Below are 121,896 nucleotides of genomic sequence, written 5' to 3'. Positions count from 1 at the left end.
TTAACATCTTGGCCTGGCGAACATTTGTCAGGAACCAGACTAAAGAACTGTATGAAATGCTTTTCATAAAATTTAAGAAATGGCAGTAAATTCTCAAACGCAGTTCAGAGGAGCGAAAATCTTTCTGTCCTGCTTTGTTTGCGAAGAGGAGGCCTCCTCCTAAATGTGGCTGTTTCATTGTTTACAGTTCATTTCATTTTTGTCCCTTATTTATATTTTTTTGTTTTGTGACTTAAAAAAACTCAATATATGGCCCTGGGTTCTTCATTTAGTTGCTTTGGTTGAAGCATAAATAATTAGTCCCTGGGGCACCTATGGAGGATACAGCAATGTTTCTTATTAAAAAAGAAATACACACAATGTCTCACTGCAATGGCCTAGAAAGCGAAGAGTGAAATTCTGATGTAGTCAGGCAGGTGAAGAGGATAACCTCCCCTGTGCTTCCTGGATGTTCTGGGTGACTCCCGCACCCCCCCACCCATGACATCCCAGGTGCCCGAAAGGTCACAGTTCATCGGTCTAATCGTAAGATACCCACAGGGTCCCGACAACGTCACTGTTCAGATGTGGCAAGTTCATTACAGCCGGAACTCTCACAGTGGAACAAACAAGGCTTCAGTCTGCAGTAATAAATTATTTTATTATAGAAACGTTAACTAAATAATTTATACTTACTGAAGTTATTTAACAAAGAAAACCAAACACACCACTGTAAAAATTTACTAGCATAATAAATGAACAGTGAACAGACACCAATTGTGCAAATTACACAAATGAATACAAAAACAGTTAAATATACATACCCAAGAAAAATCCCAAGTCTTAGCAGAACATCACTGGTTTTTAGTATTAAAGTATATACAATCTCGTAACGAAGTTGCAGAACAGTGTGTAAAAGTTTTTTCCCTAACAATGCCCGTCTTAACCAATATCTCCTTTTCTCAAAAGACAAACGATTGATTACCAGTTATCTTCAGCAGCAGTGTGAACAAGAGCCGTCTACAGTCCGCAGAGCGGCAAAATCCCATCCCCGCCGAGTTTCAGCCTGACCTCTGCATATCTGAAAGTAACGGAACGCGCAGGGAGTCAGATCCGCACACCTCCAGGCCCAGGTGGAAAGCGGAGACGAACGTTTCCCTTTGGTGTGATTCCCGCCTGTTCGAGGGTCAGTCATTCTGCTTGTTGAGGAAGAACTGCAGCGCCTCCTCCCAGCGATCGCGGGGGAAGCGACTGGCCAAGTCCAGGGCCTCCAGGGATCTTGCGTCTTTTCAGAGGGAAAGACAGGGGAAAGAATAACCAAACCACAGAGGAGCATATGGTGAAGTCACAGACATAGCGCCAACCGCAAGGATCAGAGCGGGTCTGATGTATAAAAATCGCAGCACATGAACCGTTCATACAAAGTGGTCCAATTATCGGGACGAAGACATATATATAAAAACAGGAAAAAAAACCCACCTTCTTTCTGTGACGTCCGATTTTCCACCCGGCCTGAACTCTGAGCACAGTCCTACGCATAAAAAAACGTGACTTAACACCGCAGCTAGCGTAAAATGACATCTTCCATGAACAGACGGAAGATGGATCTCTCAGGGCTTTATAGAGAGATATCACATGTTCGCCGAGCTCCAGAGAAAACCAGCCCACGAGCCAGAAGGGCGTCATCCCATGGCAGGAGCTTCGGATTTCTCAGAATCTCCCAGCACATGCGTCTCACCCTCAGTGACACCGAACTGCTCCGTTTCTTCCACCACGGCGACAAAAACAACAATCGAATGCCTGCGATTTTGCGCTGGGTCTGGCCGAGGCCATCGAACATGAGGTCCTCCACGTCGGCACATTAAAACGGATTTATCTTGGTTTGGAGACAGCCCAGTTAACTTGGAGGGACAACAGTTTAATCGTGGCTAATCTTAGATTACACAGATAATGAAAGGTCAGTGTCAACATCTCCTTAGGATGCGGAGAAGCTGCGTTTTCATCGATCTGGAGAAACAATGGCGGCTTTTGCGAGAACCTGATACCACGAGAGCCTGTCTGAACTTCTCCCAAAAAAATGAGAATGTCCAGCTAGCATAAAAGCACGCATTTAAGCGAACACACACTTGATAAACATTTTATCATTAAAAGGTGCTAGACTTTTCTGAAAAAGGTACATGCACATACATGAAAGGCATTGACGTGCGGCGTTTAATTTATCTGGTCGAAATAAACAACAACATTCGGCAGCACACTGTAACCCGATAGGACAAGCAGAGCATCCTGTCAGGTGACGGGGTTCCGTGATTGGATGCCCGGCTGCTGAGTGATAAGCCCACAGAAGACGACAGTGAGTTAGTGCTTCACCTCAGAAATGCAGGGGGGCTGGGGGGGGGGGGGGGGGGGGGGCAATGAGAAACAGACGGAGATGTGGTGGGAATCTGGCATCTGTGTCATGCTCTGAAATAATTGAATAACCAGGGACTTTGGACGGTGTTGCTGCATGACCGGATCTGACAACATACTGTAGGTAGAAACCTGGAAAGGCCCTCAGCGTTGGGGAAGGTCCCGGAGACATGCGCTGATCCTGCCTAGTACCTGTATGAAGGTGGCCAACAGCACGCTGCTCATCTCCTGCTGCAGGATGACCTTGTTCTGTGGGTTGTTGTGGCAGGCCGAGATCAGCGTGGGGAAGAGCACCCGAACCAGGCGAGGCTCGCTGAAGTACTGGAAGGGCAGCTGGCAGAGCTTCTGCAGGACGCTCGGCTGGCGGCCTGACTGCACGATCGCCTGCAATGCATGGGTGCGAGTCAGCCAGGGGGGCGGGGCATCACCCAGCCCTGCCCACACAACACAAAGCACACAGAGACACCCCCAAAGGTTCAACGAAGGGTCAGCGTCACACACGGAATAGCTAGTGCTACAAAGGCTGGACCCGGAGGATGACTCTGACGGTGCGGCTCGAAGCCGGAGCGTTTCTTAGATCTTACTGAAGCGATGTGAATGTGACAACTGTGGCCTCCAGGCTAATTTTAAAACTTGCCCGTAACCTCAGAGGGCAGCTGTGTATCGCTGGCCAATCCGCTGAGGAGCAGCTGGGGAGGAGGTGGGACCTTCCGGGGGGGAGGCCAGCATCATTGCCACTTTAGGAGATGAACAATACCATTAACTGCATACACCACCCCCCCCCCGGCATTACACTCACACCATTACATCCGGCTGACCAACATTAAAATCAAATCACACCCAGACTAGTCTGATTACAGCAGCATGCTGGAGAATAATGGGGGGGGGGGTGGGGGGGGGTCGAGAGGTACAGTGAGCCTGGAGCCTGGGCGAGCCGTGGGACAACCGGGGGGGTCACGACAGTAAATTGTAGCTGAGTGAAAAAGAGCAGCTTTACAGGTAGAGAAGAGAGGAACTTCCAGGCAAATTGAAACCAGAAATCCAGGCTGAAGCATCTCAAGCAGAGTGACATAAATTCACAAGATTTACAAGATTTTTAAAACACTTTTAACAATACTCTCCCAATACACTCTCTGTTTAATAACGCACTTTAGGGTTTAAGGGTAGAATAAACAAACCGATAATTCAGGTGTTTATCATTTCAAGGTGAGTCCCATATGGACTGTTCTACAGCAGCGTTCAAAGCTGCCCCACACTACAACGCATGAAGCGGACTGTCTGGAGATCCCTGCTAAGCTCTTAATCCTATCGTTTTCCCATGAAGGACTGACCCCGGCTGGAATTCGTCTTTAAAGACATTTTCATTGTTACTTTTTAAAGAACTGGCCTCAAGAACAGGACAAGACAGCCACACTACTTAATAAAAGTGACATTCATCAGTATCGGGGTCTGCAACCGAGACAGGGAGACAAAGATAGAAAATGGAAAAGCTAAAAACAAACAACTGTAAGGTTTTCCTCTGGGGATCCGGCACTGGGACTTAAAGCACTCAGAAACAGAAGTGGTCAAAACTAATAATGTCCAGAAAATCAGAGGCGCGACGCAGAGCCTGACAAATCCCCCCATGGGGGTGTCCATCCCTCGCTGGTCACCGGCATTGCCGTAACCTCCCACTTCCTGTCTGCAACAGGAGAACGGGCTCTCAGTGTTACGGGCAAGAGGCTCTGCACTCAAGCGAGTCGCTCGCTGCTGACAGGGGGGCCCATTCAGAGCCGCAGGCAGTAAAAAGGAGGGCAGGCTTTGGGCCCATGAATCAGCCCCTAAATTACAGGGGGGCCACGTAAAAGCAGAGTGCCCGAGTACACCCCCTCTGAAGCCGGGCCGGCGTTTTACAGCCCTCTATTACGCAACTCCCACGCCGCCCTGCTGGGGGAGATGGGGGCAGACAAAGTTTGCATCCTGACACACAGATGCCCCCGGGAGTCGGTGGGGGTCTGCTTGATGTTTGCCACAGGGTGGGCCTGTTCTGCAGCACCGAGAAGGACGTCTGCAACACAAAGGCAAGTTTCCCAGCAAAGGCGGAAGAAGAGTTTGGCTTTTAATAAGCTAAGAAAGAGTAAATGTGAAAATGAGTTTATAGATGAAGCATTAGAGGATGAAACCACGACAACCTGATAGAACAGCACCGAAGCGAAGAGCCCCCAACCCAGAGGCCAAGCACACAGTTGACATGATGATTCGGTGCAGGTCCCACCACCCTGGACATCATAGACACTCTATCATCCCCCCACTAAGGACCTCAGACCCATCGGCTTCCAAGCAGGGACCACAAATCTCGGGCTCAACGGCGCAATACAGAACAGACCCCTCAGTGTTTGTAGTGAGTGTTTGTAGTGAGTCACTGATAAGAGGTTTCAGGGACATGGGGGGGGGGGGGGGGGTGACAGCTTCCCGACAGGAAGTGACTTATCTAAGCAGCTCCTCCCACTCAGCTACTCAGCAGCTCTGACCACTGGGCAAACCCCCCCCCCCCATTCATCCCATTCAGGCAAGGGGGGCGCGATTCACGTTTGGTAAATCGCGCCTCGTTTCCATGTGCCGTCTCCAAGCTGCTGGTTTTCCCGACACGCATTATACGCTAATCTGCAGTGAGCCCTTCATGTGTGTATAAACGAGGGCAAAAGGTCTGCAGAAATGACCTGTGGAGCGACGGCAGGCGACCAAACAGGCACCGTGACAAACAGCCTCCATCATAAATTCCGCTTCCTCCAGGGAACCGGCCCTGCTGCCCAGTGACGGCTGTCAGCGCCACAGCGACGGTCTCCGTCAGCATGAGATCAGCATCCACACGCGCTGATGGAGAAACGCTGGGTGTTGAGCTTAGGGCCAGCTTTTGGGATGGAGGCGAGGTGACCCCCCCCCCAGGGAGGGGGAGGGAGCCCCTGCATCTCAATGCCTCCGCTTCCATGCAAACTCTACATAAGTGCCATCAGCCTAGTCCACAGGGCCATGTGAGCACCATTAAAGGGACGAGCCCTCCGACTGCCTTAATTTCACGGGGGTCTTTCCCCCCAATATGCAGGAAGAGCGAATTGTCTACAGGCACATTCCTGAGCCGTTGCAGGGTAGCTGGTGGATATCGAGAGATTGGCGCATGTCCGTACAGGGAAACCTCAGACTCCGACTCCCAGGGTCCGGCCAAGAGACACTGACTGACTGACACGAGCCCCCCCCCCCGATGGAACATGACGTGTATGTTGCTGCCTTACACGGTGGCTCTCCGTCCAGAACGTAAACACAGCTGCCAGGCCTGAACCCGAGGCTGCACACCCAACCCCCCCCACCCCACCATGCCTCCCCACCCCGTGACCAGGTCCTTTCTAGTCCTGCCAGTGCTTACATTAACATGTGACATGCTGAAGCCTCCACAGATATCCCCTCTAAACATTTATCCTGCTTATCCCCCTACCCCCCTGTGCGGAGAAATTCCAGCAACGCAACACTGTTCAGGACCATCTCTAGTCCAGGGTGGGGGGGGGCGGTCCTTGCTGATCATAAAAACATTATAAATCGTCCAGTTTCAGAACTAAAAATACGCAGCCTTTGTTATTTATTTATTTGTACTTCTTGAGAATATACTCATCCTGCTTAAATAAATAAAGCAATCGGTGCTCAAAGCTTTAAATATATGCTTTATTGGAAGCTTCCCTGAGATCTTTCTGCTGCGTCTGCTTTCCAGAAAGATGACTTTTCGGCTGCCTCCAGAGGCACAACAGCGCCTGGAGGACGATCACATCCCCAACACCGACTTTCCGCAAATCAGCGAAGTGAGCTCGGACAAAATGAATATGCAACTGTGCTATTCCCAGCTCGCTCATTCCGGTAAGTTCTCTGCGTGCAGACAAAGCCGAATCATCTGTCACTGCCCCCAATTTAATTATCAGCCCTCTTTCAATTATCCAATATAATATGCAAATGAAGCGAACAATGCCAGCACATGCTAATTACGTACATCAGAATAATTAAATTGGACTGAGGTGGCATGGGGGGGGTGGGGTCGACGTGCCATAAAGTAGGAGCAGATTCTTTGATTAAGGCCACAAAGATTTTATTAGAATCTGTAATCTGCCCGTAAATCGCCAAGTGGCCCCCGTGCACAAGGACGCGTTAATAACACTAAGTTTTCCCTCCGGAGGTTGCCACGGGAACAGCCGCGCCTAAGTGACGATGGCCACAGCTTCCCGGTTTCAGGGTGCGCTGATGAGAGAGCCAGGGACCTGGCTGGGGGGCCGGAAATATTCAGCTGGAATATTCATGAATTCATGTCCGTGCGTAAAAGTGTCATGCTGACAGGTCAGATGAAAAGCTGCAGCGTGGACCAGGGCATGAGCCATAACCCTAACTATGACAACCTTAACCTCTACCCAGCCTTAACCTTAACCATAAGTAACCGAACTAAATACAAGACTTTTGAAATGGTCAGTTTTTTGATTGCATTCACAGATTTTTATGAGGTTTATATAGTGTCCCAAAAATGTTAAAGACAAACTCGCACAGACACAAACACACAGACACACACACACTTCACGCCAAGTTAAAATTCAGATTCATATGCATGAATTTCAGTGAGTGACATTCCTATCACATTGCTGTGCTGGGCACAGGAAGCTTCTGGAAGCTGCCCGGCGTGCAGTACCTGGTTATCTGGGTGGCTGACAGTGAAGTAGCCCACACAGATGATGACCTCGTGCAGCAGGCTCTCGTCCGTCTGCTGAGAGCAGTAGCAGAGCAGCGAGCTGACGATGTGACGGAAGGCCAGGGACAGCCCCTCGGCACCTAGGACAGACTGGACACCCCCAGCAGCGTGTTAGTGTGGGGTGGGGCGGTTTGGGGCACCACCTGGCATAGAGGCATCAGCAACAGCCAGGCGGGGGATCTCCCGGCTAACATGGCGGGTCCACGAGGAAGGAAAAAAAATATTTAATAGCATGATGGTGAATTTTCAGAAACTTCGCACTCCGCTGGGGTAATGGCAGTGAGAGGAGAACTTAATTTTGACCGAAAAACTCATTTACTGACATCCCATTAGGACTGTATGATGATATAATGGCAGTTATATGGATCACACGCAATAATCACCGGGGCTTCTGATGACGGGCGTAAACATTTGCCCGAGCCCCGGCTTTTCTGCAATATACGGATGTTTACTTACAGCCACAATTTGATAAACAGATCAGTAGTACGCCGAAAATATTAATGAAAGACATATTGTGACACCCAACAGTTGGTAATCTGTATATATTCAGCCTATCTTCATGTTTATTAAATTCAGTTATCGGAGCTCGTCACATGATACTGTTTTGGTAAATCAAGGAAGCGATGAGCGCTGAAGCGGCGGCGAAGAAAGGAACAGCTCAACAGCCACATCTTTTTAAAGAGGAGATCTTGTGGGTAAACGAGGTAAAAAAAGACTACATGTGGTGGTACTTTTTTGTATTTTACGGTGTGACACGTTTATTAAACAAGAATACGCTGAATTAATACAGATTACTAACTTCTGGGTGTCACAAAACGCCTCTCACTAATATTTTAGACTTAGTCCTAACCTGCTTACCAAATCGTGGCCGTAAGTAAAGGTCTGCATAGTACCGAAACACAAGGATCCGGACAAATGTTTACGCCCGTCATGTAAAGCTTGTTGCTTACAGCACATGCACCAAATAGTTGGAAAGTGATATTTTACAGCCCCATTTCCCCCTTAATGTTTTTTTTTCTTTTACATTTTTATTTAACAGATGCTTTTATTCATACATTTGCAACATACAATTTCTGAGAAAGCAGTCCCTGGAGCGACTAGGGTCTAAAGGGCTTTGCTCAGGGGCCCAATGGTGACATCACTCTGCCGACCATGGGATTTGAACCAGCAACCTTCTGATCGCAGTCCTACCCAGATGAGCCACACACTGCCTCCAACAACTTACAGACATCACAAAGTCAGAGAAAGAGCAGCAAACGGACTCTCTGAAACTTCATTCTGGGCCAAAGGGGATGGTTCAGACAGGAGTGGAACCTATTTCTGGGATTTGGCCTTTCTGAGGGTCCCCAGTCCCCGCTCCGCCCCCCCGAAGAGATGGTATCTGAACACTCACAGACAGTATTTATTAAACATGTCAAACATGACTGAGCGGCTGAAGGTCAAGAGAGAAGTGAACAAAATGAAGGGGAAGAGGATGGCATCTAAACAACTGCATAAACAACAATAACAGCGTGAACCCCCCCCCACGCTGGACAAAGCCCCGCCCAGTGTTTACATCCATTGCTCCGCTGGCGCCTGCCTGCATCTTGCCTCGGAATTACGGAAACCATCTCCATCAGCTAGCAAGAAGGTAAAGCACAGCGCTGGCATCACAGAAGCAGACGTCTAACAGCTCAGCTCAGCTTTACAGCTGCGATGCCGGGAGGGCATTGATCCATAAGGGGTTTCGATCTATCTGATAGCATATACCCCATGCATTTGAAGCCCACGGTGGAGTACAGCAGCTGGGCACAGGGGGGCGCTGTGTGGCTCAGCAGGTGCTCAAAAGGTTGCTGGTTTGAATCCCAGGGCTAGCAGACTGATGCTACCGTAAGGCCCTTAACCCCCAGCTCCAGGGACCTTACGGCCTAGCTGCCCCTACGCTGAGACCCCTCTAATTCCATGGGGAGTAATGAAGGAACAGCATTCGATTCCATGCTACACTGGCCCTGCTCCATGGCTCCCTGCTCCCCGCAGACGCCCTCAAATCAGAGGGTGGACATGGCGGCCTTCTAAAGTATATGGTTCAGCCTCTGATTCGCGTGGGACGTGCGAGCTGCACCTGGAAAGCTGGCAGGTCCAGCAGGGCGAAGGCGTTGAGGAAGCGGACGCTCTGCAGGGCCACATGGGCAACGGCGGGGGGGTAGACCTCCAGGGGTGTGGCCAGGCCTGGCTCGGGCAGCACACCGTGCAGCAGCACACAGTACAGCATGTGCAGGACACCCAGCAGGTCGGTGCCCCGCAGCAGTGCCGCCAGACCTGTGGGCTCCAGCCGCTTGTCGAACATGTTGGGGGAGCTGCGGGGGGGAGGGGCGGAAGAGGCACAGGTCAGGACAGCCACAAAGCATGCTGGGAGATCCCAGCATATGTGAACATGTGCAACACAGCACAGAACATGAGCAATATTGAAGAGAAAGTTAATGGGAAGGTTGGGGGAGGGGGGTCCTGAGAGCAGCGCTCCCACGCCCCTCCCCTCCAACCTGCTGACAGAAGCGATGGGGCCCAGAGCCACCCGCCTGCAGCGGCCAGACAAACCGCGGCGGGAAACCCGAGATGCGCGGCTGTCAGCGGTTCACCAGGATATGCGGCGTCTGCAGCTCCCGCGCATTGGGGCTGACCGGCGCTGTCCTCTCGCATATCAATAATGTGAGCGGCCTGCATGGAGTGGCACGCCTGTCGGGTTCGAGCGTGGGGCTCCGGGGACAGGTGGGGGCTGCTGCCAGAGAGGGCTGTATTCATTTCAAACCGACATGGAAGTTGCTGGAAAGATTATCACTCGCCTCTTGCAGTGCGTCGATGGGATCCAAGCCCCACGCGGTTACTGCATAATCGAAGGTGGAAACACGTGGGTTTCGAAGTGAGGCGCTCCTTCCACGGGGTGCAAGAAGAACGCTCATAATGTGCACCCATACCCCCCCCCCCCCCCCCCAAAGCCAGGTAAACTGCTCAGCAGAAATGTGACTCATTCTGACAGCTAATGGCTCCACAGCAATGCTAATAGCTGGCTGCCAGTACCTGTCATTTAATTACACCCCCCCCAGAAAATTCAAAGATGGCTCTCCTGAGATAACACCCAGCATCCATGGCCTCAGCCGGCCTGAAAGACCACAGACCCCAGATATTCGGCCCAGGAAGCACTTCCTCTTCCGAAACGAAAGGCAATGCGTTGGAAACCCAAACTCCCAATTAGCTAATTAGCTGATAAGAATGTGGAAACGTCGTTTTGCACACGATCGTTAATTATGTCGTTAAAATGACAAAGCACATCTGAATGGCATGGCTTCAGGTTCTTAGAAATTCCTCAGAATACCAGGCTAACCCCCCCCCTCCACCACTAATTCCGATTTCCGATCCCAAACACCACTTATAGGTATCCATGTCAGTCCAGCATGCCAAGAACAGGATGGGACTTTCATGCCAGCAGCTGAACAATAGCAAGCCTTCATTGCGGTCGAGGCTCCTGGTCACACTTCATGGAACGCCGGGATCCCGGCTCCACGGCTGGCAGTCAGCTGACCGGCCACGCAGAACATGGCGTCCGGCCGGGTCGGCCTGCTCGCCTCTCTGAGCCTCTGCCACGAGTCCTCAAAGGTCAGAGGTCACCAACTGATCCTAACGAGCCCCGTTAAGCAGGGAGTGTGGAGCACACACTCGGAGACGGAGTCCTTCTGAAAGCTGCTCAGGTTCAGCTGGCTTTCATGAACCAGATGATCTCCTGAGTCAGATTCTGTCTTACAGAACATTTAACAAAGACCTACAGTTGACTAGCAACTTTGCAATTTACTCTTTAATCATATTTTATTTATATGGCAGGTACTTTAGCCTAAGCTACACACATTTTTGAGAAAGGCAGGGTTAGCCAGTCCCTGGAGCAACTGCTCATGAACAAAACATCACTCTGCTGACCCTGGGATACTCCACAGATATAACAATAAGAATCATGGCTCCACAAACTAATTCCACACCAGATCCAATTTTGTCCAATAGGCGAGATAAAACTCAAAATATGAGAATTATTTTATTTTTAATTTTATTTATTTTTTGACCCATTGAACAAAATTGGATGCAAATCCTGAAAATATCGATACACCACGGGTGAGTAATTATTTATATATCAAGCTTCGTTTTGAAAAGTTTTTGATTGTGTATTTGGATATTGTAACAATAGTATTGCGTCATTGTATCTTTTGACATCCTATTTGACATCCAACCTGTTATTGTACAAGTCTATTTCGTCCAGCAGGTAAAATAATTTCCATGTTTCCATATACAGTGCAATTTCACTCTTATAATCACCTTGTCAAGAAGAGAAGTGATTGGAGAGCAGACTGGCCAATCAGAAATGAGCTACTTTCGGTCTCTGGTTCACTAATAATTGTGGCACAAAAGTAACGCTATGCAGTTGAATGAGCATGTAAGCTAGAACTAGAACATCACACATAAGCAAATTCACAGGGGGATCACACGCTAATGGTGACCACACAGGAAGATCACATGCTAACAGAAAGACCACATACTAGCGGCGAGCTCACAGGAAGATCACATGCTAACAGAAAGACCACATACTAGCGGCGAGCTCACAGGAAGATCACATGCTAACAGAAAGACCACATACTAGCGGCGAGCTCACAGGAAGATCACATGCTAACAGAAAGACCACATACTAGCGGCGAGCTCACAGGAAGATCACATGCAAGTGGCAAGCACAGAGGAAGACCACAAGCTAGCGGAGAGCTCACGTGAAGATCACATGCTAGTGGAGAGCTCACAGGAAGGTCACACACTAACGGCAAGATCATATACTTGCAGCAAGCTCACGTGAAGATCACATGTTAGCACACAATAACATCACACATACAACACGGCAGCAGTCAACTTCGCTCAGCCCAATAACATGAGCACAGGGTTGATAGGTATTAGCCACATTTCAGCAGCTCGACTCGGGCAAAGTGCTGTGGCTTGGAGAAGTGAGGATGCGGTGCGGGGGGATCGATTGCTGATGACAGGAAGAGCCCCCCTTCCCCCCCGTCCTTCTTGACATGGCTGTCAAACAGTTGGCCGTCATTACACCGCTAAGTTAAGCTAAGCTAACCTATTAAAGCTACATGTGAAGCACAGGCTCACCGGGAAGCCAGTGGATGCTGGATCATTTTTCATTACTCGATAGCTGTAATTCCACTGAGCATTGGAGGGAGATCTCAGGGACATGGCAGGAGGCATGTGATGTTGTATCGAACGCATTCCGTGTCACGGTTACATTTAGGTCAAGCGGGTACAACCTCGAGATAAATTTGATCTGCATGAATGCTGGTTATTGTTTAATGTTTTCTCTCTTTACACTCATGTCCCCTGTTTTACAGTCTAGAGCTAGACAACCGCTGTACTGAGTATAACTGAGTATGTGACAAATGTTAACCTTTGATTCACAGAATGAAGTCAGAACACATTCCCAATTCGCAGCCGCTAGACCAGCATTACAATAAGAGCAAAACAAGCAGCCGCACAATGACAGACAGACAAGTCAGACAGAGACAGACAGATGGACGGAGAGACAGCCAGACAGACAAAAGGAAAAGGTCAGACAGACAGACAGATGGACGGAGAGAAAGCCAGACAGACAGACAGACAAGTCAGATAGAGACAGACAGATGGACGAAGAGAAAGCCAGACAGACAGACAGACAAAAGGAAAAGGTCAGACAGACAGACAGATGGACGGAGAGAAAGCCAGACAGACAGACAGACAAAAGGAAAAGGTCAGAGACAGACAGATGGACGGAGAGAAAGACAGACAGACAGACAGACAAAAGGTCAGAGACAGACAGATGGACGGAGAGAAAGACAGACAGACAGACAGACAGACAAAAGGTCAGACAGAGACAGATGGACGGAGAGAAAGCCAGACAGAAGGACAGACAAAAGGAAAAGGTCAGACAGAGACAGACGGACAGACATATTGACAGACAGATGAACAGAGAGAATCAATACAGATGGGGTGAGCTGGGGCCGAGGTCTCACTCACCGGCCTGTCACAGTGAAGCACAGCCTGCATACGCCGTGTAGCAGTGCCGTTGCATGGGACAGGAAGGTGGCCATCTTGGGGCTCTCGTCCCCTGAGCCCTGGACCGACAGGAAGCAGGCGCACAGCTTGTCCAGGAGGCCCACATTGACCACGTAGCTGTAGAACAGGGGCAGGGGGAGAGAGGGGGAACGAAGAAGGCACAGCAGTCACCATCCACTTCTGCCAACCGCTAGTGCTAACATTCCCTAATCTGAAAATATAGGCAATAACACAAAACGGGAAGGAGCTTTATTTACTGAGAGCTACACATGGACAGAGAAGCTGCGTACGTGAGACACACAGTGGGTAAGTGGGGAAACCACATACAATGAGGGCAAGAAGCACACAGTAGAGAGGTACACAAGTGGAATGATAGGTGAGGGACGGGGTGGGGAAGGGGGCTGGGGGGCGGGGTATGTGTCCAGCATGGACATGATCCTCCATCTAAATAAGACAAATAAACATGCAGCCCACAGCCACATAATCAAAGCTGGCTCAGAGGGGGCAAACCGGCCAGTGATATTTAGTAATATTTATGATATTTACCCCCCCCCCAGGCATATCTGGGAAATCACAGCAGCAGGGCCTCTCGCTGTCTCTCCTCGGAGGCAGCCAGCTGCCGTAACTTACAGCAGTAACGCTGCTGATTTATCAGCCAATGGCGGGCCTGATGATCGCTCTCCGGCCGCCGGCCCGCTAGATGAGTAATCACGCCTAATTGAGTCATTACTCTGTCTCCGCGTCTCCTGGTGGCAGAGCTGAGAGGGGTCGCTGAATTCCACCCCCCCATCTGCCAGGCCTGTCCCACTGCAGCCGACTAGAACGTCAAACATGCCCTTCAAAGCCTCTGTCTCGAACATGGACCACCATTACTCACCATCGCCACCAAGAGGAAGTGTTTCAAACTGCAGGCAATGACTGGTCACCCTTCCTCTTGAAAGGTCAACAGTCATGTGAACTTAACTCCTTGTTATGACTTTATCCTCCTCTACAAATATGGGGGAGGTAGACGCAGTCGACCAAAACCGACCCAGTCAAACAGGTGGCAGCAATGTGCCACGTGTTTCAATGTCACTGAGAGTCCATCGGCATGCCGTTAGGATCAATCTGGGCTTCAAATTAAACCATGTTTTCTGCAGAAAATCTGTACCGTTATTTGTGTGAATGCATGAATCCAACAGTGTAAATTTCCTAAGTGTTCATATACCTTGGTTTGCTACAATGTGATTCGGCGCACTCCGGGTTCCTGGGAGCGGGTGTAAAGTGCTCATTAATCAGCAGAATTCGGAAACAGTCCCCGGAGACGAAGCAGCTGTGCCGGCAGGGTGACTCACCGCATCCCGCACCAGCCGGAGCGGACGGGGGGAAGCTGTCTGCCTTTTCTCACGTCCCTGTCCATCTAGCTGTATCCCTTGTTCTACCAGAGGCCAGGACTGTTGTTTTTTTTCTTCCCTCAGGGATCGAGATCAAAGAACTGGCACCGATTTCCTGAAACTGGCTCGTGTGACCTTCAGCAGGACCAGGACGTGGTGCCCCTTCAAGATCCCGTTTGGTTTTGTCGACAGATACCCCCCGAAAGCAGCAGCACTGATCCAAACGTGGAGGGAGAAGCCCAGCCCACATGACCCGCAGTGGGGGTCACTCCATAAGTTCCATCCCCCACCCCAAAAAAGAAAATCCTTGGCAGCCAACCAGAGGAGTGTTAATCTCCTACAAGATCTTCTCCTAGCCCCCACTGTTAGCTAGACGCAGACAGCCCCAGTGGGGGGGGGGGGGGGGGGGGGGGGGGGTCGGGGTCATTTGTGACGAATGGTGACTGAAACTGCCAAGAAAATTCAACCGCAAATCTAAAGTTCATCCAATGAAAGATGTTCCACGAGAAAAAGACATCTAATTTTAAGGAGATATTTTTAGAATGATGAAACACAGACGATGCATGTCTGCATTGGCAGACCTGAATGCATGGGAGAGGCAAGTCAGAGAAAAGAGTCGGGGGATGACGGAGGGGTGGGCGGTGGCCACAGGAAGTACCTAATGAGGTCCTGAATGCGGCTGTTGAAGGTCTCTCCAATCTGCGCCTTGGTGTCCAGAGGTAGAGGCAGCAGGTACCTCAGCACAGTGGCGATGGTCTGCAGCAAGCCAGCAGTCAACCCCTCGAACACTTGCTTGTTCAGGGTGCGGCCCGCCGCTGATTTGTCCTCATCTGGGATGTACAGCTGGAAGAGACAGGGAAATAGAGACAGTGAGAGCTGGGCAAACTGGTAAACAGAGACAGTGAGGGCTAGATGTGCCTGGGAATGTGGACAGATACAGTGAGGGATAGGTGTGCCAGGGAATGTGGACAGATACAGTGAGGGATAGGTGTGCCAGGGAATGTGGACAGATACAGTGAGGGATAGGTGTGCCAGGGAATGTGGACAGATACAGTGAGGGATAGGTGTGCCAGGGAATGTGGACAGATACAGTGAGGGATAGGTGTGCCAGGGAATGTGGACAGATACAGTGAGGGATAGGTGTGCCAGGGAATGTGGACAGATACAGTGAGGGATAGGTGTGGCAGGGAATGTGGACAGATACAGTGAGGGATAGGTGTGGCAGGGAATGTGGACAGATACAGTGAGGGATAGGTGTGGCAGGGAATGTGGACAGATACAGTGAGGGATAGGTGTGCCAGGGAATGTGGACAGATACAGTGAGGGATAGGTGTGCCAGGGAATGTGGACAGATACAGTGAGGGATAGGTGTGCCTGGGAATGTGGACAGATACAGTGAGGGATAGGTGTGCCAGGGAATGTGGACAGATACAGTGAGGGATAGGTGTGGCAGGGAATGTGGACAGATACAGTGAGGGATAGGTGTGGCAGGGAATGTGGACAGATACAGTGAGGGAAAGGTGTGCCAGGGAATGTGGACAGATACAGTGAGGGATAGGTGTGCCTGGGAATGTGGACAGATACAGTGAGGGATAGGTGTGCCAGGGAATGTGGACAGATACAGTGAGGGATAGGTGTGCCTGGGAATGTGGACAGATACAGTGAGGGATAGGTGTGCCAGGGAATGTGGACAGATACAGTGAGGGATAGGTGTGCCAGGGAATGTGGACAGAGACGGTGAGAGCCGGGGAACGCGGACGGAGACGGTGAGAGCCAGGCAAGCTAGGGAACACTCTTGTTCTCCTTGTAACAAGAGTAAGGTGTGCTCCACCATCCTTCATGAACATCACACATGAGATGTAAACACTGTGCACCATATATTTATGGGAGATAAACAAGACCATCATTAGAGAGCTCACCTTCTGGGACTGAAACGTGCCCTCATGCTCTCAAAATATAATCTGCATCTTTAAGATGTTTACAGGGGTCCCTAGAAATATGCTTACTTACAATGAACCTTACAACACATTTAACCTTTTATGAATTGACTTGTACGTTCATCAACCCAATCAGCACTCAATACGGGTTGCTTATTCACTTACTGCAAACATTTCGGGATCCGAATTTTTTGTTTCAATCCCACGCCACACCCGCCCCACATATAATACCCCATTTCCACAAATGCGGTGCCAGTGCCGGGCCTCCTCCCACTCTGGAACTGGTTCTGCGCGTTTCCGCTGCAAAAAGTTGGCCCCGAGCCAGAATAAACAGCTACAGTTTGGTACCACAGACAAGAACTTGGAACCATAACATGGGACTGGTTATAGCGCCCTTCTCTCAGATTAACTGCAGAATCTGCACAACAAAAAATAATCATAGGAACTGCCATATTAACAACATTATTAATAAAAGTTTTTCGTATAAACGTATAAAGCAGTGTTTCGAAACCCGGTCCATGGGGATCCCAATCAGTTGTTGTTTTTGCTCCTTTCAGACAGTCCACGTTTTTGCTCCCTCCCAGCTCCCTTTCAGACAGTCCACGTTTTTGCTCCCTCCCAGCTCCCTTTCAGACAGTCCACGTTTTTGCTCCCTCCCAGCTCCCTTTCAGACAGTCCACGTTTTTGCTCCCTACCAGCCCCCTTTGAGACAGTCCACGTTTTTGCTCCCTCCCAACCTAGCAGGCGCTGGCAGGGAGCAAAAACATGGACTCTCTGAGGGACCCAAGTACCAGGGGTTGGGAAACACTGGTATAAAGGATTCTTGTGGGTCATGCTAATAAGATTATATCTCTGTCAAATCAATGCTAAAAAATAAATAAATCAAAAAATTACTTTACCTGTCATCTTGAGAGCATTCACTGTGAATTATTAATGGTGCTTGATGTTAATACTGTATGATATCGTAGGTTAAATATATGTATATATTAATAAATAATAATGCTGAGCTGGGGGTTATATTCTGAGAAAAAAAACAGCATTTCCGAAATAAGAGCCGAAATAAACTTTCGAGATTGAAGAAGTAGGTTTTCAGGAAAGTTGAATTCTATGGATAGATACTCTTAGCACAGCGGTTACCAATGTGTGGGGTTGCAAGTTGATTTTCAGAATATGCCTATAAACACAGTGTGAAAAATATCCCATTTTAACCTTAACTGTTATTGTAGGGTCCTGGGCTGAAAACTTTAGAACCCATATCCTGGCAGACATGGACCCTCATTTTGTGCAGAATGAGCCGAGAAGCAGCTGAATGTGAGGCATCTTTATGGTGTCGACCCTCCTACAGATAAGCTCACAGTCACTGACAGGCTTCAACCATTTAACTTTCAACTTCGACCTCAAAACATTTTATGTATTTATTTTTACACCTTTTAGGGAGTTTAACACTCTTCCATATATGATAATGGATAATGGTGCTGATGTGCCAAATGTCTTTCGTTATATGTGAAACCTTTGCAAACTATAATTGTACAAGATGCTTCACGGTCCTCAGCGCAAATGGCAGGCTGGTCTTCTCACATCTCCCCTCAAAAAGAACATGTAGCCTAAAATTATTGTACTGTTATAACATTTTTCTAGTAAAATTACATCTTAATTCTCTTAAAATTATGGCTTTTTTTCCTCATAATATTAGGCTATAACTTTATTCCCGTAATATGGTAATATCCCGTAATATCTCAGATTTAATTCCCTTCCATGTGCCTCTAATACTCCATCATATTACTGAAAGAAAAAAAACACAAGCATTTCATTTAAGTACTTTACCCTCGTTTTCGCCGATGTTACGTTCTATTTTGAAACCAGTGGAAATACAGGCTGGTTCTGTGTTGGTGGAAATGAGGTATGTAATGGTCCCATGCATCAGACCTGATAATGACACAAACAATGGCCGCAGACTGCAGCCGTAAAATGTGTCAACACAGCTGCCATGCTGAATGGCATTGCCGACAAAGCTAATGGACCACGTACCCGTACAGGGATGCCTTTACACTGATTAGGTGCCAAAATGTCGGAGCAGCAGCAGCTCTGCCCCCTACAGGAGATCACAGGCGGAACACCGCAGAGTCGTGACACGAATAACAAACCGTACACCGTTTTAATATTCATCAGCAGCAGGCAACAGGGTAGTGGTTAAGACTCACTGTGACGGATCATTTTCGGCCATGTGCCAGGAGCAGGCATGTGAGGAGAGGTTTGGACAGCTTCCAGAACGTAAGGTGAACCTTTATGCCCGTTCCCGTGACCACTGTGTTTACCAGGGGATGTTCTGCGTCTGTCAGCTAAAGGCCCATCCCGGCCATCCCAAGGAGGGCGCCTTAACTCATCCGTCCTAGGGAGGGCATCCTAACTGGCCATCTCATGTTTCATGAAGAACAACCGGTAAAAAGACAAAACCAGATGGACGACGCGTCCATTATTTTCTGGACAGAAAGATACTGACTGTCCAGACAAGAGGCATATGTCTGAAACTGACACCTTAATCATGTGACCACCGCTTCCTTCTGCAAGTGGGGTTACAAGTTCAGCTAGCAGGACACGCAAGATCCCTCAGTTAAGGAAAAGGGGCTGGAGACAGAGGGAGACGGGTACTGGGAGAAAGAGGGACTTTGGACAGGGAGAGAGAGGAACTGGGAACAAGAGGAAAGAGGGACTGGGGAGAGAGAAGGAACAAGAGGAAAGAGGGACTGGGGAGAGAGGAGGAACAAGAGGAAAGAGGGACTGGGGAGAGAGGAGGAACAAGAGGAAAGAGGGACTGGGGAGAGAGGAGGAACAAGAGGAAAGAGGGACTGGGGAGAGAGGAGGAACAAGAGGAAAGAGGGACTGGGGAGAGAGGAGGAACAAGAGGAAAGAGGGACTGGGGAGAGAGGAGGAACAAGAGGAAAGAGGGACTGGGGAGAGAGGAGGAACAAGAGGAAAGAGGGACTGGGGAGAGAGGAGGACTGGTACCCTGTTTCCACCAATGCAGTGCTGGGGCTGGTGCCGGACTTTCAATGTGGAACTTAGTTCAGCATGTTTCCCCTGCAAAAAACTTGCCCTGGCCCAGAAAAAATATCTCCAGCACGGCACCACAGAAATGCTGGGCTCCAAATTTGGAACTTTAACGCAATGAAAGTGGGATGGACGATTGTGTCAAAATCCTCCGCATGGCCAGGAAATTCAATCGATAACCGATATAGTTTTGTCTAAAAATCGCTGGGGCTGGGAGTAAAACAACTTGCCATCTTATTAGCGGAATAACATTACATCATTTTCTATTCCATGAAAATGAAAGATCGATCTGCTGGCCAGATTGGATAATGAATTATAAATGTTGCAGGTCAAAAAAAATAAATATTGTGAGGCTCGAGTGGCAAAGAGATCATGAGAAGGACGACGTCCTTAGAAGTACAACGGGAGTGAGAATAAACCGACTAACACAAACAGACTGGAGAAATACAGCCTTTAAGGAGACAACAGTGAATACAGGCAATAGAGGCAGGGAGCAACGAGACAGGGAGCAACGAGAGAGGGAGCAACGAGACAGGGAGCAACGAGACAGGGAGCAACGAGAGAGGGAGCAACGAGACAGGGAGCAACGAGAGAGGGAGCAACGAGACAGGGAGCAACGAGACAGGGAGCAACGAGAGAGGGAGCAACGAGACAGGGAGCAACGAGAGAGGGAGCAACGAGAGAGGGAGCAACGAGAGAGGGAGCAACGAGACAGGGAGCAACGAGACAGGGAGCAACGAGACAGGGAGCAACGAGAGAGGGAGCAACGAGAGAGGGAGCAACGAGAGAGGGAGCAACGAGACAGGGAGCAACGAGACAGGGAGCAACGAGAGAGGGAGCAACGAGAGAGGGAGCAACGAGACAGGGAGCAACGAGAGAGGGGAGCAACGAGAGAGGGAGCAACGAGACAGGGAGCAACGAGAGAGGGAGCAACGAGACAGGGAGCAACGAGAGAGGGAGCAACGAGAGAGGGAGCAACGAGAGAGGGAGCAACGAGACAGGGAGCAACGAGACAGGGAGCAACGAGACAGGGAGCAACGAGAGAGGGAGCAACGAGAGAGGGAGCAACGAGAGAGGGAGCAACGAGACAGGGAGCAACGAGAGAGGGAGCAACGAGACAGGGAGCAACGAGAGAGGGAGCAACGAGAGAGGGAGCAACGAGAGAGGGAGCAACGAGACAGGGAGCAACGAGAGAGGGAGCAACGAGAGAGGGAGCAACGAGAGAGGGAGCAACGAGAGAGGGAGCAACGAGACAGGGAGCAACGAGACAGGGAGCAACGAGAGAGGGAGCAACGAGAGAGGGAGCAACGAGAGAGGGAGCAACGAGACAGGGAGCAACGAGAGAGGGAGCAACGAGACAGGGAGCAACGAGACAGGGAGCAACGAGAGAGGGAGCAACGAGAGAGGGAGCAACGAGAGAGGGAGCAACGAGACAGACCTTTTTTTGGTTTTGCAGCTTATAAAAATTTAAAACCCAAAACAGGTCAAAAATAAATGGGGAAAAAATGAATTCATATATACCTTTACTTTACTCTCACTTCCACCAACGTAACATTTCTGTTCTGTTCTTTTTTGATACCAGTGGAAACGTGGGCAGGTTCTCAAAAGGCACCAAGTGAGAACCAAAAAGCACCATACAGGGGCCACCAAGTGAGAACCAAAAAGCACCATACAGGGGCCACCAAGTGAGAACCAAAAAGCACCATACAGGGGCCACCAAGTGAGAACCAAAAAGCACCATACAGGGGCCACCAAGTGAGAACCAAAAAGCACCATACAGGGGCCACCAAGTGAGAACCAAAAAGCACCATACAGGGGCCACCAAGACCAAATGTCCACACATTGTTGTTAAAAATCTGTTTTTAGCTAATGGGGACATTTTTTAGGTCCTCATAATATAAACATCAATAAAAAAAAAAAAATCTGTGAATGAAACCAAAAAACTAAAAATGTCAGAAGTCTTGTATATTGTTTGGCTATTTATGGGTAAAGTTAGGACTGGGTAGGGGTTAAGGTTATCATAGATACGATTAGGGTTTTCCCCATAGAAATGAATGGAGAGTGTCCACAATGATAGGAATATATGAGCTGTGCATCTGCGTGTGTGTGCATGCGTTTGTGAGTGTGCGAGGGTCTGTGTGTGTGCGTTTGCGAGTATGCGTGGGTCTGTGTGTGTGTGCATGCTTTTGCGAGTGTGCATGCGTCTGCGCAAGTGTGCAGGTTTCACATGCGCATGTCCAGCAGTAGCTGAAGGGCTAGAAGCTGACAAGTGGTTCTTATTAAAGGCCAGAAAAATTGAAAAGATGCAAAAATGGAAATTCCAGAAGATTCCTGACATTTTTTTGTTTACCACATATAATTTACAAGTTACCTTTCATGATGGCAAAAAAAAGCTTTTAAATAGAAAAAGTCTTAACATTTAAACAGCCTTGAGCTCTGGGCATATCTATTGACCAAAAAAAATGGACTACAGCACCATTAAATATATCACCGATCAGTATAACCACAGAGGCATGTTTTCTGTTAAACACATGATCCACAGGAGATGAAACCCAAGACCGCAGGACGCAGCCCCCGTAAAGGTAATATATTTACTAAACAACATGGCTCCTGTAGCCAGCTGTGCAGACACACGGGAATGTGGGCAGAGCTATCTGGATCTCTGTGTGTCTGCGTCAGGCATGGGGCAGCGAGCCGGCAAGTGAGGGAGGTAGTGCTGTGCTCAAAACGTTCCCAATGCAAACTTCTGGATTAACGGAACGCCCGGGTTGGGGAATCCCAAGGGGGTCTACTGAAGCGACGAGCTGCCAGCAGCCTTCCATGGATAAACTACGATCGTCTCCCCTCGTTTGTGAGTAAATCCACTGCAGACACAGGCTGACAGCGGACGCACACATTAACGACATAGGGGGACACTGTGTGGCTCAGCAGATTGGGCCTGCTGTGCCTGTGATCAGAAGGTCACTGGTTAGATTCCTGTGATCAGCACCCCCAAGCGCTCAAGGGACTATCTGATCCTCTTTACCAAAAAAAATTATAATAATGACACTTTGGGTAAAAGTGTGTTAAGTGAATGTCGGGATCTGGGGGCTCTTACCGTGAGCTGGTGTAACAGGAGGTCCGTAAGGAAAGCGATCTTGTTGCTCAGTAGGACATAGGAGCAATTGGGCGGGACAGGCGAAGCAGGCGACGGAGTACGTGCTGACAGGCCGAACAGAGTGACCTGCAGAGTGGGAGGAACAGACGAAAAAGTGAGATCTTTACAAACGAACAGTGTCCATGGAGAAGAGGCTCTCACCGGGAATCATGCCAGGTTACAGACACGGCTACAGACCCACGCCGACCGCGAGGAAACAGCTCTCACTGGGAATCACGGCGGGATACAGACATGGCTACAGACCCACGCCGACCGCGAGGAAACAGCTCTCACTGGGTTTTATGGCAGGTTATGGACATGGCTACAGACGCATGTCAACCGCAGGGGAAAAGGCTCTCAGTGGGAATTATGGCGGGTCACAGACACAGCTACAGACGCATGTCAACCGCAGGGAAAAGGCTCTCAGCGGGAATAATGGCGGGTTACAATTCGGCCAGATGGAATCACATACTGGATGACCACATGCTGACTTTTTGCTTCATCCAAAGTTTAATGGGTAAGCAGGGGATCATAGCTTAGACAGAAAGACAGAGAGACAAAGAAATAGACAAAGAGACAGGCAGACAATCTGCCATGAGAAGCAACACAAGAATGCAACCACTTCCTGCAAACACTGGAACAGGAAGCGTGAGGTGTGGGTTGCAGGCATGACCTTTGCCCAAACGTCCAAGGGGGGCAACCTGATTTCTGCCCCAGACTACAAGACTCAGGAATACGAGTAACAACCAAGGAAACACAACCAGCCATCGGCGTCGGCTAGAGGTCGCAAGCCCGCGACAGGCCAGGCAAGGGACACCCCCACTCAGCAAGGGCGCAGAGAAAGTGAATAAACAAATGCGAGGAGCCTCCATCTCGGGCGGCAGATAAATGCAACAGATAAAGTGAGCGCTGCCGCTGTGGCCTTATTATCACTGCCTCCGCTGCCGCCATCATCTCTCCCCGCTGGTGCTCCGGACAAAGGCGGGTTTTAACCAGAAACAGAGGGGGCGTCCTCCCAGGCCCTCGCGAGGGGGAATCTGAAGTAGGCCGTGTTTATTTAACTCTTAAACATTTTGATATCGACCAGAACCTTCACATCTGTTATGAATCCTCAGCAGAACCTCACCAGATCTCGTAATAAAATCTGTATGACAGAAACGCAGACAGACATCTGTCAGCGCGGGAAAGCGGACGAGGATACACAGCCGGCTTGCTGGGTGTGGGCCTAGGCCAGACACGGTGGGCCCCCCGGGGCCCATAGACCCCGCGGCCCCGATTTGCCCAGTGCGCATGGGGCCCGTCGATGCACAAACACAGTGAACAGCTCATTGTGTTCCCACCATTGATGGGGGAGAAAGACTTATCTGTTGGGTCTTGAAAACTAGCTGGTGCAAAATGGAAGAAGCACGGTTGAGTGGAGAGATAATACAGGGTCCTATTCAGCAAGGGTACAGGAGTAACGTGAGACGCCCTCCAAACTGTGCATTCTGGGCAGTGGACCAGCCCCGGGGCGGCCAATTGATTTGCCTGGAAAAAAAAGAAGGCACGTTTGTGCCACTCAGCCAAAGCCGGCTTGTCAGCAGAAGGGAAACTCTGCCCCGTTGTGAGATTTCACTGACTGACTAATCACAGAAACTCCCAGAATGCCTACGGTCTCCCCGCCTGTGCTCTCAGGCCTGCCAGTGCTCCCTGCGTTTCGAAACCATAGCTCTCATTTAGCCCCTTTCATAAGGTCCCCCGTCCAGGTCGCAGGCTCTATGGGAAACCTACCTGCCGTGTCGTTCCCAGCTACGGTGTGCTGGACGGAATGTAGGAGAATAAGACCGCAGGCATCAGAGTGACCATATCGCCACTGGGTCCCAAACTCCAACTGCTCCTGGCACAGTGGCTGATCCAGGAGTCCGGTGCTGCTAAGCAACAGATTAAAGAGCGCAAAACTAATTTCTTACTCTAATCTTATTATGAGAAGAACAGCTGTCGACTGTCACCATGGAAGCAGGAGCCCCCCATGACACTGCACAAACAGGAGCTTGAGGGAGCTTTCTGTGAGGGAGCATGAAGTCTGGGCACTGTGCAGACAGGAAAGTGAGGGGCCTTTCTGTGAGGGAGCATGGAGTCTGGGCACTGTGCAGACAGGAAAGTGAGGGGCCTCTCTGTGAGGGAGCATGGAGTCTGGGCACTGTGCAGACAAGAAAGTGAGGGGCCTTTCTGTGAGGGAGCATGGAGTCTGGGCACTGTGCAGACAGGAGCGTGAGGGACCTTTCTGTGAGGGAGCATGGAGTCTGGGCACTGTGCAGACAGGAGCGTGAGGGACCTTTCTGTGAGGGAGCATGGAGTCTGGGCACTGTGCAGACAGGAGCGTGAGGGGCCTTTCTGTGAAGAAGCACGGAGTCTGGGCACTGTGCAGACAGGAACGTGAGGGGCCTTTCTGTGAGGGAGCATGAAGTCTGGGCAGTGTGCAGACAGGAACGTGAGGGGCCTTTCTGTGAGGGAGCATGAAGTCTGGGCACTGTGCAGACAGGAAAGTGAGGGGCCTTTCTGTGAGGGAGCATGGAGTCTGGGCACTGTGCAGACAAGAAAGTGAGAGGCCTTTCTGTGAGGGAGCATGAAGTCTGGGCACTGTGCAGACAGGAGCGTGAGGGGCCTTTCTGTGAGGGAGCATGGAGTCTGGGCACTGTGCAGACAGGAGCGTGAGGGACCTTTCTGTGAGGGAGCATGGAGTCTGGGCACTGTGCAGACAGGAGCGTGAGGGGCCTTTCTGTGAGGGAGCATGAAGTCTGGGCACTGTGCAGACAGGAGCGTGAAGGGCCTTTCTGTGAGGGAGCATGGAGTCTGGGCACTGTGCAGACAGGAGCGTGAGGGGCCTTTCTGTGAAGAAGCACGGAGTCTGGGCACTGTGCAGACAGGAACGTGAGGGGCCTTTCTGTGACGGAGCATGAAGTCTGGGCACTGTGCAGACAGGAGCGTGAGGGACCTTTCTGTGAGGGAGCATGAAGTCTGGGCAGTGTGCAGACAGGAGCATGAGGGGCCTTTCTGTGAGGGAGCATGAAGTCTGGGCACTGTGCAGACAGGAAAGTGAGGGGCCTTTCTGTGAGGGAGCATGGAGTCTGGGCACTGTGCAGACAGGAAAGTGAGGGGCCTCTCTGTGAGGGAGCATGAAGTCTGGGCACTGTGCAGACAGGAGCATGAGGGGCCTTTCTGTGAGGGAGCATGGAGTCTGGGCACTGTGCAGACAGGAGCATGAGGGGCCTTTCTGTGAGGGAGCATGGAGTCTGGGCACTGTGCAGACAGGAGCGTGAGGGACCTTTCTGTGAGGGAGCATGAAGTCTGGGCACTGTGCAGACAGGAGCGTGAGGAGCCTTTCTGTGAGGGAGCATGGAGTCTGGGCACTGTGCAGACAGGAGCGTGAGGGGCCTTTCTGTGAGGGAGCATGAAGTCTGGGCACTGTGCAGACAGGAGCGTGAGGAGCCTTTCTGTGAGGGAGCATGGAGTCTGGGCACTGTGCAGACAGGAGCGTGAGGGGCCTTTCTGTGAGGGAGCATGAAGTCTGGGCACTGTGCAGACAGGAGCCTGAGGAGCCTTTCTGTGAGGGAGCATTGAGTCTGGGCACTGTGCAGACAGGAGCGTGAGGAGCCTTTCTGTGAGGGAGCATGGAGTCTGTGAAGTCTGGGCACTGTGCAGGCAGGAAAGTGAGGGGCTTCTCTGTGAGGGAAAATAGAGTCTGGACACTGTGCAGACAGGAAAGTGAGGGGCCTCTGTGAGGGCGTGTGGAGTCCAAATACTGCGCAGACTGGCTATGCTTAGAGACCAAATCAGCATTGTTATGCATATCAGTTCTAGCACAATCTGGAGTGTAAACATTAGTTCCTTCTCCTTCGCTGCTCCTTCAACTGCTGGAAATACATAATTAAGAATTACATAAATTTATGAGGAGAGTGGGTGTGAAACCCAGGGCTGATGTGCCTGCAGAACAGGCCCAGACGGCCACTCTCTCACACCGAATCACACCGCAGGAACTCCGGCTTCCCGCCAGCCCCCACACTGCCCCCCCCTCCCCCAGCTTTTCATGTCAATGCCGCCCCACAGACAGCAGAGAGCCTCTCAAAGACGCCCGTTAACCCCGGCCCCCGCCACACTGCCGCTTTGCAGGTAGCCCCCCCATATCACGTGACATGAAGCTCCCGCCGTTCGCAGCCTGAAAATAACTACCTTGTTCCCCTTGCTGAATGCCCCCCAGCAAAGATTTGAAGGAGGTGACTGGCGGACCCCCATACTCGCGTTACGGGGCACGCCCTGCTCCGCATGCCGGTCACGTCAGCCCGCCTGCTGGCAGGGTTCACATCCGCCCGCAGAACCTGACTCCAACGCTGCCGACACCGCCCAGACCGCAAACAACGGCCATATTGTTAATCTCTGCATAATAGCACCTTATCTTGTAGACACGGGATTATGTTTCCGAGCTGGCCCGCGCCGCCCGCCTGCAGGGAACGGGACAAGGGGATAATAGGGCGTGTAATCTCCTCACCTCCTTGAAACAGCTTAACCTCACCAGCAGGGCAGGCCTGGCCCTCTGTGGGCCGGTATGCGAGGGGTTAATGCAAGAGGGACACTGGGTGAAAGAAAGGAACACACACACACACACACACACACACACACACACACACACACACACACACACTTATACACTTGGGAGTTAAGTTGCTGTACCAGGACATCACTGGACTCAAGACAATCTTCAGAACCTTCCGATCTGAACACAATTCAGGATCACTTGCTGAGACAGTATATGCAGCTACAAACGGTTCAGGAGGAAATAGGCAAGGAAGTAGTTTCAGAAACTTTTCTAGAAGCAAACCAAAAGGACAAAAAAACAGGAGGAAGTTGAAAAGTAAAACTATCCTTCCGGTATCTGAAGTCCTCGGAACAAACTGGCATTCCAGTTCGTTCCGTCGCCGATCATTCTGATCTGCTGGATATGACTGGGAAACTCATCCCACGGCCCCGCGAGCAAACCCTGTGCAGGGACAGACTGGCTGATAACGGCAGCCCCAAATCATGGCACCCCGGCTTTGATTTCAGCGGATAACCCCCAGATAACGCCAAGGGACACACACAGTGCCCCAGAGTCCGCCTCAGGACATCAGGGCTGAGGAGCAGAAGCTTCCGGAACACGATCCCACCTCGGTAACATTACAGCCAGTCTTACTGGGTTCTCCACATGGCCCCAACCTCCCTGATCTGCTAAGGAGACCCTCGAGGATCTGGCTGCAGGCCTCACACCTTCTGCTGAGCGTCACCCAGGGTCTGACTCGCTTTCACTTATCAGCCTCCTCAACGTGGGCAGCAATGCCCCCCACCCAGGTTAAATGCAGCTGTAAAAACATCTTGCAGCATAATCCTGGTTAAAACAACCAGATTCAATGTAAATTCAATTTGAATTTGAAGTCAAAAATGTCATGTTTAAAATTTAAATGAGAAATATTTGCATGCGCGTCTGCTTATGATAAAATAAAATGTTTACATTTATGTTTGTATAAGATACAATTTGTATATATTACCCCAAATATTCAGCTACTTCCCATTAATTCCTATATATACCCATTAATTCCCATGGAAAGTTTCCAACTTGGAACATTTCCAAAATTCCCCAGCCTAACTTCTCATGGAATGGAAAGTTTCTGGAAATTCATTGAAAACTTCCCACACCTTTGCAACCACAGGTAGGACAGTACGTATTTGCCTGGCTGCACCCCCCCCCCCCCCCCCAAACACACACACACACACACACACACACACAGACAAAAAGGACAGGTGAGACATCTCTGTTGGAGGGAGGGGCTTAACAGATCGAGACACATCTATATTTCCTTCTAAAGTCAATGGTGCCGGCCATAACTGCATCTTCTCCAGAGGTTTCAATAAAACATTCAAATGGAAAGCAACAGCAGAACCATGTAAATTCCTGTCAGTTCAACAGAAAGGATCCTGCGGTAGGGGCAATGTTTCAAAAAATGCAAACAGAAATCAATCAGGAGGAGCCCAGAGCGCAGCCCCCACTGCTGGTAATTCTGCCCACACATCATTATTTATCAGGGACTCTGTGGGTCACCGTCTGGGACGCAGGGCGATGCGTAATCTGGCCCCATCGGAGTGGCTTCCTCCCGGCAGGAGACACCCAACCTTCACATCCGCCGGCAGTCCTGCCTCCCGGGGGAATTCCAGAGCATCACGTCGAAGTATTAACATCACAGAGAGAATAATTAGCTCATTAATGTAATGGTAACAAGACGGACATCAAACTACGCTGAGGAGAACGCTCCAGAGGGTCCTGGCCAGCGCTGCCTCGGTATATCACTCAGCGTGCTTAAAGGGAAGAGAGCCGGTCAATATCCAGGGCGTGGGACGGACACAGAAACACCACCAACTCGCGGTGCAGCGCAGCCGAGCCAGAGCCATAGAGCAGGATGACCCGCAGCTTACAGAACCTGGGGACTGGCTTCTTATGGTCATTAGAAAAAGAAACTCAGTGGTTTAACATGCTGTGCCAGTGATCAGGTCGTCAGGGGGTCAAATCCCAGGCTCAGCAGAGTGATGTTACTACTGGGCCCCTTGAGCAAGGCCCTTAACCCCCAACTTCACCAGGGACTTTCGGATCCTGCGTTCTGCAAAATGGACACAACTTTGTGTAAAAGCGTCTGCTATAAAAATCTAATGTAAATGACTAAATAAAACATTGCCGTGAGGTAGGGTCCTAAACACCGTGCAACCGTTCTAACACAAGCTTTGACGTTCACCGTTTTCTTCTAATGTGCTGCTCTCTTCCAAAGACACCCATCCCGGTTCTTTGACTGCGCTCCCCCACCATCCATGTCTGGAGCAGGTCACCCCTACGTGCTTGGCTCTGATCGCTGGCCTCGCCACCCCACCGCATATCCGGCTAAAACAGGTACTTAACCAAAACAACCTCGCTAATCTACGTAAGAACAAGTAAAATCACTACTCTCAAAAACACTAGCTAAAAATATTAATCCAAGGAAGTTCAGAAGGGATTCTCCGAAATCCTAACGGCAAGGCTGGCGGTTTGCTTGCACTGGTCACCATTTCACTCTGATGAATATACGACTGGCTGAACCGGATCATCCCCAACGGCACCAGAATGTGAGCATTTTCCAACAAGTTGAGGCACAGGGCTGATCCATTCCAGAGGGGAGTCCAGCCCATTCCTTTATCCTGACTAAGGACCACTTCAGCGTTTGATTGAACATGAAAGATATGCCTTTCAGGAAGAGCGTCTCCTCCCCTACTCTTCCAGAACATGTCAGGAGAACATCTCCAGATGAAAGAGGCAGACGTGCCACCGCACGCAGGCAGGAGCAAGAGAGCAAATTCACTGCTCACACAGAGGTGTGGGTAACTGTTCTTTTTTTTTTTTTTTGGGGGGGGGGGGGGGGTTTAGCTACTCATGCTCCTTTAATGGTCAATAAAAGAACACAGGTACAGGCACACAGACCAGTGAATCTGCCGCTCACATCTGTATGTTTGTTATAAAGGTCACTGAGGGTCATCTGATGAAGGACTACATTGGGGGGGGGGGGGGGTAGCCAGTCACCCTAACCCACGCTACAGCCCCCTTCCTCAGTACCATCCCTGACAGGGTGGGGGCAGAGGTGGGGCATTGGTACTCACTTCAGCGGGATGCGAGGGACTGCCGTGGGGGTGGGGGCCACTGCAGCTACCTGCAGAATCTGTTCCAAGGCTTGGAGTCCCCCTCCCAGCCGGAATGCCACCTGATCCGCATTGTTCTGTGGGGGGAGAACAAGAGGTGCAGTGAGCGGCAGCGAGCCGGCCCCCGCTATCAGGTTATACCCCCTGCCCCCACCATTTCCAAAGCAGAGCTGAAGTGAAACCCAAAACAAAGGGATCCCAAAAGCATTTCTGTTAAATCTCAAAAGTACAAGACACCCCCCCCCCCACCTGGAGACAGGAGATACACATGCATGTCTACAGTGTGATACATACACAGGCCCAACACAGACCGTTTCAGACCTCAGATTCAAAATCAAGTTAAAAAATGATAAATAATAATAAATAATAAACAACTTGATTATTAAAGGAAAAAGTCTGCAGCAGGCGGTGTGTTTAACAGAAAGACAATTAGATCTTAAGTAAAAACAACCCATGGAATCTGAGATCGGAATGCAGGAATCGTTCCAGGATAACAGCGGTTAGGTGAACCACATGACATACAAACAAACGATTTGCTTCCGAACTAAAAACAAATTAAATGAGCCCCCAAAGGTGCAGTAGCAGTGCCGGTCTCTCTCACAGGTCCCTCCACTGCGCACCACCCCTAAAAGAAGCACAGCTTCCTTGCACCTTACAGATGGTTCGCTATGCGTTCATTAGCCCCCCAGTCTGTTACATAAATGCTCTATCATGTGCTGCACTATTTACTGAGTCCTGACGAATCCTGCTTCCGGAATTACAAGCATGTGACCACTGTCATGTCTGTGCTTAAATTAGCTACCTGGCTCTGAGTTGCTGGATATGCAGGTAACAAAAACCCAAACTGTCACGTACAATGAAAAAACTGCTTAATCGCCAGGAGTAATTGCTGTACAAACTGGCTGTGTCATGGCGGACAGGCATGTTTAACTGATCTGTTTACATCACTCGAACTTACCTGCTTCCTAAAATTCCTACAAGTTCAACATTTGATCGGCTGCCAGCGGGTTAGGGGGGCGTAATTAAAGGCTAAGACCCCAGAAAGCCGCAATCTCTCTCTTTTGTTATGGGGTGGGGTTCTGGGGTGGTGGTGGTGGGGGGAGGTGATGTCTGAGGTTTGGCAGCAAGCCACAGACTGCAGCAACGAAGCCGTATAAATCAACTCCGGGGAGAATCTCCCTGAGTCTGCGCGGAACATTCTGGAACGTTCTGGGAAGGAGAGGGGCTTTGAGGAGCCGACGGAATTCGTTGGCTTCATGGCCCGACGTCTCCGATTGCGATTGGGCACCTCACGCACATGGCTGGCGCTGAGGGCAGAGGGTCGCGTATACCCATCGAGCATTAACGCTACCTGCATGACTCTCTATTGTCCGGTAGCCAGAAAAGCTCACTGCCAAGCCGAGAGGGGTTTAGCCAATCACATCTCGGACAATGACAGGTGGCGCGCAGAGGGCCGCCATGCTCGTATTCTCTGGGTGGTGTGGATCTGACCCCCAGTCAGCAGCCTGTCGTTAGCTACTGGCCTCACTAAAGGAATGGGAACAATGCCGAGTGCACACGAATGTAGCAGCTGGTGCACCTCAGCTACAACCGGTTAATACCCTTCGCTGAACATAGCTTATTGTACTGCTACGACACGCTTTATTTATGCATAAACTAGATTAGATGAACTTTATTGATGCCAGAGGGAAATTCCTGTGCATACAGCAGCGAGTACTTAGAGCACAGACCAGACAAACATACATATAGAGCAACACAGGCAAGTTGCACAGACAATACACAGTACGAACAAACGTGATGTGAACAAATGAAAAAAAGTATACATATACAATCCTGAAAACATGGAATATTTAGGAGCATAATGAATATTAGGGGGAAAACAAACAGACAGAAAGAGACAAGCAGGCATTCAGGAAGACAGCTAGTTAGTTAGTTGTTTAGTTAGCTTAGGTCAGGGGTGCCTAACTCCAGTCTTGGGGGGCCAGAGTCCTGCACATTTTTGCATTTCCCCTCCTTTAACACACCTGATTCAACTCCTTGTGCTAATTACCACACAGCTCTTGAGCTGAATCATTTATGAACTAAGCTACACAGGGCTCCGGCCCCCCAGGACTGGAGTTGGGCACCCCTGGCTTAGATAGTTAAATTAGTTAGTTAGCTAGTTAATGATGTACAGCTGGGGCGGCATGGTGGTACAGTGGTTAGCACTGTTGCCTCACACCTCTGGGACCCGAGTTTGAGTCTCTGCCTGGGTCACATGTGTGTGGAGTTTGCATGTTCTCCCCATGTCGTCCTGGGGTTTCCTCCGGGTACTCCGGTTTCCCCCCACAGTCCAAAAACGTGCTGAGGCTAATTGGAGTTGCTAAATTGCCCATAGGTGCGCATGTGTGAGTGAATGGTGTGTGAGTGTGCCCTGCGATGGGCTGGCCCCCCATCCTGGGGTGTTCCCTGCCTCGTGCCCATAGCTTCCGGGATAGGCTCCGGACCCCCCGCGACCCAGTAGGATAAGCGGTTTGGAAAATGGATGGATGGATGATGTACAGCTGTTCGGCCAAAGACAGAAAGCCCTAATGCGTATTCGCTCCCATGATAAAGATGGCCGGAGCTGACGAGGAGGCCCGGGCAGAGACAACTGTCAAATGGCCACAGTTTAAACTCTGCCTTCACACGGCTGCAGCTGCTACCAGTCCGACTAAGCAAAAAAGACACAGGCGTGTCCGAAAGTGGCCCCGTCCAATCATGATGATGCAGTGGCACGAATGAAGCAGAGGTGCAGGACAGCGCTTTCTGCCAAAGCGGTTGCTAAAAGCAGCAGAGCAGGCTGCCGCTGATAAGGAGGCGAGGTGCAGGTTCCCGGGCGGGGCGTGCCTCATCGCCGCCGCCGCCGCCCCTGCCAGACTAACTAAAAGCTGAGTGACGGGATTAAAGACTCGGCCGCGGAGCAGCGATTAAACGCTCGCGGAAAGATGCGCGTCTGAGGAGGAGGAGAGGCGGCCCGGACTTGAATTACACGGCCCTGGAATCTCGTCCAATTATGATGCCGTGTGACTGTCATTAGACAAGGAAACACAAAGGCCAAGCGGCCGCTGATGGGGGGGCGGGAAGTGGGCCGCACTCACCTCCCACTGAGCACTCTAATTAGCCCACGCTGGGGGAGGCGGGACACTCCCACCTTCTCAAAGCCCAGGCAACAGATGGGGAACAACTGGCTGAGGGCTCATTAGAGGTGCTGGGAGGGTCGTGGGGCCGCCCGGGGGCTACCCTGCCCTAGGGTCACGCGGCCGCACGCTAACATGCTAATGCACTAGCTCTACACGGGACAGGAGCCGGGCCGTCCTCAGCCAGGGACCGATTCAGTTAAATGAGAAACCAAAACACGGTCACATAGATGAACCACATCAAAACGGCTTCTCTAAATATTTTAAGACTGTTTGATATTTACAGGACTTGATGGCAGGAGGGTTAGGACGCTGTAAAAACTTCTGAAACGGATCCACGGTCAAAGTTTACTCTAAAGTCCAGGTTCAATGGTGCCCGGCCGAGCTTCAAGATCGCAGTGAACCGCAAGAAGAACAGGGCAGCCTCATCAAAGCTGTCTGCGGTCTGCACGGGAGAGCGAGCTCTGGAGGGGACTCTGCTTGTTCCCCGCGATTCTGCCAGCCGTCAGGAGTGTGACTAAGTAGAAGACAGACACTCTGCCTTTCTTAAAACAAATATCCCCACTTCCCCGGAGGCCTGGCAATCATAAACACCGTCATCATCCCATGAGTCATGTTCGGGGGAGGCAGCGGCAGGTCCGTGTGTAAACAATGGGAACATGCAACAGCACATAGCCATGGGCCTATCGATAGCTAGCGGAGAAGAGAGGGCATGCGGGGCGCAGAGAGCACGAAGCTGAGGGTCCAATAGGCACATATCAGCTAATGAGATTAAGGGAGGAACCGTCACCCAGGTTCTGATAGCGACTTCATAATAATAACTATTGTTCAAGGAACAAGATTATGCTCCATTGCAGCCATCGTATAAAAAAGCCTTGATTTAGTTAAACACCCCATTAAATCTTCATGTTTAGCTTGAAAACTCATGCAGTGTCTGTGATATTGGGCCGTGGAGAGCAAGGTCCCACGTCCAGCTCATGTCTACAGGCACCCCTCAGGGTGCCACCAAATGGCACACAGGGCACGGCACGGAGTAGGCAGCCACCACCTGGCTATCTACCTCGTGCAGGCGCAGGGCACGTCCCGTAGAGGGAGCAGGACAAGCCACCACTCAGCTGTGACTCGGCCGGCCTGCGTTTACACACACGGAGCTCGGGGATCGGAATACCGCACCGTGCTGGAAACAGAAGGTCGATCTCGGGAAGAGGGCTAGCATATCAGTCAGGGGATTCATGGTGCAGGATCAGGACACCAGGCAGGGCTAAGATAAGTCGGGAGCAGGTATGTTAAGAGAGCCCGGTCAAGAAAACGATCGATCGAAAATCGCCATGCCAACTTCCGTTTGTTCAGGTAACAAGGGGGCGTGTATCTGGGTAGCTGACTGCCAATTCCGGACTCTCCTCTCCGTTACCCATCACTTGTCTCCTCTTGAGCTGATGAGGAAAGTCACATATGTAACTTCCAAGTGTCAAAAATGTTCAACGGATTACCAGGAGTCCTATCTGAATTAGGTTACTTACATTGCAAGTAGAGTTTATGCTTAATTATATTTGGGATTTATACATGATAAACGAAATTCGAGCAGCAACTGTTAATAAAAACATGTTATAATTTAAATCTAGTCGTAATTTAAATGTATAAAACATTCCTGCCCTGGAGCACATGGACACAACCCAAATTCCAATCATCTGAATTGGACAGCAGAGTTGGTTTGGTTTTCCAAATGCCGCCCTCCCCGACAGAATCCTCAGACAGACATCTGGAAGGGGGGGTCCACCCCACACCTCCATACCACGCCAGCGGTGAAGATGAGAGCAGAGCCCCGCGCCGCACCGCAGAAACCGCGGCCGACGAGGCTTAGCGCACGGCTAAGGAATGTTTAAACATCGGCCCCTTCCCCCTTTTTTGGGGTCTCTAACCCTAACAACGCAGAGTGTCACAGAAGTACAACGAGCTGTTTCAGGAGGGACGTCAAGGCCGGGAAGGCGAGCATCACTAGCAGAGGTGCCACCTAGTGGACATTCGGGGAAGAAAGAAAAACAAGGTTCCTTATAAATCCGACTTGTAATTTCTGATCGATAGCAATTTTTTGAGTACAGTTCAAGTTTATGATGTAAGACAGTGAACTCTTCCTATCCCAAGAAAGTGAAACAGTCCGGCAGTTTTATTACAATGTCAAACCAGGTCCAAGCTGCCCAGTCCTTCCTGGCTGGCTGTCTGTCTCCTCAGGGTCCCATGAATGAGAGCATTCATGGTCAGGTAGCACTGCATCTACCGATACTGCCAGAGCTTCAGGCAGCAGCACTATATCAGTCATACCATTATGTGCATCTAACGAGAAACAACAATGAAAGGAAGTTTGCTAACTGGAGAGAGTAAAGTCAACATGAAGACACAATACAGATCTGTCCCAAAAAAGTATATAATAAAATATAATTTCATCCAACTGAATTCCTTTTTTTTTCCTTCACTTCTTCAGACTGATGCGCAAAACCCCACTTTGTTTACGGTCTTCACCATAATTCACTTCAGACTAATCACCTCTCCTAAAAAGACTTAATAGATGTTTAGCCAAAGCCCCGCCTACCAACCTTGGCTATGTCAAGTCGCCCATTGATGGGCAATCAATGAAAGCATAAAAAGTGGCCATCCCCACAAACCATGTGACTTGATTCTGCCTTCGTGATAGGCTCCAGCCGGTCGTAAGCCCTGCCCATTTACGGCCACCTTCTAGCTGAGAGGTGTGACAAACACTGGGCTTCAGTGTAAATCAGTAAATCTATGGGAAATTTTACGCAAAGTAAACCATCAGTGGACACAGAGGGAGGTACCAGCTGGGGCCAGAGACCCGAGCAGGCTGGGTGTGGCAGGGGCAGGGGAGGAGGCTGGTTTGGGAGATCCAAATGCCTGGTGTGGCTCACAGAGAGGGGTAGGGAAGGCAGAGACCAAATTGGACACTTCAGAGACAATAAAGATCAGGTGGGCCAGTGAAGGAAACAAGCAGAGCTGGGCAGGACAGAGCTGAGCGTCCACATGGAGCGTGTTTATTTAACAAGAGGGCGTACCCCTCGGGGAGGGGGGTGACTGAATAAATGAAACTTACCTCTCCGCACATCTCTTAATGCATCCCCATGTGGCACTGGGACCCCCGAGAGGTTCCGTTCAGCTGTGAGATGGACGTGTTTCGTCTCTATGACCAGCCTGTTCTGTCCCACCCCCAACGCATCCTCCCTCCCAAGGAAATCCATTAATGGCCTATTCATCCCGCCCACGCGTCAATGACGGCCACCAGCAGCCCCCGGCCCGCGCCCTGCCAGGACAATGACCGCTCGCTGCCGCCATTCAAAAAATAGGGTGACTGTCGCCCATAGCTGCTCCTTCCTGACCTTATCGATCGGAGCAGACTACGCTGGCGAGCCGTCAGCGGTAACTGGGCCGAGCACCACACATGTTTGGGGGGGGCATTGTACACTCAGCCGGATCACAACTCACGACCAGCGACTCTCCCTGACCAGAAGGATTCTTCCTGGCCTAAGTTTCTGGAATTATCCGTCTGAAGCAATCGCTGAACTCCGAACTCCCTTGGACGTCTGTGTGGATCCACTGGGCGGCGCCGGGCATGTCAGCTCCAGAGTTTTCTCCTGATCCAAATCCGTGCAGATAAGTCTCCAAGAGAAAGAGTGGCATGAGCAGGACTGACACACACGGCAGCACGTTTATGGTGCTGCTGACGACAGGCACAGGATAAATGCTGGGGGCGGTGAACTGTATAAACACTGAGAAGATGGGCAGATGGGGGTGGTTTTGATGTTCGGAAATAATAAACACATTCACAGTCTCCCCGCCCGCTCCAAAGTAGCTCTGGAACACTTTCCAAAGTACAGGTTATAAAAAAAAATTGTCAAAATGACTTTGTAGCTTGGCCTGCGCTCAACAATTACATCGTCCTCACTGGCACAGTGCCTCCCAGTGCACCTTTGCTGGTTTACACCCACGGAGATGCTGAAAGTTAATAAAGATTAACGGAAAATAAATGGCCGTTTTATCTTCATGATGCGCCGGGCAGGCCCAACAGTCGTAGAAGGTTCTAGAAAACAGGCAGATTTCAGATGTTCTCAGAGGACGAACTGGAGCATCTGTTTCTTATACTACCTGCTTTCCCGGCCGCGAGATGCCGAGGCTTGCTGCGGTAACCAGAGGACGCTTGCTAAATGCTACGGGTGCAGGGCTATTTAAGGAAGTGAATCCCTCCCCTGCCCCGACCATACAGATCGCTCCCCGTAAATCGGAGTAAATTAGCGTGCAGAAATGCTACATTTACAAAGAGAAGCTGTACTGTAAATCAGTGTATCCTGACACGAAAACGCCGCGAAATACAGGCGCATGTCAGATATGGCGGGTTGTCCCCAGGCAGGCAGGAGTCACCCAATTTATAACATGTGCGCCTTCAAACGGAACCTGGCCTGCATTACGAACAACCGGGGGCAGAATGTAGGGTTTGGTACAGATCCACTGGGGACCCGAACCTCCAGACTCCCAGAGAGGGTGCTGGCCTGCGCATGACCAGCTACAGAGAAACGGCTGCCCAGGATGTGGGATGGGGCTCTGACATGAACGTACCAAGTGTCAAGGTGGGGGGGCACTGTCAAAAAAACAGGATAAATACAAGCATATAATGGCGCACGAGCAGGACGTTCCTGTGTCGACTGAAGGCTCAGGAAATCAGGGAACAGGACTTTGGAAACCATCCTGAAGAGGTTCCACGGTCGGTTTGTCTTGCAATATATACTTAAAACCAGCGAAAGGCAAATCCCATTAAGTTTCATGTTACCAGAACATTCCTGTTCATGCATTTGGAAGGGGGGGTGATTGTGTCTGATGTACTTGCAGCAGCAGTGATTACCACCACTCACACTATGCATTTGCATGGGGTCCCAAAGTTTGGAAGCCTCCTGCTGGCCAGAAAGACACTACACTGGGGCCACAAAGTGACAGGGATGGGACACAGACGGGATATGGGACACGGACGGGACAAAGGCAGGACATGGGACAGGGACGGGACAAAGATGGGACGTGGGACAGGGATGGGACAAAGATGGGACGTGGGACAGGAAGTGGGACAGGGACGGGACAAAGACAGGGTGTGGGACACGGACGGGACAGGGACGGGACGTGGGACAGGGACGGGAAGTGGGACAGGGACGGGACGTGGGACAGGGACGGGACAAAGACAGGGCGTGGGACACAGACGGGACAAAGACGGGATGTGGGACACAGATGGGACAAAGACGGGATGTGGGACATGAACGGGACATGATACCTGTTTCTCCAGGATGCGGCTGATCTCCCCCAGCGTCCTGTCCAGGCTCGACACCTTGCTGTTGGCCCATTGCCCGCTGTCCTGTCCCTGGAGATGCTTCCCCAAGTCCTTTACCAGACGTTGGAGCCTGAGGGGGAGGGGCACATGGAGATACTGAGGCTCAGCTCAGCTGAGGAGGCAGAGGAGCGAGCGGCGCAGGAAGAAGGGGACCTACTTGGCTTTGTATGTTGAGTCTGGAACCTGCATCTTGCCCTCTAATGAGATCTCATACTCCTTCGCTCTGTGGAGGGGGAGGAGAAATGATGAGGGCAGTTTAGCGACGCTGAAGGAGGAAAGGAGACAACCCCCCACCCTCCAAAACAAGCCAGAAAGTGACCATTTGCTAAGTTCTGCGAAGGCAGCTTCTTCTTACTCCACCCCCACAAACTCACAAATCCATTCTTATACATTCTGAGAACTTGTCAGCTTGACAGCAAAGGACCCACCACCCCCAGAAAAAACCTCCCAGCAGGACTGATGGGACTCGCTGGCTATATTTCGCCTGAAGCCCTGTGGGATATCAGTGCACACTTCACACTCCCGATCTCTGAAGTGCAGGACAGGTCACTGCTCCCGACCTCTGGGCCCTAACCCTGCTGATAAGGACAGCTTTCAGGATACGGGAGGAGTCGGCTGTCAGCGGCCAGCAGATAAAACTAAACACTTCCTAAAGATGCTGCTTTAAGCTGCTGACAGAGAAGCTCGTCTGCCTGAGTGAGAACTCTGCTCTCCTATAGCGAGGAGCCACTCGGGATGAACCTCTCTACAGCCCTAGCCCAACGCATAATGGCATCATGGCAGCTCTCCCACGTTATACCCCCTGGTGCTGCAAGGTACAGAGCCTGCACTCAGGCATCGCCTTCAGCATTTAAGCTGTGTAGTGATCCATCGTGATCCATCGCCCCGAAAATGCCATTTTTAGAAACTTAGACAAGTGAATTTTACTGAAGAGGACAAGGGTAGTGTCATGTTTGAGAGTGCTTTTTATACAATCTAAAAATCTACTAGAGTAATTACCAAGGAGTAGAGGTCCCAGAATCAAGCTTTATAATGGATCTTCCTTCAGAGAGATGAGACTAAGAGCAAACTTACATCACGAAATGTGGAGCAGAGCGGACCTAAACTGACACCTGGAAACGAGGCCCGTGAACAGAACCCAAATCTCTAACTGGAACCTTCCATCTAACAGCCTCCGGTCTCCAGTGTGTAGGAACTTCTCAGGTCAAAGTGAGGGTACACATGCCACCACCCCCCCTCCCCCATCCCATCCCCGGGGACACTGCTAAACGTGGCAGAGGAATTCCCACCCGACATGACACACTTCCTACTCAAAGCAGAACCGTGAGCTTGGGGCACAATGGCACCGTGATGGATAACTACCCACGCCCCCAGAGGGGAGAGCTGACAGGTGGGAGGCCCCAGCCCCAGGCAGATAAAACAGCCTGATTCCCCCTGGAATCTCACGCGATACCTGCCGGCCTCGCAAGCAGAGAACTGATAAACTGATGCAACCCATGAGTTTCCACCAGAGGACCGATAAAATACCTTGAGAGCAGAAAAGGCATCAAGGCAGCTGAGAACCAATCCACGTGGTCCTCAGCTTTTAGTGCGGAAAGCTGACAAGGTGAAATGAAACCAGACCACATTTCCGGCAAACCGCAACAAGACGTCTGAGGACACCTGACATGCAGTGTCCATCAGGACCTACAGATCAGACTGAGAAACCGCAGTTGTTCTCCATCAGTCATATCGAAATGTACAAAATCAACAAGGCGCAAGGGACGCAGATATAAACGTAAGGGGAACCCCTATAGGCTGTTCGGCAGACAGCCACCAAGCAGAAGTGTGAACAACAGCCAGATTGGGAAATAACATATCCATCCATCCTCCAGCTGCTTATCCACTCCAGGATTATGTTGAGCCTGAATCCCCTCTTAGGAAGCACGGGGTCTGATGTGGGGGTACACTCTGGGTGTGATGTCAGTCCATCACAGGACCAAGACTCACAATCACACACTGAAAGCAATTTAGAGTCATTTCACCCAACTGCCAGAAATACACAGAGGTAGGTTTACAACAGGTATGAGTATAGAGTCCTCTGTGTAGCCAAAAGAGGGCGTTGTATGGCTCACCGGGTTAAGCCCCTGTGCCTGTCATTGGAAGGTTGCAGGTTTAGATCCTGTGCTCGGCAATGTACCCACATCTCCGTTGGTCCTTAAACCCCCAAAAGTGCCCCGGGGGTGCCGGATAAATGGCTGACCCTGTGCTCGGAACCCAAGCTTCACTCTCACCTCTATATGCGCGTGTGTCTGTGTCTCTCTCGCAGGAGAGGATGATGGGATATGCAAAAATACATTCCAATGCACCTGTTCTTGTTCAAATGGCAAGTAAAGCATAATCTTTCATTTAAAGATCATTTTCCAAGGCACAGCTGGCGAGAGGAGCCACATGGCCGTGGAGCAGCCAGGAGTGCGTTGGGCCCTTCATCAGCGCATAGATTACACCTCGCTTCTATGACAGCTTTACGTTCCTCGGGGTTAAACAGACCAATTGCTAAACGATACATCATCTACTATGGCGGCCCCAGTTAAATGGCCTCTGGATATAAATATTAGCGATATTAGCACGAGAAGGGGAAAAACACGAAGTTACAACGATCAAGTAAGGATCAATTTATCATGACTTGTCCCTGTGTTCACCTCTACAAAGGAGATGCTGGAAGCTCGCAACTTGTTAAGGCGACCATGTTTTGCTGCCTGCTGGTAAGTAAAACAAAAGTATAAATCCTAAAGATGTCATGACAGGTTAATGAACAGGTCAACACTGCTCCAGCGATATGGAAGGCTTGAATCCAAGGCCAGCAACTCACCAGAACACAGGAAAAACCATTTCAGACATGCTGAACATAGGTGCCAAACAGGGTCTGATATTTACCAAATTAATAAAGTTCCTGAAAATGAATGTGAGCAATTAGGGGGTAATCAAGAACAAGGTGAACACCCTAATCATCGAGATGAAGGACGGATGACATAAAAGCCTTCCAACGATATTCAGCCGCTAGGAACATGCTGCTCAGATGATCTCTGCTCCCAGCTTACATTCCATGCAACAGGCCATCGCCAAAATACTTTCTCAGTTGGCTAACAGGGATAACAAAGTCATCAACAAGATGAAGTCATCATGAGGGAACAAAATGAACAAGACAAGGACATCATGTGGGGACAGCGGGGACAAGATGCGGTCATCATTAATGGAAGAGGAAACAAGACAAAGACATCACAAAGGAACAGAGGGAACAAGAAAGTCATCACGAAGGAACAAGATGGAGTCATCAGGAGGGGGCAGAGGGAACAAGACGGGATCATCATGAGGGGACACAGGGAACACGACGGGGTTATGAAGAAGGGACAGAGGGAACAAGACGGGGTCATCATGAGGGGACACAGGGAACAAGACAGGGTCATCATGAGGGGACATAGGGAACAAGACAGGGTCATCATGAGGGGACATAGGCAACAAGACGGAGTCTTCATGAGGGGACAGAGGGAACAAGACGGGGTCATCATGAGGGGACAGAGGGAACAAGACAGGGTCATCATGAGGGGACATAGGCAACAAGACGGAGTCTTCATGAGGGGACAGAGGGAACAAGACGGGATCATCATGAGGGGACACAGGGAACAAGACAGGGTCATCATGAGGGGACATAGGCAACAAGACGGAGTCTTCATGAGGGGACAGAGGGAACAAGACGGGGTCATCATGAGGGGACAGAGGGAACACAACGGGGTTATGAAGAAGGGACAAAGGGAACAAGACAGGATCATCATGAGGGGACACAGGGAACAAGACAGGATCATCATGAGGGGACACAGGGAACAAGACAGGATCATCATGAGGGGACAAAGGGAACAAGACAGGATCATCATGAGGGGACAAAGGGAACAAGACAGGATCATCATGAGGGGACAAAGGGAACAAGACAGGATCATCATAAGGGGACACAGGGAACAAGACGGGGACATCATGAGAAGATACAGGGAACAAGACAGGGTCATCGCGAGGGGACACAGGGAACAAGACGGGGTCATCATGAGGGGATACAGGGAACAAGACGGGGTTATGAAGAAGGGACAGAGGGAACACACCAGGGTCATCAAGAAGGGACAGTGGGAACACGACGGGATCATCAAGAAGGGACAGAGGGAACAAGATGAGGTCATCACAAGGGGGCAAAGGGAACAGGACATGACAAGGACCTCACAACAGCTTGGACAAGCCCGAGTCTGCATCTTAGCACTCCTCACCTCTCTGCTCTGGTGATATATGGCCCATCTTACAACTCTATTCCTCCATTTCAAGCTCCTTCTCCCTCCTTTTCTTGTTGTGACAGACAACAAAATCGATTACCCCAAGCCCCGGAATGTGACACCCAAGTGCGACGCCCTCTATTTGTTGATTACTATTGATTTTCCTTGATACTTCATTTAAAAATCAATAGTGCGGGGGTAGGAAAACAGGCATGGTTTACACATACTTTAACATACTATTGTATGTGGCGGGAGGCTGCAGTTTTGGCAGCACTCTGGCAGCCAATTATGAGAAAAGCTCTTAACAGGTGACGGCGAGGGCCGCCGATCGATCTCCAGCTTCCCTCCGCAATCACAGAAAGTGGCAATAAATTAGGCTCATCTGTGTTATTTTGATGACGGGCGCGGAGCGCATAACGTCCCGCATTCCGTGGCCTGTTACTCATAAAGCCGGCCGCGTCCCCCTCGCCCCTGCAGGAGTGGCGTTCCCAGCAGGTCACCTGGAGTTCATGCGAGCTCGCAGCTTCTTCGCCCTCTTCCTCGCCTTCTGCTTCTCCTCGCCATCCTTCGCCGGCTCCACGGCGACTGTGCCGTCCGTCACCACGTCCACGATGTACTTCTTTAAGGACAGGTGTTCCTGGAATGGAAAGCGAAGCGGCTGAATTCCTTAGACAGAGTATACGATGATACGATAAGATTTACCACAGTGTGATTTTCATTGTTTTAGGTTATCCTACTGGATCCTACTGTACAAAGAATCCCCCTCCCCAACTAGGATCAGTAACGTTGCATCTGATCACCACATACTTATCGTGTGGGCTCCTTAACCCCACCAGGAGAGCTATGCTTTTAAAACAAGTCAACATTGATGCATATTATTTTTCAGACAGAGAACAAACTGCATGATCATTCAGGATCAGCTGGTCAGTAGATAAACATGCTATCAGATTATAAGAAGCAGAAGGCACTTCTGGACCTCAGACCGCAGTCCTACATCAGTTAACGGGATTCATTGGGCTGAACATGACCCCGACCCCAACAAACCAGCTGTCCAGCTGCCGCAATACCCCCCCTATACTCACAGCCAGCCCACAACATACATCCCAGGAGTGGCTTGAAATAAGTAATTGTTTCCAACAAGGACATCGGGGCTGTCTGACAAGTACATGTCACTCACACAAGGCGTCTGTATGTCATAAAGGACCTTAAAAGAGAACAAGATCTACTGGTCAGCCTACCTCCCAGTGGCACCTGGGACAGAGGGGATCACTGACAACCAGTGGAATCCAAATGACAGTCCAAAAAGAGGGTTCCCTCAATAAAGACTGATTAATGGTTGTGCGCAGAGTCAACGTAGTAGCCTGATGCACACCTACCCAGAAATGTAACTGCATGTCACAGCGACGCAGACCGCACACAAGTATAAACGCTCACAACAGTGGAAGACACTTGCATAGACCATGGTGTAAACTTCACGTAGAGCCTATGAACAACCATAAATCAGGCGTATGCGTAGTAACACAAACATTTCCAACGCCCTCGAAGGCATCAAGCTCCAAGGCACCTAACTCTGTCATTATGAGGCGCGTTGAACACGCCCCAAAGTTCCTCTGAACACCCATTAAAGCCTCCTAGGGATGAACTATCGTGACCTGGTGAAGGTGGGTGCTTATCAGATGCCGCTGACAATTCCAAGAGGAAAAAATGAAAAAGATTGATGAAAGCATATAAAAACAGCTACCAATTATCTCATTATTCTGTCATTGCCATGACAAAGTCGCGCTGTGACCCAAATCACCTGCATGTGGAATTCCTTTTGGCTGGATGCAGGACGCCTGCCATTTATTGGACGGTGCTGTGATCAATCTGCAAATTCCGCTTTTCAGATGAACTTTTTCTGATGTTCATCACTTTTGAGAATGACTGCGGGGGCACAGAACATTAACAAATCCCAAGTTTCGGGTAAATAAGCTCTTAGCTTTTTTCTGTTAACCCTTCCCGCAATGGAGGCAGCCCATCAATTACGACGGGGCAATGAATTAAAGGCCGATGGGAGGGGAATCCAGTGCGGAGACTCGACTTTGCTCATTACAGGTAAGGTGACCAGAGAACCCCAATAATCATCAAGCAGCCAAGAGGACGGAGCAGGACGACAGTGCAGTGTTATGGGGCGGATTAACAGGCGCGGGGGTGAGAAACGCGCCTTTAAAAGTGCGGGACACTTAGGCTCTGCTTTACAGCCCGCCGGCGATGCGTGTATCGATTGGGCACCTTAGTCTGAGGTCGGCAATCGTGCTTCTGCTGTGACAATGCAGAAACGCTGCGTCGTGAAAAGAGGTGGAAGGCTTTACAGGCTATAAACGTTTAAGGACGGTAATGAGATACGGCGGAGTGCTCATCACCCCCACGCAGAGGCGTGCTGGCGCCCCCCCCCCCCCATCGTCAGGAGCCAAACTGCTGTCCCTTGGCCGCACTGCACCACCTACCCCCTTCCCGGGACCCCTGGCTCTCTGACCCTAGGCTGGGACCTTTCCCCGCTCTTCCTGGGGAGGCAGATGTTCAGCAATCTCCCTGAAAGGCGATCCACGTCTCCCAGCTGGGACTTAATGGGATTGTTTCTGCTGCACCTTCAGGGGAACAACCCTCTGTTTGATGGCATCCTGGCGAACGGGTGTGGGGGACTTCGCGCCCAGGACGCTCTGCTTCATACCACCGTGCTTCATTCAAACGGCACTTCAGGTCTCATCTGCACATGCGTGATAATCCACCATCTATCTGCTTATACACCACAGCTGCACAGCTTTAACTGGAATAAAATGGATCATTCATTCAGGACACACTGAGTTTTGCTCACAGTGATGCCAGTGACTTGCATATACATGTACAGCTAACTTGCGTAAATACACACTTATCTATTCTTAGACTTTCTACACTGCCACCTCTCCCCCTTTACTGCTAGTTACGCACTATTCATGGATATTAATGATTACTGTTTAATGAATATTGTTTCATGTCTACTGTCTCTTTACGCTTATGTACCCTGTTTTACAGTCATGGGGCTAAATGCGTATGTTACAAAACTTTGAATGATTTATTGATTGACTGATTGACCGAGGATTTGCGCTTCGCAGGCATGACATCTGCAGAAGACGGCCTCGTGCTTTGAATGGACGACTGCAGGCAGTTCACAGCGACCTTGGGGCAGGACGTCACCACCTGGGGTCTCGGGAACAATGAGGGGCGGGGCAGGGTGACAATGGCACTGTTTGCTTCTGACGAGGACGACGAGAGAGATCGTCACACCTGCGGGGCCATAAAGCTGCTCTTATCAGCTGCTCCATCACGTAGGACAAAGGCATCGAGTGACACCTTCTTCAGAGAGGAGCAAACGCTCATTTCTTATCTTCTAGGGCTTTTGGGCTGACTGGCATCTTCTGGAAGCGGCGATGGAAGTGTCACCATAATGCAAAGCAAATATCTTTCTACGGCTCCAATCATTACCTACCGATTTTTTTACTGTAATTATTTTAAATTTCTGATGCTTAAGTATGTGTTATAAAGTCTAGAAGATCCTTTTTAAATCAACGGCGGCTCATGACACCTCAGCGGAGGGCAAAGGACTTTATGTCAGGTTTTAGGTGCCCCTGGGTGTCTAGGTGTCCCAGAGATGACGGGGGTGTGGAATCTCCTCATGACTAAATGCCTGGAGGACAGCAGGGGACAGTGAGGAAGGACAGGTCAAGTGTCCTGCTCCCACCATGGCAATTTCAATTAGGGTCTGGGCCCCAACAGGGATTTATGATCGTGACCTCATGTTTCACGAGTGGCTCAGGTCATCCAGCGGCCCCAAGCCCCCCACCCACTAAAAGTAAAAATTACAGTGAAAATATAAGCATCATTACTGAAAACATCATCAAATGCGTCACCAACGTGACAGTGACCTGTCGGCTTTCCAAGTCAGGGTGACATCAATACCTTTCTGGGAACGTAAGAAACATCCAGCCACATTTATCTAGCCAAAAAAATAAAAGCTTCTCACCTGCATGTGACCAGAAGATTAGTCACAGTGAAAAGTGCTTAAAGGCTTTCGATCATGTGATTTCAGCCATGTTTATGTCATATAAGCAGTGATGATCACCACTGCAGGAAGTTTATAAAAGCTCCATCAACCACCTGCTCAAACTCCAAGCAATTACTTTTCCGTAAACATCGAAAGTCAGAAATACAAATGGTCAGTAAAAAACAGCAGTCTAGGGCCAAATCTGCCATAAGTTGAGTCGAGGGGAGGCCGTGGTCAGAGGTCAGAGGTCAGGAGGGCACTGCTAATGAGCTTCACTCAGCGAGGAGGCCCGTGACCTAGAGAACTGCACTGATGGCTTAGGCTCCCGGAAAGAGCCATCTCCGGACATGCACAGACTACTTACCACTTCCTCGTCGGACAGCTCGCGGCCCTGGATGCTGCTGCTGTCCCGAACGGCCTGCTGGTGGCGCCGTCCCTTTGTGTGGCTGAAGAGGTGCACCTCGGAGGTGATCTGAAAAAGCAGCGCAAGATGCTCACACTCACAAGCCACCCCTGAAATTCCGCCCACATCAGAGTTCAGCTCCTCCATCGCAAACGGGAGGTACCATCCCAGCTTGGTCTCTGCTAGCTTCTCAGCCCCAGGGCCCCAGCAGGAGTGCAGCGATTTAGCCAACAAAGAAACAAAGCAGCAGGTCATGTGATGAAATCCCAGACAAGAGACAGAAGCGTTGTAAAGTGGGAAGAGCGCAAGGCCAGAATCACAATGACCAGCATGGTGTGATTAATCGGAGTGCCGCGCTGACCTGGAGTCAGCCGCGTGTCGCGAAAGCCAAGGTCAGCTAACACTTTCAACAAGATTTGATTGTGCCTCTGCCACCCAGCTGAGTACTTTTAATCTCACAGTGGCCCAAAGATCCACCATGGAGCTTGATTCTCGCCACACTGGACACAGGAATGATGCAGAGGGGTCTGCTGCAGATTTGCAGCCTGTCACCCCCCACCATGAAAAAGATGAGGACCAGCTCTCCATCTAAAGATTGAGAATTCTGCCTAATAAAGGCAGTTAAATACTGAAATAAACACTGAAATCCAGCACGGCCGTCACAGGTAATCACGTCCTGGGCCACCATAAAGGGAGGGAAAGTTAGGACGATTGCTGACATAATAGGATTGGTCTGGGTTGGGGGCGCAATAGCGTATACTTGCATGGGGTCCAAAATCTCTAGCACCACCTCAAATCAGAAACCGGCACCTTCTGGCAAATGTAAGACCGCAAGGTGACCTGAGTGACATCATCAGCGTGAAAGGTGACAGGGGGATTAAGCAAGCGACCTTTCACCTAGCAGCAGTGTTATGGAAATTGCTAGAGAGCGTAAATGAACAAAATGCATTTCTCACATGTCACTTTCCTCCTGAAAAAACTTGCTCACAGTCACTCTAAGGCAGTTTCCCAATCCGCTCCTTGGGGACCCATAGTCGGTCCACGTTTTTGCTCCCTCCCGGCGCCCGGTAGGTCTCCGTGCTGCTATCATGTACCTCTGCTCGTGGCAACCTTAATGCCAGTTGCCTATACATGTATTTTGTGAATGTTTCTGCCAGACAGCTTCCTAACACACTAGCACTCTGAACAGACACTGACTGTGCACATACCACTGCAAAGCAGCTGTTCTACACGGTCTTTACCAGAGCGGTACATTTTTTGCACATTATTTTTAATTTAGTCTGATTTCATTACATATTCTTTATTGTAAAAGTAGATAATAAATATCTAAAGCTATCCTTTATTGTAATTATTTCTATTCGAAATGGAAAATTTCCCCTTAACAGGATCAGTGAAGCTCTGTCTTATCTGCTACTGTACGTAAGAAGGTGAGATTTCTCAGCAGGAGGAGCAGACGATACCAGAACCCCAAACCATGAATGCTGTGGAAATCACATGACTGTAGATGTACATGAACCACTACATGTGAACCCCCCCCCTCCCTCGCCCGAGAGACACACCAGCACGTTGCAGAGTGAGCAGTGCTTCTTGCGCTCGTAAGGCGTCAGCTTGGGAGCGTAGTCGGTGCTAGCGTGCCGCCCACTGCTCAGCTCCGCTGCCTTCTCCTTCCTCTGCTCGATCTGCTCCATGTGCCTGCGGCTGCTCTCGTCGTGCTGTAGGGGGCAGCGGCGGGGCGACACGCTCAGGGGGCCTGCACTCGGCGGCGCGGAGGTAGCAGCCATTATCAGCGCCCCACTCACCTTCATCTGGATCTTCTTCTGCAGCTCCTCCATGGCCTCCTGCTGGGCGGCACTCAGGGCCGCCAGACGCTCCTCCCGGTCCCTGCAGCACGGACACACAGTACACATCTACGGGTCGCACTGATGTTATGTAGCTACTGGCCCGCCCCTGCTCCCTCCGGCGCCCCAACCTGGCCCGCTCGCGTGCCGCATCCTCCCTTGCGCGCTCCTTCTCCTGCCGCTGCTGCTCAATGCGAGCCTCCTGCTCACGCCGCCGCATCAGGAGCTCCTCCACCCGTGCCTGCCGCTCCGCTTCCAGGGCTCGCTTGCGCTCCTGCAGGACAGGGGATGCAATTACAGCGACATTCATTTAGCTTTTATCCAAAGTGACGGATATTTTTGAGAAAGCACAGTCAAGCAGTGCCTGGACCAATTGGGGGAGTGGGGCCTTCCTCAAGGGACCAACAGTAACATCACCCTGCTGACCCTGGGATTTGAACCTGCATACTTGACCCATCTCTGTGTCCCCGGCTCACCCCCACCCACCCCTGTTAGCACCCTGCCACGTTCCAGCCGCACCTGGACGGCCTCGTCCCGGGCCTGCTTCTCCTCCTGCCTCCGCTGGCGCTCCTCCTGTAGCTCATTGAGGCGCTGCTCATACTCGTTGAGCTTGGCCAGCACATCGTGCCTCTTGTTCTGGGCCTCCAGGGTGTTGATGAAGGCGATCTCATTCACCTGTGGGGGAAGCCACACGTCACGTGATGGGAAACAGGCCGAGAGGCATCATGCCGTGATCGTGGTACATAAAGCATGCGGCACAGTGGTCCAGTGGGTGGCGCCATTGCTGCTGTATTTAGAAGGTCAGATCCCAGACCTGCTCCATGGGTGTGGAGTCTGCCTGCTTTCCAAGTGTGGTGTGAGTTTCTTCTTGTAGTCAAAAGAGGTGAACTAGCATCTTCTCCATGATGTGTGTGTCTGTTTATGTGTGTTTGTGGGGGCTGGGGGGGATCCAGCGCCTGTTCCGATCCCGTGACCCTCCTGGTTGGGGGCCCCACCTCACCTTAGCTTCCTCCTCCTGGGCCTTCTTCACGATGGCCTGCAGCTGCAGCTCCCGCTTGAACTCAGCGTGCAGGAGCTTCTCTTCCATCATCTTACGTCTCTGGTCCAGCAACTCCTCTTTCCACTTCCTGACCTCCTTCTCCTGTGCCGCAGAGGGACAGGGATCAGATGGCGACCGCCGGCTCCTTACCGACCACACTCTGACATGCCCATCTAGGCTGGTCACTAAACCCAACCAACACCCCCCGTGTATCGGATCGCCGGGAACCATCTGCACAAACACTTCATGGATTTTTTTATGCAGATAATACAACCATTTATTAGAAACGTTTCTTCTTTCTATGACCTACAGAGCAAAAACAAACTTCTGAAGGACTCCCAAACCAAACGGCGCCTCCAGCCAGTCACACTGAACGAGCTCTGTGTTCAGACCTTCGTGGCCCGAAAGCGCATTCCCTCCTCCCACCAGACGGGGACGCTCACCCGCTCAAGCAGCTTCTGCAGCTTGTGGCTCTTCTCCTCTCGCAGCTTCTCCCGGAGCTGCTGTGCCTTCAGCTGCTTCTCCTCGTGCTTCCGCTTGGACTCCGCAATGGTCCTGCCGGCAAGAAAGGCGAAGATGGCTTCCAACTCACAATAGGGGGCGCTCTCCTACTGGTTACTTGCCACTTTCATGGAGCCAAAACCCAGCCGCCATTTTCCCTTTACCAGCTACTGAGTTTGTGATCTCAAAAGGTTTCCAAACGTGCTGATTTTCTGCTTGATCCTCAATGTCCTGGCTAAAGGAATGCAAATGAAGGGCACGTAAACTGGCCCCTCGGGCCCCCACCTCTTGCGTGACGGGGACGACAGCTTCTCATGCATGTGGATCCCATGGCCGGGGGGACGAGCGGGCTCCTCCTCCACGATGTCCCCCCATGAGGTGCTCTGACGCCATGGCTCACGGGCTGCCGAAAGGGAGACTTGCATGAAAAACAATGTGGAAATCGAAAGACCAAAAATGAAAGAGAGAAGACCACAAAACCAATGTCTGAAACGCAGTTAGAACCGAAAGGTAGTTGCGGTTACACTGGGCAACTTAGCAATTGGTTGCTTATGGGATGAGAAGATGTGACAGTCCAGCACCTTCATAGTCAGCTAACATTTCAGTCCAGTCCAGGCTGAGTCCACAGCCCCCGATGCCAGTCTGGAGGAGGGGGAGGAAGACGAGGAAGATGAGCGGGAAAGCGTGTCTGCCCTACACCGCTACTGCTCTACACCTAATACACCATAAGTCACTTTGCCTCCTTTTAAAGAGAAGGTACCGCCCTTAATACCAATCAGATGTAAAATGGAAATAAATAATTTACCGTTAAATGCAGCATTTTTAATTGTAAAATTAAATGCATGCCGAAAGTCAGTGATCGAGGCCCCCCCATCCTGCTGGTCTTACAGAGAAGTCATTCTCGTTGTCAGCCTCCAGGTCGATGTGCTCTGCCTGGATCTCGCGGGTCAGCTGTTCCTCCTCAGCAATGGCGCTGGCGATGGCTTCCTCGTTGGCCTTCTCCAAGCGGTCGGCTAGCTCCTCCTTCTTGGCCAGGACCTCGGCCATGGACTGTGGCTGCAACACAGGACACGCCTCACGCTCGCATCACTCATTACCGTAACCCCACAGGTCTCATTCCTGTTAGTCTGAACAGTCCATGCTACTCGGTAAAACAAAACCATAAACCACAAACCACACTCGACACTACAGACCAAATGCACTTCTTAACCACGAGGAACACACAAGCCATCATGCGGGACTCTAGTGATGCAGAGATGGTGAAGAAGAACGGTATCCTGGGTGTCACAGGCCATCTCTGCAGGCCACTTGCTGATAGTGCAATTCTACTGGCAGGCTCACAGTTCACTGGTGGGGGTAATCCTGTAAACATGGCTGACGGGGAGAGAAATGGTGCTCTCCCTCGCTTGTTCTATCAACACCAGGAGGCCACGCAGCCTAAACAGCGGCCACTTACTCGAAACGCCTGCCCACCCAGGGAGTCGCCACCGGCCCCCACCCACCCCCCAAGACAAACGCCTAAGAGACACGCTTCTGATCTGGGTCTCGATAGCGCTTCCCCCAAAGCCATTAAAAAGTCATTCGTCTTGATATTTTAAGCAGGCCGACGTAAGAGGTCCAAGTGATGCTGCTGGGGGGTGCCTTTAATTAACCCCTAAGCACCGCTAGTGGAAAGTACCATTCCTGACTGGGGGGCTGCTTACCTGTGCCATGCTGAGATGTTTGCCAAATGTCCCTTGAATTAAGTTAAACCTTGGTTTGCCTGTACAACACCATGGTGTAGAAAAACAACAACAGACAGCAGTGACATCCACGCCCCCCCCCCCAACTTCACCTGGACCATTCACCGACACAAACCCCTTCCACAAGGTCTCCCAGATACGATGGGCAGTTCCACACTGCGAAGGCACATCTCTGTTCACATTGACAGATTGAGGCACAGCGGTTTGGTGGTGCTGGAGGTGCCCACGCTACCCCATCTCGATCCTGCAGCCAAGCTACAGCGACTCCTAAACAATCTCACCGCGTTTCAAACAAACTTTGCTTATCCTTATCCAAAAATAAACCTGACCTGATGTGATGATTTCAACTTTTTATAACACTGATTGGTTCTGGCCGCAATCAGAGGTGGCTCACTCTGCTGTATTACCCGTGGATCGTCACACAGAAAGACGTCATGAACTGCCCTGCGTCGCCACGGTGACCCTGGCCCGTGACAGCTGATCCTATCCCACAGATCCAGACCAGCAGCACGGGAAGATTATTTTTATAAACCGGAACATTCTTAAAGCACACTTTCAAATACATTTCTAAAATTTAAGCTTATTTTAGGAAACAATCAATAGGAAAAGGGCTAATTCTATTAAGAGATTGAATTTATGGTGAACAGATCTGAACTTGATATTTGGCTTTTAATACTTATAAACAGAGAGATGTATGGTCCCATTAATGGGGGAGAGTATCTGATGCAGCAGGACGATGATGATAAATATGACACTAGATAAAAACAGAGACAGGTCGTCTCCACACGTGGCGGCAAGAGTTAAAGTCTGCAAACCTGGACCAGCCACGGTCAGAGTTTTGCACAAGGGTCTGTCTACCTACTTTGTGAATGAGGGGCCCCCTTAGGGCTCGGGGCCCCCTTACAGTCCACTGCTCTATTCAGACAGCGCTGTACCTGCAGGTCCACTGGTAACCTGGTCATCCCACCCCCCTAACAGAAATGGGTGGGAACAGCGGCCTGTAACAAGAGTTGGGGGGGGGCGTGTAACCCCAGCCAAGCCATTGATCCGCACAGCACAGAGTCGGAGAATGAGAAACCTAAGTCCCCCCTCATTCTGAGCGTGCTCCCCTCTACTGCCACAGTAACCCACCGAGACGTGTACTCCCTGCAGACGGTGCCCCCCCGCCCCTATCCACACCCCCCAGGACAGAGCAGCTGTCAGCCCGCCGCCCCTGGGGACACGATGGGGGGGTCCGGTTGCTCGGCCTGGCCGCGCCGCCGCCCCATCGCCACCAGTCACGCTGGCAAGGGCCCTGATTTTCCGCTGAATTTGTTTAGGCTTTGAGGCCCCCACGCCCACCCCCACCTCTCAGCACTCACAGTGGTCAGCTCTGCGGGATCCAGCATGCTCTCCGCTTTCACAGCCTCCACCGCAGGGGTCTGTCCTGGAGCAGATGCTGTGGGGGGCGACGGCTCGCCCCCCGCCCCCGCCGCGTCCATGCTGGGGGGGGGAGGGGCGGGGCCAGGGGCCACGCTGGGGGGAGCCTCGTCTTCACTGGGCCCCGAGGCCCACACGCTGTCACATGGGGGCTGCACCAACACAGGCGCCGGTTAAACACATGCACCCCGGGGGGGGCCCAGGGGGTCGGCATGCGGGTACATGTACACTTAAAGGCCCACGGTGCGCAACACATGTGATGCAAATACCCACAAACACAACAGCACATAGGGTCCCCCCTCCCCCGATCTGCTCTGACCAACCCCACATTTGGGGGGGGGGTCATGCTAACATTAGCAGCGAGCATCCACAGCATGCTGAACCATTACCGCGTTAGCGGCCGATGACGGCTGAGTGACCTGCGTGCCAAGCACCTGGGCGCCCTCTGCCTTCTCGTCACTCCCCCTTTCTTCCTGGACCAGGGGGTCAACCGGTTTGACCAGTTCCGTCTGCTCTGGGTCCCGGCCCCCAGAGTTGGCGGGCCCGTGCCGGTGGTTCTCCTTGTCGCTGTCGTCCCGGGGGGCACTGTGAGCCAGGACAGGGCTAACCTTGGCCACCACGGCAGCGGAGCGCGGCCGGGCAGGACGCCCACGCTGCACTGTCTCCCAGCCCTCAGCGTCCTTCCCTGGAGAGAAGATTATCTCAATAACAGCAGGGCCTTGAACTGCCCGCCACAGTGGACGCGCCAGGAAGCATCAAGCTACAAATAAATGCGGGTCATTTACATTCAGCTGAGCGCTAAACACACGAGCAGGCTAAATGGGGCTAATCAAACCGCATAACAGGCAGTCACATGACAGTCAACGTAACACTGATTACGGTGCCTCAGGGTCAAAGATCTTCGGTCATATTCTTCAGAAATCCTAAATAACCTCCAACAGCACTGGAAGTGCTGATTCGAGACCATTCCTGAATCACAGTAGCCAGCTCCAGCAACCAGGGGGTATGACAGGCTCCTGGCAGTGGGGACACTCACCTGGCTTCTCCACGGGCCGTGTCGGCAGGCTGGGGCGGGGAGCTCCCTGGGCGGGGACTGTCAGCGACTGGGAGGACTTGACGCGGTCGGCCCAGCTGGGCCCAGTGTGCGGCAGGCGGACAGTGGCCAGTGTGGGCGGGGGCCCCCTGGGTGGGAGGAACAGAACCCAGTAAGAAGTGAGTCTTAAGGAGGGTTTCCTGACCAACATTAACGTGGAGGCAAGGGAACGAGCCATACTCCAAAACCCCAGAACTGGAAAAAAACTGGGAAACAGGAGCTGAAAGCCTGAAGTACTTTTAAAAGATCCCGATACCACAGAAGACAGGGAAGGAAGCAGGGTGGGGCTCAGTGGGTTAAGGGTGCTGTGCCTATGATCAGATGGTCGCTGGTTCTGATCCTGCTTTCTCTGCTGTAAAAAGTCTACCTGACTAAGACACAAACCCTCTGTGAGGGTTCGCGGATTCATGGAACCGCAGTAAGACACACACGGTCACGGCCTCTTCAAAACCTAGTGCCTGGAGCGAAAGAAAATGGTCAGGCAAGGCGGAAATGGATATGCCAGGTTACAGAATGACAGCCATACTGAACGCGCCACCAGTCCAGCGTATGAGGAAGCAGAGTCTGTGAAAATCACATTAAACACACGCCTTTCTTAGCAAACTGGGCGGAAGGGACCCCACCCGCGGTTAATGTCCCTTTAGAGTCGCCTCACCAGGGAGAGCACGACACGCAACACAGCAGCCCAGGGGGGGACCCTACTAACCCAAAGTTAAGGGAGCGGCGTGCGCTGGGAGATGGTAGCATGCGGTCGCTGGATGGGCTGGGAATCACGTGACGTCCCGGAGACATCTTACGCACCTCCCAGGCCAGTGAGGTGGGTCTGCAGGGAGAGACAGGCAGACCGACACGTTACAGGGCTCCTGTGTGACATCGGCACGCATCTGGTGACCTCACACATCATGTGACTGCACACAGCTGTTCCTTTCAGTATGCAATTTAGTGCTGCTATTGGTAGTAGAAGCAAGTCAACTGCTGTTCAAACCGAGGGCCACTTAAGAGCCTTTTTACGCCTTAATCAATTTATTGTTCTTGTAGTTTTCCCGTTAAAAGGAAACGAAGTGTTGGAGTGCTCTGAATTACGGCCTGTTGCCATGACGACCGGCCGGCCGGACCCCAAGGCGTGTGGCCCGACCTGTTCTGGGCGTCAGTCTTCTCCAGTTTCTCCTGAAGCTGGATCCAGTCGATCAGGGCTTTGAAGTCACGCACATAGTTGTCCAGCATCATGAGGACTTCCTGTAAAACATGGCGAGAAGGTCAGGTCCGGAGAGGGGTAACATCGCTGCACACCTCATTAACACAGTATGACACGATGTTTTCACTCTGGCTGTTTTTAATTAAGATCGTCCCAGTTTTCATGCACGAGCAGGGACGGCGAGCCGCCTTCACAAGGCCGGTTTCCTCATTCCATCCCCGGCTGCTGCATCCGCTTTGCTTCCATATCAGGTTGGACGTTTCGGCAAGCGAAAGGGGCCAACCTGTTAAAAACCAGGACAGGGGGCAATGAAGGGGGTGCTGACCATCCCCCGCCCCGTTCTCCCCACGAAAAGCGCACAAAGGACGGGCCTGACTACCTCGGGAGAGTAGGTCTCTGCAAATGGTCGTGGGTGGAGTGGGGGGAGGCAAACTCCTAAATGATCGGCCTGTAACCTGAACCCTCAAGTCTGATGGGGAAACAGCAATGAGACAGACAGCTGGTGTGAAGCTGGCACGCCCCCCCCAACCCGGCAAGGCCACACTCTGTTCAGCCGGGACAGGGGGAACAAAACGGCCTCAGAGCAAGGCGCCCCTTGCCCAGGCTCCACCCACCGGCAAGTCTCCGCCTACAGCTGGAATTACCAATTAGTTTACCAATTGGCTGCAACAAATTCGATTGGTTGGTAATTAATTCTGGTCCCTGGCGCGTAGAGCAGGACTGATGGCGCCACCGTGCCGTCCCGCTGACACACTATCCCACAGCCGGGCTCACGGGGGCTCTGGACATCAATAGACCCCACGGCTCACCTCCGTTGGGGGGAGGGGGGCCTTCGACCGCCAGAGGAGGTGCTGACGACACAAAGACGACTCAGTGCTGCCGAGCGGCGTGAAGGAGGAGGTGTGGTCACTGATACCCACCCACCCCCCAATCTGAAGGTCACAGAGGGCGGCGGGCAGATCGATGGCAGGGTAAAAATACCGTGGATTCGGTTCGTCTCCTTCAAATGCTCCCACGTGTGGGGCAGCATCTCCACGGTAACAGTCGCCAGGACGTGAGCTTGGGGTGATTCAAAAAAGCCACATGTTTTAAAAAACTGCTTTTATATTGCAGGGATCTTAATGTAAAGCCCACCCTCCCCCCCACCCCCCTCACGCCCCTCCCCGGGGACAGTAGTGGGGACACTGGGGCGTGATTTACGGGGCTGGCGGGGAGGGATAATGGGGAGTAAACCTCTACGGTGCTTTTAGTTAATAGACGAGTCAACTAGTGAAAGATGTGCGTGGGGCTGCTTACCGGGCGAGAGGCCATGTGCTCATTTGGTAATGGGGGGGGGGGGGGTAGCGGAACACCCCAAGAGAATCAACACCCAAAACAAAGTCCCCCTCCCCCAGGCCACGAGATCTCCATGGCCCTGAGGCACAGCACAGGTGTGATGAGTACCCGATGGGGGGGTTAGGGTTAGGGTTAGGGTCCCTTCTCTGGGGTCAAATTGATAGGCCATTCTACGGCTTGGTTTAAAAATCAGATTTTATTACACGATCGCATCTAAACACAAACAGGATGAATCATCTCGCCGGCCCAGGAGAGGTGCTCCTGTAATGAGACCTGTGGACAGCGCACAGCTGCAGGTGGTTACATCAGCACACGCAGTGGACTGCGTGTCAGCGTACCCACGCTACGCCACCCCTACCTCACCTAAACATCATTGACCCCCAAAGTTCAGTTCATTTGACTGGTGTGATGGAGCCGTACTGTGCCGGGCCCATCTCTTAGCCATGGTACACATCTAGTGTGTTCACTAACCGTGCCGGAATACGCCTGTGATGCGCCTGACACACGCATGTGCACGTGTGCGCTGTACATGAACTGGACCCGGAAGGAACCACTCAGGTTGACTGTACAAATCAAGTAGCAACAAACATTTAACAAACATGGTAGCAAAGGCATCAGTTTGGTCTATGGCAGAGGTGCAGTGTTTGCTGGAAATGTGGGCTGGACTAATTTCCAGTATCCAGGAACAGCTGGATGCAGCACACTGGGTAACATAAGGGACTTATGTTACTCATATTTGTGCAGCATGATTCAGTGAGAATCGCTGCATTGCGTGCTCGGTAAATCCGTAAGTCATCATGCCCAAGATGACTCCAAATAAGCCATAAAGTTACATTAACACCATCGGGCAGTGAGATTGTCCTATTCTCCCTATATTCTTCGACACAAAAAGCCGGATGATGATGAAGAAAGCGTGCTGAGGCCCCGAACGTTAAGTGCGACGTGCGCGCACAGATAAGGCTAGGCTGGGAGCCTACCCCAGGAAGCACGGGGCCCAGGGTGGGTCAAAAAGCAAGGCCACAGGGAAACTGGCTGCGACTGCATGGGGGCCATCTTCAGCCTCGTGAGCTGGTGGATCATGCGGTCACTACACTCTGCCAAAGGAAACACCACGTAAGGCTGTGTCTGTGTTTTCCTTGAGTATGTGGTGTTTGCATGCAATTCATACCCATAAACTCCTGGCCGTTTGAAGGAGCAGAACCGTTAGCGAGGTCAAAATAGAACTGCGAACCATTCAGGGTGTACTGAAGTGGGCATGGCGTCAAGTGACAGGGGCGTGGATGTGGGGTGAGATGGATGGGGCAGAAATGGGAAGGGGTGGGGCTGAAATGGGAAGGGGCGGGGCTGCACATGACATGGGTGGGGCTGAAATGGGAAGGGGCGGGGCCACACATGATATGGGTGGGGCTGAAATGGGAAGGGGCGGGGCTGCACATGACATGGGTGAGGGTGAATGTGAGGTCGCCGAGGCAGCAGGTGATCCCAGATGATGATGTCAGAATCCTGACCACAGCGGTTATCCCTACAGCTCCGATCACAAGCTGTCAAAAGAGCCATGCTCAGTGTTATCCTGTGGGACACGGTGACTGATAGTCATGTGTGCCAGAGCATAGGCGAACGCTGGAGGGGAGGCACAGTGGGGGCAGGCAGGTCCACACACCAGGGGACGTTATCACCGCGGATCAGACATCCAATTAGGGCAGCCCAGGAGGAAAACGTGCCCCCACACAACACAAACTGAAAGCCTCTTTGTGGGAGATGCAGATATGATACCCATCCATCCTCTAACCGCCTCCCCTGGTCTGGGTCATAGGGAAAAACATTACAGTAACTCTGAATGTGGCTGATGGTGCTTATTGGTTGGAGAATCTTCTTCACAGTTTTTCTCTCAGAGTATGTTACAGTAAACACCAAGTGACCACAGTTACCCAGAATGCAACACCAAAGCTCCCACAACACCCATCAGATGAAACCAGACCAGCAGAGTACTGACCAGCCTATGATATCAGGACCCCTGATCTGCATCCACTACTGCTGAATGGCCACAGACCTACAGAACCCACAACAGCATCTCCAACATCTGTCAAAAACCCAGCTGGAAGTTTTGGCCTCACTGGGGCCACACTGCTGATCTTGGACTTTCCCATGCTCCCCTCTCCCGACCAGGGAAGCGGGGGGGGGGGGCGGACCATCAAAGCTCCGCCCATGGGGACCTTAATCAGCCCTAACCTTTCAGCCCCCTCCCAGACCACTCACCCACGCCGTTTAAACATTGTCATCAATCACCTCCCTCTCTGGGACGTCCAAAGCAGCGCCCCCGTGATAATTCTCTCACTGGGACACTTTCAAAGCTCCCACTGACACAAACCAGAAAACAAAAGGAATGTGTGGATGGAAATAAAGCAGCAGAAAGTCTCAACAGCCCCATCTTGTGGCCATCAAAATATATAAGTGTGTCTTAGGCCATAAAATAGTGTCTATACATAGCCATGTACAACAGCATAAATTAAATTAATTAAAAGTTACATTAAATAACCTTCTCCGCCAAAGGATGTGGCCGTTATTTTACACGGGGCCAGTCCCCCCCATCCCCCCTCCCAGATGGAGGCCAAACTCACTACCAGGTCTCCGGAAAGATCCAGACATCCCAGGAGGGGTGGCATAGAGCCACTTGTACCTTGCACTCCACCACGCTCTGATCCCACTCGCAGGTGACATAAATCTCGTCCACTGCCCGCCGCAGGTTGTCGAACAGGAAGGCCCAGTAGCGCGCCCGCAGGTCCACCTTGCGCGGAGGCCGGGCCTTGGTAGGGCTCTTCTCGGCGGCCTTGTCGAGCGTGGCCCCGCCCCCGCCGCCAGCCCCCTTGGTGTCCAGGCCAGCATTCTGCAGGGAGGCAAGGAGGAGCTGGAGAAGAGCAGCTCAGCCACACAGTGACCCTGACTGGCAGCGTAGGTACCAAGTAAGAATGTAGAATTCCACTGACCATCTACCCATTCATCTCCCATAGGCACTCATCAGTATGCTACCCCAGCATGCACTGGGCTGGGGGGAGTCCCCAAGCAGGACGTCAGTCCATCACAATGACATACACACAGAAGTGGAATTCAGGAACGTCAAGCTGCCTTAACGTGTAAGAGTATGAGATGAGACTCACTTCTGTCTAACTCCATCGTCCATTTTGCACGTGGCGGACCAGGGCTGGTCAGAGCCACAGGTCCTGACGCTTCCGCTCCGTGTCTCTACTCTCACTGCCCCCACCCCCTCCCCAGCTGCGGGTTTTCAGCCACGCTCTGACAGCCCCCCATCCCCCCCCTGCCCCCGCGCCTGTAATTAGCCCCCTGTCTGTCAGGGCCGTGGCAGGTTGACGCCAAACTTGACCGGCACTCGTCTCGCCACATCCCACCTCACCTTTCACATGCAGCCTGTCAACCAGCTCCTAGACCACCCCCCCCCCCGGCACACCCAGGACATGCCATGCCTGGCCTGTAGTGGGCGCCCATGGACACTAACCTGACACACATCAGGTATACAGTGTAACTAGGATGATAAACAAACTGACCAAGCACCCAATGCGCAGCTCACAAACAGTTTGTGACTGTCTGGACTGTGGGGGTGGGGGGCATGTGGAGTGTAACCCTATCTCCATGTGGGGGGGCTGAGTAATGGAAGGTCTGCGGGAGGGGCAGTCTGACAGCCCACATCTGTCACAGTTCAATAAGTGCCACCCCAGGGACATGGCTGCCACCGCAGGCCCCCCCCCCCGTCATTAGTGTCCTTCCTAGCAGCCAGTAAGACAGCCCACAGCGCCTCCTGCTGGATCACTGAGAGTTTGAAACAAAGACCTCCCTACCAAGTGAATTATCTGGACCAGAAGAAAAATGTTTCAATTATATACATGAATGATTTAAGTAATATAGATGCCAGGAGAGGAAGCGTGCCCACCCCCCCAACTCTGCATCACATCACAACCCTGACATGAGACCCCTGCAGATCTGGACCGTTTAGACACAACTCCAAACCCCAGCCAAGAAAGTGACATTTTAGACTAAGCTTAATTCTGCTGATATCATACAGTCTACAATCTGCAATTTATAGTCCCCAGACCACAAACAAAGCAGCCAGATTCTGCTATCAGAATTAACCCTCATTTCAATATCCAGTTACGTTTCTGCCATAACACCACGTGCCATGTATTAATTATCAAACACGCCTCCTTTAAAACATGACATAGGCCTACAGATATTTTGTTCAACGATGTATAAGCCAAGCTAACATGGTCTGTGTCTCCCTCTTGTGGCCAAGCAACTGAACTGCACTAAAATGAAAATGGTGTCAGTTGTAGGTTTAATGATTATGAAATATATACTGCCTGAATCTGCTTTCAACCTCACACATTAACACCATTAAATCCTGACAGATCTGGAGTTAATAGCGAAATGCAAAAATGAAGATTTACCCGCTTCTTGTTGCGGTGGATCCCAGTGCTGATTCGCTGCGGTCTCGGGCTGGCCTGTGATTTGGGCTTCCCTGCAAAGCAAGACGAAACACAGCTCAGCGCATGAGTGGGAGAGAAACTGCGCCCTGGGCTCTGGCTGCCTCTGCGTCGGTGGCTCCCCTGTGGCTCCTGGCTCCAGTCGATCCCAGTGGGATCTTCCCTGCAACTAACGGGCACCCAGAATACGCATTTCGCAGAAGCAAGCGTCCAGCTGGGTGACAGCAGAACAGAATCACCCAGCGTGAAGGCAGAGTATTCAGGAGAAGACAGAAGTCAGGCGCACACACACACACACACACACACACACACATACGGCTCCAAGCCGGCTACCTGACAGTTCGGTTCAGACTGGGGTCAGGGTTAGGGTCAGAGTCAGCACTAAACAGAAGGGCCCTGAGTTATTGAGCAGGCTTGGATCGTACCCTTCTCTCTCCAAGGAAGCACATTTCCCAAATAAACAGAGCATTCGTTAGCAGCCTGGTTATAAATAGCATCGTAGAGGGAGATACTGTCCTCTCCCCACCCACTGCTCCGTTCACTGACACTCAGATGTTCACTTTTCACCAGACCATGCAACCTTGACTGGGTCAAAATCTGAGATCCTTTTATTGTTATGTGCCCAAGGAACAATGAAATTCTCACCTGTGTGATTCCTGCAGACCACAGTACTGAATACAGCAGGATAAATAAAGGTCTATGTGTGTGATATACAGAGCCTAATACAATATTTACATGCAGAGTTAGGTAATTCATGTCCAGAGAGTAAGAGTCCAGACCGGGATTTTGTTTCAACCAACCAGTTGAGCATAAAGAGTCACAGTCACAGAGACTCAACAGGATAGTTGAAACAAAATCCCGGTCTGGAATTTTACTCTCGGGACATGAATTGACTTTGTTTACATACATATCTATCCACGGCTAATGATTTCAAAAGTCTTTTTAGTTTCTTTTGAAGACTCGGAATAAATAAATAAAACGTGTTTAATTAAGGAGAGGAAGTCACAAGAAGCGTAGGAGAGGAAAGTGAAGGTTGTGTGTGATGGAGAGGGGCTATCCAGTAAAAACCGTCTTATCGTCACCACCGAACCAAAGGTAGTTAAAATCATATGAGCTGATGGCTTCTACTACTAGTTTATTGGACTTTACCAGCTACAGATCTTCACAGAACATTAGGGGAGATGTTCACCACACCACTACGTGCATGAAACTAGCGATAGGAGGGGAATATGCACCATTTCACACACATATTTATCGGGGCTGACGAGCAGTGGCACCGGCAGAACATTTCGATTGGCCATTCAGGGGCCAGTGTGAAGTGAGAATTCGTAAACTGAAACATATATAGTTTATTTTTTTGGGAAACCAACCCCTCCGCAAATCCCCCAGCGGATGAGAAACCCGACCTTACATCCCTTCTGTCGATGACAGCATCATGTAGCTGATAGCAGTACTGGCCGATGTTTAAAAATAATATGCAATATTTAACCATAAAAATATCATAACAACAATAACAAAGTCATTCAACACCCCTCTCCAAACACACACGCGCACACACACACACACACAGACACACACACACACACACATGCACACACACACACACACACACACACACACACACACACACACACGCGCACACACGCGCACACACACACACGCTCGCGTGGAACTAAAGGGGACTGCTTGAATTTTTTTTTGCCAAAAATAAAAAAGCATGAAAAATAACCGACACGCAGATTAGAACGGCAGTGCTTGCAATTATTTTACATGTGATTATCGCAGGATAATGAGATAACAAATATTGAGATAACAAAGCTGATTCTCCCGAAATAACGAGAAAATTTAGCAGCGTGGCAGAGTAAGCTACGTGTTTTAAAAGGACTTGCAGCTTATATACAGTTTACATTAATATCTAAGGGCTGTTCTGTGTGTCTGCCGCTCTGTCAACAGAACACTGTCAAACAGCACATTGCACTTAGTGGAATAACCTGCAAGGATTCAGATCATGTGTGTAGATTTCAATGTAGTTATGAAGGTTTGTTTATTTCAAATGTGAATATTTTTATGTTGTGTACAGTGATATGACATAGTATTTCCCTGGACCATGGTGCAACCTAGGATGTAACATGTACTTCATAGTAAGATACTACACGGGTACAACACTTAATTTTAACGTTAAACACACGGAAGCACACATTCAGTAACGTAGTTACAGAACGAAGGCAAACAGTGGGGCGTTCTGGATGACTGGCCCAAGGCATCACAATATGCTTATCCTTGTAATTATTCAGAGAAAATGATCTTGTTATCTCGAGAAAACGAGCTTTGATATTTCAAGATAACAAGACAATTATTTTATAATTATTATATTATAATAAACTTACTGAATAAGTTATGCTCACTTTTAACGCCATGCCAGCAGCTAAGGCGAGGCCTATATTCATGAGGAGAGCATGAAAAGCATTAAAATAATAAATAAAATGATAAGTAAAAACATCATAACTATGTAATAATACAATCTGTTAAAACACTCTAAAGATCGGCTGAACTGAGAGCTATATCATACATCTCTCGTATTTTACTTAGGCGACAGTCGCTGGCCAGTCACTGTCAAACATGGATGGACTGGGTTTACTTGTCTGTTATCGTCGATAATGTCAAACTGCACAAGCCAAGCTGACTAATGTGGCTTAAGTTTGAAAGCCGAGAAAGCAGCAGCCAGCTGCTGAAGATGCCTGCAGGCATTTCGTAGGACAGGCGGATTAAAAATCAGACATTCTGGGTCTCCTCTCATCACCAGACCGATCTTACGCCACATGACCACAGGCAGGGAAGGCAGCCTGTCTGAGAAGTGGACTCTCAATTGCTACACCTGCAGTAAAACTCCAGCACAACTGAGCCCTGAAAACAGGCTGCAGCAAACCCTTCTTTTAACACCCTGGTAACTCCCAGCCATGTACAACCAGCGTCTGCTAGAAGCATTTGCAAACATGTGGATTATATCTGCACAAGGGCTGAAGCAGGTCCCAGACTACCTGTGCGTCAGGATACATGAAGGTGGAGTGTCAGTTACACTGTGGTGGGCGTGTCCCAGGGTGGTGGGCGTGTCCCAAGGTGGTGGGCGTGTCCCAGGGTGGTGGCCACACCCCCCCATAGACTTCTCACCTTCCTCCTCCTTGGTTTCCAGTGGCACGCTCCAAGCAATCAGGTTGCGAGCGGCCCGGCCTTCCTCGGCAACAATCTTCCGCACCTTGTCATGACTGTTGGACCGCTGGAAGGAGGCCTGGGGAAGAGAAGGGGGTATCTGTCAGACCGACGCCACATGGCAGCCTGTCTCCCGGCAACCCACTCCCAGAACTGCCCTCCCACGCTAGACAAGCACCAGTGCAGATACCCCGCAGCCTTGCAGCACACACTGCCGGTTAAAGTCACACCGAGGATTTACCAGCAACAACGCATTAGTCATACCTCTGCCTTAAGGGCAAGAAGCCGGCGGTGTTTAGCTCAGTAAGTCAGGAATCTGTCCCCATCTCCTGATGGTTGTGGACATAAACCTCATGGTCAGAACTAAGAACTCCATCGAGCCTTGGATCAAGACCCTTAACCCCAGCTGCTCCAAGAGTGCTGGATGCCGGCTCACCCTGATCTGACCCCAAGTATGTTACTTTAAGTAAAAACATCTAAATAATAAAGGTAAAAACATGGAAGAGCAGCTGCTGCCTCTGACAGGATGGTGACATAGATACAAGCTGCTGCTAAACCAGTGTCCTTATTTATCAACAAGAACAAAAAGCAGGAGTCATTAAATGCATCATTGGGGGCCAGGATTCAAGGGGCAAGATCTGATGTACTGCTTCAGGCTCCTGGGGGTAGGGGTTGGGGGCGCTACCCATTACTCTGAATCCTTATTGTTTTTACTATTTGTATAAAGGTCAAACTGAAAAGTTGATTTAAAGCTTATGGATAAGCTTAGAGATCAGAGTCGGAATTCTGACGCTACTGAATCAAAAAGGACGGATTATTTCACTGTGTTATTCACACTGATGGGATTAAAAGGTGCTTAACGGAAAACTGCTCAAAAGCGATGTCAAATATTTTAACTTCTTAGACTAAAATTTAACAATTCTTCTCCAGTGAAATCTGGGGCTTAGGATCTGAATGTATTCTTCACAGAAAACAGAACAATTAGTACTGAGCTGAAATCAAAGCTGGCTGTACAGCAGTGCATCATAAGATCTGCATTAACACACACCCACGCACATGTAAATCGGGATGGGGGTTGTTCTCATATAGGGCCTCTGCCCATTTATGTGATCTCATCATCACCGTGACAACAGGCAAGTCACTCACTTCACATATCTGCAGGGTTTTGGTTTTTGTTACCCTTACAGGACCTGTACACATGGCAGCAGTACCAGGGAATATTCCCAGGGCCAGAGGATCATTTTTCCCAGCAGCTGGGCTCGGATTTAGAGAGGCCAGCCTTCACCCAGGACCTGCCTCATTCAGACACCGCAACAAAATAAGTAACCAGCCTGGTCCTGCAGCGTCGCGTCATTCACGGTCACAATCAGCACAGTTAATGACACCGCAAAGCAGTTAATTTAGCTCTGATTCATCAAACTCCCAGCTATTCGGAAACTCCAGGGCAGTGCGATGTTCTAGGCCCAGATCACATCACCACTTTAAAATGCTCAATATACAGCTGACCTACTTAGCAGGATCAGGACTGAACATCAAGACCTGGGAAAATAGTGCTGCCAAAGAGACCTCCCCTGAGGACAGTAAGGACACACTGCAGAGGGGCAGGTAACACACAGTGACGACACACCGCAGTGGGGCAGGTAACACACAGTGACGACACACCGCAGTGAGGCAGGTAACACACAGTGACGACACACCGCAGTGGGGCAGGTAACACACAGTGACGATGCACCACAGGTGGGCAAGTAACGAACAGTAACGGCACACTGCAGAGTGGCAGGTAACACAGAGTAACAACACATTGCAGAGGTTCAGGCGACGTACAATAACAACACACCGCAGTGGGGCAGGTAATGAACAATGACGACACACCGCAGAGGGGCAGAAAAAGCACAGTGTCGACGCACTGCAGAGTGGCAAGCAATGCACAGTGATGACACACCTCAGAAGGACAAGTAAACAGTAATGACACACTGTGGAGGGAAAGGTAATGCACAGTGAAGAACTGCACACCATAGAGGGGCAGGTAACGCACAGTAACGGCACACCGTAGAGGGGCAGGTAATGCACAATAACGGCACACCGTAGAGGGGCAGGTAACGCAGAGTAACGGCACACCGTAGAGGGGCAGGTAACACAGAGTAACGGCACACCGTAGAGGGGCAGGTAACGAACCGTAATGGCACACCGTAGAGGGGCAGATAATGCACAGTAACGGCACACTGCAGAGGGGCAGGTAATGCACAATAACGGCACACCGTAGAGGGGCAGGTAACGCAGAGTAACGGCACACCGTAGAGGGGCAGGTAACGAACAGTAATGGCACACCGTAGAGGGGCAGATAATGCACAGTAACGGCACACTGCAGAGGGGCAGGTAATGCACAATAACGGCACACTGTAGAGGGGCAGGTAACGCACAGTAACGGCACACCGTAGAGGGGCAGGTAATGCACAATAACGGCACACCGTAGAGGGGCAGGTAACGCATAGTAACGGCACACCGTAGAGGGGCAGGTAACGCACAGTAACGGCACACTGCAGAGGGGAAGGTAACGCACAGTAACGGCACACTGCAGAGGGGCAGGTAACGCACAATAACGGCACACTGTAGAGGGGCAGGTAATGCACAATAACGGCACACCGTAGAGGGGCAGGTAATGAACAGTAACGGCACACCGTAGAGGGGCAGGTAACGCACAATAACTGCACACCGTAGAGGGGCAGGTAACGCACAGTAACAGCACACTGCAGAGGGGTAGCATACGGTAACAGAAAGGCTTCTCTGGTGCCTCAATCAGCCGCAGGACTCTGGCACCTGTCCCCCCCCCCCACTCCCCATTTCCTTTCATACCAGGGCAGCGTGGTTCTTAAGAGGCCCATGGCACAGAGCCAGGCCTTTTCAGATCCCATACAAAGGCAGCCATTGTGAGGAGGCCCTTCTGTGTGGGGTTACTGTCCCTGAATCAGATCACCGATGCGCACGAGACGGCGGCCATGCGAATCGCGGACTGAGGGTACGTACAGAGTAGAAGTCGGGCCTGAATGCCGGCTCCTCCGAGCCCGACATGCTGCGGTTAACAGCGGTGATGGTCACCGAGACGCCTGCCACACGCCAGCGCGGCCGCCTGCCATCGCTGACATCGTCATCCGAGCGTAGGACCAAAATAGCCTTCTGGGCCGGCCGGCTGCTGGAGGCTCCACAGGCCGCGTCACCTCTTCCTGTGCCCAGCACCGCCACCAGCTCCTGCGGCACCTCCCGCCGAGAGCGGCCGGGGCTCCGTGACTCCAAGCGGGTCGCGATGCCGCCGGAGCCACCCGGCCGCCGCAGTGAGCTTGTCCTGCTTTCACCGCCCTCGTCAGAGCGGACGGACTTGTCGTTCCTCACTCCCTCTCTCCCTCACCCTCTCTCTCCCTCACCCTCATTCTATCCCTCTCTCTCTCTCTCTCTCTCTCTCTCTGCCTCTCTCCCAGCTCAGGTGTCGTGCAGTCGTTCAGTCCCCCGGTCTCGCATGCTGACGGCGGGGGTGGACTCTGCATCTGATCTGATGCGTCGGCAAGAAGTGTGTTCCGAACAGGAGGACAGGAGCGAAATGACACATTGGAGGGTGGGGGAGAGGAAAGGTGTTGCTCTGTTAGTTGCATGAATACAGATTTCAGCGAGTGGGGAGGAGGGTCCGAGGAATCGTGAGGTCTGAGGTGGACACAAACTGTCATCACATCATCACTACACTGAACATCAAACCGTGTGCTGGGAAGTGTGGGGGGGGGGGCACTCAAGCATTCATCACATCAGGGCGTGAGTGCCAGCTTTTATGGGGGCGGGGGGCAGACACACACACTATAAAGAGTGTGCCAACAGTGCAAAAAATAAATAGAGAGACAAACATGCAACACCATCAGAACAGAAAAGAACATTCCAGATAAAGCATGACATCTCCGACATGAGCATGTAGTAAATATACATAGCAATACAAACACTAAATGACTAAATGATTTCCACAGCTGCCTGATTTCTTAAATATCACCTCATAAACTCTATACATGTTAAATCAATGACAACCACTGTGAAAGCCTAATATGCGATGGGCCCAAGTTCACACTGTCCTCATGTCAACGTGAACAAATAGGAGTCCGTTTCTATCAACTAATGAATGGCTTCCTATCTCTATGGCCTAATGCCACTGGAAAAACAATACCCTAATTTAAACACAACTACTGCTACTAACAATCACAATGACCGCCATTTACAGTAACATACCATACGACAACTAATGTGTCATGCACTGCATATTTACCCAAAGTAAACTGCAGAAAAAACTAACAGTATTCAAACATCTCACACTGCATAATCTGCGAAACCCTTTAATATTACTAACATTAAAACACCAACCTTCTGCAAACCTAAGCCTAAAATGAAGAATACTTGTAAAGATAACACAATAACTAAGGCAAAAGGTGCTGCAGACTTCACGGCCAGCCCACCGGAGCATGGCAGATACATGATGTTTAGACTAGACCTCACTGCTTCTCAGAGAACAGCCAACCACGGCTTGATATGCACCTGCATCTCCCACGGCTATTCTACCCTGCAACATATATCTATGCCAATGGAGGGATATCGGTGTCAATTAAACATGGAGCCATGGGTCAGGAATAGAGATGGGGGGTAAATACCACTGGTACTACTTTGATCTGTGGTGCAAAATATTGGGGGGGGGGGTTAAACTAACTGGCTAACATCTTTTGCTTAGTATTAGTACCAAACTCCTTACAGATTACATCTGTTTGTCTCTCTGTCCACTAAGGAGCCCACATTTCATGATAAAAAATAATGCTGCTAATGTGCACATATGGAGGGGGGGTCATGTACACAAATATCTCAAAATACCTCCAGTAACACTTTTAGCGTGGGGGTGGGTGCATGGATGGGGATGTAACATGCAGTGGGCAATCTCTTTTTGGTCATTTTTGTATCACTGCTTCCCTGTTCCCATTTTCTTTAATAAATAGTCTTAGACCAAAAAAATCACTACCAGTGCAACAGCACCCACACCACTAGCCAGTGAACTGCATCTGTCTTCCCACTGCGTTGCACTGCACGCTTCTGCACTCTACCAGTGCTTCACTACCTCTGTGGCTATTTGCACATGCTGAACCTATCTCCACTGTGCCACCTATTTAAGAGAAGATAAACCTTAATTAATCACGCAGTTGGGAAATTTGCATTGTTACAGCAGCCAAGGACTTTTTGCTTATTTGTCTACATCTTCTTATATTCCAGTGTCCTGTACTGTACTGTGCTGTTGTTTGTTATTGTCCCTCCATGCACAGGTACCGTCCCCTGTAATTGTGGGGGGAAAAAACACTGTGTTTCTCTAAACACACTTGACAATAAAACATCAAACGGTGAAATGGTTTTGCCGTGTGACTGCAGATGGGGGCGTGGCGGGGGGGGGGAGGGGACGGTCGGGGGAGGGTGATTATGTTTGACAGTTGCCCTCCTGACATCTACCACCGACATGTTTGTATCTCTCTGCACCTATAATCTATATTTCTTGATGAAAATAATGATGTTATAGTGTTGACAGGGGGTGCAGGACGTGTGTGTACACAAGTGTCTCAACAAGTGACTGCAGACGGAGGGGGAGCTGAGGGGACCCGTTGGTAATGTGCTACCCGTGAGGAGATGATTTGTGGATCCGAAATAAAGCCTGTGCAGTCCTAGCTCACTTGCATGCTCGCAGCTTGACATACATCCCCCCACCCACCCCGACGTCCCGCCGCCAGCCCCGCTGGCCACTGCGATCGTGGTATGTGGGACAACTAAACGGTAGCTACCTTCAAGGCGATGCTTATCGGCGTGTTCCTGCCTTTTCCTCCTCCTCCGTGCGAAGACCCCGAGCTGTTGCTCCCGGATCTCTCCCGTCCATCCCCACCCTGGGCCGCCCTCGGCCCGAACCTGTGCTGCGCCGCGCCGCGCCGTCTCCCGTCACCGCGGCCGTCTTTCGACATCGAGTGCCGGGTTTATTTCGAAAAAAAAAAGACAATCCAAACTATCCTCCAACTCGACGCAATATACGGGCGGGTCGCAAAAACAAACCGGCTACATTTGTCAAGTCAAACAGCCACGATCGGCGTGACCCGCAAGGTAGCAGGAAGTGTCTGCTTCACAACCGTGACAAACATGTCCGGGAACTAATAAGATGCCGCCGTTACTTTGCAACCTTGACAAACATCCGTCTTGGCCAATAAGACGCCCGTTCTTGGTCGCAAGGCGGGCAACAATCATGAAATAGCCAATGGACGGACACCAGAACGCGCGCGACGGGTGGGGCCCGGCAACGTTTGCCACTGGGATCTGTCTGGATGCCCCAGTGTGCATGATGGTTTGTTTGTGAGACGTAGGGATGCCTCAGTGTGCGCTGCGAAGTGTGTTTGTTTAGGGGTACCTTTATAATATGCGAGGGCTACATTTGAAGAACAAATGTAAAGCCGTACATAGAGAGCGTTAAAGATCATAGTTACGTTTAAGTATCTTAGCGCCCATTTACTTGGCTATAATCTCCTGTTCAGACGCGCATTAAATTACCTGTTAAACGAGCATTATATTAACTGTACATGCACATGTGAAATATTTGCTTACAGTAGTTGCAACCAAACGAAGCTAGTTTTCCTCTACATCGAGTATACTTGTATCATTGGTGGGCAGTTAATATCCTCACCCCTTTACTAAAAAATACTCACCTTTTCTGAATAGCCAAATTGTAATTTCAAGTGCATAAAGTATTGTACTTCTGTTTGTTTGTTTGTTTGATTATTTAATAAATAAATAAATAAATAAATAAAAATCTTGAATCTTATGGACTTAATGTAATAATAGTTTCAGTTAGCTGTGCAGGATTGGAAACATGAACCTAATCTGAAATGTAAGCATGGAAAGATATGGAAAGGGCGCTCCTATACTCCTGGCTATTACTAATAGTTTCCACTAAGAGGCAGTATTGTTCAAAATTTTTATATAGCTTCTGGAGTTGTTTGGGAATGTAGTACGTTCGTTGCGTATCATAAAGCTATCATCTAGCCATTTGTTTGGGAATGTCATTAAATTGAATACATTTAAATGAAACCAACATTTTTTCACCTTTGTGTGTTTTTTTATTTACTCATAATAAAAATAAGACATCTACATATTCTGTACTATGGTTTCCCCTTTTAATATATCGTAATTAATATTTAAAATATATTATTGTGACTGATTTGTGTCGGTGATCGGGTCTGTCACTAGGATGGCAATAAGCCATCCTACTTATCTGCAAAAAGTACAAAGTGTAGCTCGGCTTTTCTGGCATTTATCTAGGGTTTGGTGGCCAGAGTTGTATCGAAATCTTTGATTATTTTTTTATTGTCAGCAGCCTTAATCTGGTACGCACGCGTTACCCATCATATCTTGCATTCAGACAGCAACTGGGAACTTAAAGAGGCACGTTGCGGCTCGTGACGCGACTCTTCTTCCTCATTTAATCGAAAACTGGGCGCCGCTCCCATGCCGCTTAACTCTGGCATTCATTTTCATTGTATTTTTTTTTTCAAAAGCAATTTCCCTGATTTCAAGCAACATTTTCAAAATACAGTATTTAGAGTCAAATTTCTATCAGCATGACAACATTAAGGTTTAAAGATGCTTTTTGGGTAAGTTTGTGAAACTTGTTCATTTATTGTACGAAGACTTGCTCCATGTTTTATGTTAAAAAATACTTATTTTGCTTTATATGGGGTTACCAGCCAAGAGTTTTGTTATAAATATTAATTCTGTTTATTATTAATCACAGTTTAGTAATGCGTATATTTGATACTGCAATATTCTCTGGGCTTCTGAAAATAACTTCACACCACCGTCACCCGGATAGCGTTTTGTTAAAGGGCAGACATATGTAATATGTGCAGCATATAAATTGCCTGAAGTATTCATATTTGTTACAAAAGCAAAGTGTTTGTTAGGGAAAATATACACTTTGCCTAAAACATTAGTGATTTTTGGCATAGTTAACTATCAGGAACCAATATCTATGGTTATAAGTGGGTGTGAGTGACCGCGATGTCTGAATTGAGCTATTTTAGCAAAATGCAGAGCTCAAAATAAACTCGTTCATTCTGTCGTTCGTGTCTATATTAAATTGCCATTTAATTACATTTTTGCAAACATATATTAATAATCTTTCACGAGGTGTATGGGAAAACATGTAAAAAGGAATAGTCAACATTTGCCTCTAACACTAATGTTGTTAGGTACATGCAACCAGAATTATTTTAATGAAGAGGAAATACTTCATTAATGGTCAGCTCATGGGACTTACTTGACAATAAGTTTTCGCGGTTGATTTAAGTAAAAAAAAAAAACATGCCCATTTATGTACGGTTTACAACAAAAACACATTTTGTTCTCGTGACATTATTATGTTGGCAAATGGACCATAAAAATGAAAAAGGGTCATTTAATAAAGTAGGAATTTATTAAGTGTGCTTTCAGCGTGGTGGAATCTTCTACCGAGAGCTTCCTGTAATGCTATTTTGGCCGCATGACAACGTTGTTAAATGTTGTGTCTTTGATCTTTTGACTATGGTACATTGTGCGGCCGCTGATGTGAAAGTAACAGACAGTTTCTGGGTTGATTTGCATTGAAGGCATTGTACAGCAGTCTTCCTGTACCTCTGCACATCAAAACATGAAAACTGAAAATTGCGGGGAAAATTCCACTATTCGCACTTTTACATAAAACAGAATGTGTTTACGATGCTTATCTAAATGAATTTGCTGTGGTTTAAAGTAAACTCTATGGAGGGAGCTAAATTCTGTTGGTCATCACAAATGGGCGATCGTGTGATGGCCATTAAATTGAGCCAATATATAACCATCTATTAGATTTACTAACTGGTGGGTAGTGTAAGGCAAGGCAGGTTAGGGCGCTCTGCCTGTGATGGGAAGGTTTCTGGTTCAGATCCCAGGGCCAGCAAAACTATGACATTGGGCCCCTTTGGGCCCCTGAGCAAGACCCTTAACCTCCAATTGCGCCAGGGACTGTCTGAGCCTGTTTTCTGAGCCTGCTGTCTGAGCCTGCTTTCTGAGCCTGCTTTCTCAAAACATGCATCACTTTGGATAAAAGGACCTATTAAATAAATAAATTGGAATTGTGTAATGGCTCACATCCACTCCAAATCTGGTGTTCTGTCCAACTATGATGTGTATATCTGGTATAAGGTGATTAAATATGAATTACTTTACAGGACACGGATTTTTGAACGATATAGCATATTTTAAGTGGATTTACAGATGTTACAAGTGCTTTGGTTCATCAGTTTTTCATTGACAGTAAACGTTTATGCATTTATGTAAGTTCTATATATCCATAGAATACGATTGTGTGTATATGATGCCCTGGGTGTCCCTTGTCTGGTGCTCAGTGTGCCTGAGATCAGCTCCAGGTTAAGTGGTTGGACGATGATGGATGGATGGATGGATGGATGGATGGATGGATCCTATGTATGTAGTTGTTGCTGAGACTCAGCTGACATGATTTTCTCCAGGGGGCAGATTTCAATGATCACATTGGATATGAAGTGCTGATGCAGAGACTCTGCGAGGGTCGGCGTATGTGCAAGGATGTGGAAGAGCTCCTCAAACTAAGGTAAGGTCCCGCCGATCACCGGCCGGCCCCACAAATGCATTTGGAAAGCATCGTAAGCACGGCTGCATGTCTGTGGATCCACCTACACAGAGCTCAGGCAGAGGAGAAGTATGGGAAGGAGCTGGTGACGATCGCTCGCAAGTGCGGGGGCCAGATGGAGATAAGGTACATCACACGTGTCGGTACCCGTACAGGAAAAGGACCCCCTTAATTCCTCTGTGGACAGCAGTCCCACATTTAAGTTTCTTTATGAATGTTTCACCCATCTCAAGGCAACAGACACATTACTGTGGTTGTCAAGGTCGAAATATAGCATGCGGTGATCAGGGAGGAAAGAAAGGTAGTGCGTATGTCCGTCATGCCTGAACAAGGCTCCCAAATTACCCACTTATCTGATGAGTATCTTGCACAAGCCAAAGTATTTTAGGTGCAGCAAATATAGCCCACAGCGTGCTGAAGTTCCAAACCCTAAGACTGCAACTTAAACACTAATAAAATCAAATTAAATGTGTATGTATGTACATTTCAGCTGCAGTAATGTTGAACATTGATAATAATAAATATCCTTTTCTGTCTCTGAAACAGCACGCTGCGAGCTTCCTTTGACCAACTCAAAGCAGGTAAGTCGATACTTGGCCTATTTTAACTGAGAAACCTTTCCGTTGTGCTCCATCGCAACATGCATCCCTCCCCTAACGGTGAACCTACACTTCCAGAAATCGAAAACACGGGGAATTTACACATCCAGCTGTCGGTGATGCTGAAGGAAGAAGCGAAGGGGATAGAGACTTTCCGGGGGCAGCAGAAGGAGAAAAGGAAGAAGGTGAACATGGAGGCGTAGAGATTGAATGGGTTTCTATCATATATTTGATACACACGCAACTCTCACTGTGCATATCCAGCGTCGATTCAGCCCTCCATTACATTCCGTTTACTGGAATGTCCTCCTGTCTTTTGCAGTTTGAAGAAATAATGGAGAAAATTCATAAAAATAAGGTGATCTTATACAAGAAAACCATGGAGGTGAGTCATGAGAATATGAATGGACGGGGGGGGGGTGTATGATGGCTATAAAACTAACTAGCCAGTAGCATGTGCTGTTTGACTCATGAGTGGAACAGCCACCTAAAATAGAGAGTAACATCCAGCAAGCATTTCGGTATCTAACGTTCTTCTGCTTTCTGTTTGTCTTTAGAGAGGCTGTTGTCAGTAACTCGGCACAAATACTATGATTGGTTAAGGACTGACATAATGCGGCTTTACAGCCATAAATTGCCCATGCAAGACCGTCCTCCAGCTGTTTATCCTGAGCAGAGGGGGTTGTACAATGTCATCACATCACTGCTATTCTCTCAGATATACTGGTGGAATATGGGGACAAATTGACAAATTAGCTATAAACGAATGATATGTTCACAGATGAATGAATGTTCTGTGCTTGTGCACATCAACCTGTTCAAAGACAGCCCTCAGAGAGACAAATTGATATTTAAAAATGTGAGTGGTTAATATATGTAAATATATATATATATATATATTTATATACAAACACTATATGGACAACAGTATTAGAACACCTGGCCATTACACCTAAATGGAACTTTTATAACATCCCATTCTGAATCCATAGGCATCAATATGGAGTTGGTCGCCCTTTGTAGCTATAACAGCTGCCACTCTTCTGGGCAGGCTTTCCACAGGTTTATGGTGTGTGTCTGTGAGAATTTTTGCCCATTCATCCAGAAGAATATTAGTGAGGTCAGGCGCTGATGTTGGACGTGAAGGCCTGGCTTGCAGTCTCTGTTTTAGTGGAGGAGGGATTCACTGTAACTAAGGGGCCAGGCCCAATCCCTGAAAACCAGCCCCATACCACTATCCCTCCTCCACCAAACTTTACAGTTGCCATAATGCAATCAGGCAGGTAACGTTCTCCTGACATCTGCCAACCCCAGACTCGCCCATCAGACTATCAGAGAAGCGTAATTTGTCACTCCACAGAAAACGTTTCCACTGCTCCAGAGTCCAGTGGCAGTCTGCTTTACGCCACTCCATCTGACACTTGGCATTGTGCTTCATGTTGTGAGGCTACTCAGCCATGGAAGCCCATTCCATGAAGCTTCAGGTACACAGTTTTGTGCTGGGGTTAATGCCAGAGGATGTTTGCAACTCTGCAGTTGAGTCGGTGACTTTTATGCACTATATACCTCAGCATTCTTTGACCCCGTTCTATGCGTTACGTGGTCCCCACTTCATGACTGAGTTTCAGTTGTTCCTTAACTCTTTCACTTCGCAGTAATACCACTTACCATCACCATCACCATAATAAAACCACGATTGAATTCACTAAGCTCTTCAGAATAACCCAAAACTAGAATAGGGACACCTAAGATGCACCTAATATACAGCACTGTGCAAAAGTCTTAGGCTCTCAAAAGAAATGTTTAACGCTATTTTTCTGGGTAGTAAGTGCACACTTTCTTAGAACAAAAAAAATATAATTTAACATAAGAACATATGCCCGGGTTCAAGTCTCTGCCTGGGTCACATGTGTGTGGAGTTTGCATGTTCTCCCCATGTCGTCGTGGGGTTTCCTCCGGGTACTCCGGTTTCCCCCCACAGTCCAAAAACATGCTGAGGCTAATTGGAGTTGCTAAATTGCCCGTATGTGTGCATGTGTGAGTGGATGGTGTGTGAATGTGCCCTGTGATGGGCTGGCCCCCCACCCTGGGTTGTTCCCTGCCTCGTGCCTATTGCTTCCGGGATGGGCTCCGGACCCCCCGCGACCCAGTAGCATAAGTGGTTTGGAAAATGGATGGATGGATAAGAACATATGAAAATTACGAGTAACACAATAAAAACTAGTAAAAATGTCTTCTGTTCTCCAAAATGTTACTGATATCTACTTGGATGGCTAGATGAAACCACTTCAGTTCCCAAACTTCTCCTCAGTGGCACCCGAACCATTCTATGCATTTATTAAATTTCATCACCAGCTCGCTTAATTAATTAACTTAATTAGTTTAAAAAATGAGCGCGATATTGAATAGATATGAGGTGGGCTAGCGGTCAGGTCAAAAAACACACGGGTGTGTTGTATGGTTGCTGGAAATAACAGGGTTATTTTAGCAGAGGTTTTGAAATGGCTAAGCTGACACACTTTGTTAGGCGTAACAGTGTACTTTTACACCAACATGACAGTTATTTAAACATATTTTTTTTGGCTGCATAAGACTTTTGCACAGTACTGTATACACTTCAAACGTTTGGGGTCACTTAGAATTTCCTTGTATTCTATGAAAACATACGTGAAATTAATTTTAATGGGAAATATAGCTAAATAAATAGTAAATAGTCATAGACAAAGTTATAAAAAATATTTAAAATGTTCTTACTCCCCAGCTCAAAATATATTTAAAAATTTGAAATTAAAATAATAATTGTGTTCTTCAAAATTGGCTTTGTCAAAGAGTCCTCCTTTTACAGCGCTGTAGACCTTAAGCATTCTAGATGTCAGTTTGTTGAGGTAATCTGATGAGATTTCACCCACTGCTTACTGAAACATGTACTACAAGTCGGATTGGTTTGATGAGCACTTCTTACGTACCATTCGGTCAAGCTGCGCCCATAACAGCTCAGTAGAGTTGAGATCCAGTGACTGTGTTGGCCACTCCATTATACACAGAATACCAGCTGACTGCTTTTTCTGTAATTAGTTCTTGCATAATTTGCAGCTGTTTTTAGATCATTGTTCTGTTGTTGGATGAAATTGGCTCCAATCAAGCCTCATCCACGGGGTATGGCATGGCGTTGCAAAATGGAGTGATAGCCTGCCTTCTCTAAGATCCCCTTTACCTGTACGAATCTCTCATTTTACCATCACCAAAGCAGCCCCAGACCATCACATTGCCTCCACCATGCTTGATTGATGTCGTCAAGCACTCCTCCAGCGTCATTTCATCTGATCTGCATCTTACAAACATTCTTCTTTGTGATCCGGACACCTCAATCTTAGACTCTATTTATAGCTATAAGATTCTATAGACTCTAGAATCTTAGAATCTATTTATAGCACCTTTTGTCAATCTTCTTCTGTCCATTGTCCATGTTCACTTGCCCATCTCAGCATGTTTTATTGGCCATTCTGGGATTCTGCAGATTTCTTTTTGCAATTCTGCCTAGAAGGCCCGCATGCCAGAGTTGCCTCTTCACTGTTAACGTTGACACTGGTCTTTTGCTGGTGCTATTTAATGAAGCTGCCAGTTGAAGACTTATGAGGCGTCTCTTAATATATTTATCCTCTCGCTCAGTTGTGCACCAGGGCCTCCTGCTCCTCTTTCTGTTGTGGTTAGAGCCAGTGCTGCTGTGTGAATGTAGGAGTACACAGCACTGTGCGATATCTTCAGTTTTTTGGTAATTTTTCACACAAAATAGACTTCATGTCTCAGAACAAGAATAGACTTGCAAGTTTTGATGAACGTTTTTTGTTTCTGTCCATTTTCAGTTAGTAATCGAACCCACAATTGCTGATGCTCTAGATACTCAGCTAGCCCAAAGAAGGCCAGTTTTATTGCTTCTTTAATCAGCACAACAATTTTCATTTGTGCCAACACAATTGCAGAAAGGTTTTCTAATGATCAGTTAGCCTGCATTAGCTTGCATGATAAGCTTGCATTAGCAAACAGAACATTCCACTGGAACACAGGACTAATTGTTGCTGATAATGGGCCTCTGTACACCAATGTAGCTATTCCATTAAAAAACAGCCGTTTCCAGCTATGTGTATGTAATACTCATTTACAGCATTAACAATGTTTGCACAGTATTTCTGATCAATCTGATGTTATCTTAAAGGACACACACAGTATATATACATACATACACATACATATATACACATATACAGTATATACATACACACACACATATATGGTACAGCACTGTTTTTCAACTGGTGGATCACGACTTAAATGCCCAAGAAGAATGGCTACATGTCTACAGCTTCCACTTGTGGAATAAGTGAGAAGTCACATGTGGAAAGGAGAACAAACCATCATCCAACCACAGCTAGTTCACACTGGATGGCAAACAGAGGCAGAAAGGGCAGCCGTCCACCTCAGCCCTGCGCCACTTTCCCAAGAAACCTTCTGCAACATTCTCCGCATCAATGTCATCCACTTCATGTCGAGTTTACACACACTAAGATTTCCCTGCACTTACTTGCTGTGTTAGGACCTAGATTATGCTTGATGATTTTCTCCCTTTGCTCGATGATGATCTACCTTTGAACGGTGCAATTTTAGGAGCAAACACTCCTCTCGGATGATTGGCGGAGCTAAAGGGGTCAGCCTGAGGTCACGCCTAAAGCTGTTTTGAGACACTGTCAGGAGAATTACAAAAAAAATGCCACATTTGTGAGGAACTGGAAATGTTATTACCTGCAGGTGACACTATAAGTAAAACCAAAATTATAATTTAAAATTACGGACTGTCAGGATTCGCTGGTTAATGCGGGTAATCGCACGGGCAGGCAACCAGGCAGGAAGCAGGCAAGGAGGCGAAGTCGGGGTAAACGGGAATTTAATAGCAGCTACGGACCGGACAGAATCACACAACCAAACTAACATCAATGACGGACAAAAATTAAGGCAAGACATGGACTGAAATAGACAAAACTGGGCGAAAATAATCGGACACAGCTGGGCAAGATCAGGGAAGCACACGTGGATAATCAGGGGGCGTGGCACACACGAGGATCGGACGAGCCGGGCATGACAACGGACAGCATTTTAATTAAATTTTAAATGAATCTCACAGTTTGGCATTGCATAAAATTACATTTTTGTATAGAAATGGATGAGCATCCAGATTTGACAGCCCTCAGTAGATGGTGGTTTTACGTGCATGACCATGAACAGAGCTTCTTGGTCCACTTCGTTTCTATGACATTACATCATTAATCTCTCAGGCCTCTAGATTTTCAAGTTCTACAGCATGTTCAGCATGTGTCCGCGAATGCAGATGCATTCTGCTTCCTGACAAAGACACACCTGTAAAGCCCTCTGATTCCCCTGCAGTCCAAAAAGATCTACGAGCATCGGTGCCGGGAAGCAGATGAGGCTGAACAAACCGCAGAGCGGGTGGGCAGCACCTCCAGCGCCACCTCCAGGCAGGCGGAAAAGGCAGGTCGCTTACGGCCGCTGGGGTCGGCGAGATGGGTCCCGGTTTTAAAGAATTCAATGCTGGTGGTGGAAACATTTGATTGGCTGTTAAGTATCATCTTACACAGAAAGTAGAACCAATTTCTTCTTCTTTTTTTTTAAATCAACTTAGACAATTATTTCAAACAGATATTTTCCTAGTAAGTATTATCATAAGAAGCAGGTTAGTAATCTATGTCCAAAAGGTCCCATGGTTAGCTGAATAATCATCTCATTGCCCCCCTGAGTAATGCCCTTAACCCCAACTGCCCCAGCGAGGCCGGCTCACCCTGATCTTTCCTCACTTCCATGTCACTTTGGACTAAAGCATCTTGCCCATAACTGTAAAGGTTTCAGATGCTTTGCACTTTATGACATTTTGTTTTCCCTAAAGCAGAAGCGAGTTGTTTTTGTTCCCAGTCCTTATTTCATTATGACATTTTCTGTGTGAACGTTCTCTTCCTGTGATGAATCAGGTCCACAGCAAGGCCCGACAGTGCAAGGAAGTGGCCTCCGAGGCAGGTGAGATACCACAGCATGTGACAAGCTGAACTCCTGCCCTTGAAAGCAGGATACGGGACGGGGCAGCAGCTTCCGGGCCTGTGTCTGTCCATTCTTTTTGGTGTGTGGGTCTCTTATCTGTGGTTCACTAAAGGGCAGGGTTTGGCTTCAAGATTTGGGTTTGGAATCACTCATTTTATTTATTTTAAAGAGACAGCAAATTTCTGACTAGCTACATCACGAAACCCGAGGTGGGAATTACAGGTCCAGAAAGTACAGATTTTGTTTCATCGAACCAGCTGAGTATGAAGATTGACAGCCACAGAGTACTCAACTGGTGGTTGAAACAATATCTTGGTCTTGGCTTTTACTTTCTAGAGCTAAACTTTCCACCTATGCATGAAACTGTGCTCCTCTTTCGCATGGCTCACGTGTTGGTCAAACAAATGGACGCATTGAGGTTTGGTTCACCACCAAGAGCCCTGTTTGTTCCACTCTCAGCACTGAACCTCAGAGCACAGTCTGCAAATTGGCTAATGGCGTGAAGAATATCCTCTTATTTTTCTCTAGAGAAGCAATACGTGTCCAACGTCACCCAACTGGAGAAGGTCCGGCAGGATTGGGAGAGCACACATGCGAGCACATGCGAGGTAGCCCCGCCTCCCGTCTCGCTGCTTCCTGTCTGCTTTGGTCGCACTTGGCCCACTTGTGATGTATCTTGTAGTAAGATGATGCTCATCCAGGAGAAAGGTCATAGATTTTCAAGAACTCAAAGAGAACAGCAGATGTTATGACATGGTTTATCTGCAGATGTTATTATGAGATTATTTGCAAATGAATACATAAAATAATATAAATACAAATTATAGCATAATGGTTAAAGTATTTGTCACTTGCAGGACCACAGATGTAAAGATATCTGAGGCTCCTTTTTAAGGTGTTAGATTCTCGCTGGTATCCTGCTCTGTCGGTTCCAGTGATGAGGATCACTGCGGATCACAGGGCTGTTTGGGTTGCAGGTCTTCCAACAGCAGGAGGTGGACCGAATTAGCTTCCTGAGGAACGCCATGTGGGTGCACTGCAACCATTTCTCAATGCAGTGCGTCAAAGACGACGAGGTCAGGGGGAGTCATGTGACTCGGCGGGTGGGGCTCTGTGCCCGTGAATGGACAAGTAGTCAAATAGGTCGATAACTAAACCACAGACACTGTAATATAACAATTATGCTTTGTTTTGTATTTAATATGGCTATTATGAGAAAATTTTAGGGAAAAAACTTTAGGACACTAGTAAATATATAGGGAACTGTGACTGTATCCAACGTAAGACTGTTTTTACAGTATTACGAGGCCGTTAGGAAGACTCTGGAAAAGTGTGATACCATCACAGATAACAACTGCTTCATTAGGGTGAAAATGACTGGCTCAAACCCACCAGGTAATTACCTACTGTGTCAAAATCACTATATTCCAGAAAACATTGATTTATTAATGAAAGTGTTGCCAGAAATGATAAAACCTTTTTTTCATACCTGTCCTGTTCCTTTGGTGACAAATACAAACCCCCTTTTTGTGCTTTTAATGCATGTGGAACTAATCTGGTCTGTACATCAGCAGTGAAGATTTGGGGCAGAGTGTAGAAAATGTTTTTTTTCTTCTCCCCCCCCCATAAGAACAGTATGTGAATTTAGACTTTGAAACTTTCTTTGACTGTTTGAATTCTGCATTTGAATGCGTTCTGAACTTTCATACTGCGGAAGTGTGGACTGCTTGCAGGAAGTGCTCATTGGGCCTCGTGGTTGTGTCCCTAGCCGCCGTTTCTTTTGAGAATTACTACGAGAGGAATGGGCCAACCCACAGCATCAGCACCCCCTACATGGGAGAAGGGGGAGCAGTGATGAAGAGGTCAGAGGTCATTTCAATTAACACAGCCTCTGCTCCCTACCAGTGCCTGATTTATGTACCGATGCTCCCTGGGTTACAGTGCGGTTACATCCCCATAAACCTATCGTAAGGCAAAAATATCAAAAGGCGAAAATGTATTTTATTAGGGTACAACTAACCTAACAAACACCATAGCCTAGCCTAGCCTACCCTAAACATGCTTAGAACACTTACATTAGCCTACAGTTGGGCAGAACCATTAACACATAGGCGATTTTATAACAAAGTGTTGAGTATCTCATGAGATGTATTGAATAAAGTACTGGAAGTGAAAAACATTTATGCATCTTAAAGTCAAAATATTGTAACATGGACCATCGTAACCCTGGGAGCATCTGTATATATATTTTATATATATGTATATACACATATAAAATTCATACGTGTCCATTAATACAATGCTCTTACACAGAGAAGTCCACGTACTCATTTTCAGAAATGATCAAGTATTAATTTAGTCAAAAAAGCCATTTTGGATATCCTGCTTTCCAATTTATACTAACATGATTTCCAATTCATGTCAATCAACGTGAAATTTTATTTTCATTTCTAGGTTTTCTAATCTTTTGCAAGGCAATGGCGGGTCAAGGCTGAATATCGCTGAAGCTTCACAGTCAGCAGAACCATGTAGTGGTCAGTACTAGTGACACTTTAGGTGGCCGTCCAAGCTACCGCAGCATTTCTCAGCCCTTTTTCTGCCGCACCAAGCCGTCCATAAGGCAGCGTTTTCCCTCTGCTACTGTGCCACAGGATTGTTTAGCTGATGAATCTCCTCACCATCAATCTAACGGATCATCCTGCAATGCTGTGGCCAGTATCCACTAAATATATCTGTCTAATGAAATCATTCCCAGTTAAACTGTTAAATGATTTCAGAAATGAATTATAATTCTAGAAGGAAAGAGCTGAAAAAGTCATGTTTGTATTTTGTGTATCATATAGTGAGTCTCATTGCAGATTTGGCCCTCCTTGATCTTTCAGCTTAAAAAATGGCTTACAGAGTTAAAAAGTTGTTGATAGCTGAGTGGTTTTGATGCCTTGTCTTGCCCACTGCCCCCCCCCCCCCCCCCCCCGCACTAAATGACAAACAGATACAGTTCCTTATTACTTCCTCTGTTCTTACTCCCCAGCTCAAAAATCAAGCATGATGAATGCGTCTGTCGCAGCTCTCAACAGAAAGACCGAGTACCAAGTCCTGTTTGATTATAGAGCACAGGTCAGTTGCAACACCTGCCGAAGTTTGCTGTGAAGGGCTTCCATGGCTGCAGTTTAACACACGCCCACTCTTGGAGCTTAAATGCCGCTCGGCGGTGGCCGGGCACTGGGAGTGTGATATAGCGATTACAGGAGACCGCCGGAGTGCTGGAGAGGGGGTTTGAGGGGAGCATGCAGCCCACTGATGGTGGCGTCTGTTTACAGGACCAGGACGAGCTGACGATTCTGAAAGGGGAGAGAGTGACGGTGCTTGAGAGGGGGGAGGACGGCTGGTGGCAGGTGAAGAGGAACAGCCAGGCCGGCCTCGTCCCGGGGTGCTACCTGACCAAAGCATGATGGGAGCCATGGGAGGGGCTACGTCTTACACGGTCCGACCACCCAGTACCGACGTCAGTCTCTCATCCCCCAGCTACAATAACATAACTTCAGTCTAATGAAACAACACCTCATACATCTTCTGTCCAGCTGTAACGGTTCTCAGTCAGTTGTTCTTATCGTCTGATTTAAACTTCATAACGTTTTTGTCACAAATATTAGCTGTGGAAATATTAACGACGTCTTGGGTGAAACTTGAATAGTGATGCGGATTTCTTTCCATGCCAAAAGTGTTTTATTTATTTTGTATATTGCGGTTGGTGAATTACTCATGTCAGGAAAATTATCAACTGAAAATAAAACAAACCAAAGTTCATTGTGCCTCGTGACTTTTGAAAACCAGTGGAAGGTCACATGTACTTTTTCCACTACATTTCAGGCTCTAACACAAACATGTCCTATATCACTATAGTGATATCACCTGTATCACTTTCAGATCACATTTTTGTTTTAGAATTTTCACTTCTCTGACAATTTCATCTAAAAAAAAACTTTACATATCTCTTCCAGCTACCATTCACTATAATTTACTAGAGGCATTAAATGCCTGGTTTAAACACCGTACTGCAGAAAGTGGCACTCCGATCAGTAACCTTTACACAACCCATATTCTTATATATTTCTGGGAAACTGCAACCAAGCTGGTTTACTATGGAAATTAAGAATAAAGTCAGGAGGAAAAGGGCTCTGTTCCACAAATGGAAAATAACTAATGATTTCAAAATAAAGGAGTATCTAAGTGTACAAGTTGAGTTAAAGATTAACATTAGACTCGCTAAGAGGAATGTAGAAACGAAGACTGCACTGGAGGCTAAGGAATTTTATACAAGTGTTCACAGTAAAGAACACGAGTGACCTACCACCATTTAGTACAAATACAGCATCATCTATGACCAGTATATGTATAACTGAGGCTGATGTGGTACAAAGCCAAGCTAAGCTCAAAATAAATAAATCATAGGGCTCTCATGGGATCTTACCTATAGTTTTAAAAGAGATGAAGGATATTATTAGCCAACCCTTAACTTTAATATTCCAGAAATCGTTATCTGCGTGTGTGGTATCTTCTGATTGGAGGCATGCTAATATAATGTCCATATTCAAAAAAGGGGATAGAAGTAATCCAGCAAACTGTAGGCCAATCAGTTTAACTTGCATTACTGGAAAAATAATGGAAGCTATAATCCAAGTGAAAATGGTAGATTACCTGGACTTGTACTGTTCACATCGATATGGGCAAACTGTTGTTGTTGGCGTTAACTGAAAGTCCAACAGTACCTTAAGAAGGACATTGCTGCCTTGGAAAAGGTGCAACGCAGGGCTATGAGAATGATTCCTGGTCTTAGAGGAATGTCTTATGAGGAGAGGTTAGCTGAGTTGAATCTGTTTAGCCTCAAGCAAAGGAGACTAAGGGGGGATATGATCCAGGTATATAAGATTCTAACAGGTCTGGATGCTGTTCAGTCAAATGGCTACTTCAGTATTACAGTAGTTTAAATACTAGAACTCGTGGCCATAAGTGGAAATTAGCGGGAGAACATTTTTGTCACACCCAGCTCGTCCGCTCCTCCTGTGTACCACGCCCCCTGCTTACCCACGTGTGTTTCCCGGATCGTACCCAGCTGTTTCCGTTTGCTTTCAATCAGTCTTGTGTATTTAAGTCCTGGTCTCCCCAGTTTTCCTTGTCTGTCATTGATGTCAGTCAGTGTCCGATGTTCCCTGTTCCCCGAAAACCTTTAATTAAACTCCCTTTCGTCCCGAATCCTGCCTGCCTGCTTCCTGATTCCCCGCATGCCCGCACAATCGCCGCTCTGCCCGCGATTGCCCGACCGCGTTCCGTGACAATTTTAAACTGAATTTGAGGAAGCACTTCTTTACACAGCGTGTAGTTAGGGTATGGAATAGTCTTCCTACTAGTGTAACACAAGCTAAAACCCTGGGTTCCTTTAAATCAGAGCTAGATAAGATTTGAACAACTCTGAGCTATTAGTTAAGTTCTCCCCAAACGAGCTTGATGGGCCGAATGGCCTCCTCTTGTTTGTACATTTCTTATGTTCTTAGAAACAAAACCAAAACCAACTGCCCCGGAAATGTCCGGGCACAAGGAAGACACACATCTCGGCTCTTCTCTGTCCTGGCACCTAATTGGTGGAATGAACTCCCCCTAGATGTCCGAACAGCTGAATCCTTGAATGTCTTCAAGCGACGACTCAAAACATTCCTTTTTCAGAAATACCTGACGTAGTACTTCTGTACTCTTACTCGGCTCTTCTCTGGTGTGTGTGTTTAAAAAAAAAATAAATAAAAAATTCTGCACTTCTCAACGGAGTTCTCAGACGGATGGTATTCATAACTTTGGTCCTTATTGAGCTAGCATCGGAAATTCATCGCAGAGTCTCAAAGCACTTATGCAAGTCGCTCTGGCTAAGGGTGTCTGCCAAATCCTGTAAATGTAAATGTAAATGTGCACAAATCAACACCATCGGTCAGCCATAAGCATGTTATCCAGTACAAAGAACAGCACATAGCACCACAAACACAATGATAGGTCTACATTTATTTTATTGAAAGAGGTCTGACTTATTTACAGTAATAACATCACATTATTTTATTCTACACAAATAATTTCTCAAAAGTATACAACTGCACACGAAAGAAAAGTATTAAATAATAATAATAATTCACCTCTGACTGGAATACACAGTGCATAGATTATTCCCAAATTCCATTCACATACTGTTTACAGGGACCCTCAAGTTAATCACTCAGAAAACAGTCAGAAATTATTAAGCAGAAGTCTGTCTATAAGGATGTTATGTCATGTTATTACTCAGAAAGTGATATCGGCAATGGGCTGAAACCAACTCTGCAGTGGGACGACAAAACCTAATAAGGGAGAAAGGGGTATTTACAGCTCATACTGGGTGCTTACAAAATGTCCGCAAAACCTACACATACTGCAAACTAATAAGAAAGAACATCATCCCGTTATCTTCTGTTTGCCATGCTTCATAAAACACAGGACAAAAAAAAAGGTCATTGCTATTTATGCTTAAGATCTTATGAAGATTGCAATATCAACTAAAAAGGCATGGCATGAACAGTATATCGCTGCCTCACCCAACTGCAGCACACAGTTGTACCTATCCTGCGTTGTGCGCGGCGCACTTTAGCTTACGGCGGCAGAAAGCCCACGCGGTCACATGGCACAGAGCTCTCTAGGCGTACGTCCCCCCGGTGATGAGCAGCTCGTACGCCGGGTCACGGCTCCGGCGGCATAGAACCACGCAGGCACACAGCATCCCAAGCATCTGCGGCAAAGAGCCAGCAGATGCGTTAAAACCTGCGACATGCCGGCTCACGGTCCGGCTGCAGATTTAATGCAAGATTGCATCGCACTAAATACATACGATAGTGGACAAATAGATTCTTCATACGCTTCATAAGCTAATTTTGCAGCAATTATGCTGAACATTATTAACAAGGTCGTTGGTTTGACACTTTAAAGCTACAAGACTCACAATATTACATTTAAAGATGTAAATATATAATGTAACTCAAATAATGTAAGTATTAGGCTGATGAGTAGATTTGTAATGATATAAATGTTGTGTCTTTAATAAAAACAGACCTGCCATTTCAAGCCACATACATTTTAAACAAATACGAATATGTACATGGTTTACCTACCATGAAGTGTAATTAGTGCTGGGCAGGGTGACCAAACACATGTATCACAGTATTCTTTAAGATTCTGGACGTTTCATGCTATATCATGTTTTTCTTTTCCCCCGAATTCACCCTTACGGTGGCAGCAAGAGTTTATGTCAATAATATATATTAACAAATATTTTTGAAATAGTGGATTCATTTACATTTAGCTTAATAGCATAACTGACGTTTTATAGATAATAACCTATATTTACCTCCAGAGAGACAAGTTTTATTGATTATTAGGCCTACTGCACATTTAACTTGGTAACAAAATGTTTGCCTAACCAGCATAATTATAATAATTATTACCGGGATAAATCAATGACATTATGGATTTTGCTTTCCCGATGTGCATTTAGTTGCAGACCTAACTACATGACATGCAATCCAAATTTTCAGGCCCAGACTGAAGCAGTATTTATAAATACTATATAGCTGAACAGTTAAATTGAGTTATATTATATATGGAGAATTGTCGTTATAAAGTTATAACTGTAAGAAAGAAGGGTGCACATAATTAACAGGTGTCCCCTCTCAACACACTCTGTACAACGACCCATAGTACTATAGTATATAAGTTGCTGCCTACTGAAGCATTACAGCTATGCTACAGTGTGGCGGTATATAAAACATTCATACCGTACTGGAAATTAAAAGCGGCACCCAGCCCTGCACTATGTGGGATAATAATTCATTTCTTAAACAGATTTACCTGTATCGCGGCAAACGTCAGAGCTGCCCAGATAACATACATCATGATCTGCTTCAGTTTCTTCACCACAAGAGCTTCACATCCCTGGACGAAGAAAATGCTGTTAATTTCCTTTCACTTTATTCATATTCTGGTGATACTGAATCCAACATTCACAAGGATAAAAGAAACACAGGGATTCCAACGTCACAGCCTGTGGCTCTAAACGAATCAGAATATAAGTATCAGCAGGTTTCAGTGGTCATGGTTTTTAAGGAGAGCATTTATGTTGACAATGACTGTCACCATGACGATGTTTAAAATCGTCTATTAATGATTTACAAAGTGTTACAACCTAATTAATAACCCGATTATAAACCATTCATAAACTCTTTATATGGGTAGCCCTTATTGTAAAGGTATCAACAGCTTTGATGTAGTTGGGAAATGCAAGAACGTTGGTAACACTGTGAACCAAAACAGTGGTGGAACAACTGTACACTGGACCCTGGGGCAAAAATGGACCCCCCCCTTCCAAATTCACACCTAGGGTCTGACTATGCCAGTGGCAGCTTTTGCAGATGATATTTAAGTAGTCTCCAAATATCACACCCATCATGCAGTGCAGTATTTAGCAAATTCCAAAAATATGCTTTTTTTGTTAAATTCACGCCTCAACAACAGTTTTAATACAAAAGATTACAAACTATTACGTTTCAAAATTGTTTTAAGTACTGCACCATTTGTTTTTGTCTTCCACTTTAATGTGGTAGGTGACGAGAACGCGCTGATATACCGCGTCACTGCACCCACCACACGACAAACCACTTCAGGGATGACAAACTGAGTGCAGCCGCACAGCACCACTCTAGTCCAAATGGTCAATACTGCCACTAACCCCCAAATTTTCCCTGGAAGTTGAAGGACCTGCTTGCAGGGCCAGATGTAAGTTAACATCATAAAACGCGTAACATCAGTGCTGGGGCAGCTGCCCTGGCTGTCCCGCCTACCAGTCCGCCGCTGAACCTAAAGCTGGCATGAGAAGCCCAGGTGGTGAAGCTCACCAGGGCCGTCATGGGGGCGGGTCTTTACTAGCACCCACCTCCTGGTACAGGTCTCCGGGCCGGCTCAGAGAACCGCTACAGTTGCTGACACTGGACTTGCAGCAGCTGACTGGAACGCTGTTATTTCTTGACTCCTTGAACCAGCGGGTGTTCCTCCAGTCAGAGTAGTTATGAATTCCACAGCAATAAAGCTGTCATGAAAAGGATACTTTAAACATGGAGATCCACCAGTGAAACAGGAGGCATGTCACAAAGACAGTAACATGTGATTTAAATCCTCCTACCTGCCTTTGTACATAATCAATGGCACGGCTTGGGGCGTCGGTGTTTGTTCCATTGTACTCATTGTACACCTTATGAATAGAGCGATCAACTTCATCTTCCACCTGCAAAAATATATAATCTGCTCATCTTAAAGCGATGATATTATATTAAAGTTGCACCATGGGCATTAATTACAGGGGAGATGGGGGCAGGTTGCTAATACACTCCCAATAATCATGTCTCTGCCAAAATGGGTGGAGACCTCATCCCCCACAATGTTCAAACCACAGTTGCACCCTTCGGTCGCAACAGGCATTGCTGTAATTCACGTTGCTACCACTAGAGGCATTTGTGAAGCATTTACATTATCACTGAAGTCAAGCAATTGTTTAGGGGCGGAATATGATGGTGAAAAGTCAAATAACCTCAGTGACCATCCAGAGAAGACTTACTGTAAGCAATGAACTATCTTTAACATATCGATTTTTGCCAGAGAAAAAAAACTCGTTCCTGACAGTATAAACGTACAAAAAACTGATTATGAACCACAATATAATCAAGGAAAAGTATTTATTTTTTATCAGATACCAGATAAATCCTACCCAATGGCAGAAAAAGAAAAGATTTCATTCGAGAGGTTTCTGCATTTAAATTAAAAACTCCAACACAGATGAAAATGTAGTAGAAAACTTACCTTTGCTCGGTAAATATAGCCAAGAACGACAACAACTACTTCCGTAACAAACACCAGAAGGAGAATGACGACAAACTATGGGAGCAGAGAGATACATTTTATTAATAACATTTAGAAAAAGGTTGGAGCCAGTTTAGAAACAGGCAGCTGTGTGGCCAGATACTACAATTGTATGTGATTACTCAGGTGTGGTGTAGCCAGAAAATTTACTTTGGGTGCGCCAAAAAAATGTAATTTAATTTGGGCGTGCAAGGTGATATTTTAGTTGCCATTAGCACACCCTGGTCACGCCCCAGAACCGCACGTTGTATACTGTAAATACGGGTCATCATCGGACTAAATTCCAGCTGGATCTCGCACGGCGATACTCTTAAGTGAAATATAAGGAGTCACTCACAGTGGCCAGGCCACAGCGGCTTTCTCGGACCGTGGCACAGCAGCCGATGAGCCCGATGATGAAGAGAAGGGCTCCCACAGCTATAATAATGACAGCGGGGATCAGGGTGTACACGTCCTCAAAGAAATGCTCGTAGTCGTCATACGTGATGAACACGTAGGCTCCAACGTAACACAGAATTCCCGCGGCTGCCTATAAAATAAGATAAAAACTACGTGTATGCATGTTTTATTTATCAAGACATATGAGCATTACATAAATTGTCAGATATACTTCCGGAACTTTCCGCCACTCCATTATACACGTGTTGATTGAAAATGACAGTATAAATGTTACATCCTAATAGTAATTTTTATTGTGCGTTTCACAAGAATGTAACGTGCATATCTTCCGCACAGCTCACTGCTTGAGCAGTAATTTATTATTTCAACACTATCACGCACTATTTACTTTATGCTCTCTGTCTGATGTGGAAATTATGCAAGAGGGCATTTTTAATCTTTCCATTCTACTGTTCTGGACTCGAGGTTCTGGTGAACAGTAAGCCCTGAGTGAGATGCCAGCTCATCAGTGGGCACAGACCCACTCAGTAAAGTCAGCTATTGTGGCCATGTAGGTAGTTCTGCCGGTGTAACAAACTGTACCACCCATCCTAAAGACAAAAATACCTGCACTTTCACTACAGATAAGGGCATTTACAAGTCACGTGAAATGAACTACCCGATTCACTACAATTCAGCATTTGGAATTACCAGCACTATCCACATTTCATACAATCTTATACCTGTACAATACTATATAACTCTGGGCTATTTGTTTTACATTATAAAGTACACTGGCAAATACTTCATTTGACCTATATAGATTTTTTTTCTATAATAAAGCCAAGGATCGTCAAAGTGTCCGTGCCAAAATGTTTCAAGAGAGAAAAATAACAATGCGGACTACTACTTAAAAATAATTTTATCAAAATGTCCTCCAGAATTCGCCATGGTGTTGAGCCCTGATTATAGATAGCAGGTTTGCAAATATATTCATACCTGCAATGACAGATAGCTAACTAAGGTCATGGTACAACCAAATTTTAAGATAAGCACTACGACATTTCTTGCATAACAGTGAAGTGAGACGGGGGGGAAACCCTGCAAACCCGCTGGAACCTATGGCTCGTCTCGATAATAAATGTGCAAATGATCAGCAGTTCCTGAAACATGTAGCGATCGGAACATGCACTGAAATAAACTGACTTCTGTACTTAACACCGAAAGTCAAATGCCATTTAGATCCGGGTTGAAGTATCCAAATATGAGCTAGTTAATATAAAACCAAAAGGCCAAAAGTACCAAAGATTTGGCAGCTTATTACCGTGAAATGTGGTTATTTAAACGCCGATCTGCTGGAGGAGACGCAAATGACAGCGCCACTTCAAAGCCACAGAACCGGCCGGAAAGATATGCGCTCCCCGGCAATACGCCGCATGCTGTCACTTACCCAGAAAATAAGGTTTAGGAAAACCAGCACGGTCTTCGAGGAGGTGATACCGCACTGACCCATTTCGCGTGCAGAAAAACAGCTTATTTTTGACAGCAGCCTTATTACTATAGTTATAAAATGGCTGTCTGCCTGCAGCAGTCCGTTACCCCGGAAACTGTCCGCTGAGCCCCGTGTCGGACGCCCCCGCTGAGGAAAGTTGCACGGGAGGCGGCGTATGTGCCGCAGAGCCGGCAGGAGGGTGCCGAGATAATGCACAGGGAAGCGGGTGAAGTGAAGACCCTGTTGATGGAATCGTGAAGCTTTCAATGTACACTCTCTAACTATAATTACATCACGATGATGTCAGTCCTCCTTCTCTTCTTATATTATTTATACACCATTATTAAGGTTCCAAAGCACGAAGTGCATTGGAAACTTATTGTTTTTCTTCTTCTTATTATTATTATTATAGATCATTATTATTTATTTCTACTTTATGACCTCAATTGATCATTTATTTATCCGTGACCTTGCTTATATCCGTACTACTGCGAGAGCTCATTGAACTCATTGTCTGCATCTACACTGTACTGTTGCGCATTTGATAATTAAATTTTGATTTGATTTGTAGTCACTGGAAGCTAGTTATACACATACAGTCGTATATACTATATATATATGTATGTATTAGTTGATATAGAATTCCTGAAATTATAACTAATTTGGATTTTAACTTATACAGACAGTATGAGACGATAGAAGTTAGCACAAGCTAATTTTCGACCTATAATAGTTTCAGTGCCAAGTCAGAAGTAGAACCCTAGCAACAACTGCGACACCTTAAATCTGATCGAATTGAATGTACTTCCTAATTCGTGTGAGTGTAAGGATTTTATTTTATGCATATCGTAGTCATAAGAATTTCAAAGTTATAATTTGTTTCATAATAAATATCACACGTATATACTCATTATTACTACTGTTATTTATGATGATGATCATTACTCCAGCTACTACGATTACTAATTGACTTTTACAGTGAAATGTTGAGACCGGAAGTGAGGGCCCCTGGTTTTTCCCATGATGCTTTGTTCTATAGTCCGAAGTACACCATAAAAATACAGCAGGTAAAGAGCTGGTTTTATGTACAAGCAGCGAGAGGCAGTTTAGCAGTAACGTTACGTCGTCATCTAGCTGGAAGGACACCTTTACTCCGAAGTAATGTTTGTTTTTTTGTTGTGTAGCAAGCCTAGTGAGAGAGTATATTGTGCTGTTTTAAAATATCTGTCAGCTGAGCGCTAGTTTCGGGTTTTTTTTTGTAACAGTCTGTGGTTTTTATCTGGTAACGAGACAACTAACTTAGCATTTACGTGATTTGTATTAAGTAATCTGTGAAGTGATTCGTTTAAATGCTGAAGCGGTTGTATAATTTTACTTTTTTGATAATTTATTCGTTAAACGTAGCTTTCATGTGATATATTAATTTTGAACTTTTATCATGATTCATATGTTCAGACCTAGCAATACAAATATGTTTTAGGACCAGGACCTTTGGCATATCATGTATCATTACAATTTCATGTTTTTCATGTTTATTTGCTGTACTTGATCCCGAGATGTCACGTGTTTCACGGTTACGAAACGGAGCTTCAGAAGTGTGAAGTGTCCACGTTTCTGCTGCTGACTGTCACGCCTTTCTCCAGAGATCAGACATGAAAAGCAGAGAGGACAGCCTGCAGGAGCCCGAAAAGGAGAACAGGAGGCAGCCGAGGCCGCCCCGCCACCGACAGCCATGCCGCTTCTACTCCCAAGGAAAGAACTGCCAGTTTGGGGAAAACTGTTACTTCCTCCACCAGAGAGAAGAGGCCAAGCTGGCACTGAAGGGCGTGCATAACATGCCGGGGGGGGCACAGGAGGCAGCTGACAGCTGTGCGGAGCCCGGTCTTGAAGGGGCTGAAAGCTGCTCCCAGGCCCGGTGCCTGCCTCAACCTGGGACCGCTCCGCACAGGCGATACCACGGCACTCGGCCATGCCGCTACTTCCTGTCCGGCCACTGCGCCCTGGAAGACCGATGCCGCTTCTGGCACCCTGATGATTTGCCTCCCGTGGCCGAGCCCAACACCAGGCCCAGGGAGCCTGTCGAGCCCCCCAGTGTCATTCAGGACGTGCGACTGAGCGAGCTCACGGAAGAAGTGGCAAGGCGACTCCGGGACACAGAGATCAGCCAGCTGACCAAGCGCTTTCCTAGGGACCAGCTGATCGTTCAGGAGCGGGAGGATGGGCAGCTGACTATCTACAGGGTCATCGTGCATCCCACTGACCCCGACTGGGTAATCGCATATCTTATGATGCCACACCGCATATATACATGGGCAGCTGAGATTCAGTCAGGTGACCTGTTACTCAAATTTGCTGAAGTTCCTGGTCAACAAATTTTACTGTCTTTTTGTCACACAAATGAAAATAGGTAAATCTTACGTAAATTTTTGTACTTTAATTTAAATATCTAACTGCATTTCCGTATCGCACAAGGGTTTTGAGTGACACAATTAAAATTTACATAAATTTTCTATATTTACAATATATATGCAAGGTGGAAGTGACTCATCTAAAAGGTAGAAGTACGATTTTCTGCCGTATTTTGGAACAGGGTCCATAGGAAATCATGAGTCATACTGGGATTTACTAAGGATTTACATACTATAAATATTACCTAATAATGATTATTGATGGCGAAATCCAAAATTCATTTCTGAAATGAAATGAGTGTAGAAGACTTCATAAAGGACACACCCCCTAGGAATTCTGTGATCTTTGATTGGTTTAATGTTTAATGCGCCTCTAACAACCATCCATCATTTATTACTCTAGTCCTGGTAACTTGAGTGAAACTTGTTTTTACTAGATGGAAGATTAAAACTATTTTAACCTTAATTTTGTTTAGTTTCAGTGCTGTAGTTTCTTTTTAGTGGTCCCAATAATCCAGAGGTCGTCTATCTTTACTTTCCTGTAATTTGTCTTCCTTGCTTTATAGGTTTTAATCTTTGTACCAGATATATATAACTAAAACGATAAGGGTTACATGCAGTGTATATCTAGTGGATGTTGCATTTTAAATGACAGTATCTCACTGTTGATCTTGCAGCCCTTTGACTTGAAAGAAATCCACGTTATGGTCAGCTTCCCTGAGTGCTATCCCCAGGAGGTGAGTAAACAGAACTCCTACTCTGCCTGTACTGTGTGTTTTGGTGAATGAAGAATACTGACATTGCCTGCATGGAAACTGTTCCAGGTTTTTAATGTGCTCATTCCAGAAGACCAGGATTTGCCATCCATCATGGGGAGGTAAAAGAAGTCTTTTTTTTTTTTTTTTTAGATCATAGATGCATCTATTGTTATGGACATTATCCAATAAGACGCACTGTTTCTAACACACAGGCACGTGTGCAAGGCCTCTCAGGAGTGGCTGCAGGCCAGGCACGCTACCAATGAGCTGATGGGGAAGTTGGAGCTGCTGTTCCGGCCGTTCCTACGCTGGCTAGACCGTAATTTGGAGAGGCTTTTCACCGAGGGCGCCCGGCAGGTTGGTTTGATGCAGTACTTGTTCAGGGCAGTGGTTTTGCATCTGTTTAAAAAATGACCCCCTGCCCTCATCTTCTCTCCTTCCAGCTGAAAAAAGACGTAGATGCTGAGCGATCTGGATTCCAGTTCATCTCCTACCAGCAGCTCCAAGCATCGGTCTGCAAGGACCAGCACTCAGAGTCTGCAGCGGGCGGCTCTGATGAAGAGGAGGAGGATGAGGAGGAGGAGGAGGAGGAGGACAGTGATACGGGGGAGGCGGGAATGTCAGCCCTGATGCAGGAGGAGGAGGCTAGCGGGCACGCTGTGGAGAACGTGAGGAGCGCAGAGCCGCGGAGAGGCACAGAGGTGAAGCTGCTAGGCCTGCAGCTGGGTGAGGGCACAGCCACGGTGAGGGCAGTGCGGCTCACACTGTCACTGCAGTGCAGCAGGTAGGCACCCCACACTGCCCCTGCCGTCTCGCGGTATGTATACATAGGCCTGTCACGATAACAAATTTTGCTGGACGATAAATTGTCCCAGGAATTATTGCGATAAACAATAATATTGTCGTTTTGAGACCATTTTCAACTGATGTAATGATAATGGCATATTAATGCAAATACACCCTTTCAATGATCAATAAACTTTAATTTCTAAAGAACATTTAACACTGGGACTGGAAGACATTTTTAATCCATCCATCCATTTTCCAAACCGCTTATCCTACTGGGTCGCGGGGGGTCCGGGGCCTATCCTGGAATCAATGGGCACGAAGCAGGGAACAACCCAGGATGGGGGGCCAGCCCATCGCAGGGCACACTCACACACCATTCACTCACGCATGCACACCTACGGGCAATTTAGCAACTTTCAGCCGACTCTTTTTTTAGTGAACTATGGGAGCCGGCTTCTGTTCAAGAGCCATTTTATTAATGCTTATAGAATTGTCCGGGTTTTTGAGCTGCTTAAACATTAAGGACGACAGTGGCCGGGACACATTGTCTTCCGAAAAAGCCTGCCCACGAGATGGAGTCTTATTTTTAATAAGCTCAAATCAGGTCATGCTAATCAGCGTCAGGTTAAATGAAGAGAGGGACGAGTTTTTTAAAAGGAGCCGTTTAGGAGCCAAAAGAGCCGGCTCTTCTTGGTGAGCTGAGCCAAATGAGCCGGTTTGCTAAAAAAGAGCCGATATTCCCATTTGCTAGAGAGAGACACAAGGAAAACAAACAAGCATGCAAATGAAAATGATCACCGCCGGAAAATTAAAATAAGGTCGATAAATCAATTAATTGCACGATAAATTATCGTTTATCGCGACAGGCCTACGTATACATGGGATGTTCTCAGTGACCTCTCCACTACCTGTCGCACGAAGGTGCAAAGTGACGGCGGATCTGGCCATCAGCGAGGGGCTGCCCTGCTCCGCCCACTGCGACAGGTGCAACGTTGGAATTGGCGCGGCATTCCGGCCCAGCGTGCTGCACCGCTACTGCGACGTCCTGGGCTACCTGGACCTCAGCAACTCAGTCGCCGTTGACCTGGTGTTACAGGAGTGTGAGCTGATGGTGGGCTGCCTCGAATGCTCCCAGGAGGGCCCCCTGCAGGTAGATATGATGATGATTTATTATTATTGTTGTTGTTGAATAATAATGATGAAATCACAGCTGTTCATTCACGAACGCTGTGGTTTGGTTCACGACCAAAAATTTAGTGAAAAAAATGCATTGCTTCGCGTACAAAATTTGGTTGTCGACCAGATTCCTTTTTTTTTTTTTTTTTTTTAACTAGTGTAGCACCGGTAGGGTGCATGTCCCATCATGCATCTCATGTAATTGTAAATAGAAGGACCACAACAGGCTCCCAACGAGCACCGAAACCAAATACACAGACAAGAAACACAAGGTTGTAAGACGACGAACTGCAAGATGCACACACGGTGCAAGACTTACACACGCTAAATACACGCGAGGATCGGACCAGGTACACACAAGACATGGGCAAACACATGCGCGACAACAGGGAAACGCAACCATTAACAACAGCAGTACAAGGGTTAAGGCCTGTTAAGTTAATAAAGAGTGTGATTTCCTCGGCAAGCAGGTCTCCATGTCTCTCTCCGCTCCCACGATGCCTTGATCCGCCCGTCGCCACACTATATTGTTTTTTTTTTTTTTTATTAAGTTTTTACTATAAAAACCAGAATGCAGCGGCGGAAAACTTTTGATATATTTTAAACCTGTACTAGATAATCCTGAAAAGGAACCATCATTAAAATTGCAAAGCTTATTATATTATATTATATTAATTATATTATACATAAACGATTACTTGAATCCTCAGATTAATTGGTAGATTACTCGATTATGAATATAATCGAAAGCAATAACCCTAGTGGATACCTACATATTTCCCTATACAGACATTATGGGTACTGTGCTCTTAAAGATGATTATTATGGCCTAGGATAAATAAGAAATATCATATTTCATATATCAAGCTTAGTTGAAAGTCAGAATTCAGTTATGCCAGTGGTTTAATGAAACGAGACATATAAAGAGTCTTTCCTGCTCATTGAATGTTTTATCTGTAACATGACTTTTCATTGTCATCGGTATGGTCACACTGCATGACTTCCTTGTTGCTGTCTCACACAGAGTTTGTCGTTTGGACAAAACATGGAAGTAAATTGTCTGCACTGCCACAGTCGGCTCAGCATACTGGTTGAGGGGACGCGGTTCCAGTACATCCAGCCACGCACTCGAAATCAAACTGGTGATTTTGTCTGCCCCCCCGACTGTGTGTGTGTGTGTGTGTGTGTGTGTGTGTGTGTGTGTGTGTGTGTGTGTGTGTGTGTGTGTGTGTGTGTGTGTGTTTGTTTGAGCGCACATGTGTGCGTGTGGTTTGTACCACAGTCCTGGTAGGACATGCAGTTTGGCAGACTGGTGGTCTGATGGCTCAGACGGCTGGTGCAGCTTGTGCACAAAGCAGACACCTTTCCACTTATGTTATAGGACGGTGTTTATGTCTGAGTGTGTGAGGTTCTGAAATAAAAATACATTATATATTACATTATATACATATCCAGTAATCAATGCACTAGATACAGACATTGTAAAGATGTTAGTATTATAATGTTATTTACAGGTAACTTTAGTAACATTAATGGCCAAACGGGAATACTTACCTCTTTGCTTCTATTGGCCACAAGGGGGCTGAATCTCTGAAGGAGTCCGTACCACAAATAATGAAAACCTTTAACACAGACTAGGTAAAACTAATGTGATTTGTCCATGAAACGAGCAAGAATTTATATCAATAAAACTTGACAGGAGGGTTTTGTTTAATACAGAACATAGGAGTTATAACTGAGCTGATCTATGCTTTTAGACACGTATCACCTCTGCACTAAGAGCAAGTCTAACGAAAACAGCTTGTTTTGAACAAGTAACGACTAGATGACATCATTAAGTGCATAGTTAACGGCACACTGTCTGACCGAGTCACAACAAGAATGTAATATAAACTGCACGGTTTTCCTCTTGGCAACAAGCCGCCACATTTTCAAGTGCCAAAAGGGGGTGTTCTCATCGATATATACCCAGCCACTGCTGCTTGACAACAATCTTTACCAATAACAGTATCAGCAAATAAATAAATGTAAAATGATTAATAATACATTTAGAATATATGCCACTCATAGGCTTCTATAGCCCATTAGCAGGCTGTGTGTGTGTGTGTATTAGTGAGCCGTGTGCTGGGGTCGGCTGTAGGTTCACAATAACCCTACATTCGTTAGAAGATGGATGGATGGATGGATTGAAAATGCTGTCGCCTTCTCTGGTTATCAGTGCTCGTCTCTGATGCCCCCTACAGGTCAGGAAGAGAGAAAGCAAGCAGGTCGGTACCCCAGAGACCCGGCGGTTCAGCACGGGAAGCCCCTGCCCGCAAAGGGCACCTGCAAACACTTCAAACAGAGCCAGCGGTGGCTGAGGTGCCCGCTTCTCTACGCAGTGCTGACACACCGGCACGGCTGAGGCCGACGTTGTAATTTTTTAATACTTATTAAGTATTAAAATTTAAGACTTATTTGTCCTTTTAATACGTAACGTTGAGATTACGTTGTAATCAGTGTAAGCTCCACTGAAACATCTCTGCTGTATCCCAGGTTCCCATGCTGCGGTCGCGCTTACCCATGTGACCTGTGCCATGATGAGGATCAAGACCACCCTATGGAACGAGCCACCAGGATGCTGTGTGGCCACTGTGCCAAGGAGCAGGTGAGCAACCTTCCAGTTCATGGCAGGTCCCTCTCAGTCTGACCAAGACTGAGGCTAAAGAGGACCAAAACCAGCCTTTTGATGTGGTGGCCCGTGAGTGATTGGCACCCTCTTGTGGTTTGTAGCCGTACAGCAACGAAAAGCCCTGCATCAGCTGTGGGAGCGCGATGACCAGAGGGAACTACACCAGCCACTGGGAAGGAGGCCTGGGCTGCAGGAACAAAGTGAAGATGAGCAGGTACTATATGGAGAACAGCCAATGACGACACCGAGAGAACAGGTCGTGTGCTCTGATTGGTCTGTCACTTCGGATCGCTCAGACTGGCTGAGAGTTAAATATGGCTAAACTCCATACAGATACCTGTCTTTTTGTGATGTGCAAGTACATTTTCATTGTCAGCTGCTTTCGGGCTTGTCACACAGATCCTTGGTAATCCCACTCTCTTTTAACAGAAATGATCGTCAGAAATTCAGCAGTGCAAACAAGACGGTGTCTCGGAAGGCAAAGAACGAGAAGAACTAAAAAGCAAATGATGGATTTCAAATTAAAAGCTCAAATAAGAAAAAAATCTTCTTAAAAGTTTTAATTAAAAGTTCAAATGAAATTAGATTGGGGGCTCATGAACTGCCCTTTGAAATTTAAACAACCTCAGCTTGGCTCACTGAAAACATACAGGTGTTTTGATGCCTCAAATCACAAACAGAATGATGTATAGGCGTTAAATGCCAACTGTGGGGTCCTTTTAAGCGCCGTGGGTGGCGGCCAACTCCTCAGAGATTACGGTAATTCACACTTTGCTGTGTATCCACCAGCTTGATTTTTACAAATGGAATTGCTACTGAAAATATTTATCCCTCTTGCACAACAGTTTTACAATCAGAATCAGAATTCGAACAGGTTTAAAAATAGTGACGTGAAACAGTGCAGAGGGGTGGGGCAGAGAGCCTGACTGGCTGCTGTTTCCTTTTGCATAGTTTGCAGTATTTACAGCTAGAAGTGGCTTTGAAATTTCTTTGGGTGCCTATAGTTAAATCAGCACTTATCAGCCTTCTTATATGTACTGAATGTGGATGTAAAACTATATATTCTTTATTGTTATAAATCATTTATAAAGATCTTGGTATCTCCAAATAGGTTTATGTAGTGGACTGAGAAAATATCTTCTGACTCTTATGTAGCATTGAGTCTTTTGAAAGATTTCTATTTCATTAGGGAGATGCAGTTTTCTGTGGATCTTAGTTTTCTCCTGACTGAAACTTTCTGTATCAAATTACTGATATAAATCTCTTAATTGTGTCATGCTATCTCAAGTCACTTGTGTGTCCCTGTGTGTAGTGCTGGCACCTCATTGGTCTTGCATTCTGGCTTGATCCCACACACTGTTTGATCCATCTGGGAGGTGTTATCCATGCCTGCATGTTGGTCTTCCTGTGGCCGTGGTCGTTTCCATCCACGCTTGACCTCTCAAGCGTGATACTGAGTGCATAATGTGTCAATCAAGTCAGCATCGCGTCATTTACTTGCTGCTAAGATTTATCAGTGTCAGCTGAGATGACTTAAAGTTGAGGGAAAACTTTATTTGCAACCTTAGGCTGATGCAGAGGCTCACGACTTCTTAGTTTAACCCAAAGGTAAACAACGAAGAAAGGAATGACAAGTCTGTCACGGCAGTGAAAGGCGTCTCAAAGCCGTGTTCTCTCACTACGAAACAGGAAACTCAGGTGGCAGAGTCTAGATCCAAAAGTAGATGTAATTATGTCCTTAAATAGATTTAAATGTGTGTTAAATGTGAAGCTGTTATACTCCAGTCCTCTGTAACCATTATCTATGGACCACTGTTTTAAAAAAAATATATGTATATTTTTTTTTACTAAAGGCAAGATGAAAGTGAGTATGATAGGTTGTGAGAGATCGTTGACTGCAAAGAGTCCAGCAAGAACATAAGTTTGTCCCTTAAGAAGATATGACCTCTGTCAGCAGGCAGCTTGGATGCTTAGGAAGGAAGACTGCCAAAGAGATACGGACTGTCCTGGCGTGTCTCGCTATTAACGTGGGTACCATGAAAGACCAGTATATTAATCGCCCTGTCCTGTCATGCTGATTTCTACCTGGAAATGTGGTGGATAAAGAACAAAGCAATAACATTATACTTTTCCATCAGAACATCAAGCCCAGAGAGGTCATCACATCTTATTGAAGTCGGTCTTCATCCTAGACTACCTGCAGGTTAGACTGAAGATGATGACGCAGTTCAGGAGACCCTGTGAGGCTAAAGCCTTAAATAAATCAACCCTGGTCTTTGATGCTCGCACTTTCATGCATGGACCTTATCAGCAATATACAATGATAAAGCCCCTAAAATTAAAACGGACCGAAAAACGTGCCTCATATGAGTCTATCATGTAAAACCGTGTATTGATAAATATGTCAGCGTTAATCAGACTGTGATGCAGCATGCCTTCTGTGAGTTATTAACAAGCACACGGCTGTGGGATACAGAGGCGATCGTTTGCATTTTGTATATCACACATACAAATATTAAGAGTAATTATATTGTAGAAAGCCTTTTTTACTTGTTTAATCCACTTTAAGCATAGACTACCGGTCAAATGTTTTTGCACAGCACTGGTTTTTTACCATTTTTCCATTTATTACATAAGCTGTAGATTTTTCGACATGCTTGTTAAGCATTGGAAGGTTGAGTGAACATCTATAAATGAAAATATAAGTCAAATAAAACAAGTGTCCTTTATAACATGGAAAGCGTATGTAACAGTGCGTGTCTGACATCCCGTAACAGTGCGTGTCTGACATCCTGTTAGCTGGTTGTGTGGTGATGGCAGAGTCAAATTCTAGGCCGTCCTTTAACTTGAAATGCATTAGTTAACCGTTTCATCCCATGAAATAGAGCAGTATTTAATGCCCCTTGTAGAATGAATGCCTCGAATTTTCTCTGCTGCTGTAACTGTTAGAGGACGTTACTGTGATGAATGAAAGATATGACATTTACTTGCTAATAAAGGTACTCAAAACGTGATCATACTGTAAATTATTTTGTTGGCAAAGAAAATCTCAGTGTGGGCAAAAACCTTTGACTGACAGTGTAGGTCGTGGACAAATGGGATACGGAGGCCTATAAGAAGTCCAAGCTGTTCATTGTGCTCGAGTGAAAGAGTAAAAGAGGCAGGAGAGACATGCCTTCATACTGGCAGCACAGGAAATCAATCAGAACACTAAAGAGGATTTTTCCACATGTAGTGTATTAATACAGGACATTTTAAAAGTAAAAGTAAGATCACATTATGAAGGAGCAAATGTACATGCATTTCAATCATCCCACCAGTGTGGGCAAGGCAGATATCCACCCTGTATGAACAGCTGGAGACATTAAACGTGCGACTGGATCATTTGTCATTTTCTCCTCTTTTGGATGAAGCCTTCCAGAATCTTCATAAGCAAGTGCGACTCCTGTAATATTAAAAAAAAATACTGTCTAAATAAATTGTGTTATATAGCCTACATTTCGCAGTGCTTAAGGATAGACCCGAAATATTGTAGACACACATCGACACATCACGTTATTATTATTATTTTATAATTGGTGCTTATTAAACAAACACAGCAATTTAACACTGTAAACATATAGTTTGGCAGAATCCAAGCCGAGACTGTAACTGTAAATATAAAAGAAAATTAACTATATTTTTATTGTGAAGTTGTTCAGTGTGTTTATCTTGTAGAAAAATACAACGTTTTATATGAATGTACTCAAAACTTTGAATTTCTATTTTGTTGGGCAACTATTTAAAGCCCCCCCCCCCCCCCCCAAAAAAAAAAAAAAGCTCATAAAAACTCAATAACATTACATAAATAAAACTGGTGTTCCTCAGTTTCTACGTTTTTCCTCATTAAATGTGCATAGGTTGTCTTCAATATTAAATCTGTGGTTTTCAATCTTTGTTCAATAAACATTGTTGTTTAATTTGCAAGGGAAGAGTACCTTTGAAATGATAAGCCTAATACGTTTGTTATTACATTTTTTAAATTCAAAAATGATAGTTTCCCATGCGGAGATCGGGTGATTGAGTTGAGTATTGTGAAATTCCTTTGACCAGCTTTACTAAAGCAACAGGAATGGCTCGAATAAAATATATTTTAACTGAACAATTAAGGTTATATTTTAGAACAAATTTACTTTGGTCTAACAAATTACCATTATGAGCCATTAAATGAACAATACATCAAATATCCCTTTCCATCCAGTCTTTATAGAATATTATTTTACTCCTCTATAAAATATATCAATTATTCCAGAGAGGATGATTGTGAGGAGTGAAATCACGTGCATACAACATTTTCCAATACAGTAACACCAGTTTATGATAATTAGATCATTTAATAGGTAGTCTCATAGGCTCAAAATCACAAATTAAACGAAATCGAATAACACCAGCCAGCTGAAATAAATGGTGGTTGGGGGGAATAAAGCGCAAACTGTGTTCACGTTTTATGAAAGTCTGTAACCATTTTAATTTTATGATCCATTAATTCCCTAATAATCTATCATATTCAGCCCAACATCCTCTATGGTTTTATCTTTATCCCCCATTACGTTATGTCCGACGTTATATATAATTATATAGGCCTACATGCTTCATACGGGGCCCCTAAAGGAATAAAGTTGGCAAATATTGTTAACGATTTTACATTCCCACGCAACCTGTCTTATATCCTGTCCACGCACTCGCACGCGGTACCATTCCGACAGATCCAGCGCTAATGGATCACCTTACACATTTTTACTTTGAACTTGGTCTTATATACACTGATACAGAGTTAATAATGCTTAAAATCGCGCGGATTTTATGTTACCGACGTTTGCGAGGGAACGCAACAATTTGAAATAATATTTGAAATATATTGAAATAATACTTTCCAGCCCCTGTCCCTTTAGGGGCTCCGTGATAAGCAAATAAAGCTATTGTGCTACTTAAACAGGCGTATATAACAATGACCACTGTTTGTGTTAGAAACATTACAAGGCTTATCAGTTAAATTTTCGTTTAATAAAATCGTCCGTAGATTCAATAGGCGGAGATAGCAAATATTCTCTAAATGGTCCCCCATCGTTCACTCAAAAAGGTATTAGCCTATAGGCTACTCATGAATAATACAGTAGTAACCGCGCATATACAAATGTTCTCACGTTCAACTTAAAAAAAATCACATAAAAAGGTCTTTAATGAATACCAACTTAGGGACACTGGATGGCCTTATTTGTCCTTCCTTGCCTCAAAATCCATTTCTGCAAACAAAATGCATTATATTGCATTTAATTACAATTAAATATTAACGATCATTTATATTGTAATAAAAGCCAGGCAAAATTCAGTATAGTCATCAAAATACAAGTTTCTGTGCAGCCTCAGGTGAAGTCAATGAGAATGTCTGCTCCTCAATTTCAGATGCATCCAGTGATTTGGTTGTGGACGCTGAACGGAAATCATCTGAGATAGCGGAGTGGTTTTCAAGACTCTTCAGCATAATATCGGTTGGAATACCATGTTTTCTTTTTAATAAATATTAGTATCTTTCTCTCACCGTTCCGTTTTCATTGACTTACCGGCTCGCCGTAGTAGTGCTTGCCCTGTACCAGCTGTGCCATTTTCAGCACCTCCTGCAAAAGACGAAGTTTGAGTTTCTCTGTTTTCATTGCATCCTCCGTCTCGTCTGTTTTCAGTTCAGTGGGCGACTCTAGCGGGGAACCGTCCAAAACGCTTTTCTTGCCCATGAAATGACCTGCAGGACAATGGTAACATGTCGAGCATAAGCCTGAATATTTTATCCAATATTTGGATAAATAAATTAACCCAGACTATACCGAAAAACTATAATTAATAAATTAGATACATAAATACCCTTATTTTCTTTAAAAACACAAAAGGGCTGCTAATTGAAATTATAATAATTATTATTATTCACTAATATATGCTTACCTGTTGCCCATAGATTGCCCCGTGGATTCACTTTAATTTTCGAAACTTTATTTCTAAGTTCAGTTAAATCAAGACTGACTGAGGTGCTCACAGAAATGTAAGGGGCGAGCAGAAGGTACGACAGGAACCCAAACTGACAAGCACCGTTCCAGTTAACTGCAGTCATCTTTTATCAAGGTACAGCTGATGCGTAGAAATCCCCTTTGTCTCGTCGTTTCTTTTGAATATTTCTTGTATACAGCCCGTATAACATCTGACGAAGTCAATAAAGGCAAATGACGGCTCAGCTTGGTCATGTATACCGTCTCATTGTATTTCATCTCCGCTTCGGCATTTATAAGACACGACTTGGGTGGGATTTCTAGCAGACTGACACGAAGTCAGGGCTTTTTTTCATAGTATTTTACTCACAGTGAAACCCAGAATAATCTGTCCCCTCCCCACCTGCTGCAAGCGCATTTTTCAGCCAGCTTGTTATAATTCTCCACAATCAAAGAGGCTTTGTTTTTAAAAAAAAAAAAAAATTGAGGTTGTCCCTGCAGGGAAATTAAGTTTATTTCTGATACACAATACTTCATCAGCATAAATAATTGTTAAATGCTTATCAGTCTCCCAAAACACAGTAGAAGAAACAAATTTCAGAATGACAAAGTCTGCAATTAGTAGAAATCATTAATACTGAAGTTTACTGCAAAAGGATTAACGGCTATCTTTGCTTTTATCTAAGCATAACTAGAACTTATGCATACTTTTTAATCCTACCAAAATCCACCCCACCTCGATCTGATTGCACAGCAGTGCTGAGTTTAATAAATGACTGATGATTCCAAACCTGCGGTGCATATTAAGAGGAGTGTTAACGAAGTCATAGCGTTTTGTGAGCAGAGCCCTGTTTGCTGCAAAGAACTACACTAGAAATTAGAAGCACAACACAAGCGTGGTTTTAGGTCACTTTTGTTCTGCACTGCAAATTCTATAATAGTGAAAACTATCAGTTTCACACAACAGTATAACACCAATTCCCAAATGACAATGCAAAAAAATAAAATCCCAGACCCAAAGCCTTGCATATTTTTGCTGAGTTTTTCCCCAGAAGGTTTTTATTTAATAACAGCAGTAGCACATATTTCTAGAAGTCAGTACTGTTTCCACTCTGATACCCTCATAACACAGGGGAAACAGATCAGGGTTTATGTAAAAGGACAGAAGGTATTGATGTCTTCCATTATCAGCACAGACACACACCCCACCCGCAATAGAACAATTCCGCAGGTCCAGGCCTCACCCGTGACTAAGCAGGACTTGCCATTGCAGGGCCAAATCTGGTCCCATCTTGTATACTGTGCATAAGTTGTATACAATTCTTCTACCTGGATGCTCTGAAATACTCTCTCTCTCTCTTTGGATTACTTGTTACTGTAGTCATCTAATGGCATTCACAATCTGCTAAGTGTCCTCAAAAAAATAAAATAATCTGTCCATCATTAACCCACAGCGTCGATTTTAAATAAAGGGGGCACTTTTTTATTTCTATACTTAAGTACTAGAAAACATCAGGGTCTATAAGTCAATAAGTCACCACAAAGAAAAACAATACAAAAACAAAAGCAATTTGGTACAACGGAGAATTAAAGCATTATAACTACAAGAGACTTTTGTAAAACAGGTTTTATTCCCAGTGCAAAAGCAAAGGTTTCCTTAAACATGGTTTTTTGAGTGAAACAGTAAAAATGTTGACAGATGCCTTATCACTTTGCCTATCTAGTTGAAGGTATAGTGACAACCCTATTACAGATATTTCACAGAAGCTAACATGGGGATGTGTGTGCGTGTGTCTGTGTGCGCGTGTGTCATAAACCCTCAGTATCATCGTCTGCTTTCTTCATTCCCGGTGGACGAGCACAAAGAGACCCAGAAGGAAAAGCACGGCATACTGTAAAGTTAGAGAGGAAAAAACTCAATCAGAGGGCTGCACTCAGGTTCCAGATTCCACAATGTTATGCTACGAAAACATGGCTCCTTACTTTGAATTTAGGGTAGTCGTTCATCAAGATTGTAACTATTCCAATGTATGGCACAAACCTAGAAGAAAAAGGTCATTGTCAAAGGTTACGAGGGCCACGATTTTTTCTAAATGCAGAATATAACATATTGTAGTCAGAGCGATATTCGCTCGCGTTTATCGAGAATATGGAAGAATGGCATATTAAACAGGTCACTGCCATTTCTCAGCCAGAGCCTCCTGTCTCGCTCCCAGCCGCAGGGGGCGCCTTACCCCCGGGCTCTCCCCACCACATCCTTCTTCTCTAGCCAGTGCTGGCCCTGCTTGTACAGGCCTCTGTCGTCGACTGCATTGTTGTCACCTTTGGTCAGGAACTTAATATCGCCATTATCTCTGAAAATAATGAAAGAAAGCTTCATGAAGCACCCGGAAGAGGCAGCAAGCCGCTATCAGCCATTGTGCCAAAAATGTTAATGTAAATGAGCTATAAACGGGTTAATAATAATATTTTCAGAGTACGGTGAGAACTTACTTCTCATGAATCTTAAGTACTCTGTGTACTATTGGAATCTCCCTCCCTTCTATCCTGAAGACCACAATCTCTCCAACTCGGATGGGATCTTCTACGCGGTTGGTCAGGAACAGGAGGTCTCCTCGGTGGAAGGCGGGCTCCATGCTCCCACTATACGCAGCGGCACAATGGCATCCCACTAAAATCAGGCACTACGGCACATTTGGTTTAAAATGGCATCACATGAGAGCTCACCTGAGCACGACCACGATGGGGCTCTCGCTGCCGGTGACCACCATAAGGCCTTTCCAGATCATCAGGGCGGAGGACACGATCATACCAAAATTTAATACCTGGTAATACAGCTGGACAGGACAAAATCATTCATTACCTTAAATAGTTTTTTTAGATGGTCTAATGTATTCATACATATGATAAATTACGTCAAAGTCTTGCAATTAATAATAAAAAAAAAGCACTGATGGAGGTACAGAAGTTCAGAAGGTTTCCTACAGCCAAGGGTGTAGCAACTGGGGGGGGGATGTGTCTCCCCCACATATTTCATTTGATGTCATTCATTCCCCCATTAAACAGGCGGTTGAATTGAAGTTGTGCCACTGCTTGCAGCGTTCAGTTTCTCAAGTACAACCTGGTTCCTGACTAAAAATTCTTCAATAACATGTGCGGTCAATGAGTTAGAACGTACATCAGCTCCCGCGGTAAAAGACGGTAGGGGCCTGTGTCCCACATCCCACACCGGGCTCATCACATTAGTCTCCGTAGGAATGCAGCAGCGTGTTTATTCCAGATTGTCTAACTCAGGGGTGCCAAACTCCAGTCCTGGGGGGCCAGAGCCCTACACATTTTTGGGTTTCCCCTCCTTTAACACATCTGATTCAACTCCTTGCACCTCCTTGTAGGAATTATTACACAGCTCTTGAGCTGACTTGATTTGCGGTGCAACCGGGAAAGAACTAAGCTACACAGGACCCCGGCCGCCCAGGACTGCAGTCTGACACATCTGGTCTAACCGAAGGACGTCTCCTGCCACAAAATCCACTGCAATAAGTTGGAGCACATGGCCGCTGTAATGAAAATCTAAGGTAACATATCACGGGTACCTCCCTATGGTACAGCGGCCTTTACTTCCGTTACGCTGTAAAATCTGTTTAATCTGCCTGCCCTACGAGTAACACCGTAAGCACAGCATTCAGGAGCCAGCTGCTTACACAGTGCATCACAAAAACTTCAAAAAACTCCAACTCGAAAAAAGGGATAAAGCTTGGTTGTATCGGTAAAGATAACTAAAATAAATCACTGAATATATATTCCTGCTTAGTAAAGTAATGAAATTGTGCCAATTTCCGTTACATACAAACATACTGGTTTACACTGCCATTAAAAAATAAAACTGACCAATTTTAATACCTTAAAATTGAATCTAAAATGCAATGTGTCGTTTTAGGGTGTTTTGGTTTGGATTGTCTTAAAATTATACTGAGCATAAGCGATGCAACGGAGATCTTCAGAAACCACTAGTTACCGTTTCGTACCGTAGGGGATCATCACAACCCACTCAGAAAATAAGACCTAAATATGGACATCTAAAGGACATTGTGATCACAAGACCATACTGATGAATACTGCATAATACTACGCTTGACTTGCATACATAATCCAGACCGTATGGCATTTTGCAAAAGTGAGAGTAAAAGGTTCGCATAAGGCAACGTGTCATAAACTGCAACCAAACAGACAAAGCGAGGCGGCCAGCGACGTACCTGGCGCTTATTCATTCGCCGCACATCGTCGAGGAAATCTAAAGACAGCATTGTTTACAGCTTATTTAACGGAACCACATAAAATTAAATATAACATATACGATTTTAAAATGAAAACACCGAATTGAATTTCCCGAAAGCGTTTCCGGTGCTCACTTCCGGAAAAGACGTCACACGACCAATGTGATTGGAGGAGCGTACGGAGCTGGGCGTCGGTGGCTTGAATGGCGGGGCTGCTTGTGATTGAAGGCTACCTGAGCTGAATGGCTTTGCGTGACAGCATTCCGTTCTCTGCAGTAAAAAATACAGTATCGAGGAAGAAAGTGGACGTTTCATTTACCTGCAGAAGCATTTGCTATCTGCTTGATCAAGGATAGATTCAAGATTAAGATCATTTTCTCTGATGTGCATTGAGCACGGAAACTTTATTTCATATCTGACAAACAGTTCCAAAATTCTTTTTTTGTCACTTATTTTGATGTTAAGAGTTTTGGTGTCAGTTATACTAGTGTTTCTCAACCTATTAGCCGCCCGCATCAAATTTAAAACACTGATGCTCGCATACAAAGCCAAAAATGGTCTGGCACCATCCTATCTAAAAGACCTCATCACACCCCGTACTGCGCCCCGATCTCTCCGATCCTCCAGCACTGCTAGACTGGTCCCACCACCCCTCAAGGCACAAGGACGACACACATCTCGGCTCTTCTCTGCCCTGGCACCAAGTTGGTGGAATGAACTCCCCCTTGATGTCCGAACAGCGGAAACCTTGGCTATCTACAAGCGACAACTCAAAACTTTCCTTTTTCAGAAATACCTGAAGTAGTACTCTGTATTCTTACTCAGCTCTTTTCTGTGTGTGTGTGTATGTGTACAAAAAAAAAAATTGTTGCACTTTCTCAACAGTGTTCAGATAGATGGTATTCATAGCTTGGGTCCTTATTGAGCTAGTATTGGAAAAATTCATCGCAGAGTCTTAAAGCACTTATGTAAGTCGCTCTGGCTAAGGGCTTCTGCCAAATACTGTAAATGTAAATGTACTCCTCCAGGATCATCCCCCAATCCACATTTTTGTTCCCTCCCATCTCCCAAAGTATCTGGCAGTGACGTGACTGTCCAGGGGTCCCTGAGGACCAGATTGGGAAACACATGAATGAGTATGAATTTGGTCAGTATGACTGACTTTGTGACTTCAGTATTCTGTCCATTGCCTTGCCAGGTATGTATAATGTTTGCTCTAAAATGGGAATAGATGACTCATCTTTCTCATACTGTGGAAATCTCCATTAGTTTAGTTTCGTGCTGCCTGTGCTCCATTTTGTATATCACAGACTACTATATACTTGCAAATCCTTTACTTTTACGTCTGAGAGTATCCCACTTACAAGCAGGGGTGTTGGAGGGGCATGGATACCCTGGCAGATTCAGGGCCCACTCAGCAAATTCTGCTGTGGAGGCCCAAGATTTATGGCTAGGTCTCTGCATACAAATCATTCACTTTATATACATTTATATACGTTAATCTGGCAGGTGTTTTTGTGGGAAATGATGCACAGGTGAGGTAAATAGCACATTAAAAACATACAAAATTGATAACCATATGTTAAAATGAATTTTAGTCAGCTTTAATACTCAGATTAGGAGTATAAAATCAGGGTTACTCTGATCAGGTATCGTTTTTGGCTGGAAATCCTTCCTTTCAGGTGAACAGCTGTTGCAGGTCTCAGTACTATGGAATCATGGCAAAACAGAGAACAGTGAAAACAAATCTGGAAGTTAATGGAATCTATGTTCAGTGATGTTTTAAAATGTTTATTAAATCTCAGATGTTCCTGCGTCAGGCAATGTTATTATTTATATTTAACATGTTTATTTTTGTGCTGTAAAATGTTAAGTTATGTGTCAGAGCCTCATATGACATCATTGCAAAATGTAAAATGTGTTTGAGTATGTAAATTAATATAAAAATTATACAGCTCCAACATTCAGGAAGCTGACCCGATAACCTGTGATTATGCCATTGTTTTCCAGTCTTTGTTATTACACACGGTTACTCTCCTACTCTCCAGAAGCGAATGCCCTGACCCTGAGCTCCATTTCAGAATGTCAGCAGTTGACAATCAGCAGATGTAGCTTAGCCACAACAGTTTAGTGTGACGGTGAAGGGCTGGCTTACGGGCTGCAGATAAAACACCCTGAAATGTCAACAGCACGGTGACATTTAAGGGCGCCTCATAAGTTCCCTGATATCAGTCATCAGTCACACTTCAGTCTGACCAATAAGAATGAGGTTCATAGCAATTTGTTTTTTAATTACAAAGTTTGTTTTTCATAGTGAATTACTACTATGTGCTGTACAGTTTTGTGACTACATTTGGCTTTAGCAGTTAAAACATTTGCATTTTATTTAGCAGATACATTAAACCCTGAAGCAGGGGCGGCATGGTGGTTTTGCACTGTCCAAAAACATGCTGAGGCTAATTGGAGTTGCTAAATTGCCCGTAGGTGTGCATGCGCGAGTGAATGGTGTGAGTGTGCCCTGCAATGGACTGGCCCACCATCCTGGGTTGTTCCCAGCCTCGTGCCCATTGATTCCGGGATAGGCTCCGGAGCCCCCTCGACCCAGTAGGATAAGCGGGTTGGAAAATGGATAGATGGATGGATGGATGGATATATCTGAGATCATGAACCCTGCAGAGTCATTCTGATGCTTTTTCACCAATGTTACCATGATAGACGTATAAGCAGTGTGAATTTATTTACTTAAATGAAAATCAAACGCTCAATAATGAAATAACACATTCCTGGAGAGTGCCCCGGGAAGCAGAAGGTGAAAGACGAACAGCCCAAGACAGGACACCGGCCCATCGCAGACAGATAGATCCCAATTAGCCCCAACTGCTTTTTAGAAGAGACCCCCTGAGAAGCCAACACACATGGAACATGTGGGATTCGAGCTCTGGAGGTTTCAGGCTGTGGTGCTACTCGCGACAGTACCTCCCTCTCGTAACACATGCACGCAAAACATATTCAAGTAGCATTTTAATTGTATGACCAGATTATAAAGACACGAGTCATAAAGGATTCTATGGGACATTTTCAAAATGTGATTTTTCCGAAATCCACTCACTTATGTGGATAATTTAACTCGGCTATAAAACATTTATATACATTCAAAAGTGAATAAAAACAATAAGTTAACCGCACCGCACATTAAATGGAGACACAGGACATAAACTGGAAAATGTACCATTAAATCTGAAAATGTAAACCTCACATTTTTATGGCAGGGAAGATCCCAATATCACATGCTTGCATATTCAAGTAGAGTGAGTACAGTGCTTTTGACAAGACAGCTACAAGACCACAAGTGGGTCAGAATAAACAGCATTTGGCTGGAGAGTTAAGTCACGCCACAGTCCTTAAGAGAGTCAGGCATGTGGACAAGGGCGCCCCCTTGAGGGAAAATTTCATATTTGCATGTTGCAAGTTGAAAGGGAAAACTGTTACAGAACAAACAGCAACTCTTCAGATGGGGGTGGGAAGAGATTAAAGAAGTGTTAACAGTCATTGGCTCTATCCAGCATCAAGGTATATTAATGATTTTTTTTCAACAGTTACAGAATTCTGTCCCAGAGATGGAAGGTAAGCATTCCCTATGCTTGACACCAGGGGGGGTTTTCCGTACGTCGCTTAAATCATCCGAGATCAGATGCCACATCTTGGATGAGTTAATGCCGGTGAAACTCATTCGGGATAAGTCGGTTTTTCAAAAGCAGCTGTGTAGTAGATTAAATCGAGCTGGATCCATCCATCCGAGGTGATGGCACGTGCCCTCCCTGATGGAAAAGCTCTTATATATCCAGTCTAGAAAACTTGATCAGCAAATATTTGATAGGGTACAACAAAATGACGAAAGGAAGGGCGCGCACCTTTCTAGTGTGTGAGCTAATCCTTGTCTACACAGAACAAACCTGCCCCGAGCAGGTTTGAGGATTTGGATGTGCTGCTATGACAACATATCCTAGCAAGTGTTTCGGGAAACCGACAGATCCCAGGATCATGCCAAATCGTCAACAATTACATCCGGCTAAACGAGTAATCCACGTACGGAAAACACCCCCCTGGTTTGTACATTTCATAATTTACTCTTTACAAAACATTACAGATTTGTGTATTTCAGGATATAAACATCCTGTCTCCCAGATACAACTGCAAAAACACTGAGGCAGCATGAGTCATAACCCGCAGAAGAAAGAACAGATCACCGGAAGGTAGGATCCTGTAATCGTTCTAAAAAGAGGATCAGTGCTTTAAAGGAGCTGATGTTCCACCCAGCGGTCCTGCAGATGCGACAGGGAATGGAACGTCACACAGCGGAAATCGGCAGCAGTGGGCATTAAGGTTACAGTGACTGAATGGGAATTTTAAAAAGATGCCAGGTGTATATAGGGCTTGGTAACTGTTTAAACGGTGTTTTTGCTTCTCTAACAACTGATGGATTAAAGCATCGTATTATGAAATTGTAACTGGTACAAACAGAAGTTTATCAATTATGACCAATAGTAAAGATCTTTCACCATTTTGTTCTTTCTAAAACATGACTTCTGATATTTCCATGACTATTTTTTCTTAACGCATTCCTACATAAGCCACAGTGTGGGATTTTGTGACGCAAGTGAAGGCCTCTTGGAAGAACTGTCCGGAACATTGGGGTCACGCTTCTTCCAGCTGCTTCCTTCAGCACCCGACCCCAGAGCCGTGTTTACACAGTGGATCTCGCAGAATTACGGGCACTGGCCAACTGGGTCTCATAGTCCAGTCCTGCGTATCCTATAGAGAAACTGGAACCAGTGATATGGGCCCTAGACTCGATGAGGGCTGAACATGAGTGAATGGACCCCCATGTTTATGTCGCAGCACAGGCAGGCTGGATCCAAAAGCAGGCCACCCAACGTTTCCGATGTGGTGACAAACGAGCCAATAGGGAGGCAGGCTGGGCACCTCCAGGGTCATGTGACTTCAATCACTAAAAAAAATAGAAAATGCAAGTCTGTGAACATTTGACAGGACTTTTGGTTACAGTTACTGAGTTAATAAGACCAAGCACTCTGGTATTAAAACAACTTTTAAAAAACATAACGTAACATCATTATCAATAAACCCACCATAACTCGCCCTCTAAACTATGGGTGGGTGATCAACTTTACTGTGTATCAACATATTTTCAAACGAGATATAGCATGAGACAATACCGCTTAAAATCGATATATTTTTATTGTGTGTTAAAATTAAACCTGTCAGTTATTTTTCATTTGACTGCATTAATGCTTGTGGCGTTTTAATACCCAAATTAGGGAATATTAAGATTTTTAATAGATATATAGTATTCCCTCCTGACTGTAAACAGAATTCAGAGCAATTCAAAACATTCAGTCTCACGGTTTTATTTCACTTAAAACCCCCTATTTGCATTTAATTTTGCCCATACACTGGTTTAAAAATAATGTGTCTGTGACAAAAAACTGAATAATTAGTCCGACTCATGGAAAGAACCAAAGTATATACAGTGTTTCACTATTCTGCCAAAAATACGGAGATATGGTTTTTGGGTCTCATAGCCCTAGTCTAGACCCTCTATACAAGATAGGAACCACAAGTTTCTAGCGTGATGTTCTACGAATATACATTCACTTTTATAGAGAAGACAAACGGTGGAAGCGGCCCCCAAACGCAACTTACCCCCGATCCCCTGCCCGCATCTCCCTCGCACGCCGGCGGTCTCAGCACTAGCCGCGCTCCTCCACCTTCACAATAGCGCCTCCTCTGGGTCAGCGTCGTCGGTCTGTGTCCCCAGTGTCGTCCGTCCTCGGCCGCCGCCCGCTCCTTCACATTCTCGTTCCCGCCTCCGTAATGCTGATCGCTCCTGCTCCAGATCCCTGCGCAGCTTCTCCAGCGCCTCCCTTTCTGTCCGTATGGCCCGGCCCTCCTGCTCCTGGGCCCTCCTCAGCTGCTCGATGGCCTGCCTCTCACGCTCCAGAGCCTGGGCCTCCTGCTCTCTTGCTCTCTTCATCTCCTGCTCCAGGGCCCTCTGCAGCTGCTCCGTCAGCTCCCTCTGCTGCTCCAGAGCTCGCGCCGCCTGTTCCTGCGCTCTCCTCAGTTGCTCCGTCAGCTCCCTCTCTCTCTGCAGTGCCCTGGCCTCCTGTTCCAAGGCTCTCCTTATCTGCTCCTGCTCTGACTGCCCTAGCGTTATTACCTCGAGGATATCTGTGAGGATTGACGAATATACAAGGTTATTTCTCATTAATGCCACATGCAGGCCACACCTCTTCTGCCTATTTGCAGGGCATTCTTCACACATTGCATCTGCGAAGCCTCCAGGACTTTGAAGGCCTCCTCCCACCCCACACATGAACCCCCTGTTTCCATCACGCTGCCCCATGCTGCCCGCATCTGTTGAATTACTTGGAAATACTGTTTGTGTCTCGATATTGTTACATCTGCAGCACTGCCACCTTAAGCATTCTTGTGGGAGTTTTACTTACACAGAAGGTTCTGAGGGCAGAGAAAAAAAAAAAAAAAAAAAAGATTGATTATCTCTCAACCAGATTGTAGAGGGGGCGGGACCAAGACACCCGATTGGTTGGTCCCAATTCCTCTACCATTTGATCAGTTATCTCTCTGAACCAATCATTTTTTGTTTTGCCCTCAGACCATTTTTGTGCAAGTAAAACTCCCATGAGTCTTAAGCAAAGACAACTTCCATACATTAATTCCACAGTATGACAGTGTGTCTGTTCATTGTTTGTCTAATTAGAAATGTTGGTTTTGTTATGTAGCTATGACTGCTAACTGAGAATTCTTTACATGGACTGTCTGGGAATCCCCACGGACCTGGTTGGGAAACACTGCTGTACATAATGGGAATGACAATACCATAATATTTGACATATCTAACCTAACAAAGGAGGCACGCTGCCTCATGGGAAAATGCATCAGTCTCTCACAACATACTCAACTCACCGGGGAACCTTCCACCGATGCCACAAGCTTCATCTTGCAAAGATGGCCGTCTCAGGGAGCAGTGCACCATGGATTCTGTCGCCGGTTCCTCCCAGCCCACCAACGAGGCTCCGCCTCCTAAGCCATTGTATTCATTGGGATGCCGTTTGCGTAAATGCTTGTGCAGCTGGCTCTCGTTTCGCCGATACAGGACATTTTCCGAGCACAGCAGGCAGAGGGCAGAATTCCCCTCGTGCCCTTTCTGATAATACGCCCATACGGCTCCCTCCTTCTTGGGCTCTGAGACAGAGGAATGGGAGGGTCCGTTATGGGTGCCACTGATTGTCCCGGTTGTGTCATCCTCACTTTTTATTTGTATCTTTTCCGAGTCATCTACCACAATCGTCAGCATTCCTGGAAGAAGCATATTGGCAATAAAAACTGTAAGAATGCAACTCATGCGACTGCAGAAACAGGAAGATGCGCCCTGATTTACGTGGCCATAGGTGTACGACTTTTGGAGGTAGCTTTAGTTCTTAATGCATTTTCCATAACCCCCACCCTTCTGTGTTTCCCCTCACTTAACTAAACATTTAGATGCGTTTAGCTCCACAGTCACATCGGGGAAAAGATTCAGTGCTGATCAGCACTGTCCTTAAAATTCTCCAGATGGCGCTTAATTAATTTCGCCTGATAGAAAATTTAAATGCAGTTAACTTATTTAAACGAGTTGACACGGCGCTATAAATAAATGGGACACCATATCAATAAACAGCTCGAAATATTGTTGCATGCTGTTGAATCAAGTTCTACTAAAATTTCCATTATCGCCGTCTAAACGGACAAACAGACTGGCTCGACACCAACTCAATGCAGATCTAATGCGAATGCGATAATTATACTTATGTGCCATATGCACCGGATGAAACAGCAGTTTGGTTTTGCGTCCCAGTATGGTTATGCAGTATAGTCAGCAGTTTGGTTATGCCTATAGTATTCATGATATGACCGATCCTGTAGGTCCACGGTGTCTATGCGAGATACATTAACATTAATTACTGACAAGATGATCTGAAGTTTTAAACCAAGGAAAAAGGCATAGTTTCCAGACAGCAAATAGACGGACAAGCAAGGACTTCCAATATCCGCTACAACAGAGGGTGACACGCTGCTGATACGGACGCGACCAGCCATAGGAGCGATCTGCACAGCGGTTTCCCACCTGGGTACGCGGCGGCTGCTGTGGAGGCTGCGGGCACGGCGTGCGCGGCCGCCCGCGGGGTGCGCACCTCCGCCTTCTTCTTCGCCTCCACGTCGGCGTACTCGGCGTGGTGCTTCGAGCGCAAGTGCTTCAGCATGTTGCTGGTGTTGCCGCAATGCTGGATGGCATCCAGGCATATCATGCAGACCACCTTGCTGGCGTCTTCAGCAGGTTGGTAGTACAGCCACACCGCGCTTCGCTTTCGGGACGCCATGCCTGTCTTGAATAGGTCCGAGTTTCGAGCCTTCCGGGCTACATGTGCTGCCCCCTGCTGATATGGAGGCCACGCGGTTACCCCAGACACTTTTAAAAATCCTTTTCCATGGATAAAAATAGTAGGTTCTGATCAGATGTCCCTGGCAAAAGTACATTTTAAATCTCAGCATATTGTATGGGGTACAAAATTAGATGGACTTCCCAGGGTTGCCAGCTTTGGTCAGCTGGCTGGAGTGAGATTTTCAATTCGAGACAAGTTTGCAGACACAAGCACATGCATTTAAATGTATGTAGCAGTTTTATTACTTTGTAAATAGCTCGTATGGTTTGCAATACGAAGCTTTTGATGTATCTAATTTTAGCTTTATGATGGAATTATATAGATTTGCCGTAAGATTTCTTGCACGAGAGTCCGAAAGCGTGAAAGTTGGCAGCTCAAACTTCCTGCTTATACATGAAGTTATTGCATTTTAATGTGGCCGTACATTGTACGCGGTGAAGACAAACCGGTTTTCTAATAGTGCAGTATGGAAATATTGTTTTAAGCAGCACGTATATACGGGAAGTGTCTGGCTGTGATATTCTTCCGAAGCAAGGGCGTGGATTTGGGTGTGGGCGGTGAGGACATGTCTACCAATATCGTGAGAGTATATTGTGCGTTTACGGGCAAGGGTTTCGTGGATGATTTTGGCACTACCAGTGTTGAAAGCAAACGCATGCCCTTGGTTCCAAGTAGTGCAGGTTAAGAGCCTTTTAAAAATTCTAATAAAATAGAAAACATTCGTCCATCTTTCGAATTCAGTTAATGAAGTGCAGATCGCAGGCATCAAATAACCCTCTAATACATATTTCAAACACGAGAGTGACAGTTCTTATAAAGGCTACGTGTTTTTGGGCATGGAATGGCGCACACAGTATTCTTGGTAGTAAGTTAAAATTTAACTAAATAAACTAATCCTTGAAAATCTGGTGGAACGTCGGTATCAGTTCACCTTCCTCCATTGTTATTTGTAAAAATGCTACCCAAGTGTTCTGCCTTAAGACGTTGCCATTAAGTAAACTATAATGACTTTAACCTTTAATAAAAATAAAATCTAGTTAAAAACAACTGATGAGCAGACATTTATTATAGCTATACTATTAAGTTGCAGACGGGCAATTTTCATACGTTGACCCCCCTTACAAACACTGATTTATACGTTTGTATATCGTACCGTATGTTTTTCGCGCAAACTCTTTATAATTAATGATTTTTTTTTAAATAAAAGGAACAAAAGAAAGCGAGGCTTTCAATTGGTTACACACAAATAAACATGCAATACCTGAACAGTGTTCAGCAACAATTTTAAATACCTGTGTCATTTCTGTCAAAAAGTAAAAATAAAACACCATCCCACCATTACCTACATATTAAATAGACTGAATCACTTGAATCTTTAAAAATGTTTACATTCTAGCTTTCTG

The 121,896-nt window shown here is 47.2% G+C and overlaps 6 protein-coding genes and 1 long non-coding RNA gene across 12 annotated transcripts; 3 read left to right on the top strand and 4 right to left on the bottom strand.

Moving 5' to 3' along the window:
- Nucleotides 1–621: 621 nt before the first annotated feature.
- scaper (S-phase cyclin A-associated protein in the ER) lies at nucleotides 622–71,811 on the bottom strand. Its single transcript, XM_049031078.1, is given in 33 exon segments — nucleotides 622–1,264; nucleotides 1,459–1,510; nucleotides 2,578–2,769; nucleotides 7,082–7,231; nucleotides 9,243–9,477; nucleotides 13,202–13,357; nucleotides 15,272–15,456; nucleotides 22,696–22,770; nucleotides 22,772–22,804; nucleotides 22,806–22,821; nucleotides 30,421–30,536; nucleotides 38,938–39,064; nucleotides 39,152–39,217; nucleotides 43,787–43,923; nucleotides 47,711–47,818; nucleotides 49,309–49,461; nucleotides 49,549–49,630; nucleotides 49,719–49,861; nucleotides 50,107–50,262; nucleotides 50,588–50,728; nucleotides 51,070–51,181; nucleotides 51,413–51,530; nucleotides 51,709–51,769; nucleotides 52,016–52,183; nucleotides 54,231–54,440; nucleotides 54,678–54,973; nucleotides 55,325–55,470; nucleotides 56,088–56,204; nucleotides 56,517–56,617; nucleotides 60,589–60,795; nucleotides 62,369–62,439; nucleotides 65,573–65,690; nucleotides 71,452–71,811. Coding segments are annotated over 33 exon segments (4,320 nt in total). The 5' UTR covers nucleotides 71,626–71,811; the 3' UTR covers nucleotides 622–1,166.
- On the top strand, nucleotides 15,672–16,334 carry LOC125751798 (uncharacterized). The gene is made up of 3 exons (XR_007400793.1): nucleotides 15,672–15,791; nucleotides 15,906–16,057; nucleotides 16,210–16,334. It is a non-coding gene; the product is annotated as an uncharacterized LOC125751798 (long non-coding RNA).
- Nucleotides 71,812–72,951: 1,140 nt separating the features above from the next.
- LOC125704068 (proline-serine-threonine phosphatase-interacting protein 1-like) lies at nucleotides 72,952–85,843 on the top strand. Of its 2 annotated transcripts, XM_048969363.1 has the most exons (15): nucleotides 72,952–73,302; nucleotides 75,196–75,296; nucleotides 75,387–75,461; nucleotides 75,882–75,916; nucleotides 76,013–76,119; nucleotides 76,257–76,319; nucleotides 81,371–81,475; nucleotides 81,970–82,015; nucleotides 82,565–82,644; nucleotides 83,014–83,112; nucleotides 83,335–83,431; nucleotides 83,805–83,898; nucleotides 84,491–84,570; nucleotides 85,068–85,153; nucleotides 85,357–85,843. In XM_048969363.1, the coding sequence occupies exons 1-15, from the start codon at nucleotides 73,270–73,272 to the stop codon at nucleotides 85,486–85,488; spliced, it is 1,233 nt and encodes a 410-aa protein (XP_048825320.1). In that variant the 5' UTR covers nucleotides 72,952–73,269; the 3' UTR covers nucleotides 85,489–85,843. The 2 variants fall into 2 exon arrangements, with proteins under 2 accessions (XP_048825320.1, XP_048825321.1); XM_048969364.1 differs by lacking the exons at nucleotides 85,068–85,153; nucleotides 85,357–85,843 and adding an exon at nucleotides 84,688–84,995.
- A 2,229-nt stretch (nucleotides 85,844–88,072) lies between these two features.
- tspan3a (tetraspanin 3a) lies at nucleotides 88,073–93,977 on the bottom strand. Its single transcript, XM_049030399.1, has 7 exons — nucleotides 93,843–93,977; nucleotides 92,352–92,543; nucleotides 91,955–92,029; nucleotides 91,281–91,382; nucleotides 91,035–91,187; nucleotides 89,954–90,037; nucleotides 88,073–88,838 (listed from the first exon to the last, which is right to left on the bottom strand). The coding sequence occupies exons 1-7, from the start codon at nucleotides 93,903–93,905 to the stop codon at nucleotides 88,746–88,748; spliced, it is 762 nt and encodes a 253-aa protein (XP_048886356.1). The 5' UTR covers nucleotides 93,906–93,977; the 3' UTR covers nucleotides 88,073–88,745.
- A 47-nt stretch (nucleotides 93,978–94,024) lies between these two features.
- Nucleotides 94,025–102,967, top strand: si:dkey-24l11.2 (uncharacterized protein LOC100034462 homolog). 4 transcript variants are annotated; one of them, XM_049030398.1, is made up of 12 exons: nucleotides 94,025–94,152; nucleotides 95,528–96,154; nucleotides 96,970–97,029; nucleotides 97,117–97,169; nucleotides 97,263–97,407; nucleotides 97,494–97,834; nucleotides 98,761–98,989; nucleotides 100,040–100,157; nucleotides 101,259–101,376; nucleotides 101,551–101,662; nucleotides 101,788–101,900; nucleotides 102,116–102,967. In XM_049030398.1, exons 2-12 carry the CDS (start codon nucleotides 95,537–95,539, stop codon nucleotides 102,183–102,185), a joined length of 1,977 nt encoding a protein of 658 aa, XP_048886355.1. In that variant the 5' UTR covers nucleotides 94,025–94,152; nucleotides 95,528–95,536; the 3' UTR covers nucleotides 102,186–102,967. The 4 variants fall into 4 exon arrangements, with proteins under 4 accessions (XP_048886355.1, XP_048886354.1, XP_048886352.1 ...); XM_049030397.1 differs by having other exon boundaries at nucleotides 94,047–94,186; XM_049030395.1 differs by lacking the exon at nucleotides 94,025–94,152 and adding an exon at nucleotides 94,853–94,951.
- A 6,342-nt stretch (nucleotides 102,968–109,309) lies between these two features.
- sec11a (SEC11 homolog A, signal peptidase complex subunit) lies at nucleotides 109,310–112,130 on the bottom strand. The gene is made up of 6 exons (XM_049030400.1): nucleotides 111,954–112,130; nucleotides 110,428–110,537; nucleotides 110,194–110,343; nucleotides 109,935–110,054; nucleotides 109,684–109,741; nucleotides 109,310–109,592 (listed from the first exon to the last, which is right to left on the bottom strand). Exons 1-6 carry the CDS (start codon nucleotides 112,002–112,004, stop codon nucleotides 109,542–109,544), a joined length of 540 nt encoding a protein of 179 aa, XP_048886357.1. The 5' UTR covers nucleotides 112,005–112,130; the 3' UTR covers nucleotides 109,310–109,541.
- Nucleotides 112,131–114,978: 2,848 nt separating this feature from the next.
- LOC125704079 (uncharacterized) lies at nucleotides 114,979–120,716 on the bottom strand. 2 transcript variants are annotated; one of them, XM_048969389.1, is made up of 4 exons: nucleotides 120,178–120,716; nucleotides 118,977–119,255; nucleotides 117,696–118,220; nucleotides 114,979–116,982 (listed from the first exon to the last, which is right to left on the bottom strand). In XM_048969389.1, the coding sequence occupies exons 1-3, from the start codon at nucleotides 120,428–120,430 to the stop codon at nucleotides 117,763–117,765; spliced, it is 990 nt and encodes a 329-aa protein (XP_048825346.1). In that variant the 5' UTR covers nucleotides 120,431–120,716; the 3' UTR covers nucleotides 114,979–116,982; nucleotides 117,696–117,762. The 2 variants fall into 2 exon arrangements, with proteins under 2 accessions (XP_048825346.1, XP_048825345.1); XM_048969388.1 differs by having other exon boundaries at nucleotides 118,977–119,369; nucleotides 120,178–120,712.
- Nucleotides 120,717–121,896: the final 1,180 nt, after the last annotated feature.

The sequence above is a fragment of the Brienomyrus brachyistius genome, chromosome 11, assembly GCF_023856365.1.
Source record: "Brienomyrus brachyistius isolate T26 chromosome 11, BBRACH_0.4, whole genome shotgun sequence".
Lineage (NCBI taxonomy): Eukaryota > Metazoa > Chordata > Actinopteri > Osteoglossiformes > Mormyridae > Brienomyrus > Brienomyrus brachyistius.
Note: the sequence above shows the minus strand (reverse complement) of the source record. Positions and strands in the feature narration are given on the sequence as shown.

What these genes read in the sequence shown, in the direction of transcription:
- LOC125704068 (XM_048969363.1), top strand. Translation starts at nt 73,270, where the DNA reads ATGACAACATTAAGGTTTAAAGATGCTTTTTGG. An exon ending in TATACAAGAAAACCATGGAG is followed by an intron (nt 76,320 to 81,370) that starts GTGAGTCATGAG and finishes ATTCCCCTGCAG; the next exon opens with TCCAAAAAGATCTACGAGCA. An exon ending in AGTGCGTCAAAGACGACGAG is followed by an intron (nt 83,113 to 83,334) that starts GTCAGGGGGAGT and finishes CTGTTTTTACAG; the next exon opens with TATTACGAGGCCGTTAGGAA.
- tspan3a (XM_049030399.1), bottom strand. Translation starts at nt 93,905, where the DNA reads ATGGGTCAGTGCGGTATCACCTCCTCGAAGACCGTGCTGGTTTTCCTA. An exon ending in GCTATATTTACCGAGCAAAG is followed by an intron (nt 91,383 to 91,954) that starts GTAAGTTTTCTA and finishes ATATTTTTGCAG; the next exon opens with GTGGAAGATGAAGTTGATCG. An exon ending in TGACGTTTGCCGCGATACAG is followed by an intron (nt 88,839 to 89,953) that starts GTAAATCTGTTT and finishes TCTTTGCCGCAG; the next exon opens with ATGCTTGGGATGCTGTGTGC.
- si:dkey-24l11.2 (XM_049030395.1), top strand. Translation starts at nt 94,868, where the DNA reads ATGTTGAGACCGGAAGTGAGGGCCCCTGGTTTTTCCCATGATGCTTTG. An exon ending in CTGTCACTGCAGTGCAGCAG is followed by an intron (nt 97,835 to 98,760) that starts GTAGGCACCCCA and finishes TGTCGCACGAAG; the next exon opens with GTGCAAAGTGACGGCGGATC. An exon ending in ACGCACTCGAAATCAAACTG is followed by an intron (nt 100,158 to 101,258) that starts GTGATTTTGTCT and finishes TGCCCCCTACAG; the next exon opens with GTCAGGAAGAGAGAAAGCAA.
- sec11a (XM_049030400.1), bottom strand. Translation starts at nt 112,004, where the DNA reads ATGCTGTCTTTAGATTTCCTCGACGATGTGCGGCGAATGAATAAGCGC. An exon ending in GGCGAATGAATAAGCGCCAG is followed by an intron (nt 110,538 to 111,953) that starts GTACGTCGCTGG and finishes TGTCCTGTCCAG; the next exon opens with CTGTATTACCAGGTATTAAA. An exon ending in GTACTTAAGATTCATGAGAA is followed by an intron (nt 110,055 to 110,193) that starts GTAAGTTCTCAC and finishes CATTATTTTCAG; the next exon opens with AGATAATGGCGATATTAAGT.
- LOC125704079 (XM_048969388.1), bottom strand. Translation starts at nt 120,430, where the DNA reads ATGGCGTCCCGAAAGCGAAGCGCGGTGTGGCTGTACTACCAACCTGCT. An exon ending in AGCAGCCGCCGCGTACCCAG is followed by an intron (nt 119,370 to 120,177) that starts GTGGGAAACCGC and finishes TGCTTCTTCCAG; the next exon opens with GAATGCTGACGATTGTGGTA. An exon ending in CATCGGTGGAAGGTTCCCCG is followed by an intron (nt 118,221 to 118,976) that starts GTGAGTTGAGTA and finishes CAATCCTCACAG; the next exon opens with ATATCCTCGAGGTAATAACG.